General features: G+C 38.5%; 5 protein-coding genes across 26 annotated transcripts; 2 read left to right on the top strand and 3 right to left on the bottom strand.

The window, feature by feature from the left end:
* Positions 1–17,051: 17,051 nt before the first annotated feature.
* LOC125746439 (electrogenic sodium bicarbonate cotransporter 1-like) lies at positions 17,052–62,879 on the bottom strand. Of its 2 annotated transcripts, none has more exons than XM_049020403.1 (26): positions 62,438–62,879; positions 57,821–57,894; positions 53,735–53,908; positions 46,044–46,179; positions 44,942–45,102; positions 42,849–43,028; positions 35,955–36,031; positions 33,254–33,411; positions 32,489–32,576; positions 31,025–31,179; positions 30,299–30,415; positions 29,448–29,622; positions 28,099–28,232; positions 26,941–27,212; positions 26,237–26,292; positions 24,478–24,663; positions 23,815–23,928; positions 23,094–23,255; positions 22,614–22,792; positions 21,949–22,021; positions 21,368–21,436; positions 21,068–21,241; positions 20,764–20,922; positions 20,429–20,522; positions 19,906–19,985; positions 17,052–18,969 (listed from the first exon to the last, which is right to left on the bottom strand). In XM_049020403.1, the coding sequence occupies exons 1-25, from the start codon at positions 62,455–62,457 to the stop codon at positions 19,942–19,944; spliced, it is 3,231 nt and encodes a 1,076-aa protein (XP_048876360.1). In that variant the 5' UTR covers positions 62,458–62,879; the 3' UTR covers positions 17,052–18,969; positions 19,906–19,941. The 2 variants fall into 2 exon arrangements, with proteins under 2 accessions (XP_048876360.1, XP_048876361.1); XM_049020404.1 differs by lacking the exon at positions 62,438–62,879 and adding an exon at positions 59,229–59,377.
* A 14,295-nt stretch (positions 62,880–77,174) lies between these two features.
* Positions 77,175–91,226, bottom strand: LOC125746462 (MOB kinase activator 1B). 3 transcript variants are annotated; one of them, XM_049020450.1, is made up of 7 exons: positions 91,012–91,226; positions 87,589–87,691; positions 86,333–86,499; positions 81,501–81,594; positions 81,287–81,420; positions 80,724–80,887; positions 77,175–79,636 (listed from the first exon to the last, which is right to left on the bottom strand). In XM_049020450.1, the coding sequence occupies exons 2-7, from the start codon at positions 87,609–87,611 to the stop codon at positions 79,559–79,561; spliced, it is 660 nt and encodes a 219-aa protein (XP_048876407.1). In that variant the 5' UTR covers positions 87,612–87,691; positions 91,012–91,226; the 3' UTR covers positions 77,175–79,558. The 3 variants fall into 3 exon arrangements, with proteins under 3 accessions (XP_048876407.1, XP_048876408.1, XP_048876409.1); XM_049020451.1 differs by having other exon boundaries at positions 87,589–87,644; XM_049020452.1 differs by lacking the exon at positions 87,589–87,691 and having other exon boundaries at positions 91,012–91,224.
* Positions 91,227–92,956: 1,730 nt separating this feature from the next.
* On the bottom strand, positions 92,957–119,705 carry rufy3 (RUN and FYVE domain containing 3). Of its 12 annotated transcripts, none has more exons than XR_007398968.1 (17): positions 119,090–119,705; positions 113,058–113,117; positions 107,248–107,421; positions 106,888–107,005; positions 106,225–106,326; positions 105,973–106,096; positions 105,516–105,580; positions 105,320–105,385; positions 105,147–105,216; positions 104,971–105,063; positions 102,229–102,312; positions 100,819–100,986; positions 100,123–100,220; positions 98,194–98,313; positions 94,997–95,333; positions 93,759–93,826; positions 93,494–93,562 (listed from the first exon to the last, which is right to left on the bottom strand). XR_007398968.1 is itself a non-coding variant. In XM_049020409.1 (16 exons), exons 1-16 carry the CDS (start codon positions 119,265–119,267, stop codon positions 93,513–93,515), a joined length of 1,638 nt encoding a protein of 545 aa, XP_048876366.1. In that variant the 5' UTR covers positions 119,268–119,705; the 3' UTR covers positions 92,957–93,512. The 12 variants fall into 12 exon arrangements, 6 of the variants coding, with proteins under 6 accessions (XP_048876366.1, XP_048876369.1, XP_048876367.1 ...); XR_007398970.1 differs by having other exon boundaries at positions 94,997–95,141; XR_007398971.1 differs by having other exon boundaries at positions 92,957–93,562; positions 93,759–95,333; positions 98,194–98,333.
* Positions 119,053–129,534, top strand: LOC125746465 (C-X-C motif chemokine 11-6-like). 2 transcript variants are annotated; one of them, XR_007398975.1, is made up of 4 exons: positions 119,053–119,186; positions 128,714–128,840; positions 128,937–129,026; positions 129,219–129,534. XR_007398975.1 is itself a non-coding variant. In XM_049020460.1 (4 exons), the coding sequence occupies exons 1-4, from the start codon at positions 128,424–128,426 to the stop codon at positions 129,235–129,237; spliced, it is 291 nt and encodes a 96-aa protein (XP_048876417.1). In that variant the 5' UTR covers positions 128,389–128,423; the 3' UTR covers positions 129,238–129,534. The 2 variants fall into 2 exon arrangements, 1 of the variants encoding a protein (XP_048876417.1); XM_049020460.1 differs by lacking the exon at positions 119,053–119,186 and adding an exon at positions 128,389–128,478.
* A 727-nt stretch (positions 129,535–130,261) lies between these two features.
* LOC125746463 (C-X-C motif chemokine 11-6-like) lies at positions 130,262–143,705 on the top strand. Of its 7 annotated transcripts, none has more exons than XM_049020458.1 (4): positions 130,262–130,413; positions 130,580–130,706; positions 142,770–142,862; positions 143,293–143,705. In XM_049020458.1, exons 1-4 carry the CDS (start codon positions 130,359–130,361, stop codon positions 143,315–143,317), a joined length of 300 nt encoding a protein of 99 aa, XP_048876415.1. In that variant the 5' UTR covers positions 130,262–130,358; the 3' UTR covers positions 143,318–143,705. The 7 variants fall into 7 exon arrangements, with proteins under 7 accessions (XP_048876415.1, XP_048876416.1, XP_048876414.1 ...); XM_049020459.1 differs by lacking the exons at positions 142,770–142,862; positions 143,293–143,705 and adding exons at positions 130,803–130,895; positions 131,073–131,398; XM_049020457.1 differs by lacking the exons at positions 130,580–130,706; positions 142,770–142,862; positions 143,293–143,705 and adding exons at positions 136,863–136,989; positions 137,086–137,178; positions 137,416–137,803 and having other exon boundaries at positions 130,298–130,413.
* Positions 143,706–144,179: the final 474 nt, after the last annotated feature.

The raw sequence follows: 144,179 nt of genomic DNA, 5'->3' as shown, positions 1-144,179 counted from the left end.
TGCCATGCAAGGTGCCAACCTGCACACCGGGAGCAATTTGTGGTTCAGTGTCTTGCTCAAGGACACTTTGATGGGGTCAGGAGGAACCAGGGCTTGAACCTGCAACCCTCCGGTTGCGAAACGATAGCACTACCTCCTGCGGCACCATCTAACCCATGCTCATGAACTGACAAAATATGTACAAATGAATGACTCCAAAATGACAAACTGTCAACTATCAAATACAGGGGAGGCAACAAATACAGGAAAGACAACAGTGCAACCTACTCAGCCAGCCTGCCATCACACCAGCTTGTATACTGTAGGCAGCGTGAGCAGTGAATGTCAATCAAGGCTGTAATGTGTTAGTACTTCAATAGTTAGGACTGTGCTTAAGTGAACAGACAAGTATGAAGGAAAGTGAGGATGTGTCAATTAGTTGGCTACTGCAGCCAGTGTGCTGCCTGAAGCCTGAAAAAATTCAAAATATTCTGCCTACCCTGCTGCCTGTGATGCCCCTCCTACCTTCCTTCTTCCTTCCTTCTGGCCTGCTCGTCCTTCTCCTTGTGACATCTCTCCTTCTTTCCCTGCTGCTGTACTACCATTCATCCTGTTGTCAGAAGCAGCACCATCAACTGCCTGCTCTCCACATTTAGACTCATATCTTAAAATCTGGATTCTATGAATTAGGATTTTGTCATTTTGTTCATTTGGCTCCCCCTACTGGCCACTGGAGGTTGAGCTCCCCCTTCGAGTCTCCTCCAAACCAAGCTAAACTATGATTTCTTGTTATACAGGACCCCAAAACTATCATAAAAACACCTACAAATGTTTGTGAAAGCCATAACTTTTCTAAACCTAAATGAGCTTCAACTGGCTAATCTTAATATGGGGATATAGGGTTACTTAACAGCCCTTGGAAGGTATGAAAAATGTTATCAAACTGAGCTAAACTGTGGTTTCCCATTACATGATGGCCTAGATCTTTGATAAAACACCTTAGAATGTCAGGAACAAGCCATACATTTCTATCCATGTCCCTTGCTTCAATTAGTTCATTGCAATTTGGGTATTTAGGTAGGGCTGTGCTCAAAAAATCAATACTGCAAAATATTGTGACATACTCCTAGACAATACACGCATCGATACAGACATGCTGTAGCGATACGGCCAGTTTAAGAACTTTTATTTGGCAGGCTATCCAATGGTGCAACGGCAGCTGTGAAAGTGCAGTGTGCAATGCAGCTGCAGGGTGCCAGCCAGGTGTGTAGGTTTTATATTAACATTGGGGGGGAAGGGTACTGTATATCGGGGTCAGAGGTGTGGCGTCACGTCACCTTATGAAGTGATTCAGTGGTCATGCTGTGTACCGTTAGTTTTTTCCGTAAACTATATATAAAGTGAAATTTATCTTTCCATTTTACTGTTATTCATTTTTACTAATAAGGTGGTTTAAGTGTGCATAATCCCGCATTATGAACGCTGGATTTGTGGAAATGCCCCTGTCACTCTCCTGCTCACTGTATCTCTCACAAACAAATCCTAACTTTCCTGAAAGAAACACAACACACATAAAATAGCAACTTAGATATCTCCTTTCTGCCAGCACTATTTATGAACTAAATGATTCAGAGTTTCTGGTAACTCACTTTATGGCATTTTCTAAATAATATATATTTCCCATTACATGGTGGCCTAGATCTTTGATAAAAACACTTTAGCATGTCAGGAACAAGCCACACATTTCTATTCTTGACCCTTACGCTCCTGGCTGGCACCCTGCAGCTGCATTGCGCACTGCACTTTCACAACTGCCATTGCACCATCGGATAGCCTGCCAAATAGAAGTTCTTAATTTAAACTGGCAATATCGATACAGCGCATCAGTATTGATGCATGTATTGTCTAAAAGTATGTCACGATATTTTGCCGTATCGATTTTTTGAGCAGAGTCCTAGTTTACAAATAAATACTCATGGTTTATCAAGTCGTGCGCATGGTTAATCAAATCTGTACCCACAGTTTAGCAGTCTGTCCACACCTGTTTGCAAACAAAGTTGCACACTGCTTTGCACATGTACACCACTCACACAGTATTATGTTATTGTTTTCGTATTACATCTAATGGGCTAGATGAGGCTAACTAACATTTAATATAATGTCATTAACAGAAAAAAAAATTGCTTATGAAAGGGACGGTGTCAGTAATAGTGTCCATAGAAACATTTCACAATGAAATTGTGTATTTATACACTGTATTAGTGTATTTAACGTTCGCTTGTAATGGTGTGTTAATATCAAGCATTTATTTTTAATTTTGATCTTTAAATATGGCTACAAATAACTTTAAATTACATGCTTCATATGCATAAGATTTTATTGCTGTGTAATGTTCTTATGATATAGACCTAAATTCATTCGGTAAGACAAGTTCGTATGCGCTTTACATAATTTGCTGTAACCTGAACTATCCATTAATTGATATGAACTCTCATTTAACACTGCTTATCCCCCAGAAAGCAAGCTTCTTGTATGTAATATGTGATTGACGAAACTGCCCCCCCAACCCCCTCACCCCCGGGTCCAAGATCTCACTATTTTTCAAACTAATACGTCCCTTTCAGAAAGCTGTTCACAAGGCATTTCTTTCACTCATCCATCATCAACTACCCCTGTTTTGGACATTGATGATAGTGTTGTTTTTTGTTGATTGTTAGAGTTTTAACTTATTATTCCCATCAAGGAGCAGGGGGAGGGCTTTGTGTACATGATTTTGTTATATATTCTGCTTTTTTTTATGCATCTGCATTATTGTTTGAGGTACACTATATTTGCCAAAGTATCGGGACACCTGCCTTTACACACACATGAACTTTAATGATATTCTGTTCTTAATACACAGGCATTAATTTGGAGTTGGCCCACCCTTTGCAGCTACAGTATAACAGCTAGGGATGTAACGATACCAGAAACTCACGGTACGATATAATATTGCGATAAGTTCGGGATACGATAATTATCACAATATTAAAAAGAAAAAACTCTTTTAATAATTAATAATCAACATATTTATTTATATATTAGTTCTTCCTTTTAACATAAAATGCTTCTGCTTTTCTTTATTAGTGAAATATTCAGCTATGAGCTTAAGCCTTTGCCATAACTTAGCAGTAATTGTCCTTTGCAATGAATGACTGAATGTCCGCATGTAATTATGAAACAAAAACAAGCAGTCAGTAGTTCCTTTATAAAATATTAATTATTACTGCAGTAGCTGGATCTTTTAAACAAAACACAATCTGCAATTCCAAAGTAGTGTTTTCTGAGCTGTTTTCACCGCGTGAAATATAGGCCACGCCCATACATAGTAACTCGCTAAATAATGTGTGACAACAGTGCACGTGTAACACTTATGAACCTATTTTGGGTCCACTTAGTAGTGCTACTGGCCAGTTATTGGTTTGATGGGAGTGATGGGGGAAACACATGTTACAAACGTCAATGATGGATCTTGGGAAAATGGACTCAGACGCAGACTAAGTACACAGAACATATCAGACTGATGGAAAACAGCTGGGCACAATTGGGGAAGCACATGTCATGTGGTTGATGAAGGACTGGAAGCGCAGGTCATGACAGGAACCCCCCCCCCCCCCAAGGCACGCACTCTGGGCGTGCCCCAAGGGGAGTGGTGGACAGGAAGAGACTGGGGACATGGGACCTGGAAAACAAGAGCAAGAATATCACTGGGGCACAGGGAACAGGACAGACACACAAAACATGCACAATGGCAGGAACCAGGACAACACTTGACAAAGAACAGGAGACAGAGGGCACAGAAATCAGAGGAGCAAAATGACCAGGGAGTGAATGGAGGAACGACAGGGGGATGAGGAGCCGAGACAGGAGACACAGAGGGACGAGGAGGAAACACGGGAGGCCAAACAGAAAGGACGGGGGACATTGGCGAGCCCAAGGGAGCCACGCTGGGCGGCAGCCGGAGGGGTCGCAGGTGACAGGGAGGCAGGAGCAGGAGGGGACCATGAAGGGGCCGAGGAGATTGGCTGAGGGACAGACAAAGGGGATGAGGAGGGAGTCGGAGGGGGCACCAGGGGAGATGAGGAGGGAGTCGGAGAGGAGTCCGACGCTGGCAAGGAGAGAAATGGAGCCGCGGCAGGTGACAGCGCAGCCACAGCTTGCGAAGGAGCAGCTAATCGAGGAGTCTGAGCAGGGGGAGCCGCAAGCGACTGAGGAGTCGATGCCAGGGAACCTGCAGTCAACCGACGAAGCATCAGACACGGGACCGAGGACTGCCAATGAGGCGTCAGAGGGGAACCCACAAGCGACCACCGAGCAGGAGCCAATGGACCCACAAGCGCCCCCTGAGCACCAGCGAGGGCGCGCCAGGGGACAGGGTGGGCGGGACCCGACCCCTGTGCAGGTGTCCCCTCCCCTTTCGGGACATCAACATGTGGCGACCTGACTGGGACCCACTGCGCTTGGGCGAGGGTGTAGGGGTCAGTCTCCTAGAGGGGTCCTGTGGGGCCATTAGGGAGGTTCCTGAGGGGTCCCACTCGAGCTCCTCTTTCCTCCAAGGAGGAGCGAGCGGCGAATAAACTTTCTAGGACTTCCTAGGGAACTGGAACTGGTGCCGAAAGGACTGGAACAGGAGAAACAGTGGGCGGCGCCGGGGCTGGAGCGTTAGGCGTGGGCGGTTCTGGAGCTGAAGCGTTAGGTGCAGGTGGAGCAGCAGGCATAGGCAAAACCTCGGGCGGAGCAGCAGGCAGAGCCACAGCAGGACCCTCAGGCAGAGAAGCAGCCGGCGTTGGGACCTCGGACAGTGCAGGAGGTGGGGCCGCAGCAGGTGCCTCTGGAGGTGCAGCAGCCGCAGCAGGGAGCTCGGGTGGTACAGCAGCCACAGCAGGGAGCCCGGGCAGTGCAGGAAGCAGGGCAGAACCACTGACTCAGGACCAGCAGGGGGCGCCGGAGGAACCGCCAGAGTCTCGCTGGGGGGCACAGTAGCCGCCGGGACAAGTAGGTCGGGATCAGGCAAGACAGGCAGATCGGACAAAACAGGCACGTCCGGCGCTGGCGGAGCAGGCAGGATAGGCACATCAGATGCCGGCGGGACAGGCAGGACAGGCACGTCAGGCGGGTCAGCAGAACAGGTAAAACAGGTTATGGACATCACTAAGGGCTGCTGGGATCGGTGCCATGACTGCGGGCGCTGCCCGTATGGCGTCCCATACGGATCTTGCCCCTTTATGGGTAAGGCGTGCCTCCCGGTAGTGATAAGCCACCAGTAGCAGTTGCTCTGTGGTGACTAGGCAGGTTTTCAATACTTGCGGGAGTGATGCCCTGGACAGTGGAGTACCCCCTGGTCCATTACTGGACCCTCTAGGGCTGCCCTCGACTCCGCAATCGAAGGGGAAATAGAAGCGGTGAAAGGAGAGATGTAAGGAGAAACCGGAAGAAGAACCGGCGATCTTCATAGGGGGCGTCTCTCTCTCTGCTGCTTCTCTCCCCACCGGATGTCGGGAGGAAACCCTGCCGATCCAGAATCCGGCGGTGTTCACCCCTGACATCACTGCTGCCGCTTCCCAGCAACCATCAGCCACGTTGCTGCCGACCTCCGCAGCAGGCCCCTTTTTGGGGATGCACCTGGCCATAAAAGGGGCTAGATTATTTTGGGATGCCATCCCGAGGGTCCCAAGGATCCTTAAAGGGACAGTGCCTGCTGCGGAGACACACACCCGGCCGCAGGAGCTCCGGTCCCGGCCCCAAGAGTTCATGCTCCGCCTCTGCCCAAGGTTTCTGCACCACCACTGCCCGAGGTTCCTGTGCTGCCGCCACCCAAGGTTCCTGTTGCGATGCCCCCTGCTACAATGCCACCCCAGGTCCCTGCTGCACTGCCGGTAGATGCTCCGCCCCCCCACTGTACTTGACCTCCCTGTATATGAATGTTCCAGCTACACCTCTGCCCGTCTTCACACAGCCCACTTAGGCCCCGGCTCTGCCCATGCTGCCCACAGAGGCCCGAGTCCGTCCGCGCCACCCAGAGAGGCCCCGGCTCCACCCGCGTCTGACGTTCCGGCCCCAGCCACAATGACTTCAGTTTCCCTTGTTCCTGACCCAGTTCCTGTCCCCGAGGAGGTCCCAGACTACATCACCACCACTCCTTTCCCCTTGGAGGAGGAAGAGCTTGAATGGGACCCCTCGGGGGTTTCCCTGGTGGCCGTATTGGACCCCTCTGGAGGAATGACTCCGCCACTGCAATGACAAGACAGATCCCGGCCAGGTCCCCACCTATCAGTCTCCCGGAAGGGGAGAAGACATCTACGCTGGGGTTATGTCCCATCCACCCTGCCCCCTGGCTCATCCTCCGTCATCTTGGCTGTAGCTCAAGGAGTGCCGGCACCTCATCGCCCACCTTCCGCCTCACCTCCAATGTCTTGTTGATCGCCTGCGGGTTCCCCTGCCTCGATAGTCGCTTGCAGGTTCCCCCATTCCGACTCGTCAGTCAACTATGCCTTTGCCAGCTGTGGCTGCGCCGTCGCCTGTCGTGGTTTCGCATCCCTCCATGCCTGCCAACCCCCTCCGACTCCCTCCTCACCTTCTTCGCCTGTCCCTCTGTTTACCTCCTCGCCCCCTGCAAGGTCCCCTTCTGCTCTTACCTCGCTGTTGTCGTGGGTGCCTCCGGCTCTGGCCTTGAGGTCGCCTGCTGTCCTGGAGGCTTCAGTCTCTCGCTCACTGAGGTTCCCTCGGGCTCCCCGTTTTCCCCCCACCTTTCTCCTTCCTGCATCCTGTGTCTGCTCCTCATCCTTTTGTTTCTCCCCCGTTCACTCCCGGTCCCTCTGTTCCTCCAGTTGGTGTTCCCCCGGTCTCTCCCTTCTTGGTGTTCCTGTCTGCATTTCCCGTTCTTTGTCAAGTGTTGTCCTGGTTCCTACCATTATGCCTGTTCTGTGTGCCTATCCTGTTCCCGGTCTCTCATTGACGTTCTTGGTTTTGTTTTCCAGGTCCTGTGTTCCCGGTCCTTTCTCTTCTTTCCCCTGAGGCGTGCCCAGAGTTCAAGCCTTTTGGGGGGGGGGTTCTGTCTGCGTTAAAGTCTCTGTTTCCCCAGTGCGGTCATTAACGTTGTCTACCATGTGTACCTTGCATTGTTGTTTCTGCTTTAATAAACCATGTTTACTGGATTCCCATCTGCCCGATTCTGATTTCCCGCTTGCTCGCCCGACATGCGGTCATAACATTTAGTGTATTTTCTAAAAGTTTATTTTAAACAAATATGATGTCAAAGTACTTTAAATGTACTTTGGAGCACTTTTTAGAAAGTATATTTTATTTTAAATGTAGTTTAGTGAACCGTAACATTCCACTATAAAAACACACGTGTGTTTTTTACTAAACTTAAGTAGTTTTAATGTGTTTTTGGGCTATTTCATGATTTTTATACAAATTTTAATATGCTTAATTTAACATATGCTTTCAATAAATTTTAATATTACCAATAAATACAAAAACATACAAATCACACAAAAACACACAAATCACACAAAAACACACAAATCAGTTATTATATTTTTAGAAAGTATTGCTTTATTCAATAGTATAATTCATCAGCATAACAATTTTCTACTAATACAAAAGTTACTTAAATAGACTTACTGTCACGCCCAGCTCTTGCCATCCTCACGTGTGCCACGCCCCCTCATCATCCACGTGTGCCACGCCCCCTCATCATCCACGTGTGCTTCCCCGATTGTGCCCAGCTGTTGTGTGCCCGTCCTCGGTGGATCCTAACACTTATGGTAATCCATAACCCCACAGTACATTATAATTAAATGCCATAAAAGTATATTGTCATAACTGTATAATTACAGTTTTGTATTACACAACAGCATTGAAATACCAAATGTAAGGGACCAGCATGCAGACACAGGGGCACAGAATTGGTTACTAACCCAAACTTCACTGAAAATTCAAAAATCATCAAAATACAAAAGAATGTCCCACAAAGTAAAATCCTGGGCCCAATAAAATGAGTTCAACCAAACAGAATGAAACCAAAATTAAAGCATAATATTAACCTCACTTACACTGAACATAACTGACCTCATGATTCAGGCACACTGTCTGGAGAAGGGGCACCAAAAACTCTGCCACACCACATTTCCACTGAAGTGTTCTGACCTTTCACTTAAATTGTTGCTATTCTGGATTTCAGAAAAAAACTCCTGATTTAATCATTTGCATTCTTCAAGCATGTTTCTGCTATCTTTGAAAACCTTTTGCATCTAAGAAATCTCTTTACTATTTGTACAGGAACATGCGTAGCTCCATTGAAGTACCTTTTAAGAGTGCCATTAAATAAATCAAAATAAAATGTGGAAGTGGCCCACAGTGGAGCCCAATTATTTACACTGGCTACAATGTGTGTAAGTGTACATTAAATGAGGCATTCTGAATACTGTACAGGACCTCAAACTGTACAGTATAACAAACTTGTTCAGTGCCACTTCTGCTACATTTACAGTACATCACACATATTTAAACTGTTAGAAATGAGCATGGGAATGGCAAAAACTAACAGAAAAAGATGATTCTAATATTTCTTAAGCAAAAAACCATTCAGAATTGGCAATGAATAATAAAGGAGAAATGACCTCCACTCATTGAACAGCCAGCAATTATGAGATTTTTCAAAGACTTTCTGGATTTTTGATTGTCAGTCGGTCACGTGTATCTTTCAGTCAATTTGTGAATAATGCGCAACATTATGTTTAATTATTGTTTTGGATAACAGTACAAGGCAATGTGCTCTGAGTTTTTTGGTAAGTGAGTTTATTGCACATGGAAGTTACTTCGCCATGTCACATACTGTAGTGGAATGAGCGATGAGTTGTGCTTCTCGCCATTAAGAACATCTTGACGATTGGGCCATATTCAGTAGTATCTCTTTCAAGTGAAATTTTTGGTAGTTCACACTGTCAGTGTTTGTAAGGTGTTAGTTCGAGAAATTTATCTAATTTGTCATAATCAAACAACAGACTTATACATACAGTATGCAGATGACCTTATGTCATTTGAGTGTTGTCTGCTATTTGTGGAGTTACATTGGTCCACTTGTTTAATACAATTGCTGAAATTATATCACTTCTTTTAGACAGAACCTCTGTATATAGAGAACATGGATGCAGTGAAAACAAAGGGTACCAGGAAAGGCAAGGGTGGTAAAATGTTTATCCTGATAAAGGAAATTGTGATTATAACCATTTAATGCAGAAAATATTTAGAGGGGAATAATGTGAAGAATATCACATTTGGAACAGAATGTAAGATCAAGTTAGAAATTAAATTGTCAAGTTAACTTGCCAGGTTGATCTGTCTTTATGAAATACCATCGTGCCTTTATTTTCTAGTGTAATCTGAAACACAAAACTTGTATACTGTATTTCCAAGTCACAAAATACTCTGTAATTTGGCTTTTACAAGTAAATTCAAGTTTTTATTTTGTTCCCTTTCTTAGGGTCTAATTGCATATGAACATTACATACTGTACCTATGACTGCTCTGCAGACCAGCATCTCCCCAAAGGCCATCTTCTGGCCAGAGCCCGCCAGCACAACTGCTGTAATAATTAATTAATAAATAATAACCATCAGCAATAATTATTATTATTGATGCTGCTGTTGACAATAATACATTATTATTAATAATTAATTTATTTTAATTATTAATCACTAATAATAATGACTTGCCTTGTTGACTGTGTGCAGTTCTAATTAGAAAGGGGTTGTCAACCAAAACTGCTGCAGGCCCTGCGTGGGCTTACTCACTGGGGACCTGTGTGGGTTTTCTGAAAACCCACATAGGGGCCCCAAAGGGCAAACCTGCTGTAGGCCCCGTGTGGGCTAACCCACATGGGCCCAACGTGGGATTAGTGTGGGTTTGCCCTGCTCACACTGGCCCACAGTAAACCCACACCTGCCCATGTGGGGCTCAAATGGGCATGTTTGCTGGGAATCTTCTTAGAAAATAACTGAAAGTGAATGGATTCTGATGCCAAAGGAAAATGAGAAAATGACAGCCTTTCATTTTTTCATGTTGTGTATTATTGCCCTCATATCATGTTGTTATGTACTGTGTTGTTATTACATTCATGTTATTACAGGAAACATTTAGATATTTTATGAGATAAGCATTGAGTAGTTGTGACAAGGTCTCGTTTTACTAGTCAAACCTGCTGTGTTTCAGGACCATACATCTTAAATTTATTATTTTAACCAAATTTAATGCTATTTTATCCATTTTCCAAACCGCTTATCCTACTGGGTTGCGGGGGGTCTGGAGCCTATCCTGGAAGCAATGGGCATGAGGCAGGGAACAACCCAGGATGGGGGGCCAGCCCATCGCAGGGCACACTCACACACCATTCACTCACGCATGCACTCCTGTGGGAAACTTAGCAACTCCAATTAGCCTCAGCATGTTTTTGGACTGTGGGGGGAAACCGGAGTACCCGGAGGAAACCCCACGACGACATGGGGAGAACATGCAAACTCCGCACACATGTGACCCAGGCGGACACTCGAACCAGGGTCCCAGAGGTGTGAGGCAACAGTGCTAACCACTGCACCACCATGCCGCCCTTTACTCAGAATCCTGATATCATCATATAACATTCTGCTTTCCTATGCAGCTATATTAGGTGCTTTATAACAAACACCGACAATTAGTCCATTTGAATTTTTAGCATCTAGTTTTATCCATACAGCTTCTGTACTTTTATTTTTATCAGTGAGCTCCCTTGCCTGCAAGTTTTCTTTTACGTTCATATACTGCAACATCTATCCGGGCTCCTCGGAACAATGTGTAACCATTCGTATTATATTCTTCTCCATCATTGTCACTCATCCATGTTTCTGTTATTCCTATAATGTCATAAGTGTCTGACGAAATTAAGGCCTCTAAATCATGAATTTTGTTTCTAATACTCCTACATTTCAATACAGACCGCAAAGGGTAGACCTTTTACAGTGCCCAATTTTAATATTAATATTAATTGGGGCTTTCCGTCTCTCCCCGCCTATATTCTTAACTAGCCTCCCAGCCCTCGCAGTTCCTAGTTTAAACATTCCTCAACTACTCTACACATACGCCTTCCCAATTCCCCTCTGGTTCAGATGCAACCTGTCTGGCTTGAACAGGTCCCCAGTGCCCCGTAAACCTAAACCCCTCTTTCCTACACCACTCTTTTAGCCCCGCATTTAATCTCCTTATCTCAGCTAACTTAGCTCAGCTGGCTTGCACATGGCACAGGAAGTATTCCAGAGAATACCACCGTGGACGTTCTGCTTCTAAGCTTATCCACGACTTCTATAAATTTATCCTGCAGAACAGCCCTCCTGCCCTTTCCTGTGTCATTGGTGCCAACATGCACCATGACCACTGGATCCACCTCAGCTGGGGACAAAAGCCTGTCCACACGATTCAGAAGGTCCCCTACCTGGGCACCAGGCAAGCAAGACACCGTATGGAACCCTCTATCATGGGTGTACACATACCTATCTACACCTGTAATAACTGAATCCCCTACTACCACAACCTCCCTCTTCCTGGGGGTAGGCGGCTCCTTGGTGCCAATAGGCCCACCTGCCTCCCCAGTCTCTTCCGGCTCTAAAGTTGGAAGCACCTGAAAGCAGTTAGAAACCGTCACGTCAGGTGATGCCACCTCTGTAAACTGTGTACGCCCTTTTCTGCATCTATGACCTACGTTCACCCAGCTCTCTCGACCTCCCTGTTCTTCATTCTCCCCCCTCCCCGCTTGTGAAGACACACTGTCTCCCTAAAAGGCGTATAAACTCTCTCCTCTAATTCCTTGTTGTGTCGCATGAGAGCCAGTTGCTCCTCGAGGTCACGAACCTTGACCATGAGTGAGTCCACTAGCTTACATCATTCACAAATGAAGTCCAACTGGACGCAAACATCCAGAAGGGCAAACATCTTGCAAACGCTGAGCTGGCCCCATAATTACCTAACTTACTATGACCCTGTCCTTTACTCCCAGTCCAGTATATTACTATAGCCTATTTAACTTTTAGTTGATCTAATTAATGCATAGTTAAAACAATAAAGTGCCGAGTACAATAAAACACTAAATTAACACTTGCGTTAAAATGGAACTTTTCAAATTATCCGACAGCGTCAGAGATAAAAAACCTTTGAAATTAAACTTTTAAAATAACCAAAATAATAACCAAATTAACACTTACCTACCTGAGACTAACTTCCTGCTGAACCACATATAACTAAAATAAAGCAAAGTTACTCTAGGGAGGCCGAAAAACCACAAAAAACCCTCTCAAAGCAGACTACTGCTGGAGCGGGAGAAAAAGTGGACAATGTCCTCCTGACCCCAACTGGCGACCTAAATTTCTCAAAGTGTGTGAGTGTGTGAACTGGCATCATATCTGTATCAAAGTGTTCGTGAGCATAGTCGATTTAACCAGGGTGTATTTGCACCCTATACTGGTACAATGGTACAACACCCTATACTGGTACTGGTACAACATACAGTAATACAGGTAAATTAGTTTGGAAAATATTTGAAAATGTGGCTTTTGGTAGTCATAACAATTTACTGTAAATGATCTTATAATTGCTATCTACCAGCAAAGCATTAATGAAGGAGATTTCAGATACACAAAATCCAGGTTATTCTGTAAGGAATGAAATCTATAATGGAAGAAGAAAGATTGAAAAAGAACTACAAATCTAAGGGAAATCAGACTACTGTCTTCTAAAAAGTAAAAATCTGGATTTAATTAATATTTTAAAAACTGATTAGAATAAAAAATGAGAAATAAAATAGAAAATAAAAATGCTACAGTATGCTGATGAATTGTCTTTTTCAGTTTTTCTTAGAACTGCAGTGTTTGCTGAACACCACACTGGGGCATATATTCAGTAATGGCAGTAGACTAAATGGCAGTTTAGCTATGTATGTCAAACAAAGAAAATACCCTGAAGGAACACCAAGTCTAACATGACTCTTACAAACATAAACCATTAATAAAAAAAATATGACTTTTGGAGGACCATAGCTATTAATGTGGTTACAGGTGATTACAACCATCTGGTCAGTCTTTATATGAAATATTGAAATGGGAAATTTAGGATGGAGTAGAATGGAGTACCCAGGGAAAACCCACACAATATTAGTATTCGTGTGGTCATTAACAGAGATGGGAACTTGAGTCACTGACTTGTGACTTGACTCGTACTCAAGTCACAAATTTGATGACTTGTGACTCAACTTGGTAAAACTGATGGGAAGACTTGAACTTGACTTGGATTTGATGCAAATACTTGAGATTTGGACCAGACTTGAGGTTATAGTTCCCCTCTGGATACCAAAACATACATTTTATAATTTAAGTGTATATTAATTCTCTGCTGTCTGCATTTTCAATTGGCTGAATGCCAAGTCTCCTGAGATAGATTGTTAGACAGATGCATCATTCTCTGCAAATAAAAACTGTGTGAGGATAACCAGACGTGGTCACTCGTTTCAACCTATCTCTGCCTATAAAGAACATATCCTACAACCTACTGTGGTGGGTTTTTGCTGCAGCAAAAAAACTGACATGGTTAAATGATACAACTTGATTGGGACTTTGATGACTTGTGACTTGACAGCAAAAATGATGGAAAGACTGGACTTGAGGGCAAATGACCTGACACTTAACTCAGACTGCAATGTCTTGAATAGACTTGACTCGGACTTGCCAAGGCATGACTTGTTCCCATCCCTGGTTATTTAGCAATTCACAATGTTGATGGTCAGAAGTTAACTTTCTTCAATAATGCGCCTTGAATTGTGTTGGTAATTATCATGTAACGCCATTATTATGTGAAAACATACATATACTCCCACCTGGTTCCCAAAAGGAGTAACTGTCCCATAATTTACAATGTGTCATTGCAATGCTTTGTGGGACTGCAGCTATGCTTTCTTCAGGTAATCTTAGTACAGATATTACATTTAGATAACAAAATACAGGACAGCTGCCTATCACAATAATGACTCTGATGTTACAACAGAGCTCCATTTACACTATAGTGATGTTCAAGCCACTTACTTTTTGATACTATGTATATTTACTATTTAAATGTTGTAAATACCCGCGACCCAATAGGATAAGCGGTTTGGAAAATGGATGGATGGATGGATGTTGTGTTCTCTCTCTAGGTGTGTGGAGTTTAAGTCAAGAGAGGTGATGCTAAGATTATACAATTCCTTGGTAATACCCTACCTTGAATATTTTTCTGCATTGGAAAGGGTTAAACATAGGGCTACAAGAATAATTCCAGGTTTTAGAGGAATGTCTTATGAGGAGAGGTTAGCTGAGCTGAATCTGTTCAGCCTTATGCCAAGGAGACTAAGGGGGGACATGATCCAGGTATATAAGATTTTAACAGGTGTGGATGCTGTTCGACCAAATAGTTACTTCAATATTAATTCAAATACAGGAACTTATGGCCATAGTGGGAGAATACTTTAAGAGGGATTTGAGAAAGCACTTCTTTACACAGCGTGTAGTTAGAGTATGGAATAGTCTTCCTGTTAGTGTAGTGCAAGCTGAAACCCTGGGATCCTTTAAATCAGAGCTAGATAAGATTTCAAAAACTGAGCTAATAGTTGAGTTCATCCCAACCGAGCTTGATGGGGCCAAATGGCCTCCTCTCGTTTGTAAATTTCTTATGTTCTTATGTAATATTTTTAATTGTATTAAATTTCATGTTGGGAAGATGTTCCTGCTGCTTTGGTTTGTCTTATTTTGTCTTCAACCTTTTTAAAGTTACGTCAACAGCTTTATTTTATTACTCTGATGTTGCCCGGAAAGACCTACCTATGGTGCAAGACTTCACCACTAGATGGCATCAGATTCCATGCAGCTAAAAAAGACCTAATGAATGTTTATCAAACCTCGAGTTTATTGCAAATACGCATAATAATACAAATGTGGGGAAAAAAATAAGGAAGCCGATTCCTGTTTATGAGGATGCAATTATAAAATCCACAAATATGTTTTCAAGTATGTGCAAACTTTTTTTTTATTTTTTTTTTTTATCTGGGAACAATGTTTATAAATTGAGTAAAACATTGTCGAGGGTCTTTCCGAATCAGTAACTGACTCACAAAGGACTAATGGAACAACTCGCTCTAATCATTATTGGCATTTTTAAAAATTTTCTCCAATAAGATCTTTAGAACAGTATGGCTTGTTGCAGTAATAGTTTATTAGATAGTTGACTTGGTAGGCAGATACAGAAAAGTTGATAGTTAGCTGGATAGTTAGTCTGATATCCTTGACACACATAGAACTTCTATATTACAACAATGTTGGATTTTTAAATGACAAATGTAATTTAAGTTAAATCTAACTAAATGGTGTGTCAAGTTTAAACAATTACTCTGGTTTATAAAAATCAGGTTGTAGTAATGATCTTTACACTCCAGCGACCTTGGGACAAATTATCTCTGGGTTTTCACACAGAGCACCTGTAACCATTAATCAGATGTTGTGGAAAACGCTGTGGGAAAACTGCAAGATCAAAGCGAGGCCTAATTTTTGGCAATTAATTGTCTTTGTCTGGAGGTGACAGTATAATCCGAAGCGATTAATGGGTGGGTCACCTCTAAAATCTTGTGATACAATTGAACTTATGACCAGAAATCTAATTTTCCTTAGATGCATAATTTCCTGCAATGTAATAGCCAGAAATCTTTACAGTACCAGTACTATAGAACATATGTTCATGACTCATGGAGATTAGCGCCCAACTGAAGACATTCTGATAATAGTCAGTGAAATGCTTTTGAAATACTGGTACTTTTCAAAGTTGACATACATATATTACATTGGGAAATTATTAAATCATATAATGATGCATCCATGTCTAAACTATAGCCATTTCAGTTGGGATAGCAAAATGGAAAGTGTAAACAAAATTGCAGTTCTGTTCATGTTGCACTAGATTTGATTTGTGCATTTTTGGGAATGTCCACTGGGCATTACAGTGTATATATTTTAAAAAACAAAACTTAATTTGTCAAGGTTTTTTTAGCCTTAAATAAATATTTGACCTTAGTAATACAAAAGATTGGAATATATCTTCTTTAACAACATGGCCTTGTACAGATAACTACTGTATGCCGTAAGAGAGTTCACGCTGTTCAACGATAATCTTTAGACTGACTAAAGGCATTCTGATATGTGAGAATCCTTGGGAGGCAGTCAGGTCATGGTTAACTCATTTGCTAAGATTTATTTAGTGTGCAATGAAAAACAATGGACAGAGAAGTATCCTGTTAACCAGAGATAAAATTACCAAAATGTCAGATGATCATTTTTAAAGCTTAAAGCCAGCAAACACTTTTTTTGTATTTAATGTAATAACTAGAATATCTTGGCAAACAGCTGAACAATGCCATGAAAAGATATTCCCCATGTGGGACCGCACTTGGTTATATATTAGGCATCAGCTGTGCTGTCACATATGGCAATGGAACAAAAAAAGAAAAAAGGACCCCCCCCCCCTCCCCCCCCCCCTCCATAAACAGCTTGTAACATGGGACTTTCTCAAGATCAATGAAGAAGTGACACGGGAGGTTAATGATATTTAATTTCTTAAGAGTAATTTTACACTCAAGTGGCATGGAGCTCAGCAGGGTCCTTGGCACACCTCTAGGAGCTCTGGGCTTGAATTTGACCCTTCTCTGTGTGTATGGAGCATGTTCTCCCTGTGTTTGTGTGCGCAAAATTTCCCACACAAAGACACAGCGATCTGCTGAAGCTGAACCACCAGTACTATGTGCAAGCTTCCCATGGTTAACCATTGTCCCATCCAGAAAGGATCCAAGTAATAAGGAAAATACGAGGGAAAGCAGTTGTGGAAAACTGATGAATGGGTGTAAACGGATGTTAATAGTTTCACAGCAATTATTTCCCATTTCTTTTTATGGAGCTATGAACTAGAATAAATCCATCTTCAGAGAATGACACAAATAAAGGGAAGCTTTACGAGTTTATTTAATATACATTTTCTGAAAAATACAAATTCTATCCATATGATATAAATTTTTCTTTAAAAAAATCACTTTAATCTTTTATTCAAAACAGCAACAAATGACTTAAATGGCATAAGGTCTTTAACCATTATTGCATTTACTTTACTAATATAGTGTGCATACTGGTGAAAACCTACATTGGTTTGGAAAAATAAAAAATAAAAACAAAACATGAACAAAAACCCCATAACTCAAGCATTGTATATTAAGACAAACAAACGATTGATTTTGTTCAGAGATGAACAAATTCAGTAGTGGAAGACTTAATAAATCCTTGGAATTATTAATCAAAATTCAAACTCTTACCAAAATGGTACATCAAGTAAACTCTTGCCAGTGATATCTACAGTATAATGCGTCCATTAGATTTTTAAAGAAAATATTCTGCATAGCATGCTATCCTGCGTTCTAAAACCTTTTAGAATGCAACATTTTATAATAATGTACAGATGCTCCTCTACTTATGAATGAGATACATTCCGAACGACTGTTCATAACCTGAAATGTTCGTAACCTGAAAAGAATTAGGATGCTGGGAGTACGCACGCTACGCTGCTGTGAGCCGAGAGTAATGGGCAGAAGTCATGCTAGGCGGAATTGGCGCGCACAAAAAAAAATTGTTGGGGACAGGAAACGGGACCACGATGAACACAATTTTGACTTTCAGTCCTCTTTGTTCGTATGTCTGAAAGTTCCTACGTTGAAAGTTCGTAAGTAGAGGAGTGTCTGTATTATATTATTTTTTGTTACAGATACCAAACATATACAGACCATTGAATTTCTGGGTTTGGAAAACACCAACCTTTTAGAATACCACATTTCATAATAACGTGTTAATATATTAATATTGTTCTTTGTTAAACATACCAAACACATACAGACCATTGTATTTCTTGGTATAGAAAAGACCAAGCATTCATTCTTTCAGTGAGTTAGACAGTTTAGGGCAGCAATAACAGTTGTATAACTGCTGGTGTCATTAATCCAAAATGCAGTGATAAATTCATGAGAAACAAAAGTACTGTATACAGATCATGCCAGTCCATTTAAAATTACATTATATTAACTTAATTACCATTCAAAAACTTAACGTACCTACACAAACTGTAAAATCATAATCTTGTGTGAACACATTTAACATTATCACATTCTCTGTTACTTATGTGCATCTCCATAACAATTCTTTTCTTAGATTCATACAAAAGTTATAGGACATCACTGAAGGTGAAAGTCTGAAATATTAAAATCATGATGTAGTCATTACAAAGCAAAACAATTTAATAGAATGACAGAGGTAGAACTATAAAAAATATTTTCTCCTACTACTGGAAAAGTTGATTAGTTCTTTAAGAAAATTAAGAAGTTCAGATAAGGCCCACAAAAAAGGATATCCCATAATTCTATTGTTTTTATATGTTCATCAGAAGACACAGGGAGGTTTTGCATAGTAAGGATGATATGTGTACTGAACAGCAGTTTTCGAAACGTTCGGCAGAGGGGACAAAGTTTTTTTTCACATTTAAAAGGTTTCTTTGTACGTCAACTATGGCATCTGCTGTTAAATATAAACTAGGCATATCTTAATGTTTTCGTTTAGTTGACGATACATTCATTCTTTTCAAGGAAAAGAGGAGTAGAAAGGATCCTTCAAGTTTGACCAAAACAATTTTTAAACAACCCTTCCTCACCTCTTACCCTAATTAAGGAATTTATTTTCTTTTTTTCCCACTATGGAAATGTGTCATTAAAAGGAATTCACAAAATTAACTAGAAAGACCTTGGGCATGGTTCTCCAAAAAGGACCCCTTGCCTTAGTCTTCAAGGTTCTCCTCTGAGGCACCGTTTCCCCTCCCCCCCTAAAGACAAAAAAAAAAAAAAAAAAAAAGACATGACTTGGGATAATGAGTACTTTCACATAACTGTTGCTGAAACCTTTACCAATTGAGAAAATCTAATTCTTTCAGCATTTTGCAGGCAAAAAATCATCTAAATGTCAACTAACAGTCCATACCAATTGTAAAGTTCTGTTGAATTTAATACATACAAGATACAAAGCATGTTGGCTTAGGGGAAAAAGTGGTAGGTATTACCACAAACATGTCTATCATGACACAGTTCTTTAACAATCTTAAAATGTTAGGAATAATTTCTGACTCCCTCACCATCCTGCGTCAAAAAACATACAGAAAAAGGGAATTGTTACATTAAAATCCCATTACTGGACCATTTAGGTATGTAACACTTTGCTCCAGTCTAATGATGATGTAGTGACCTTTAAACATGCAACTAAAACAAAACCAAGAACGTTAAAGAACACCTGATTCACGCTTAAATGGTTCGTTAAGTTGGTCATGAAACCACACTAACTAACTTAAAAGCTAACACTAGCAGATTTGAAAAGACATTCCAGGTGGTTAAAATATTAACTTAAGAATTTTGTCTTAAATATTGCATTGGTACAATTAGTGCTTTCTGGTGACAAATCTTAAATGAGACATAACTTGGTGGAATATCATTTCTGGTATGAAAGCAACATTGCATTTCAAGTAGATTTCACTTGTATATCAGAGGCCAATTTGTGCAATTAGTGTATAATGTATAACAATCCATAAAGATGTAATGACAGAAAGCTGTCTGTGCAAATCATTACCAGATGCACTACAGGAGGGGCTCTATTTAAAAAAAATCATTTGTCTTTTGATTGCTCATTATTAGGCTTAGAAACATCCATTAACCAAACTATTTAAATAATACATGGGGGATCAGTTGAAGACAGCGAGCTGTAAGCTTACCTCACCACCAAACTGGCCCGGATATAGTTCAGCCACTCAGCATGCGGAGTGTGGGTCAAGGAAAGAGGAGGACTTCTCTCCTATGGAAGAACATGCATACCACTTCTGATTACCACAAGCAAGGATCCATGTTCAGACTCACCCTCCTAAACCCTGTGTTTACTATTTTTGAGATACATGTTCAACTGAAGTTCAGATTACAGGGTTTTAAAACACACCATATTCAAATTACAAAATGCCTTTAGCACAATATACAGCAAAAGTATCTGCTGTTTATAAGCTGTCATATAACAACTCTGAATATCATACAACACTTCCACTAGCAGAAAGAGGTCAATATCTACTTTACACGGTTAAACTTATGCTTCTTGTGTAATTTGGATTCAATTTGTTTGTGACTATGAAAGCAACGGTCAGGAAAATTAATGGAAAATTAAGGACCTCTGTCAGTTTCTGAAAAATACCAGTTCAGAATGGGCTCCTGTTCCATAATTTCAGACTGTTACTGAATGGCTCTACTTACTGACAGGACTTTTGTCACTCAAAAAGGGCTCCTGCTCCAGAATATCCATGGGTATTTTAATTCCGGGCAGTGTTTCTCGATAGGGGAAGTCAGACTGTGAAGGAGATGTGAAAAAGGGTTAAGAGGTGGCTGAAGTCGATACCAACAGCTTATAGAATATAATGCATATTTAAAAAGCCCTGAATCACTTCTGGATGCTACAAAAAATGACATCAGGTTAAAAAAAAAAAACTAATTCCTATGCACAAGGAACAAGAAAAGGACTTATTCATATTAGGATTTACAACATAAAACACATATTTTACTAGATACTAATCCTGCAATATCACACTTACATCCTCAGCATCACTGTCTATACTATCTTTCTTCTTCTTCTTCTTCTCATCTTCCTTCTTTTTCTTGTCTTTCTCGGGAATGACATCATCCAAGTAGCTGAGGTCATGCTGAGAGAAGATGTAGTCCATGGCCTTCCTCACTGCCACCAGTGCCAGGATCTGCAAAGGAACACTCAAGCCATTACTCAACAGACGACGTCCGGACTCATCACAACAAGAAATGGTCAACGTCACTAGATGCACATTAGCATCAGTCATTCTACGGTCATGGTAACATGGTATCAAAGCGCAGCTTTGGACCAACCATGACTGGGAAGACTATTGCAGCCACCGTAGACTTAAGGATCCACAGGAGTGCCAAACAGAGTACTTGGATGAAGGTGAAAAGATGGATCCTGCGAAGAGGTACATGTCGAAGGTAGATCAAGTCTGGCTGATGTTTGGCAGGCATGAACAGCAGTTTGAGGCGATCCATAAACTACAGAAGTCGGACAGAAACAGAATGTTAGTGAACCTGTTTTGACTGTACACCAACCTGTGACCTCTTTTAAGTCCTACTTTGCAACCCCTTCCTTCCTTCTTCCCTCCCAAGTGGCAAACTCACCTGCACACCACTGAGCGATGCCACACCCATGTAGAGGAATATTCCGTACAGTACTGGCATGGGAATGTACTGAAGGACAGAGAAAAAGGTTGGAAATACACACTCTCTAAAATAAGCAAAGAAGCTATTAATACAACTAGTGTGTGAGATAATGACAAACTAGTCATAAAAAGTACAAATAAAAAGCTAGATAATCAGCTTATACTGTACTGGTTATTTCTTATACTGTATTAACCACAAGGAGACACTTCTTAGCATGTACCTACCCCTTCATTAAAGAGAAGCTTTCTAAGGAAGTGGGTCAGACACCCACTGCTTGTGCATGTGTTGAGTAGTTTGTTTAAATTATTAAATTTAGCAGCGTGAGTCCAAGTCTTTTTTTGCAAGTTACCATGGTTAGTCTTGTGTATGGTGATGAGGACAGTTATAGTTAAATGTTAAAAAAAAGAACAAGGAATTCTAATAAATTTTTGATGATTAACTTTGTGATCGTTAAAACTATATGTGTGTGCATCCTTGCACTGTCCTTATTTAAGCTGTGGAGGAATCCCATATATAGAAAGGCAGAGTCAGCGATGTACCTTAAGTATTGGAGCCATGAGTACAGAGAGGCCAGTCAGAATAAAGACAAGGATACCAGTCACCCTTTGCTCCCTAAAAAAACCAAGATTTAGTTATAATAATATGCTTTATTTTATCCGCATCATTATAGTGTTTATTATTATTATTATCATAATTAAGGTCAAACTGGTGAAAGGGAGCAAATCTGACTTGCACGAATATAGCAGAAGGAAGATTGATAACATTGTACTGCAGATTTTATAAATCTGCCCAACATTTTACAATGTATACGGTACATTCCCATCAACACAATCTAACTCATGCTATTCATGTATTTTCAAGTTAAATATTAAAAAATACAAATTAAAATGAAATTAAATCGGAAATTTGCCTTTGTGGGACTAAATTTACAAGTTTATATATTTCTATATTTCAATCTAGAGCTTCCATATTTTTACTTTTAAGTCAAATTATACACAAAACAATCACATTATTCATTTTTCTTGTAAATTATGAAGGAAACTTGTCTGGTGGAGATTTATTCTGCTTGCTGTGGTTTCCGCTGGTGAACCTTTGGCATAGCTGATAATGTGCAGCTTTGCTTCCATGATGAGGAGGACACTTTGGCATAGCTGATAATGTGCAGCTTTGCTTCCATGATGAGGAGGACACATGTAGTACTCACCTGACACCCAGGAACTTGGGCTGCTCACCGGGTGCCGACGTCTCCGTCTCCATCTTCAGGCTGTCAATGTGCGCGATGGAGATGACAGTGGCAGCCACATACCACGGGAGGCCCATGAAGGAGCAGATGATCATTATAACTGCCACCCAGAAGAGATCCAGGTGGTAACCAGCACCTTTCTGTATTAACACAACGTATTGGGGGGCACGGATACACAAATTAAAACAATTACTACAATTTTGTAAGGACTTGTAAAACTTTATATATTGTTTTTTTTTTTTTTTTTTAAGAAAGAGTATTAAAACTATCAGAAACAGATTTTTCTTTACTAGGATCACATGACCAATGACTTTCAAAATTAATTGCAAAAGGCCCATGAACTACTGAATCAATAATTCATATTCATATAGTAATGCTGTCCAAAACCGTCAAAGCTCAAGCCATTTCAAAACGGCAAAAAGCACAATCCAGATACTCAACCTTGAGCTTGTGCTCCTTCCTGTTGACGATGACCGCTGTGACCTGCTGGTCCATGAAGATCAGGATCGTGACCAGGAGGGCAGGGAGAGCTGATGCTAGGTACACCCACCAGGGGTTGCCTCCAAATGGGGGTACAAACCAACTTCTGTATGGGCTTGTTGGCTGGTGAATAAAAAGTGAATAAGCTCAGCAATCCACTGAACCAATGACTGTGTGGTCAGCATGATTACATTTTAATGATCTGGGTGAAATGAGAAGACCAAAGGAAAAACAAAGATTTAAATATATATTCATAGCATTACTACACCAATTCCCTTAAGAAAACAAACATATATGCATACATGTGTGTGTTTATATGCGTGTGCAAATGTGTACTCAAACACACAGCATTGCCAAAATCTCAGCTAATCACTATGTTATTTGATGTCAGCTCTGAAGCAGGACCCCTCCTGAAAAGATTAAGATCCCATTAAGATTAAAGCATTATATGGAATCAGAATTAGTGGCAGAGTTTCAGGTTAATTCATTCTCAGTGAATTATGCCAATAACAAAGTCTTATTAGTAACAGGAATGTGAAACCTCCACAGATTTAAGTGAGCACTGTAAGTTACCAGTACATGGAAACATTTGTATCCTGCATTACTAAAGTCAACAGACCTTCAGCTGGACATACCTGCAGTGTAATGAACACAATACATGCAGTGAAGTGTAACAAGTTACCTTAAATTCACTCGGCACAAGCAGTTTAGGTGTATTCACACCAACCACAGCATCTACACCACAGAAAGTCAAAATGGCCAAGACTGTTGCAAAGTCGCTGATTAGTTTCCTAACCTAAAGGTAAAAAAGAAAAAGAACACATTCACTTTGAAAATCAATGCTATGAAGCAGTGGTTTCTGTAGGAAATGATCAAATTTCCCAAACAATGGATACAATTCATCAAGTAGCAAGAGTTCAAAAAAGCCCTCCATGCATCCAACTTTTTTTTTTTAAGAATACTGAGCCCTCAATATTTAACCCTTTCACATAAAATACAATGTGGAAATGTAAACTAACAGAAATAGTTCCAAAATACAAGAAGAATTAAAGATAAAAATACACTATTGACAAAAATGGAATCTATTTATAAACCTATAAATAAGCACAAAATCCCAAGATGTTTGTATAATTCAGTAGCTGGATTTCATTTACTGAGTAACATTACAAATAAAGCTTGGATGATGTACACAGTATAACCAGGAGAGAAATAAAACCAATTTAATGTTAAGACATCAGACATGGCTTTTGTTGACTTAATGCTTCAAACGCAATAGATGAGACAGATAAAATCCCAGGTAAGACAAATGTGACTGATTGAGGCCTGAGCTGGCATGAGGACTTACAGTTGTGGGGAAGAACGGACTGGTCTTGAACTTCTTCAGACACATAGTGAAGGAGTAGGTGCCAAGGAACAGGATGAAAGACATCAGAGTGATGTCAGGGACAAACTCACAACTCAGACCCACCAGCTTGCCACCGTACTTCAGGCACTCATCCCTGCTCAGAGATGCCCACGTAGCATTTGGAATCTGCAGCATGGATTCATATGAGCCATAAATACAGGGGGTCAGTAGAAATCTTTGTGATTTCTAAAAAAAAGATGTGAATCTTTTTTTTTTATTTAAGATCCTTAATCACACTTCAAGCAGAAATAGTAATGTGAGCTTTACCAGAATCAATACTCATATATTAACAGTATAGTAACTACACCCACTTTTTTATTCCAGTTTGTCTTAAAAAAGGTTCAAGAACTGATGTGAGAATAATACATCACACTTTACAAAGCGTCAATCTGCTATAGACCAAGTATTCATTTTATAAGACGAATTGGGTCACTCTGCATATAAAGCATTTTAGCATTCCCTATGCATATACACTGGTGTAAATTTATGTAATATGTATAGACACCATGTACAAATGAATTAAATACAATGAACAACCTATTGGTAACACAGTCTTCAAATGGCAAATCCCAATAATAAAAGGTTTAAGGAAAGGACAGAGAGTCTCCTGGGGTAATGATATCTTTCACGTCATTCTGATGGTGCCACTGTAACTTTAACTGGCCCACTGCACAGAAAGGATTCATTTCACTGAGTAGACCTTGTCTGTCTGCTGAGCTAATTCAATGTGGCGACAGTTAGCCTGCCAATTTTCATAACTGTGAAAGAAAGGCTGCCGATTAGAAAATGCAAAATCATTATTGACCCAGCATCCTAATTATAACATGGTGTTTAGTTTCCACCACTTAGGCAAGTCAAGCCAAGGTAAGGCAAGCCATTATCACCTCCATAAACAATAGACACAGCCCGGAAACACAATTTCTTATGAATAGAATAATAAAGATGCATGGAACTATTTTTGTTATACAACTGGATTGCGTTTAGATGAATTCAAACTGAGAAAGGACCTGTGTTTTGACCCAAGTACAATGCTACAGCAGTTCATATGATAGACTTTTTTTTTTTTTTTTACAGCATTTCTAAACGGCATATTCTTTTACTGTAACAAATGGGGTCACAGTCAGCCCACATTCAACCTTTGACAATAAATACAGGTAACAAAAAATGAATGCATACAAAGGGACATATTAGCTGTTCTCATACTGCAGGGTCAAAATCATGGCAAATTCTAATGGACATTATCAAAATGCAGTTTTTACCATGGATATTTGGGTATTTAGCCTACATAGTTTTCCTTTCTCCTTGCCATGGACTTAACTGTCCATGTACAGAGAGGTTGAACTCATAATACATCCATAAAGCATGTCTATAGATATTTATAAAAAGGCATAACATTATAGAAATGTTAATTATGCATTATGAATACATTATGAAGCTCTCATTTACCTTCACATTCATAATCAGAATCAGCTTACTTGTCAGTACAATGCAGTACAAAGCATCCTTAATTCTGATACCAACCGTAATAATGCATGATGTCTATATCTATATCTATAAGGCATTACAGACGACAGCTTTAACTGTTCCCAAAAACTGTTCCATTTAAAGTTTCATTATATAAAGCATACCTATAACTCCTGGAACAAAGTATGAAAAACCACAATATTGACTACTGCTGGCAACATGAGGAGTGACTTACCAGATTTGTGCTGTTGATATAGTCCAAAACATTTTCGGAGGTACTCGAGTCATTCCCTGTGGAAAGGAAAAACTCTTGTGTGTTTCTTCAAAAATCGAAAACTTACCAATCTTATGTGAATGAGATTTATATCCATTTATATAGATTACTAAAAAAAAAGACCAAATGTGATAGCAAGCAATCCAAGCATAAGGTTCCGGATCATTTAAAACTCAGACACAACAATATTTTATGATTTCTACTTCTTTGTGGCCATCGACTTTTTCTGAAATGTAAAGTTTGTAGTTAGCGGCATCTTGCACTATTTGATCAAAGTCATTTTCCCTGAATGACATTATATTCTACTGTTCCTTGATCTGCACAATAAATAAAGATGCTGAGCAGGGTCAGGGTTACCAGTAACCCACGGGTCAAGGTTACTGAAAGGTTCGGGCAGCATTTGTATTCTAATGTTTGTATTTGTGGGTAGCAGAAAGGGGCAGATTGGAAGGATACAGCAGTTCGCTGCTGGACAAACCTGGACAAGGATGAGAGACGGAAAAAAACAACGTCCCTGTTCAATAGGTACTGAGCATTAAAGGCAGTCTGAGCAGATAGGAGTAGATACCTCTGAGTGTTTTCTCCATTACCTACTGTGATGGTATAGTTTTAGTACAATCAAAGCTAGGAAGCAGGACATACACATTATACAACCTGGTCCTTACCCCGACTGGGAGGTATACAGTGGCAGTCATACTGAGTCACATAGTCCATCTTAAAATCTTTGTTAATGGGGTTGTGATCAGCCAGTTTAATCATCTTCTTAAAGGCATCGTAGATAAAGATGAAGCTGATGAGCGAGGAAAATCCCTCTTCTGTGAATCGAGTGAAGTACTGCACCAGGAAGCTGGCATCCGTTGCTACCAGAATCAAGCAGAAGAATGCTGACCACAGGCCGATCCATAGCCTGAACTCTAAATAATCAAAATCGTTGTCCCTACGGGGAGAAAAAATATGATGTGTGTGTGAATGTCACACTGATATATGCTATTCCGTTCTGTGGCAAGGCTGGAAGTAAAAATAAAGCATTGTAGCCATTTAAAATGTGTGACATCATTCAATCAAGGAGACAACAAACTTGAAATTTACCAAACATGAGTAAATATTAGGACTGTAAGTAAACTGGAAGCTATGGTGCAATTGTTCTATATTCAAGATTTAAAATAAAGGTTAATTATTCATAGTGGAACATAGTGAGTTCAAGGAGAGGTAACATTAGACCTTCATAGTATCCAATGAGAAAGCGAACTCACTGCAAACTGAGCGATCCAGACACGCATTTAAAAGAATAGTGTAAGTACAGCAGAGGAGAGTCAGCTTCTCGATGAGCACCTATGGATCTATTTAAATAATACTAGAAATTTATGGATTTTTAAAAAGTGACAGAATGAAACTGAACAGGTTTGAAAAATGTATGCGAAATGATTTGGGTTGCATGTAAGAATACTGAATTTTTACTTCAGCACCTTCCAACAGGAACAGAAATAAGCTGAAAAGCTGGCTAGCAAACTGCCTTCTACTTTGACCTGATAAGCTCTTTGGGGACTGTCCCCTCCAGAAACAGTTCATGTCTGCATTGTAGCTGTAGGTAAACATAAGAGCAATTGCTAAATCTACTACAAGATGTTACAGAAAATGTTAAAGAACAAAATTTACTTTCTAGAAAGGTTTAAGATAATAGACCCAATCATCTCATTGCTGACTTTGGTCTCCTGAGATGTTGTATCTTCAGCAGATACTTTTGGATATAGTCCAATTATCAAAACAAAAAACAAAACACAATCCTTTACCCATATACAAAAATGCAGCATGACAAAACTCACTTGCTAAAATTGAAAAGGAGTCTCTCAAACACCAGTACAGGACCAGTGCTGCTTAGAATGGTGAGGGGCTGGCCAGCCAGCAGACAGAAGATCGCCCCACTAAGCGCTGTGCCCAGAAAGCTCTCCAGCACTCCCTGGATATGAGAAGAGAGCACAACAACAAGGGCATGAAGTCAAGGCATCTCCAAGCAACAAAACAAAGATGCACAATACTGTACAGTGACATCAGAGGCTTGATTGCAATTTAAGGGCCCATGAAGATGGTTTGCAGAACCAAACGGGGCATGCGTAAAACATCCATCCATCCATTTTCCAAACCGCTTATCCTATTGGGTCGCGGGGGGTCCGGAGCCTATCCCGGAATCAATGGGCACGAGGCAGGGAACAACCCAGGATGGGGGGCCAGCCCATCGCAGGGCACACTCACACACCATTCACTCACACATGCACACCTACGGGCAATTCAGCAACTCCAATTAGCCTCAGCATGTTTTTGGACTGTGGGGGGAAACCGGAGTACCCGGAGGAAACCCCACGATGACATGGGGAGAACATGCAAACTCCACACACATGTGACCCAGGCGGAGACTCGAACCCGGGTCCCAGAGGTGTGAGGCGACAGTGCTAACCACTGCACCACCATGCCGCCATGCGTAAAACAGTTGGCCAAAATATTACTGAAATCCAAGAAATACTTAATTTAATCTAAATATTTTCTCTAAAAGGTTTACCACTCAAACAAAAGGTGGCCAAGATCAAACATTCAAACAGATTAGGTCAAATGCAAAACCACAAAAGACCACTCCCACAAAAACCCTTTAAAGATATGCCAGTGGAACGAAAGAAAGCAGAGATGAAACTTTTTAGGTAAAGAAACAAACTTATGCAGTTTTGCATTTTAAAGCAGAACTATACTTGTTTGCATTAAGTAAAATCCTATTAAATCAGTACATAATATATTAATTTGGTAAGAAACAAAACTTGCAGACCTATTAATATTTAAATCACAAAGGAATCATAAACATCATACGTAACGTAAAGCATACCATTAATATCAACTTTTAAATTTCAGTATAACACAGCACCAAGAAATATTTCATAAGACAGTCAATGGTCTGTTGGCATGAGAAGCTAATTACTCTGACTTACTGGTGCTGCATGGACAAGATCAGGTGTACTCAACGATACCAATTCCTGAAAACATTAGTTAAACCTAAAGGGTTTGTGTATGTCTTTGTACTTTTGTGCGAATAGCTAAAATGTTGCATCTTAAAGTACTTCTGACTTGCATCAGACCATCTCAAATCTCAGGATTGATCTTTGAGCAAAGCAGCAGGTTTCAAGCTCACCTGCATGTTCTCTGTGGCATCCCCTAGCAGTCCCCCGAAGGTGATGGCATTGGTCACCGTTCCCAAGTAAATGAAGAGAATTGCAGACAGAGACTGGATGTGCAACGCATCGTAAAAGTCACTGGCGAAGAAGGGCACTTTCCTCTTGATGTCAAGTATAAGGCCACCACAAAACCTGATGATGCAGTACATGTACTTTTAAGCTGAGTGCACCAACAAACCTGTGTACTAAACACACTATCATGTAACATTTTATGTTTAACTTCTTTAGGAGCATCTAGGGATAAGGGCCTTGCTCAAGGGTCCTATGGTGAAATAACTCTGGGGGAAAAAAATAATAATGGATTATTGATACTCTTAGGGAAATCATCTTTACGCCTTCCTCAACTTGCTCTTTTTCATAGAGTAAGTTGTCCGCGAAGGGCTGGCACCCGTAGCGGCGCCCAGGGAGCTGGAGGTTAAAGGCCTTGATCAAGGACCCACAGAGCCTGCAAACTTCCAATTACAGGCACACAGGCGTAGCCCACTGAGCCACACGCTGCCCATGCTGAGCATGGGATCTGAACCAGTGACCTTCTGATTACGTTACGGCATTCTGACCTGCTTAGCCACACACTGGCCCATCTTTTTAAGGGACATCATGTTTTAATACTGTATTAATACTGCAGCTGCTAAGCACACTGGCCAAGTCCCAGTAAAGGCTTCTGAGCTGTTTGGGTTTTAATTCACCTTCTAGGACTTGCTACAGGATGTAATGGTTTACAGATTAACTGCCCATTAAACCTACATTTTAGTTCGGATATTTAATAACAACATGTGCCATGGCAGCTAAGTGTGAATCATCACCTTACCTTCCTGTAAACTTAAGCTCGTCACATTCGTGGTGGCCCCCACTGCCTCCATGCCCCCCATCATGGGGAGTGTCACCATTCATCTGCAAGTTATCGCCACCTGCGTACATGTTCTTCCTACCCAAAGAAAACAGTTGTTTTTCTTTTATAAAACTAGAAGTTGCCATTAATGTTGCATAAATATTTAAAACGTTTCAAGTTCTGTGATTAACGCATGGCACAATCCTCAAACATACAGTTCCTAAAATGTCTTGAGCTATTTGCAGTGATTAAGTCCAACCAAAGGATGGAAAATCAAACAAACAGCAGAAAAAATACAAAACTAGGAGTAACCTGAATTCAGGTTGATAAGCTCAGCATGAGCCATAAACAAAGTCATACCTTTATGTGGCATTTTGACAAGTCAAAACAAGCAGATGGAGTATTTTAGTAATAAATGTATCATTTCAGATGAAGGTCTAATTTGCCACTGTAACTATCTAGATGTCTACAGTATATCATATGCTGCGGTAAATGCTGAACTGCAGAAGATTTTCCATAATGTCTCAAATGTATATGAACTTTTCTGTAATGAGATAAAGATCATAGCCTATGGTAATCTTAAGTTTAAACATAAAACTCAACAGATGACAAATACTAAGACATGCTCTACCCTTTATTGGTAACTTGTACTAAAATCAACACTGTTCTAGTGACAGGAAAAGCTAACACCTCAACACCTCCTACCGTTTGTCTGAAGATGGAAGAGACTTTGGTGGCTCTATTCGGATTTCAGGGTCCCATTCACCAGGAGGCAGAACAATGACCTCATCCAGAAACTCTTCAATGCCAGCCAGGAGGTCCTGTCTATCCTTGGCCTTGTACGCAATATCATGGAAGATCTGTGTACAATAACAGCTACAAGTTAAACAGACATATCACTTGCACAATTACTCCTTCCCGAATGTAGGAACAGTACTATTAAACAAGCTCGCATGACGACATCACATTGCGTATACTGTACATAATGCTTTACGATAACAAAACAATCAAACAGAATTAGTTAAAAGCTGACAAGAAAAAACACAACTGTCAATGAAAATATACAATCAATATTGTATGATTTTCGTTGGAAATTACTAATTTTCTACAAAACAGACGATCCTGTTTCATGAGCCTTTGCTTTTTTACTGCTACATTTGTGCTGGACATACTATGCTATACTAGTGAAAAGGGAATTAATGATCATGTTTGGTTTAAATCTTTAAAATGACAGCGGCGATAACGTGGTTCTGTTTCCATGGCGTAAATAAATGCCTGGAAAGACACAGAGACAGGCGTAATCGAGCTAAAGCTGGGAAAATAGAGACGCTTGCCGAGTCACTGTTTGTAAACAGAATAACATGAGGAAAGGAGATAACTGGTGGTGGAGGTGGGGTTAAGCTTCTGAAGAGGATGCGACTGAAATGACTCACTCTTTGCTTACACTTTAAATGAACATTAAACAAAATTAACATTACCCTTTCAATGTCAGTTGATTTGTGTATTTCATTAGCAGAGAGGAAGCAGAAATGTTTAACCTTGTGTGCAGTGCCCAGTTATCAAATGGTGACCACAAATGGATCCCACACACACACCTGTTTCTCTGCAGTGCACCGTACGTTTCACCCCAAAGAAATAAGAGTCACTGGAGTCGTCCAGCATTATTCTGCGTACTTATGCAACGTAATGCTCGGCAGGTAGCGCGTTGAGGCGTCACGGCTGAGCTTGTGCATCTGGTTTTGTCGTTTTTAAAAACATGTTAAAAATGTTAATATTGAACTTTAGACAGACTGTGCAGGTTGATTAATTTGAATACAGCCTGAGGCCCACATTCCTCAGTTCCCAAGTACACAGAACATTTTAAGCACATAATGTAAGGTAACGCTTTACATTAATTGCACCTTCATAATGCATTCATAGAACATTCATAAGCAGCATGCAAGTATACCATAACATCTTAACATGCCTTAACAGCTGTTACATCTTGGTCATTATGGTATTATGAATGCACTGCTTTAAGACAAGTTAAGATATACTTACATGCTGATGAATGCATGAAGGTGCAGTCAATGCAAAGTGTTACCTATATATGGCTACCTATATATAGAGAGAGACTAGTCTGTATCATACAATAAATGCATAGGTTGACAAAGTAACTAAGATCCTTACTTCATCAGACATAAGTGTGGCTATCGCTCTTCCTATTTCATGGTAGGACTTGGCTTTGCCTTTGGGTCCCAGCAGGATAAAGAGGAACCTGATAAATACAAGCAGTTTACTTGTGCAGGAAAAAAAAAACTAGTATACTAATCTGAATAGATTCAGATTTTAATATATCAAATCAACTATATAAAAGAACCCCCAACACATTTAATTGTTGTGCAGTGTGCTGTGATGTGTCAACAATGATTACTGATCACCAAATTTTAAATTCGAAATTGTAGCTTTATGCCCTTCAGAAAAAAATTCCTTGGCAATTTTAAATGAAGCATATTAAAAAAATATTGGTTTTTGAGATGAGTGTGTATGAGATATATTATATATTCTGGCCGGTTAAATGTAAAGTGCTTTGTGACAATGACTGTTGTTAAAAGCGCTATATAAATAAAATTGAATTGAATTACAATTTAGGGACCAAATGTGACCACAATGTGATATATATATATATATATATATATATATATATATATATATATATATATATATATATATATGTTATTTTGATGTTATAGGAACAATTTTTTCAGTCCCCAGGGAAACTCAATTTCATAAAAATCTGCAAATGTTGTTTGGATACTTATGGTTAAGGTTAGGGATGGATAGGGGTTAAAGTCGTCATGTTGGGATTAGGGTCTTGGCCATATAAATGAATGGAGAGTCCCCACAAATATATGTGTACAAGTCTGTGTGTGTGTGTGTGTGTGAGAGCCATACCTCGTTGGTACTGGAACTTCAGTCAGAGCTCCCAACATAACAGCATTTTGCAGGCGAACAAAAGCAACAAAAGGGCTGTCCAAGAAATCAACTTCCCCCACCAGGACATTGGAGGCCTCTGCATCACGAGGCAACTTCTTCATGAATTTGTTCTTCAGCTTAAAGACACAAAAGAAAAGCAATGAAGAGAACAAGGGCAAATAGATTTACAAACTACAAATCTGAGCTGACATACAACATTAAGTTACTTGGTTCAAAAACAAGAATTTATAGTTCATTTAGTTGAACTAAAATAAAAAAGATACATTGTTTCTTTCCCCTGGTTTTTTTTAACGAAACACACTATCAATGTTCTCATAATGTGTATGAAGAGACTGATGGTGTTTAGAGAAAGGGGTTTGTAGCACCCATTATTGGTTCTTATTCTTTGTCCCTCAAGAGTTATAAACTTGCCCTTCAATGAAAATAAAACCAGTGGCAACCTTATTACAGAACCTTTAGTCGAAACACTTTTACCTATTCATCTGCCAAGACAGATTAGAGTCGTTTCCTAGAAACAACATTGATATTGAAAATAACACCCTGATTATAAGTTCAACCAAGCATATAAATCATGTCAGCAGTACCTTTTTCTAATCTCTGAAAAGGCAGAGAGAATTCCAGTAGTATTCGGTGTAAGGGTTTTTTTTTTTTCTAAAAATGTCATCATGAGATTTTTAAAACCAAAACAAAAAAGCACTGTCAATCAAAGGAATAATACATTCTAAGTGTAACAACAAAGAATAAACAAACAAACAATAAGTGACAGAAAAATAAAGTACCCATGCATACTAGGCATCTAGGTGAACCAGCATCTTGGCCACCGGATGAGTAACGTTATAAATTTATAGTCAACCATTCTTATCCTCAAAACAAAGTTCAGATAGGTTTGGCAATCTTAGGTATCATAAATATGAGATTATATGGATTTAATACCTCATAGACTTTCCATTAACAGATGACTGCTTGCAACCTCACTGACAACTTTTTCATGAAATCCCATAGCCAGTAAAAACATGAGCTTTCAAATGAGACCGATTAATGGGGCAAAGAAAGATATGAGGGGACGACAGGAAACGTATCCAAAAAACGACTGCACATTTATCGCAGGATTATGATTCATATCATCGGGAGGATTAAAAATTAAGTGTTAACGCTTTCATCCAAAGAGACTTATTTGAAAGACTCATGCGATAGACACAAATAATGTTATAATTTTCTATTCTTATCTATATGATAAAGGATTGTTTCCCATCCGGGACAAAATTATTTTACTACTCGACTGAAAGTTATCATCAAAAACAGCAAAGAATCTCTGTCAAATAACACACTTCACACTGTGTGAACCTTTCAATAAAATAGTAGACAGTGGGTTAAATTATAGCTAGAAAAATGTTGATTACATGGTTTAGGCTAGTGGTTAAGGATGTTTACCCTTTTAAACAAACTGTGGTCTTCAATGTGTGAATCTGCTATTAAATATTGTTTTGATTCGTGGGTTACACAACACATTTAATTTTGGCTTCCCTTATACATGGTCCAGTGTATCTAAGATCTTATAGCTAGAATGTGGTCAGCACAGTAATTATAAGAAAAAAGGTGCACAGGGACCTACTTACAATCCATGTTAAACAGACATTTCACTGCTTTAGAGTAATTTTCTGATTCAATTAACACTACATTATGCATTACTGATTTAACACACCTCAGCATGAACCAACGTCCCAGAGGGCAAGAATGCAGCATAGTTTGCAAACTTCCCTGTTCAAATCTTCATCAGCTAATTATCAGGTTTAGAAGGTGTGTCAGAGCAGTGAAATCTGCAAACTGGCCTCCCGGAATCAGAATTTGACAACCATGACAAACAGATGGCCAATGAATTTATAAATGTATCAGTATTCTGTTCTACTGTTTTATACACAACTCCCCCCCCCCTCCAAAAAAAGGGTTCAGTTTAACAATACACTTTAAGCCTCAGTTTTTCATTTTTGGAAGAGATGAAGCCCCCCCCCCCCCACCAAATTACTAGTTTAAACAGCAGAGTAGAGGGCAAAGTGTTTAAAGTACATTGGCTGAGGAATAAAGAGATAAAGGGTGAATTGTATCATTCTCTTTCAACAACCCTGTGACGTAGAGGGTCAAGGTAAGACACACACCCACACAGTTCCAGTAAGTCGGTCACTGAAGTATCTAGCGGCCAGTACAGATGTCATAAAGTTAACAGTTCAACCTGTACTGAGCTTTATCTTGAGTGACAGTTCCACCCCTACCCTCCCACAACATACTAGCATAAGTCTGACACTGTAAAGTGGGCTAGAGAACTTGGAGTGCCCCTCGTATATGTAACACTCCTGTTGTTTTTCATCTTGTTTTATGCCAATCACTCAGTTTCGTCTCCCTTCAAAGGCCTGCTCACTTACATAATCCCAAAATACCAGTTACAAAGGAGACTGTACATTGTCCTTAAAAATACTACTACTTTAAAAAAATAATACACATACTTACAGCTTTGATATTTATGTTAGAAGTACAACAATGAATGAAATCAAGCAAAACCAACAAAAATCAGTTCCAGCTCATATTAGTATTTCTTCAGTCATCAGTACCCTGATATCGACAAGGAAACAGTATAGGGACACTGGAATAGTAGAATGTAACTAACCTGATCTTTTTCAGGTTTGTCAGAGAAGTCATTCAGGCTGTTGGATGTCAAGTTTCGATGTGAAGTCATTGGGCTACCTGTAAAAACATTCATCAAAAATTCCTAAGCTCAATTCAAATATTAAACAATTTCTCATGAAAGAAGGGAGTCTAGTTATTATTATAAATTAGTGGAAAGGTAGAATATACGGGCCTAAGACAAAGAAAAAACCCACATATCAGGTATATGGATGGGGAACAAGCACTGTCATGTGATACATCTGGTCTCCCAGCCTGTCTATAATATCTACCGAATTCTATACATAAACAGTGATTGGTGAAATTAATCATTAAACCTGAAAAGACCAGTAACACCAGCTTAAAACTCTAGCCAGTAGTTCACTTTCCAAACTTGGCAGTGATTGGCAGGTCACAGTAATTCCACCCACCATGGGTTTCAACACCTCATTTCTCCCCACACCAGAAAAGGTCTGCAATTTCCGAGGGTAACAGAGATAGAAGAAACCTACCATTATTGTACTAAGCTCTTTATAAGAACCCTGAATAAGCAATAAAAAAAATCAGGTGAGAGTTGTGGACAGAATAAATCTATAGCTGCTTCCTACTCCCACTGCTATAATCATTTTTTATAAACTCTCAAAAGCCCTCCTCCTTGTTAAGATATGACTGATGCATTGGCCAGAAATCTCCAGTCTGCTGTGGTTGGCTGCAGACCAGATCGCTCATGTTTGAGTCCTTCCTCTCACAGTTCCCTCCACTAAATTTATTGGACCTGTCTGCTGAAATATGGCATACAATGCCAGTATTTATAAGGAGTAATTCAGTGAATCGAAGAGTCCTTATTGGTTCATAATCTTTGAATCATGCAGAAGATTTTTCAAAAAGGAATTTCTTGAATAAATGTCTTTGCTTTACATGCATATGGTAGGTCGATGGGAATCCTGCTGACCTCATACTTTGGACGTAGCATGTGTGTTTGTATGTTTATGTGTTTGTAGTTTGTGTGTTTTTATGTATAATCTCATCGTTTTGGAATCTCACACACACAAGGCGTTACAGTTCATATGGTCTGCAATTACTTAGATTCATCCCCATCATGAAAATCACTGTAAATATGCCACAGAAGTTTATGCAGAATGGGATGGTCATTCTCAGGCCACGACAAATACTACGATTAAATCCAAGGTAATCTTGAATTTAAAATCACCATAAACAGCGTCAAAGACTTCAACCTCTATATTTCTTGTCTCCATGGTTTTTCTATGCTTCACAGCTGATATTGTCCCCAAAATTCCTGTATCACGACATCTCATTCCAAGCTGCTCCTTGGTCATGCTTGCTTTAATTGTGTTGCTGACAACTGCACTGTCACTTGTACAAAGTAATTTCTTTTCTTTTTCCGTTGTCATGTCAGAGATCCAAGAACCTCAACAAACTGCAAAGTGATCCAAGGTGTTTCATTATGTTTACTTAGAAACTCCTTGTCAATTATTACTATCCAACAGCTAACCCAAAAAGGTACTCATCTTAATCATAAGGTGTCAAATTGTCGACTGAGCTATTCCTGGGTAGTCATTTGACTTACTTTATCAGTCAAGTATACTTGGGGGGGGGAAATATGTTGCATCCACAAGCAAAATATCTTTTTTGCTGGATTAAATATGTTCTATATTTATTTTAAGAGGCTAGTTCAATTTATCACGAGTATACAGTACTTGCTTACAGAGACAGGTCAATGTTAAGCAAGACTGAATTCTTAATGAGTTTGAAAACACTTTAATGAAGAACTAAAACATTATATGTAATGATGCAATGCACTTCCTTTAATGTCTGAAAAAGCCTGGACTTTTTTCCCCCAAACACGCTAATGTCTAATTAAGGAACACATTATACAAACATCCAGTTTAATCATCACTTAACTGAAGTGTAATTTTGACTGGAAACAAAATTACATTCAGTAGTAACAAGGTGATATAATGCAGGAGCAGTTAAAATGAGCAGCGGGAAGCACTGGGGAATCCTGCAGCACCATGTACAGTCGCTGGCCAGGAATGCCAACAAACAACCCTGACCAGGAACAGTGCTGGAAAATGGGTGGATGGATAGATGGACAAATTTCAATATAGTTACAGTCCACGCAAGCCTGTACTGCAAAGTACTGTGCAGAAAAGCAATATTCCGGTGACCATATTCCTACTTCTGCCTTTGTTTTCCAGAATTCCTTAAAATTTCCTGACTTACAATTTCACCGTTATAAGTCTTTGAACAATTAATACATTTAGATATGAAGACTAATACTTAATTATTTTTTGTGTTTATATTTCCCAAATAAAATGACCAAATTTTATTACAATGAACACACCTATATCATGTACCATGTATCATGTAAACCTGCCTGAGGACACATCTTTACAGAATAATTGCTTAAAAAAAAAAAAATCATAATTTCCTTAACCACTTAAAAGCAACAGAACACTGGGGGAAGGATAATAAAGATACATTAACAAGGAGGATTATACCACTGCTTCCTACAACTCAGTGCTGTATGGAAATTCAGCAAGCATTAAATAAATACTACTGTAGGTATCATCACTTTTATTCAAATTAAAGGTATGTCAATGAAACCGAACTGGTATTGCAGTTTATACACCACGGCATTCAACATGTTCAGTGCCTCTGTTTTAAAGTTTAGCATACTACACAAAAGCACAACAAAATGATGCTATTTCTAGCCATGAGGCTAAAATACTGTGCTTTGATTTCAGGACACTTAAGGAGCTGTTCCATGCTCATACTCTTGTGGACCTGCGACTCGGATGTGTCCCTGGATGTTAGGCATGACACAGGGTATTCAACTGGGTTAAGTGCTTTAGTTGAAGGAGAAGGTTGCAGACCAGGTCAAAAAAAAGCTGAAAAGGAAAGAAAGAAAGTTGACAAAGCACCAATGCTACAGAAGAGAGACTAGCACAAAGCAGAGAGAGAGAGAGCCATTATAATTAATGCTAAAATGGTTTAGGATGCATAAAGAAGAGGAATATTCTTACTTTTTAAGCTTTCTTTAGATGGTCAAAAGGTGAGCTTTGACAGTTTGGAAATTGCTATTCAAGTTAGTGTAGTCACCCATAATAAAATCCCTTTCTGCCATCTTAAACACGTGATATTTCAATACATGGTCACCGAATATGGCATATTGCTTATTATCATATCCCTCAGGAAAGAAAGATGACTGTCACATGGTATCCCCTAATTACACAGGACAGCAGTATCAAGTCCAGTCTTAGGGGACGTGCTTCACATATAACATAAAAAAAAAAAAATTGTGCCTACAGGTGATCCTGGGCATTATGTACTTCAGCCATGTCCTTTTCAACAAACAATGAATAAAACTGGCAACTTTCAATAAGCAGTGGTATCACGTCACATTTTATCACTGATGAGAATAAAAGAAACCACCTAGCAACACTGGCATTTGCCCATGTGGACTGCGAATCAACTTTGTCAGGAAGAACAGTATTGTTCCACAAAGTTTATGCACATATTAGTCTAACCCAAACCCAACTGGAAGAACTGGGGACATTCTATCAAAGGAATGGTATACAATTTCCTTTATAATAAAAAAAAAAAATCTAAATTCTTTTGAACAAATGCGTGGGAAAGTGTCAAACTGAACTCCGGCAAGCAATAAATCCTCCAACTAATTGGTGGTGCTAGTAGTAACACAATTTCATCTTTGGCCTTTTATAATAGTAGGTGTCCATGATATCTACACAATAAATGTAGCTTAACATTATAATTTAGGTAGCTATGTTGACTTTTAACGTAATGACAGCAACTAGGGCTATATTCATGGCTAGAGTATATGGATTTAACATTCTAATCTGCACACATTGCAAATTATATCTCTGGGAACAGAATGGTTTGTGAAGTGGGCAGTAGTGTAATTGAAAATAACATGTAGGAGCGCTGCATGTTAATTAGGGCTTGAACTTTTTCAGAACTATGAATAGGTGGGAAATGTTTCCAGGTACTCAGATTCTGAATGCAGTTATAGTACGAGCTGGGGTCAGCTGGCAAGACAGTGAAAACAGATGAAGATGACATTACCAAGGGCAACAGCTGGGAAAATGTATAATAGCAGAAACAATTTCCAATATAGCTATTGCTGTGGGAAAAAATAGTGACCCCAAAGCATCCGGACGTAAAGACACTAGTGTATTTGTTGCAAAAGGGGTCACTTATGAAGAGCAGTGTGGGGTTACAGGCTCCTGTTATACTGTTGACCTTACATCACATACTTACGAATAACATGGCTGGGATTATTCTTATATACTTATAATATTACCACTGTGAAAGTTCTACTATATTTTTGGTAGGACTGCAACTACTTTGATTTAAAATAGATGCCAATAATGGGCCATCCAAAACCACCAAATATGATACAGTACCAGTGTAAAACAAGGCCGCAAGTGGCTGCGCTACAGCGTGACATGGTATGACCTTTTATTACAGAGTAGATCCTGAAATGAACACTGGAAATAACCTCGCTTCCAGAAAAGTTGGGACACTATGTAAAATGCAAATAAAGACAGAATCCAATATTTACAAATCATATAAGCCTCTATTTAATTGAAAAATCGAACAAAGTATCAGATGTTGAAACTGAGAAACGTTATTGTTTTATGACAAATATATATTCAATTTGATTTGATGCCAGTAACATGTTTCAAAAAAGTTTGGACAGGGGCATGTACACCACTATCCTGCACCACCTCTTCTTAAATCACCATGGGCCCAAAGAAGTGGGTGGAGTGTCACCCTGCATTTGTAGATGCGGTGACAAACTTTCACGGGCCCTGGTTTTCAGAAGTGTTCCTCAGCCCACACAGTGATTTCCACTAGTATCATGTCTGTTTTTAATGCACTGCTGCCTGAGGACCTTAAGTTCACGGCTATCCAATATTGCATTTCAGTCTTGTTCCTTGCATTCATAGTGTCACGCCCAGCTCGTCCGATCCTCATGTGTGCCACGCCCCCAGATTACCCACGTGTGCTTCCCCAATCATACCCAGCTGTGTCCACTTATTTTCGGCCAGTCTCGTCTATTTGAGTCCATGTCTTGCCTTAGTTCTTTGTCCGTCATTGATGTTAGTCTACATCAGATGTTTCCCGGTCCCCGTTACCAGCTATTAAATCCCTGTTTACCCCGACTTCGCCTCCTTGCCTGCTTCCTGCCCGCGCGCTCACCCGCTTTACTAGCGATTCTAACACATAGAATCCAGAGAAATATTTCTCTTAATATTGTGTATTGTAGATGAAATATTTTGCAATATTAGGTTGAGGAACATTATTCTTTGTTGCACTATTAGCCCATGCAGTCTTTCAAAGAGTGGTGATCCTCTCCCCATCTTCACTACGCAGAGACTCTGCCTCTCTAGGAGGCTCTTTTTATACCCAATCACCTTTATAGATAATTATCTATTTATTGCTAGTCAGTCACTAGATTCGTTAGACTCTGTTATGCTGCTGTATTACTTGTTTATATGCACATTGCACTGTGTGTATAAATCCTTGAGTCCAACACCTCTCTTTTGCATGGGTCTATATTTTGAACTTCAAGCATTGTGTAGACTCCCTCTGATCAATGATGTTGTATGTCACTGTTGGTCCTGGGGGAAGGCTATTTCATGCCTCATCTATATATATGGTTGGTATGACAATATTTCATAAAATCAGTTAGTCATATGATCAACTAATAAATTGGACCAAGACAGGGTTTAAAGTAAAATGTAAATGCTTCATTAAAAAAATGAGGTATTTTAAAATTACAGTTGTAATTATTTACACAGCGTAGAGCATCTTTATACTGACAAAGGCATAAATAAAAATCCACTGTCCAACATATTTAACTTGCTAACAGTTGTCCTTAATACTACGATATACAAAGTCTTGAAGAAATTTTGAAAAGCAACCATTTCAGCATTTTGAAATCTTGACTATAAAATTTGCCAAGATTTCAAGTGCCATATTATCACTATACCACCCAAACCTAGTAACAACTTTAAAACCGATCATGAGCATTTACCCATTACACATCTGCCCTCTGCTCATCTGAATATCACTGCTGTGCGAATGCGCCGACTGTGACAGTGTGTGTCCAGACAAATGCAGTATATACACAAGAGTCCACGCAGAACCATGCTGGGATCATAACGGCACATTGTAAAGTGAAGTATAAACTAGGCTTTACACACCAATTTTAACTTGGTGGTGACGTTATAATATGCAATTTACAAAAATACTACTAATCGATAACAAAATTCATTGTAAACTATTTTTAATTAACCATTATTACTGATATTATCCTTTAGTCGTTGCAGCTATACACGACAAAGCCCACTTGACTCAAGCCTGGAATTTGAACCAGCAACATTCCGATCACAGGAACAGTGTCCTGACCCACTGAACCACACAGCACCCTATGACCTTCAGTGTACATATTACCTAAGACAGTGGTCTGGAGTTGACAGTATAATTTGCCCATTGCTATAGAATTATCTTGCAATCTACCATGTCATCATAAGACAAATCCACTGAAAAATAAAATTTAGGGAGGTGAAAAACAAGTAGTAATATTGACTTAAAAAGCAAGCTGATTCAATGCTGTCTCTCTCTATGCTTGTATACAAAGAACAGATTAAAGGCAATTTTTTAAAATGGATGCATAGTGTATATTCTGCTTTATGTTTTGTAATATTCAAAGATAATCATGCCTTCTGGTCTAATATATAAACTTGACAAAGCCATCTTGTACAGCTCCTGCTCTTCGAATATTACTTTGTTAGGAATAAACAAGAATAAACAAGACAGAATGTCACATAACTGGCCCTGATATTACCATTGTCCGGGTTGGTAAACAGTCTACTTGCACTGGAGACTGTCTTTCCAATGTCAGCCAGGGATCGCAAGTTGGACTTCTTGGTCTGGTGGCGATGTCTGCGCAGCAAGGTGTACATCACCTGGTCCTTGAGTTCGGCCTTTAAGAGACCACTTGCTATTTGGTTTTCGGTAATCATCTCTGCAGGAGAAATGCAAAAGCAGGCATCAAGAATATTTCCTATTATAAACCAACTAAAACTTCAAGTCTAAGAGGATAACTGGCTCCAAGATCACAAGCTAATGTTTTTCTTCTAAATACACTACTGTTCAAAAGTTTGGGGTCACTTAAGAAATGGCTTGATTTCATGAAAACATATGAAATGAGTTTGAATAGGAAATTGATAAATAAGAAATAGTCACAGATAAACTTAATTTAAAAAATTTCTCTAAGATGATTGTGTTCTTCAGACTTCACTTTCTTCAAAACAGTCCTCTGTTTGCAGCAACTGCATCTTTGTACACCAGGGATGTCAAACCCCAGTCCTGGAAGGCTGGAGCCCTGTGTAGCTTAGCTCTTTCCTTGTTCCACCACAAATGATTTCGCTTATGAGCTCTGTGGTAATTGGCACAAGGAGTTGAATTAGGTGTGTTAAATGAAGGTAATCCAAAAACTGCAGGGCTCTGGCCCTCCAGGACTGGAGTTTGATACCCCTGTTGTAGACCTTGGGTATTCTAGATGTCAGTTTGTTGAGGTAATCGGATGAAAGTTCACCCTCTGCTTCCTGAAGCATCTCCCACAAGTTGGATTGGCTTGAGGGGCACTTCTCATGTACCATTCGGTCAAGCTGCTCCCATGACAGCTCAATAGAGTTGAGATCCGGTGACTGTGCTGGCCACTCCATTATACACAGAATACCAGCCGACTCCTTTTTCCTTAAATAGTTCTTGCATAGTGTGGAGTTGTGTTTGGGTCATTGTCCTGTTCTAGGACGAAATTGGCTCCAATTAAGTGAACATCTGATCCGAATGATCCAAACAGCTCAAACTTAGATTCGTCTATTCAAAGCCCTCTTTTCCAACCTTCCTCTGTCAAGTGTCCTTTGCCCATGTCTTTTCATTGGCCATTCTGAGATGCGGCTTTTTCTTTGCAATTCTGACACTGACATTGTGACCGGTGTTTTGCGGGTACTATTTAATGAAGCCACCAGTTGACGACTTGAGGCATCTCATTCTCGAACTACACACCCTAATAAATTTATCTTCTCGCGCAATTGTGCACTGGACCTCCCTCTATTGAGGTGCTCTGTACACAGCATTGGATGAGATCTTCAGTTTCCTGGCAATTTCTCGCACGGAATAGCCTTCATTTCTCAGAACAAGAATAGACTGACAAATTTCAGAAGTTCTTTGTTTCTGACCATTTTGAGCTTATAATTGAACCCACAAGTGCAGGTGGGGGTTCGGGTCAGTTATAAGTGTTTTGTGACAATAACTGTTGTTAAAAACTCTATAAATAAAATTGAATTGAATTGATGCTCCAGATACTCGACTAGTTTTTCCTGCTTCTTTAAATCAGCACAACAATTTTCATCTGTGCTAACATAATTGCAAAAGGGTTTTCTAATGAGCAATTTACCTAAAATTACAAACTTGCATTAGCAAACAACATTCCACTGGAATACAGGACTGTTGCTGATAATGGGCTTCTGTAAACCTATGTAGATATTCCATTAAAAAACTGTTTCCCATTATGATAGTCATTTAGAGCACTAACAATGTCTGCACAGTATTTCTGATCAATGTGATGTTAATGGACAAAAACCTTGCTTTTTTCAGAAGCAAGTAATATTCTAAGTGACCCAAAACTTGTAGTGCAAGAACAAAAAAGCACTCTAAAAGTACATATACTGAATCTATCAAGAACAGGAGACATACATTTTCAAAAACCAAAAATCCACTGGCATACATACCCATGCAGTAAAAATAGTTTAAATATGTATCCCTCAGAACATCAAATCATCCTATTCATGCATGGCCAGATGCCTTCATAATGTCAATCAGGGCCCAGCCTTCTCACAACCCTGTCCGATAGGGATGACAATGACAACTCACCCACAACCTGTGGAAGTGTGGATGCTTCCAAATCCAATATAATGGTGCCTTTCTCAATGCAGGTTTTCAGCTCAAACAGGCTGTGCAAGGACAGTGTGGCAACATGAGGCTTACTCCACCGTTCTCCTCCCTTCTCCACCTTCTCTTCAAACTTGATCCATCTGTGGAAAGAGGAACACCCTTTTGATTTAGCCCTGAATTCATGTTTTCAAATTATTGCTTAAAAAATTGTGGAATATGTCACGCGATTCAACTTCAATTTTCACCGCATAACAGAAAACATACAGAAACCTGTACACCCCATTGTAAAATTCACTCATTGTCATCCTTATAAAATTCCAACTATTGTTCTCAACAATGCTCCATTCATATCTTAACAATATCATCTTAGCATTCCATTAAATATGAAGATTGATTTATAACAATGAATTTACTGATGACATTTTTCTTCAGGTCTTATGATACTGAAGTACCTTCACAAATGTCAAAAATATTACCAAACAGAGATCACTCTGACTCTAATTCTCTATGATGATTCGACGCTTAGCGAACAGACCTTTCAAAGTGGTTGAATTACAAAATGAATATTGTAGAGAAGACCAACAATTTCAACCAAAATTCAGCTATGCTACAATATAAAGGTACAGAAGAATTAAACACTTCCTATATTTTGACTCTATATTTACCTGAATACATTACGGCAGCAAACATTCAGTTGAACATGGAGCATACCAACAATTTTTCATGGTTCTATGGTTTATAGGTTTGTTTAAAAAAAAAAATCTGAAAATTAAATAAATTACTTGAAATAAAACTGTACAATATGGTATGTCGTACTGAGCAACTTCAAGATTCAAGTCAGTTTATCAGACATCAAGCCATGGTTAGAAAGAAAACATATTAGTTTTCTGCGTCTAACATTTACTCGATTAAACTGATTAAAGCTTGCCACAAGATTAACAAAACTCCATTTCACATAATCAAACAACTGTTTATTAATTTTAGTAAATGTGAACCAGAATTGTTGGTACCACACTCTGCCTAAGACTTGTCACACATGGATTTGAACATTTCAACCTTGAGCCCTCACATACAGACCTACCTCGCCGTCTCTGTCCACTCCATCTCTTGACCCTCCCCGGCCAGGAGTTCATCAAGTTCCGTAAAGAGCTGAGGTGGTGGAGGACCATCATCCTCCTCACCAAGCATGAAGCGGATCCGCTCGGCAGCAGGTGAGACTAGAGACAGCAAAGAAATATAGTTCATAAAGCAAATACAACATGTTTCTTTGGGTTTCCTGGTAATTCGGTTTGCTCCCACATTGCAAGAACACCATGCAGCTTTGGAAACCCTTTCAGGTGTATGCTCTGCCTTCTGTCATATTCTTCCTGGGACAGGCTCCAGACTCACAAGAGGACCACGTACTGGATAAATGGTTATGGAAGACATGAAGCACAAACCATGGGAAACCACCAATCTACAACAAGCTCGCTGTAGTCATCCTTAAAATACAGGAAACCCAATTATTATTGGTGGTTTACGAGGAAACTAACAATACTAATGACAAGACCTCACAGTGGCAAGACAATTAGCCAAAAACTCTGAAGTTTTAAAACAATATCTACTATTCACAAATCAATACTCCATTTCCCGGGTGCAAATTCAGGCACCCAGGCATTTAAAATAAATAAAATAAATAGTCCTTTAAATGGAATTAGTTCAGCATCATTAAAAAGCAAACAATTCTACATATACTTTAATCAAGCACAGAAGGATGGAGGTTTTTGGATTATTAAACATCTCAGCTGCAGGAGAGAAAACTTTTAACCAGTCAAACAGGTACTTAGACACACAACAGCAGTAAATTTAAAAAACACAATTGACTCCACTTCAAGGGTGTTGGCTGAAAAACCTCAGGAAAAGAAAGGCTTTCATAACCGTGAGCAACATCCTCTGCAAAATAATACGAGATAAAAAATGCTAAGTCATAACCAAACGAGAACTGAGGTGCGAGCTTTTAGAAATCTCAGTAAACGGTTAGTGCATTAATTATCCCTCTCAATTCTGCAGCAATGACTTTATACCATACAGCCCAAACTCAAATTACTGCAAATGAATACTTACCTTAATGTAAGCGTAACAAATGTGATATCATATAAAACTATAACCTTTGTCAACCAACTTCCTTGTTAAAAGGCAATAAGCCAATGGGGAAGTACATTGTATATTTTAAGAACAAAATAAAATTGTACAAATAGAATTTCTTTGCTTGTGTAATGTCAATAACTTCCTTCCCTCCTTCATCCTCCACTTGACTGATATAACCTGCAGTTGCAAAGTCACACATGAATTACAAACATCAAAAATTAGAGGAACTCAGAAATTAGATTACAGTCATTTGAGATCATTCATTCATTCATTCATTCATTCATTCATTCAATCCATTAATCAAAAATATTTCTTATCCAGTACAGGATTGCTGGGTTAGCCTTAATTCTATAGCAAAGAAACATAGTGCACTGAAAAGTACAATTATGAAATTGTCTGTGAAGCTTCAGCTTAAAAAAAATGTAATATAACTGCACTTCACTGAAAAACCAATCTGCTCTACATCAACAGAGTAGCATAACACGGGTTATTTGAGTTAAACTCCCAGTGCTACATTCATCCTCCCATTTGAGCTGGGCCCCACAAAACACATGGCTTCCACCCCACACACACTAGGGGGGGGCATTTTTAAGGAGCATGGGCCAAAAGGAACATGTGTCACCTAGACAAGACGTGTCCATATGCAGTCAAGATTTGGAAGCCGTACACCATTTTTATTCAGGTAATTGTCACTCTACACAAATGAGGACCAAGTCAGTTTTAGTCATTCTCCTCAGCTGGGTAGTGTTACTGTTTACTCATATTAGCTCAAATGGCTGATATTTAAAATGCACTTTTTGACAAAGTCTGTGCTAAGTGTTTGAAATATACCATATAAAATTTTCAAAACACAATCCAAGGGAATTCATAAGTATATTTTTCTTGCCATAAAGTTTCCAAATCATCACCTAAAAAACTATTGGTCTGAGATTACAAACTAAACTGTTAATCACTTCACCCAGGAAAAGGCTACTTTTCTTCTGGTGTGTGAAATCCGTTTTGGAGTAAAGCATCAAAATGGATAAAGTAAACCTATAGAAACAGTTGATTATTAAAACAAAGCTAAACATAAACCGTCCCTATGCACTTTGTGCTTTGAAAAGGGTCAAACGTAAAAGCATTCTCAGGCCATCTTAATGAGTGACCCCTTTGAGTCATCCGCTGACATCAGCATCCTTTTCAAATACTAAAATGTCAAACCTTTTAGGTTTTTGTAAAATAGGGGTCATTTCAGTAATTTATTAAAGGAAGTAATAATTGATAAAAGTTAAAACATTTCTGTAGAAAAAAATAGCAGAAAATTACTCCTAGACATTAATGACATTAAGACCAAAAAAAAAAAAAAAAAAAAAGATCTTTGTAGGCGGACACAAGGCTTGCGTAAAATGAAATTATGGGCGTATTAGACATTGTAAATGTCTCATAAAGTAAACGCTGTAAACGTTGCAGGTCATAAATCACAATACGTAAGTTTGGGCAATATCTATTTTGTAATGCAGTCATACCCTCCGGAGTGTTTTCAAAAGCAAATTTTTTAATTAATGCTGGAGTATATCTAATTAAACTTAATACTGCCCAAGCCAATATGAGTGATTACAAATTTTCAGAACAAGCAACCTGGAGGATGTGCAAAAAAGCCAATAATGCTGATGGCATGATAAAATGCTGTTTTTCCCCTTTGTAATAGATTACCTTGGCCAACACTAGTAAAAGTTAATAGCATCAAATTAATGTCATTTATAAATATATTCACCAAGACCAGCCTAATTACACATAGTAGTTCATCTGAGTCCTTCAGAGCACACACCTATACTTAAGGTTCATTACCCATCACTAAATCAGCCAATTATTTCAGATGTCGTGACAACCCACAGAATGATATTTCAAACACTGTTTCTACCATGGGGTAATCAATACCACCACTAGGAGAGTTCACATGTCCACTGTTTAAGGTATGGTTTTCACCGAAGACTCACAAATGGAAATAGACTAGAGATAGGGCTCTCTACCACTAAAAGGTGACCATAGAAGTTACTACTAGCAAACAAGAACAGCAAACAGGCGGGATTATCTTTAATGTTAATGGCCTGTTAATACTGACATTACATTAATTTACGGGCTAAAAGCAGGCGACAAAGCTCATCGAAACCTGAGGGGATGACAGACCCAAGTTTGAAAACCCCTGCTGTGGTGAACTGTGTAGAGGATGAATGAATGAATGAATGAATGAATATCAGAAGGACAGAGGCTACCAAAACATCCTGAATCTAGATGGTAAATGACAAGTATCAGGCCCACAGCCATCCATACATTTAGGGGAGGGGGCCCTCTCGATGGGTTTTGCTGACCAGGGGCCTTAAAGCACCAATATGACCAAATGTCATCCATTCAAAAATGTTAATTATAAAATTAGCAAAGAGGTAAAATTTGTGTAAAAGTTGTTACACTGAACAGGGCACAGGACTGATTTGGACAACGTTTAGCCAACTGCCATTTACATTAATAACACCTTCCTGTCACCTGCATGTTGCCACAAAAACCATAACTTGAAAAAGAAAAACCTTGATATTTTCTAGGGTACAAAAACTAAAAGGCTTCAATGAAGGAACACTGTTCCAAAATGAAACCTGAAGGACATAAACAATTCAGCTTGACTGCCAGAGTGTCCATAATAAAAAGAAGCAAATCTCTTGATGGCAAAGGTTACCAAATTGAATCACTTGTATCCTGTAGTGGACTCTGGTATCCCTCTCCATGCACTCAGTTTCTATAGATTATCCCACTCAAAACCTTACATCTCAACAGCACCACACCCAAAGCTTCTCTCTTAAGTAACACCCTAACGATCTCACAGCACTAATCGCACATTAACTTCCAAAATTAAATAATTTTTTAGGTAGAAGGCATATTTAAAGAGGCTGTTACACCAATGTTTCCTTGAAACAGGTGCATGGATGGCAGTTTCTGACTGTGTGTGGGATTAACCTTGCTTCAGTGTACATCATCTTCCTAATCGTCTTTGCTGAATAACATAAATAGTAGCAGAGCTGCGGGGTAAGTCTTAGCTCAGAAATATAAGAAGAGCCCAAACAGGAGGCACTGCGCTCTCAGCAAAAACAAATTATGAAGTAGCTGACACTCCCCCCTCAAGGCGCTTTTTTGTCCTTAGAACTCCACTGATGAGTTAAACTCCTGTAGAGGCTTTTGATGAACAAACCTATTGAAAGACTCTCATTCATTTCAGCTTCAATGACAGTAGGATATGACTTGACCAGTTTGTTAAAGCTCAGGTTTCTCACCCATAGTACATTAACGTTGCCAAGATAAATAGTACCTTAATAATGATGCAAGTTCCTAAAGCACTATGAGCTGGAAAGCTCATACCATGGATATGACTGTGCGACTCTTCCCATGCTCAAGGGTTGAATTTGCCAAATAATGTATAACAGTTACGGTTAAGTCCAAAATTGTTTTCACCCACCTCCACCTCAAATGGAATGTCTTTCACCTAACATTATAGATTAAACCCACAAACACTGGTTATAATTCAAAGCTGGAACTATTGTACCATTATTGTGATACAAGATGTATACATCACCGGGCTAAACCTTTATGCCTGTGAGGGGAAGGTTACTGGTCTAAGCCTTGCTTTTGCAGAATAGTCACATGTCCATGGGAGCTTGAGCAAGGCCCTTAACTCACAGGTCCCTGGATGTCACAAGGTGGCTGATCCTTCACTATGACCCCAAGCTTGCTCTCACCAGCATGTGCCCGTCTCTCTCATGAAGAGAAAGATGAGGTAGAGAGAGAAGGGAACCGCACTGGGATTAATCAAGCATCACTATTGAAAAAGGAATGTAAAAAAGGGCAAACGCAAATTAAGGAAAAACGATGTCTTTTTTGTACCATTGACCAAACTTCAAAAGAAGCCATTGTAGCACCAAAAGTGGATAGTTCAAGTGCAGAAAGCAAAAATCCAAACATCGTTTTTGCTTAATCTGAGTTGATCTTATCTTTCTGGGCAGATTTAATTTTTTATTTTTTTTTTTTGCATTTTCTTTTCTCTTTTTTAATATAGTGATACTTGATTAATCCCAGTTTCACCAACCAGTTGCATACTCTGTGACTACAACTCTGTATACTCAATTGGTTGACAAACAAAATCTTGGTCTGAATTTGTACTTTCTATACCTATCCTTAACTATCCACCTCTGTGCAGCATCCCTATATAAATTCTATCTTCAGTTTGCAGGTGGCTTGGCTCATTCTTCTTTACAATGGGTTTATTTTGGGTCTGTCCCACAAGTGACAGTCTTAACTGGGCTAAAATGCCTACTTCAGCTTTACTATGCCACAATGCAAAATTTCCATTTCAACCGTAGCAATGTAGATTTACTTGTGATTTTAGATTCTTTACTCCTTTGGCATCACTCTCGATAATAATCAATCAGTGGTCGGTGCAGTAATACTTTTTACCATATTAAAAATAAATGAAAACTAATATATAACCTTTCACAAACCCATTTATCATATTAAAATTATGTACATTTTACAATAACCCATCCATCCATCCATTTACCAAACCGCTTATCCTACTGGGACGCGGAGGGTCTGGAGCCTATTCCGGAAGCAATGGGCACGAGGCAGGGAACAACCCAGGATGGGGGGCCAGCCCATCGCAGGGCACACTCACACACCATTCACTCACACATGCACACCTATGGGCAATTTAGCAACTCCAATTAGCCTCAGCATGTTTTTGGACTGTGGGGGGGGAAACCGGAGTATCTGGAGGAAACCCCACGACGACATGGGGAGAACATGCAAACTCCACACACATGTAACCCAGGTGGAGACTCGAACCCGGGTCCCAGAGGTGTGAGGCAACAGTGCTAACCACTGCACCACCATGCCACCCCTCTTACAATAACCATACAGGAAATTATTAATTTAATCCTACAGGAAATTTTTGGAAGGTCAACTAGAAAATAACTCCAGACAGGTGCCACCCTTGAATCATGCCACAACCCTGTGTCTCAAAAGGCAAACTGCATCACTGCCAAAGACTCACACATAAATTTAGCAAGATAATGTCAAAATAATATGCTTATGGGGCAGTTTTCTAAACCTGGGAACATGAACTAAATGTGAGGAATTAGATAATCCTTGAAACTTTGCAGATATAAGGATGCTGAAATCCTCATGCATGTGGTACAAGCCTACATTCAGAAATGCCCAACCCTTCTCCACAGTAAGAGCCTTCTGGCACAATCCAATTTAACAATTGTGCAAGGAACAATTAGAAAAAACAAAAAGGGAGGGGTGAGGACAAGCTAGCACCCTGCCAAAACAAAACCAAGGCCAAAGTCAGGATTACTCATACTACTGAAACTACCAGGCCCGAAAGGCTAATCCTCTGCAATGCTTGCTAAGGGTTTGCCCAAGAGGCGGTGTAATTTTCAGTTGATTAGTTGATTTACAAAGAAAAAAGTGAGTAATACAGCAAAACATTAAAAATCCCTTTAACAACTATCAGACTACTATATTTTTCTACTGTTATTTAAAATTAAGATGTTGGTGTATGAAATAATGTCTTCTGCACATCATTGCAGGTTATTCCACAAATAAATTAAAATAAGTTATTAGAACACTATAAATACACAGCACAAATTTAACCAGCCTAGATGAACGCTTATATTTCCAGATGCCATGAAGTGTGACATGCATGAGAGATTTTTAATCTTAAATTATTATTACTCTGGATTTTCAGAGACCACCGCAACGCATCACACATCACACACTTAAGGAATATATACCAAGTTTACAAAAGAAACATCCGACTTCTGGCTGTAAAAGTTTACACCACATATATTAGACTAAACATCAGACATGTCTACAAACACTTAAGGCCCATTTACGCTAGGGTGTTCAACAATCCGAAGGTAAATAAGGGTATATTTGCCATGATAACACTGAAAGCAAACAGTATCGATATTTTGGCCTGCTGCCACATGTGCGTTCAGCATGCTTCAAAGTTCTGTATGGTATGTGACAGAACACCACGTTATGGAGCCTTAAGCGCTCAGTCTCTTCAAGGCATAGTTCTTAATTAGTTAAAGTAATTAACAGGATAGTTAGTCACCTCATCAGGGATTTCAAGTTGGAAGTAGGAACTAATTAAAATGTTGTCAAAATTGGGAATAGCCAGGCCTTCAAGGACCACGGCTGTTCACCGCGCTGGCTTCAGGTGAGGACCTTCACAACACCTCCAAGATACTGCTTACACACAGAGACCTTTTCGTATACCAGGTTTCCAAGCAGTGTATTATTGTTGATATGAAGATTAATGTATAAAATGTCATAGGAGTAACATTTTATTAAGCATTACGATTTTTTATCAAGTATAATAATATTCAACAGAATGTGGACACTACTGCAACCATACCAATACTAAATAAACTGTAGGTAGGAACAGCTCTTAACTATCAAAAAGAATCTACATCTGCATAATTACAGACCATGTTTCTGGGATTTCTGCACAATATACACTCATGATGCAATGTAAAGAAAATACTATTCTGAATTTCGCCAAAAAATAGTTATAGTAGCACATACTAGAGTAGTCCAATCCCTTTCAAGACTTACTGAGTGGTTTGAGGATGCTGGTGTTGGTGTCATCTGGTGTTTCGCAATCAGACTTATCGTTCACGTTTTCTATGGCTCTCTCTTTCCTCTCCCTGTGGGTGGTCCTCCGGCGATGTCGTCTCCGCCTCCTGTAGCTCTTCGGCACGTGCACACCGATGTAGACTGTATGATGACCTGCAGGTATACCGCATAGGTTATACTCATTCCATAGATAAGTGGCATTGATTCATATCCAATTTCTTCCTTAGAAAAACAAAACCATTCAACATAACTAAACACTGATGCAGATAAATCAAAGCAATTTGAGGTCTGTCTACAATCTTTTTATATATTAGGAAACCTAGTAAGGTTGACTATTTTACCCTTCTAAGAAACACGAGTAATTATACCTTCAGGTGTTACCCAAGTCTACCAAGGTTAGGAATCTGTTGCCTGCCACAACATGCAATTTAACTGAAGAACATGTCAAGGCCCATTTCAATCAGACTAGACAGTTGCATCTGTCTTTCAAAAGGTCAGTAAAGCACATAATACTTACTGATGATTCAAGAAAACCCTAACACTTCTCCACCTATTTGGTTTAAATACCTTGGCAGGGGCATGTTTACAACACAAACCTGCAAACAAACATCTGTCAAACTGAAACATTTAGCTAAAACGCACTTAGCTTGCATCTATAAACATCTCTGGTTCAGGGATTCCTGCAAACAGTGAAACAAGAAAGCATCCTGTGAGGCCTACAGGGATTCCCAGCTTCTAAGAAAGATAATGGTACTTAATGATTTGTTTAATAAATTTATCAGCTTCTTTCCATGAAAATGGCAAAAAAAATTTGCCTTCCACTCTAACGGTGAGCAAGTACCATCTTTTTTTGTTGAGGGGCATGTAACAGGTGGCTTAAAAAGGAAAACTAATACAGAATAACAATGATTAAATTATACTGATTTCACTGTAACAGTGTACCTATTGAAACACAAAAACATAGGAAATGTATAGCTAATATACAACTTGTGATACTGAAGTGTGTATCATCATTGGAATATTGACAATGTTATTGTGAATCACATATTTTCCTCATATTGTGTAGGCCTGGGAGGCATTCCGTAATATTGACTCCTACTGTAAGAAGTCGAAAAATCAGCTTTGTCATTGTCCATGTGCACACAAATGAGACGGTAGGCTCCCTTAATGTGAATATAGTAAAATTACATCATCTTGTTCTTTAAATAGTACACACATACATTAGGAGGCCACAGCACAATTTTTTGGTTCATTTGTTTCTCAATTTATGGCTGTGCGTCTGTGAATATTTGTTTGCAAACTACAGCCTGGTTCTTCTGTTTCTCATTAATGAAGGGCTTCTTTCTTGCTTTATGGGACTTCAGTGCTGCTTCTAGGAGCCTGATACAAACTGTTCTAGCAGTGCACCTCACACCTGCACACAACATTTCCCATTTCTTTTTGACAGTCACTTGATGTCATCCTATGATTCATGAGAAACTGTCAAGTAAGTTAACGGTCATCTCTGGCATTAGAAATTTGCTTCTGCCCTTTACCTGGCTTGTTTATGGTCATTTCCAGTGTTTCCTGCTTCACCTTATGCTTGTGTATTGCCATCTTAGAAATTTTGAACCTGCAAGCAGCCTGCGGCTCAGCGTAGCCTTCGGTCAGCAGAACCACGATTAAACCAGGATTTAAAAATGCAGATGTTTAAAAAATATAGAATGGTCTCCATGTGTTCCATGACTGTACATATACATATATACATACAAACAAATGCATACATATAAAAAAATAACTTTCAGAACCAAATATCCTCCTATTATTCTACCTATGCCGTATATACATACAACACTGATGTCCAAAATGTAACCGTTAGCCAATGTTGATCTTATCCACAATTGTTTGCTACAAGCAATTGGATGTTTGTGAAAATGCACAGGTAGCTAAAGGCAAGCTTGGCAGTATCAAGTAACTGGATAGATAAGTAACTTCATTATGATTGACTAACTATATAAATCGCAATACTTTGCTCTTGCTAGAACTACAAAAGCATATGTTTTGCAACTCATCACAAGTAATATCCCCAAAACTGAATCAGATTTCCATTTCATTTTACTTTCACCATCATACAAATAATCCCCACACCCCCGGCCTCTGTAGCTTGCATTTGTGAATATTTCAGAACAGCCCAATCAAACCACATTAAGTGAGGAGGTGGAGCAAAAGGCAGCAAAGCCAGCATGTGTCATTCCTCGGAAACCAGTTTGAAAAGCACTGATTTAGACAAAGCACATTTTTGTGCATATCTAAATAGCTTGCTCAGCATTCAAGGTTAAACTTGGACAGCATCATGTTACATTTAGCCTTCAGTTTAAAAAAAAATAAAACTGAACAGGCAATATCAAATCTGTCTTCATGCAATCTATGCAAATTGACAGACAACCAATAAATACCAAAAACCCAAAAGCAGAGCTAAGAGAAAGGATTTTGTCTTAGGAATCAGTAGCAAGCCCACTTGGCAAGTTTAAATTTTAAAACCCCAAACTACCAAAAGAACTGAAAAACACGGCCACTGAAAGTTACAGCCAATTAAATTATTTTTTCTTGAGACAGAAACTCATATAATATATAAAATATAAAGTAACTTAGTGCTATCCCGAACAATTATTCTTTAAACGATTAATGTAGCAATTATTTTTCTGATTCTTTGACTAATCTAACAACTAATTTTTCGATTGATCTGATGATGAAAATAATTGCTTATCAATATATTTAAGTTAATCATTTAATACAACAATTCACCCCCTTTCCATTTTGCAGGGTGGTAGGAGATGTCTCATTAATATTTATTAGAGAAGTGCTACATGATTGGCCAGTGCATGCTGTAGTGCAGTACTGCTGGCACCGGCGAAATTAGACAAAACTATAATCGGAATTTATTTTAGAATTGATATAGTTTTAACAGTGCCAGCTTATTAGCGGAATAACTTTGTATTGCAAATGAAAATCATGCCGCAGGTCCAATAAATAAAATATTGTAGCTCTCAAGTGGTGAAGAGATCATCAGGCGGACAGCAAAGTTCAGTTATTAGCAGACTGTTTTATTGCACGATTTTATTGCACGTGCGGATAAAGTATCCCGAGTGGATAAAGTATTTTCCCTTATAATATGTTTATCTTATCAAGTAGTGCATTTCAGTTACAAAACATTTACGTAGTTTTACACAATGCGTTGACACTAAAATTCCATGTCGATTATGTTGAAATATTATTAAGCATGTGTGTGTGATGATCATTTATTTTCACTTGATGTTTTCAGGAACCTCGAAGGACAACTCCAGAATAAAGAAATAAGGTTAACTGACATTACAGTGGTTAGTAACATGAAAATATGACTTAATTCCCCTGACAAACTCCTTACAAAAAGTTAAAAATAAAAAAATTTTTTAAAATTATGATAATAATTATAGGCTCAGTACACAGACAGGTGTCTGGTCAGGTGCCTTTCCTGTGTTTGATAATCTACTGTATTTGATACATGGTGGAATGCCCTTTATACAGAATAACTTTAAAATACCTACAATTGGTGTGATTTTTGCAGGCCCGCCCCACATAATTCTTCAGCCAGGGACAAAATTACTTCAAATCCCTATGATGGGCAACACTTCCCACCTGGACCCTCTCCTGTCCCCTACCCCACCCCGGGGTCCAGGTGGGAGGGGTTGTCTCCCTGAGCCAGCCCTAGATTTATGTTCTGTTTATTTATGAAAGGCCTCTTTGCTTTCGTGTGGCACTATTATTGTGCTTATTACATTATTCAAATGTCTATCAAGCTGTGCAGTTACACCATGGTCAACATTACAGTATGAATCGTGAGAAACTTGACACTAAAAATGTGTTCGAGTTTGACCTCAAATTCATACATGAGTGCTATGTTTGTCGAGCGTTTACACTAGTGTTGCCATAAAACTAGCAGTTTATTGCTGCAGACACGGAGATGACAATGTGTACTGATTTACACGGACAAGACCAGAACAGATCAGTAATCATAATACATAAAATATGAGGTTAGAGCAGTTTTACCTTCCACCTCCTCATCATCACAGACGTGCTTAAGAAATGCCGCTCCTCTGTCTACCACTGCCTCATCCTCCACCCTGAAGAAAGAAAAAACAGAATGAACTTTATTTTTCTCCACATCTCCAACCACATTACAAAACCCCAAGTGAGTGCTAAACTGTGCAGCTGACCTGCAGGCAGGACATTAAGCACATCAGTACCTGGCCTCACAGTAGGCCCGAAACACACTGGACACGTGGCGGAAAGTATTGATTTTCATTTCGGCGCCCATGTCAACAGATTAGAGCAGCCATACTGCGGCTCACACCTTGCGGCAGCGGCGCCTCATCTAGAGAGTTGGAGTGGTGCCTATTTATCAGGCTTGCGGTAAGTAGTTCTCAGCAAAAATAGACAGGGGAGACACTTGTTGAGCAGTCTTGGTTCCTGTAATCGTATGTTCTGGCCACAGTAGTGGGGGAGGAAGGGCACTGGAATGTGAGAATAGAATGAGGCAGTATGGGATATAAGGAGCAGTGAGTTGGATTAGACTAATTTCTTAAACCTCAAATCAGATATTCAGGGATATACTAGCAGGTAGCCCTGCAGAAACCCCCTAACATCAAAGCAGTCCTGTTGTTGCACACACAAACAAATGCTAGATGCCTCCGCCATCTGGCCTTTAATACAAGTATATCCCACCCGCCTCACCTCAACAACAAGTTACCCATCACGTGACCATCTAATAATGATCTGCCCTTTGAGGATTAGTCCAGCTTTACTCAGGAGAGTAACATGCAAGCACATAATGAGCCTTTGTTGGGAACATGTCAGCTCTTCCTCCATTTAGAACTAAGAAGCCAGCTCCTCACATAGCCAAACCAGTCAATCACTCTGTGAAATGTACCTCTAACAGCTCTGTGCTTTGGGAAGGACCTGCAGAGGTTTCTATCTGTATCGCATGTCACAGTAAATGACAGTTAACCACAAAAGTTAATAATGTAGAATACTACAAAATCACTATCCGCACATTGCATTTAGCAGCTACAAATATAACAGATATTAAAAAGTTACAGACAACACTTGGTTTTTGTCTACTTTGGTGGTCCATCGTCCAGAATAGCGCTTGTGTATTCTTTCTTCAGGCGCTCGAGGAAAGTTCAATGGCAAACTTAAGTGATAATTGGAACTATTCCCATAATTACGTGGTGATATTAAAAAGGAAAACATTACAATGAATTGAAGCGTTTTAGAAATCATAATGGTAATTTCATTAAAATAAAAAAATAAAAACGATGCATCGATTTTAAATATTTATGTTGACGCATTTTCACCGTCGACATCGACGAGTGACTAATCGCGGAAGACCTATAAATCCAAGAAAAACCTTTGTGGTCAGACAAATTAACCAAAAGCAAAAAAGCAGGTTCCTTACATCAGGAAGGTCCTGGTCCCATTCCGTTTTCACGTTCTATCACTCCTTTGTTGGCGAAGCTGGCGGATGGCCCAGCGATGAATCAATATGGGGTTTTATGGTCTCTTTCAGAACAATCTCCATTTAGCAGAGGAATGCACCAGTTCCAGGGCTTCTAGCAGAATGATAGATCTAAACCATTTTGCAGCACAGCAAGGGCAGTTAAGAGAGGGGGATTCCCTATGTACACTTCTGGGTCTTTAGATATTCTTTCACTGAGTTTTAAATTTCATCACACAAGTGGCCATTTTCGCCACCTTGAACAGCTGCCAGCTGAGATGTTTGTTGACAGCTAGCATGCTCTGTGGCAAAACATGCATAATTAAGATGCAATAAGTCATATGGGAAACTCGCTACACGAGTATATCTATGATGGAAGAGGGTATTGGGCAGGACCAATGTGACAAGGCTGCTCATCACACTACAAACCAGAAACCACACGCTGTGTGCACCCCACCACTCAGAAGACCACCGTTCTCCTCATCTCGGCCACCGCTCATTACATGCACAGACCAAAAAGACGGGATACAGAAGCTAAAAGTAAACAAAGACAGGAAGGATACAGCTTGTTCTTTAGATAACACCCGCTACTCATATGCTTTTCCCATGAGACCCCTCTATTACCACAAATCCTGTCTGATGAGGAGATAAATGATACCCCCAAGACAAGCTCTCCTGTAAAATATTATTTTAATATGAAACAGCAGATGTCATGAGTACAGTGAGTGAGTCTTTGCATCAAAGGCTTTTTTCCTCCCACAAACAAAACAGGAAAGTTTCAAACCCATTTAAAAGCTCAAATGTATCAGATTTATGTACATGCAGACATCACGGTCTTCCACCATTTCTTTCATACGAGAGATTATATCCTAGTATCCCTCCCATTATTTGCTCCCTTTTTTGTAATAAGACTGTCACTACAGAGTAGCTGAAATCAGGTGATCCCTTTCGTAGCCCCCTAGACGCTTTCCAACAAAGCTTCCTTTGTAGGGGCCAGAACAGAGGAGCATTGCAGTAGTTTCTGACAGCAGCTGGAAACCATACATTGTGTGCAAGTGGTGGTGACTGCTGGATGAAGACACCCCCCCCCCCCCAAAAAAAAACAAAACAAAAAAAAAAAACTGCGATCTGTCAACGATCTGATTCATGGGGACAAAAGAGCTTGTGCCATATTCTCCACTGCTCAGACATGTTTCAGTATCAGGCTAAACTGAAAATATCAATGTATTGAAGGAAAAAAAAAAAATAAAATTGCATAATCTAAACTTTTTGCTAGCACCTAAAAAGCATTTGGACCTGCACCAGCCGAGTGACTGAGGTAACTTGTCACTCCATGACAGAGGTGACTGAGGGTTCAACGCCCTTGGAAATTAATCACAGGCTAAAGGCTGAGTCAGGGAGCGCCCATAGTCATAACTGAACATGTATGAGAGGTTTATAATGATTACTAGGAATGTAATAATGGGTAATTACAGTATGATGCAAATAACCAAGTAACACCACTTCTGCAACCGTGAGTGTGGTCATCATTTTCTTATGGCTGCCACAGCAAGTTATAGCATTTTTGGGGCTGAGACTAACAAGCTTAAACTTCTCAGTGTTTGGTAGATACCGTCAGAACTTCAATGGGAGAATACAAATTTATGCAGAGTTTCCAACACAACATCTACAATAAAATATTTACCCTCATGCACACCTACGGTACCTGACAACCAATCTGCCAAGCTAAAAGCAAGTAGCCAGGGGCAGAGATGGCCACCATGTTGATATTAATGCCGTATTTTATACCCGACACTTAAATTAGACTAAAAGCATCATGAAACACCTTCCCATGTAACTTCGAAGTGAAAGATAAGCAGTAGGTGTATGCCAGGAACAAAGTGTACCCAATCTTCCCAGTGTAACCTACCTTCCACATACTACTATAGGCATTAAGTACACCAAGTCAGCACAGGCATCTTCCACAAAAATATCCTGCAAATACGACAATGGGTTAACTTCTGAGTCACTATGGAACTTCCAGTTAGAGTATCTTTACAGGTATCGTTCTCAAATGTCAAGGAAGTCAGTGGAATTGCTCAGAGTCAACATATTCCCCTTTTGTTATTTTCCGGCACCTGAGTCTGGAGAATGACATGACACGGGTATGCAACACGGACAAAACTTCAGAACAAAACCCCCTCGGAGGTGCCTGACTTACTACGCAAAGGTTCATGGCAAATAAACAACCATTTGCATGATGAAGAATCAAAACGTTAAGGTCCTAAAACTACATATTTTACCATCTTTGATTTTACATATTTTTTTTTTCAATTAATCATTTAAAAAGTCTGACAGTCAAATCTGCCGCTTAACTGCAAATCAGTACGCATACCGGTAGATTGCCTAAACCTGAAAGCAAAACCTGAAAGACTGAAAAGATCACATTTTAGAGACCGCAACTTACACACCTTAAAATGAAACAGGTTGTTCATTCGCGACATGAGATATAGATCGATTTATCTCGAAATATAGAGGATTCTTTTAATTAAACTATGCATAGAACACAGCTGAACATTTATTAGCCTGGTAAAAAAAATAATGCTTGATGACCGCTACTTCATATGAAAACAGATTACCGTGTCTCTACAAGCTTTTACAATGAAGCGGTGTCGGAGGACTTCTTACTAACCGGTATCCCTCACGTGTGCGGCGCACTACAGCTAATGTTTCATCCATCTAATGTTGCATACCGTTACAACTTTCTAACAGTAGGGTACACTTAGTCTGTGATGTCTGCATTAAGAAATATCATGTTTAAGGAGCCGCCTCTACATTTTGCAAGTCTGTAGTTACGCGACTATTTTTTATGTTCCATTTTCAATTTTAATAAGCATTATTGTCGCTTTTGTGTTTAAGTAGGCTACGAGCGTCTGAGTCTGAAAACACACTTCTGTCGTCAACTTTTCATGCGCAACAGATATTAGGCAGCACTGAAATATGAATCAAGTGAACCATTTTTCAGAAACATCCGCTGTCTGAAAAGGTATTACATTAGGTCGTATTTTGACCGGGGCGACAGCTTTACTGAAGCACAGGCGCCCGACCAACTTGTTTCACAAACCACACAGCGTGTTTTTAAAACACTGTATAATTCAGCATAAACGCTTATGAAATTTTCAAAAACTTACTTGCTCTTGTCGACGCTCATGTTGTCTTGCTAAGCTCTGTATTTCCCCCTTGATCTCGCTAATATCTGTGCCGCCGTACGCTAAGCTTTCGACCTGGTACCGTCCCCTTTTAGGCTGAGGGTAACTTCTACGTTGGAGTAATACGTTGTCTTGCAGTAATTTCGCTTTACATATATTAAATACACAATGACTACGTTATGTTAAGAACCGGCGATCGCAAATGAATGACTGAATATTTAAACAACGCTAAAACGCTACTATAAAACAAATTCCAAACACCGTCAAAACGATATAGAGCTTGCAATTTGGGAAAACTTAAAAAAATCAAAGATACTTCGAAATAAATGCCTAAACCGAACCAACATGCAGTCTACAATACTTCTCAGAATGAAACGCGTCTTTTTCCATATTTAAAGCGCCATCCCTCTTCCAACGTCACACTAAAAGTGGGAGGTAGCTGCTCCGAAGAGGTCAAAGAGTTAGGAGTACATTGGATACTCTGTTCTCAAACTTCCGTATGGAAAGTCATCCTGTTGGAATCGGGGCAAGAACAGCTCAGGTGCTCTTTAGTTTTATAACCAGACTGTACGTCAATCAAAAATAGTAAAGCGGGAAACATGTCACCACGCGGCTTTAAAGTTATGACTTATAAGGAGTAAATTCCATAAATATTCATCTTCATAAAGCGGCGGAACTTTATGTAAGGAAACAGTGAATGTGATATTTAAAGGTGATGTTTAAATAACTAACGATGTGTTTAAGTAGACAATGATTAATAAAAGATGACAACATGTTACATAGTGTCCCATGTATTTTAGAAACTGGAAAAAGTTTTTAATCGTTTTGAAATAAAATATTTGAATTACATATTCACATACACACATAGATAGGTAGATGGATAAAGCGGGCACAGTGTACTGTCAGAAAAAGAGTGCCAGTTTGTACCTTTGCTTGCCACTGGGGCTGTACTCTCAAGGTTCTGCCAATTGTATCTTATAGCCATAGGTAACTGTACCGTTTAAGATACAGAAATGGACTATGAGGAACATGTTGTATCATTGGGGGTTCCTTAATGTTGTTTATATCTTAGGAATGATCCTCAGAATCCATTTAAAGGACAGTGTGGGGCAAAGGCTTCAGTTTGGGAAGCCCTTTTGTTGTCTGTCTTCTGCAATTGGTTGACTTGGAAATCCTGTCTATTTACTGATAACATCAAAAGTTACATTTGTTGCTCAGTGGGGCCCAATCCACTGCAGTTATGGCAAAGTCTGCAGCTGTTCTTTTGTAATTCTGTATGTTTGCACCTGTGTAGTATTAAAATTTATTGTCCAAATAGGGTGACAACAGCCATATGTTTGCTATAGTTGCAGTATTCAGTGTTCAACAATACTCTCAAAGAACTAAGCACAGCAGCAGAAAAAGATTTGCGATATCTATTATAAAAAACAGACCATACTATACACAGCATTTATTAACACCATTGTACAAACACCTATATCTAAAAAGATGTACAATCATTTTATCTAGAATTGTAACCACGTTGTTATAGTGGAACTATAGTAGGATTTATCTTTAGGAAAGATACCACTTTGTACGGCACTCTGATCTTAACAGTGACGCAATTTACTACAGACTGTCTTAGATTTTCCTGCTCCACCTACACCTTTTCCCCTTACCATGATCCAATGCAAAGCAGTGTGAATAAGCACATTAGATCTGCAATCAACTTGGAAGAGGGTTAGCCTGGGCTACCTGTGAACAGTATGTTAATCAGTGACTCCTTTGTGTTACAGCACACTTCGTGGAAAAATACAATGCACACTGGTCCTTTGCCGGAATGGCAAGTCACAAAACACCTGACCGACCATCAACAACGTGTTTCAGCTCAACATGGAACCCAAGCCTGATGCAAATCTAGATGGAAGTGGATACTATACCAGAGTATAGTAAACTGTAAATGGTTTTTCATGGAGTGACAATCTGCCCAGAGAAAGTTATATGTAAGATAAGTCATTAAACAAATTTAATAGCCTAAATGTAACTGTTTAATGGAATGTCCCAGGTCTGCTATAACAAATACTTCTTGAAGTTATAGGAAATAGTATAGCAATTCAAAATCTAATTTAGTCTATAGCATCATATATATATATATATATATATATAATTTTTTTTTGACCAAGGTGTTTCTTGTCCATATATTGCGTTTATGTTTTCAGGGAGCCTATTTATCTTCCCATTCTATGTTTGTTATGTAAAATTTTACATTGATAGTAATCATACTGTAGCGAACATCATTGTCCTTTTAGCACCCATGAATATTTATGTAGATTTTGCCCAAGCCATACTCATAAATAGAAATTAATGATAAAACAATGAAGGACACTGTTAAATCAACCAGTACTTATGACATCTGAATTCCAGTATTGCCTGCTGGAATTTAGTTGAAATTAGCGCATTGGAAGGTGCAGACCACTCTTTCCACAGTGCACAGGTTTCACATATCAGGACGTTTGTAACTTTGACAGGAGACTCTAAACACACTGCGTACCTGATACACAGTCATTTAAGATAGCTTTATTCATTTAAACAAACATTTTACATACAATCAATTTATTGTACTTCAGTCAATGCTGAGTTATCCATTCAGTCTAAATTGATTTGCTAAAAGTAAGCCTATGAGTTAATTATGTTCTAATGAAAAGTGTACTTTATTATTCTCTGATTCACCCTAATGCTTAAGAACAAATGTGTTCCCTGGTGATTGAGGACAGAAGAAATGTCAAGATTATGCTCCACTAACCATACACAGGGCTGGATTTTTCCAAATATGTACCCTGTGCATATTACAGCAGTTGTAAAGTTGGAAAAGGATTATTCTGAAGTCAGAGAAGAGAGAGAGGGAGAGAGAGATATAGATAGATAGACAGATGGATAGAGAGAGAGAGAGCAGAGATTTTTTTCCTTTTTCCCCCCAAATAGTTTTTGATTCACCAGGTGTTCTTTTTGGCAATAGAATGTCATTGTTTCTTTTCTTTTCTTTTATTTTCTTTCCCTTTCCAGGAATCATTGGGATATTTACCCAGTTATCTAGAAAAACAAAAATATCGTACAAGACCTCTTGGGTCTGTTTTCAGACCATTTGATACTTTTCATATGCTGTCCATGTTATGCTTTTTCTAATAATATTATGGTTTCTATGGTAAGCTCTTTAATAAATAGACTAATACTTAGGAAAATAATTGTTGTGCTCAGTTTGAATATTTGGAGCAAAGCATTTGTAAAACTTTTTAAATTTGAGCATTTTGCCAATAATTCTTAATGTTACTAAAGCTGAGATTAAAGCATGAGGATTTGTCACCAGTTTTTTCCATGATGTAACGGAAACTAACTGATAATGCAAACAAGAAGATATCTAAGCGTGCAGAAAACAGAGATCTTTATAAATCAACAATGACAAAGAAATAATACGATAGACATAATGCTATTACAAAGCATTTAGTAATATTTGACAGATAGTTTCCATTATTCTTATTGTGTTTAAAGCCAAATATACCAAACCTGAATTGCCTAGTGCATTAAATTAATAATTAATAATAAATTATTAATGATAAATCTTTATATATCATGTATATGTGAGTGTGTCCCTATGTGTGTGTGTGTTATTTGTCATCAGTGTGTTTAAACAAAATGTCATAGTCATTATTGAGAATATTCTATCCATCCACACATGCAATTATCCAGGGTCACAGGAGTGGCTTGTATCTTATCCCAGGCAGCATAGGGCACCAGGAACTGGGACACTTTGTACAGGATGCCCATCCATCACAGGGAACACACACACACACACACACACATCTGTACACAATGGCACACTATCTGTAATTTAGAGACTCTGGTTAACCTTGCAGCATGTCTTAGGAGTGCAGACACTGCCACCTTGTGGATAATAGCCATGGCTGTTGAACAGAACTGAGGTGGACTGTTGTGTATCACTCCATTATGTACCTTTAATGTTGATTTATGTATAAAAATATATGCTTTGAGCTTCAGGAGGATGTTTCCAAGACAAACATAAATCCCAACTGTAATATCCTAAGAATAAAATACGCAAAACACATTGTGAGTGGTGTCTTGGTCGGAGGCTTGGTCTTACCTGGGAGAGACGTACACATCATTTGGGGCAGGCTCGGGTGATGTGGTCCCTCTTGGGCCGGCAGAACGGCTCTCTCTGGGCTGGGAATTTGGAGGGCAGGCAGAGTCACCATGTCTGGGCCAGGAGCCTGGAGTATAGCCGGTGCAGCGGAGGCGAGAATGGCTTTTGAAGGCACAGCAGAGGTGAGGACAGGCAGAGTGGACCCCTGTGGGCCGGACTCCGAAGGCTCGGAACAAGTGGCTGCCTCTTCTGGGCTGGGCTCTGGAGGCTCAGGTGTGGCGGCAGCCCCTTCTGGGCAGAGCTCTGGAGGCGTAGTGGTGCCTCCTGGGAAAGCTCTGACTGCACTAGGTTAGGCGAGGTGAGCTCTGGTGTGGGTTCAGCCCACTTATTCCCTTTCCTTAGTGGTGGCATGTTCACCTCTTCCCAGAGTACCTTGAGGACCTCCCATATCACCGTCACCTCCTCGACCTTTGACTCTGATGAGAGGGCATCTGCAACTCCTGGAGACGGGCCACTATCTCCAGGGAGAGATGCACCGCAGCTGCCGCTACAAAGCCAGGTATGTGACACAGCAGGCTGCAGGATGCAGGATGGGCCTGGGGTATCATCTGCATCTCTCCCCGGGGTGGTCGAAGGGTCATTGATGTTGGAAGGTGGGCGGCCCATCCTATGGCTTCCTTTACTTTGGGAATGCAGTCCCCTGGTGCTATGGTGCCGCGAGGGAGGCATCAGATAGGGGGAGACCTGGGTAGGTAGCAGAGTGTGATCATTCTGTCATGTCGGCGGGTGAGCACAGCAAGACAGGACCCAGCTCTTCGCCTTGCAGTTTTAAAAGTATTGTTGGGTGTTGGGGGTGGTAGTGGGGACATTCCATATTCTCGTTTCATAAAATGGAACATTGTCATATTTTTAATATATTAAACTTAACTGCAGTTTCTACAAGAACTTTAATACTTTTTTCTTTCTTGCACTGAAAAAGATGATGAGAGTTTTGTTCATTTTTTATGTGGGTCCTTAATATGAAGTCCTGTTTTGAATACATGATTCGGAAAATATATCCCCATGGGGGAACTTCATTTGGGGTACGGGCAAGACAGAAGACCGCCGACACGAATGAGATAATGACCGGATTGGGGAACACAGGAAGGGGAGGTATTTATATATGCACATCTAATGAGGGGGTAATGAGGGACAAGCATGAACTGTTAATACTCCAGGACATGGAGGGCCGGAGGGTGCAGGAGGACCTGCAGAACCATCTGTTGGCCCTCCCAGGAACAAGACAGGGCAGGCTGGAGCAGATCGTGACATCAAGAACATTCTTAGAAATCAAATCAAATCAAATCACTTTTATTGTCACATCAGCAGAACAGGTGAACTATTGAGTGAAAGTCTTGGGGAGTTCCTATCAGCAGTACAGTACATTAAATAAATGTTTATGTTGTACATAAAACAGCTGTACAACAGTGTACTGTACATAAAGGCTGCAAACAAAACAATTGTACAACAATATGCATCTCTACATATGCACAAATGAAACAGTATAATACACAATACAATACGATACATACAGTACAAATACAGTGTATCATGGGGCAGACAGACAGACTATAGGTGTAACACAGTTCAGTTTAGCGAACCAGAGGCATTCACTTGTGCAGTGGGGCGAATAGGTGGTGACCTGAAGATGGCTGATATCAGTTAGAGTTCAGCATCCTGGTGACCTGGTGGTAGAAACTGTTCCAGAGTCTGCTGGTCTGTTTCTTGATCCTGCAGCACCATTCGCCTGATGACAGCAGGGTGCGGAGAGCATGACTGGGGAGGCTGTGATCCCTGATGATTTTAGCACCTTTCCTCCAGCACTGCACTGCCCGGTGTAGGTGGCCTGCAAGCGTGGTAGCTCCCCTCCGATGACCTCTTTGACACACCACCCTCTGTAGTGCTTTACGGTTCAGGGTAATGTAGCTCCCATAAAATTCTTTCTCCATCCTTATCAACATCTTGCATATTTTTAGCTGTCTATTATCAATCAATAATATGAATTAATGTAAATTATCGTGAAGAATTGATGTAAAGAATAAATGACGCCACCTTGTGATCTATGTGTAAAAACAATGCTCATTTATGCTTTATGATGTTTACATTCAGAAAGTAATTTTACTCAAGAACAAGTATTCTAACAAAGATCTAACAAATAGATCATGGTAAGATATTTTAATATGAATATTTATATCGCTCTGTATTACAGACCCAGTCTGTTTGCTTAGTAGTTATATATAATCTTGGATCCTCTTCTACTAACCATCGTACCATGACCTATTTGTTAAAACTCACAGTTCTTTTGGTGCTTTTCTTAATGCAACAGCCATAAAACATGAATGAATATATTATTTCTACATAGATTTATACATAGGTGCCAGTATTCATTTTCAATGAAATTATTTAAGTCTATCCAGTTGCTATACTCCAACATACATTAATGAGACCACACAGAAAGTGTCTTAGGAGTAATTCTAACATTTCATTGTAATTTTCATTCTTACCAAACTCATTACTGATGAATGAAAATAGATAAAATACGCTAGATTTCTATTACAATAGAAAGAAACATTATTAAGGAAGCATGTTCACTCTATTTACATGACCTAGGGGCACTGAGACTTGTCCAGGTTTAGGAGCCTGTTCTGCTGGTCTTATGACCAGAACTGAAAGGTCAAAGAGGAACTATTTTCCACAGGTCATAAGACTCCTAAACCAGGACAAGTCTCAGTGCCCCTAGGTCTTCCACCGGACTCTACAGTGACTTTTCAGTCACTGTAACACATCAGTGCACACTGTGTAATCATTTCACTACATGTTGTATCTGTAGAACTGTGTACATGATGAATAAACCTCTTGAATCTTGAATGACATGACAGTTATACTGCAAAGAGTTATACTGCAATATGGATACTGTTTTATGGTTTAAATTTTTATATTAATGTCATAAACATTCTGAGGCTTCTACAGCCCCATATTCAGTTCTATGATGTTTATTCTGAGGGCACCTCAAATGCCCTAAGGACAAAAATAATTTAACTTAATAATCAGATTGGCCAGTACAAAAATGTCAGAAGGCACTGTTGAATTAATCTTGTTTTAAGTTTTGTGTAAATTTTTTATTATTATTAAATTAATTTCATAGGCATATATAAAAAATTTAATTTCCCAAAACATCACCACCTACATTCTCTGGTATAGCAAATATTGCCCCAGACTTATATTTAATAAAAAATTAAATTGGTAGTTGCCAAGATATTTTGGCATTTAAATTGAGCCTTGTTTCAAAGACAGACAGCATGAGGCTTTGGGTACCATGGTTTCCATAAGACTTTAATTGACACTGTATTGTACTCACATTACCTCAAGAACAAGGTCAAGATTTATTTTTTCGGAAGACTTTTGAGGGATTCTTATTTTAAGAAGTGAAATAATCTGATAATGCATGGCACCAGTTTTCAGTCCAAATAATCTATAAAAGGAACATACATGTATGCATTTGCTGTGCAAAAATAGAAGCAATGACTCCTTCTGGACGTTACAAAATGCATTCCTTCAGCAGCATGCAGCCAACTCAGAGGGGCTACCCTGCACAGCTGCCGTAAGCAAACTTAGCAACTGCTTGTTGAGAAATGAGCAGAACTTTCAGCTCTTTGTATCCCCACAGTGGGAACTTTCTAGCTAAGCACTTCAGAATTGAACACTTCTCAGCTTTGAAACACCATCGTAAGGCTTTGTAACATGGTGATCGTGTCCTCAGTTTGCCTAGGGTCAGGTATCTTTGCTGGATTGTTCCTCTCCTTGTTTTCACAGCATGACCTGATGTGGAGGTAAAAACAGAATCAACACCTGGATCAAACACTCCAATTTTTATATTGCACATGAACAGTCAAGGAGCCTAACATCACAGTGGAAAACTGAGGAAAGGGAAGCTTACTTTAAAGCCCAGCTGTTCGTGGATATTCCATCTGTTGGTCTGCTGTGGTTAATAGTGTTGGACCAGGCCACACCTGTCATCATTCTACCCAACAGATGGTATACACATTCCATACACAGTAATACCAACACCCACCCCACCCACCTCTGCCCACCAGATCCAAAGCACCAATGATAACAACTCTGGCTCATTCCTATTACTATATATCGCATTGTTATGTGGCTGTTAAGATTTTTTCTTTTTAAGCATCTCCAAAATAGAATAATGGTACAGCTTCACATATTTATAGAGTCAGATATTTTCACTGGGGCGGCATGGTGGTGCAGTGGTTAGCACTATTGCCTCACACCTCTGGGACCCGGGTTTGAGTCTCCGCCTGAGTTACATGTGTGTGGAGTTTGCATGTTCTCCCCATGTCGTCGTGGGGTTTCCTCCGGGTACTCTGGTTTCCCCTCACAGTCCAAAAACATGCTGAGGCTAATTGGAGTTGCTAAATTGCCAGTAGGTGTGCATGTGTGAGTGAATGGTGTGTGAGTGTGCCCTGCGATGGGCTGGCCCCCCATCCTGGATTGTTCCCTGCCTCGTGCCCATTGCTTCCGGGATAGGCTCCGGACCCCCCGTGACCCAGTAGGATAAGCGGTTTGGAAAATGGATGTACATTCTAATTGAAAAGGAATTATTCAAATAAAATGCTTAGTAGTCCAGCTGTGCACTCCCATGATTTGGACTGGCAAGTTTATTGGTCTAGTTGCTTTATAACTACGGCCCATGTTACCTACACAGCATGCATGCAAATACATTTTGAATGTGACATGAAAACTCTCTCAATTACAGTACTGTCAATTTGTGCATCACAAACACTGATATTTCCTGCTTGAAGCTTTAAAATTCTATTTTAATAGATCTCTGAAACATACACTTCTGCAATAAACACACATGCATTTGTTGGTTTACAACTGAAGTACACACAACAATTTTTCTTTTGAGAACTGTGTAAAGGGGTTGATTGTAGTTTGGTTAACCTAGTTAATTCAGATTATGATCATTAGATATTTCTGATCTCATTGTCCCTTAGTGATGATCCTTAAACTCCAGTGCTGCTCCAGCTCATATCCCTCCTCCTTACATACGTGAAAATTTGCTGAAGTCACATGGTAGTGATCCTTAACCTGGTCATTTGCCAGCCATGCATCACAACGCCTTGTTTCAAAAGGGCATGCAATGTATCTGCAGTGTAGGGAGAAAAGCACCCTTCAAAGCCAATTAAGGAGGAAAGCTGAGCCCTCACAAACATCAGTGTGAGGCTGCAGCCTCTGGCGGACGCTACGCCACTTTCTGGAAACTTGACCCTGGGCTAAACTGGGTGTCTTCTTAAGCGATAAAGTGGATTGCAGGCTGTGGTACACTGTGCTCAGCTCTTGACTTCCAGCAGACAAGAAAAATCTACTACTAATCCTTCTGTATTTCAAGACCAGTGCCATAGGTGTGGGGGAAAGTGTCAGAAAGGATATAGTTTTAATACTGAACTGAAGCAACATATTTAACAGGTCAGCATTATAACAGGTGTAAAGTGGCAATGGTAGCCAGTTTGCATTAGCCCTCTTTCAAGACTAGGATCAAACTAATGCTGGAACTCTGTCTGGGTGTTTTTCCAGTAAACCTTTCAACAAAGTTTAGAGTAATGACATCAACAGTACATTGTGTAACTTGACAACTTCCTCTCAATGAATTCTTCATTTATTTTGATTTTTAATATCTCATAAATAAATATAGTTTTTTCACAGTGTTGGAATGTCAGTGACTTACAGACATGACTCATAATACTAAAAGCCGAGGACTCTTTATTGAAACATAGGACGATGTTTTAACACCCTACTGTTGCTAAAATTAACAAATGCGAAAATAGGTGTTAATGCATTAGTTGATATTTAGGCTATTAATTAAATGCTGTGAAATCAATTTTATATCAGTCTTCAGTGTAATACGATAAAGCGAATGAATGTTTTTGCTCCTGTCTCTCATACACACACACTGTATGTTGATAATGATTTACTGATAACGTTTGTTGTTGGTTTTAATGGAAGAGACTTAGTGGTAAATACTGCAAAAGAATGATGCCAGTTATCATGCCTGACAGCAGGAGGCCCTAGGCTGACATATCTACCCCCCCCCCCAATCAAGTACTAGAGAGGAAAGAGAAATGAGAGGGAATTACAAACAATGTAACATCATTGCTGTTTTGCTGGTACCTTAGGTTGTAGGCTAGAATATTCTATGGACTATGCATTAGGACAGCTACCAACAACTATTTTTCTATTGATTAATCTATTAACTATTTTATTGATTGGTCGATTAATCCAAATGATTAATTTTCCTCCAGAAAATCAATGATAACAAAAAACTGCTAGATTTTTTATGTTATTGCCACTATACAAACATTATTTTAACCCAAAATTCCATTAGCAGAATAGTAGTATGCCAAAAATTTTAATGAGATACATATTGTGATGCCAAAAAGTTAGCAATCTGTATAAATTCAGCGTATTCCCATGTTTAATAAATTCGGTTAGCAGATTACGCCACATAGGACATAACTGACAAGCACTGAAGTTGTGATTAGCAGCAGTCACAACATCTTTTAAAAGAGGAAAAACTGTGGTTAAGCAAGGTGGTGTGGCTGTACTTTTTGCAGATTAAAGTTGGACACATTTTTTTTTTTGTAAATGTGGTTTTCATTTTCATTTCAGTTCACAAATTATTTTATATTATTAAGTGTCCATTTTAGTTTCATTTGTACTTTATGATAAGGACACTGGTCCCAACCAGCCCAATGCGCATGAACACACACTGAAATGTCACCTATGATGGTGCCAAAGATGGCAACTTTGTTGTGCGTATTTTTGTGTTTACTTTTACTTTACTTTTATTTTTCTGTCAATACTGTCTTATCTCTTATCGTGTATGACGGCCAAACTCTACTGGACATAAGATCTAGAATTACTCACCAATTTCCGGAGTTTAAGTTTTGCAATGTGAATCCACCGTTTGGAACCTCACCGTTCATCTAGCCTGAGGTGCCTTTAATCTGGGCTCCAGGAACTCGTAAATGACGATGAAAAGGCAAGAAGTCCGCTGTCCTGGTTCGGCTAAGACAGGGCGCTAACAGACCACCGCTTCCCAACGTAATTCCAGCAAACGTACAGTCCTTGGAGAACAAGCTGTGTCAACTTCAGGCAAGGATTTCATTTCAATGAGAAACCCGGGAATGCTGTGTGATTTGCCTTACAGAAACCTGGCTGTCGTACAAGACACCGGACTCCACCATTTGACTACCAGGGTTCTCCATGCACTGAGTGGACCAGGAGAATCATCTCACCTTCAATGTTGCTAAGATTAAGGAGCTGATAATCAACTTCAGGAAGCAGAAAGGAGATCACACCCTCAATGACACTGCTGTGGATATGGTGAGCAGCTTTCGATTCCTCGGAGTGCTCCTGGCAGAGGACTTCACATGGACAGTTCACACAGACAAAGCAGTGAAGAAGGCAGCATCTCTTCTTTCACAGGAGACTGAAGAGGTTTGGAATGAGCCTCCGCATCCTTAGAACTTTTCATAGCTGTGTCATCTAGAGCATCCTTACTGGATGCATCACTGCCTGGTGCAGCAACAGCTCCACCTACAACTGAAAAGCTCTGCAGAGAGTGGTACGGTGTTCTGTGTATTATAAGAAATGAGCTTCCCTCTCCCCAGGACATCTAAATCAAGAGGTGCCTGAGGAAAGTGGGGAAGATCAAAGACCCCAGGCACCCCAGCCACAAATTGTTCAGGCAGGATAATCAGGATAAACGTGGATAATCAGGGCGGCGTGGCACACAGGAGGAGCGTACGAGCCGGGCGTGACAGTCATCGACTGTGTCGACTAAACGCGACAGCCCTACTGTGCATTAACATCCACCTGTCTGACAGTGTACAACTGGCAGAGGTGGAAAGTTCAGGTCCTGAAAGTACAAATCCAGACCAAGATCAAGCAACCAGTTCCTGTCAGTGAATGTGAATTTTTATGCTTAACTGCTTTGTTCAAGCAAAATCTTGATCTGGATTTATACTTTCCACCTCTGATAACTGGGCAGTATTTCTTACATTTGACACGTTTCTACATCTGAGTTACATTATTGTTAATTCTGTTCTCTTTTCTTTGTGTCCATTTTTGCTATCTGAGTCTAAGTTGCTGTAATGCCCTCTGCAGACCAACAAAGTCCTCATCTTATCCAATTGCTTTGTGTGCTGACCAGTTTGTTTCTGTTATCTCATATGTAGACAGGTTTCTGTGCAATGTCCTCACAGAGATATGCGTGCAGTGAGGGGGTAGAAAGCAGCACTAAGCAAGCCATAAAGAGGGGATGATAAGGAGTTGCTGTGCAGTAAACTGCACATACCACAGAAAACATGGTAGGAAAATATTTAATATTCCGGGGGGATCACATTATATCCATCATTATATGCATCTAAATATTTGTATGCGTGCAAATTTTCTTTTGTGTAAACACTGGGCTTCTCTATGAGATAGTTGTAAATATTGGGACATATTATTTCTGGTCACTTGGACATATCTAGAATCTATTCTAGATCAGGAATAGCACAGGGATTTGGTGATTTCTCACCATTACTGAGAACTAATTTTTGAGGTAATTGGTACAGTTACTTAGGCTTCCAGTGTAATCTGTGCCAGCCATTCCCTGACTGTCATTGACCTAATGAACCGTCATGTCTTGTACAGTGTGTTTACAATAGCTGTCAGAGGTGGCAGATGTGGCAGGTCGTAAAGAAGTCTTGTAAACATTTTTACTTTGACCGAGATAGCTTTAGTGACACTAACATCACCACCATACTACTGAAATTGTCAAATAAGGAGAGTATAGGCAGGCTCAATAGCCAACAAAACCAGGTAAATTGAATGAAATTCAATCCTATCATGGTACCACGCTTGAATTCACTGAGCTCCTGAGAGGGACCCATTCTTTCACAAATGTTTGTAGAAGCAGTTTGCATACATAGGTGTTTGATTACTGTATATACCGCAATGGCTATGGAAGTGATTGGAACACCTGAATTCAATGATTTGGAGGGGTGTCCCAATACTTTTGGCAATATAGCGTATTAGCCGGTAAGCTAACATTCAGTTTTTATACTCCACATACCCCCATATGCAAGTAACTTAAATAACTGTACAGTGTTATTTCAACATCAGCAAGAAGTTTTCTACCTGTAGAAATTCAGATGCTAACCAAGTCAGCAGATCAAAGACTCATCTTGGTCATATCTACCACTGACTAAATAAACGTTCTACCTAGCAGGATTTCTCTATAGGAAACATTAAAACACCACTGTTATCCCTTCAGGATAAACATTGTTTGAGACCACTGATGTATATAATATATACACTATATATATATAAACCAAGTGGGCCGAGGCAGGAACCAACCCTGGATGGAATGCCAGCCCATTGCAGGTGCTGTAACTTCATATATGTCAATTTAGGCTGTCCAGTTCACATAAATTGTATGTTTTTGGACTGTGGGAGAAAACCAGAGATGAATATCAGAGTAAAGTTTACTGCTACTGTTTTTATCAGACTCGTTAATATTATGGGGGGTTTGTGAAAGATTTAACAAAAATGACTGAGTAGAAGAAGAGAAAAAATTGGTCACAAACAGACATTGGTCATCTTCCACTGTATGGAAATATTTTGCATTGCACAGAAACGATATTGAGCAAAATCTGGTGGCAACAGACTCCATTTTGACAGACTCCATTTTGTTTTTTAAATATTGGATGTGGATGTCTTCTTTGAATACATTATTGCATTGTAGTCATGCTCATGTAACACCTAAGTTTTGCATTTTCATTCATTTTTAATGTGAAACCGTTCCACACAATTGAGACTTTCGCACTCATTATTTGGACACTTATCCGCCGTGCTCAGTCTTCCTTCTATGATATTGCCAAGAAATCAGGAAAAATGTTAAATTGATGCTTTTTTAAATGATTAAAAATCATTTGAGTAATGGTGACAGCTCTAATTATTATTACATAATACTGCATATAAGTGTGGCTCAGTTAAAGAGCAAACATTTTGGGAAATCATAAATATTTCTCTAAGTATTGTGTGATATGGCATTATTTTGATTATATGTTCAAACATATAAGGGTGTGTGGCTCAGTGGGCTAAACCTGTGTGCCTGTAATCAGAAAGTCACCAGTTCAAACCCAGCCTCAATATGTCTGTGGGTCTTTGGACAGAGCCCTTAACCCCCAGGTCCCTGGGTGCTGTGACAGGTGGCCAACCTTCGCAGTCAGCTTACTCTACAAAAAAAGCAAGTCTGGGGAGGCTTAAAGATTATTGATCCCCATGGGGAAATAAAGTATCAATCATCATCTATTCATTATTTAACATATCTGATAATTAATGTTTTGTATAATTGCATGACACACGATATATGTCTATATATGTACACACATACAGTATAAACACTGGTTTCAAAATAATGTTGGGTAATTATTTGTTTGTTAAATAAAATCATTCCAAAGACTCCAGCACTACAAAACATTTGACTGAACAAACCTTTATTTATCCATATAAATGGCATTCAACATTGTTCCACAAAAATCCTGTAACTTACTATCCTCAATCTCAGTGCATACCACATCATATATGCGTTATTTACAACATTCTCAACAAAAGCTGGTTGAATATTACAACCACACGGAGAAGGAGAATTTATAACTGTCAAAATCTGCCAAATTACAAGAACAATTGGCGCTGTTGTTTTACAATATCACAAAGCATTGCATTACCATCAGTGACCTAAGGGCTGTGCTGTCACTATCGTTAGAATCAATGGAAAATACTCTGGAAAAACTAATACATCCCTTAAAATTAACATTGCAATTATCTGGACTCAGAAGATAATGCCTCTATAAACAAATCTGTCTGCAACTATGTAGCAAATATGTATATCATGGGGAAAAAGGAAAAAAAAAGTGCATTCCACAGGATTTGTGAAAAATTCATACAAATCGGTATTTTTTTTTTTCATTTTCTTTTCCAACCAATTCAGCTTCACAGTTTGCAGAGCAGGCCTGTCTAAAATTGACATATGCATGCAATACTGTTCTAAATTACACTTAATGAAACATATGATCAGTGCTGATTAAAACTGGATTGGGGAAAAAAGGAAAAATAAGACAAATGTAATCAAAGCATAACAATCCACCGAGTATAAGGACATTGCATAGCAACAGTCTTTTTTTGTCAACTTTTAAATATACATTACAGATTTGCTATTCTTTCAGCACTCCATCCTCCCTAATGCAGCTCCACTCCCTCCAAAATGTTGGCTACAGGGACAGCGGATCTCTTTTTTAGAACAGTTCTCTGCATTGTGAGAAACTAATCTGCGAATATGCGTTTGGGACACACAGCTGGCATTCTCTGGCACTTAGATACAAGTGACCTGAGGGGGGCGCTAGAGAGTGTCCTGCTGTATGTCGGGCAAAGATCTGGGACGATGTGTCATGGGTTAACCATGATCTAGACATCTGATGAGTGAAGCGTGTCTAAATGCTAGACCATAAATTTTAAAGTTTATCATTCTACTACTGCATAGTATGACATGGGTGGGCCTTTTTTTCCCCCACACTGCTCCGACAGTCATCATTGTGTAAATGACGACTTTCAAAGACAATGATTAAACAAAGCTTATTTAGGTTTTATGGTCCAATTGTGCTGTATATGACTTATTAACTAAACTACCACAAACTGCTAGGCTGGTAGGTTGTACATGCATTCTCCTTGAGCTTTGCGTGGGTGCAGAAAAAAGGTTTCACAGAACCAGTTGATACTTTCATCCAAATGGGAATAGAAACAGCTACCTTAAGTAATTCCTTAAAAACAGGAAGTGTGAAAATATAATATATACATATAACCTTCTTTTTCTTTTTTTAAGAAACAACTTCCTAGCACACTTATAAATCACCTTAAAAATAATGGTGCGTCTAAAGCCACACCAAAATACTTTCTCTTTCAAAATGGATCCATTCATTCCATATTAAGGAAATGAACAGCTATGGAGTTTCTAGCAGCTACAATCAGTTAGTTATGGGTTTCAAAGCTAATAGCTATGCTTACATGTGCTGTCATGTAAACTATTTTCCTTAAATAAAGTATGTAACTATTTAAAAAGATCTACATTCTGAATGATATTAAAAATGTGCTGAGCGCCAGATTAAGCGAGTAACAATAGCAACTTAAGCAAAAATAACAGCTGCAGAAAATTGTTTTAAAATGTAAAAAAAAAAAAAAACTGTAAAGAGATTTTCACCATGCAGTTTTATGTCGCTGATAGTATGCTGATCTGGAACAGCTGTTATGATAAAGTATTGTCACTTTATTTGCACAAAAATAAGACAAATTGAACAAAGGGGAAAAAAAAGTTTAGCATGTGGCACGGTAGAAGCAGAAAAATAAACATGAACACCCCCCTTAAACCAGAATTGCAGTATTACCTCTCCAAAAACAGGTCAGTCATCCAGTAGAATATAAAAATAAATAATAATTTTAAAATGGCTTTAAATTTAAAGTTTTCCAAATAATTTGCAGATTATCATCTGTGGGACCGTTACAGTGATAAGGTGAACCATTAGGCACTTGATTTCCCCCCTCCCCCACTGGGACTTAGGATACGGAGAATATGGCCAAAATTCAAAGCAGCCAGCCACCAGACGTAACAGCAACAAGCCAAAACAACCTTTCTGAAATGAGACACGCTGATGATTCTCTGAGCATCAACGTCTGCCTCATTCCTACCACCCTAAAGGAAATACTCCTAATGTCGGCTCACACTACAGCACAAAGAAACAAGAAGCCTGTACAAAATGAAAGCGGAGGAAATCGGGGGAGATCTATAAGGCAAAGGAGAAGGTTGTCTGCTTTTATCTGTCCTTGGAGGTCAGTTTTTCAATCAGCTCCTGTAATGGGACCAGCTCCTTTCTGTCGATCAGGTTAAACTCCTGTCAAAACAAACAGAGCGTTAGATGCTACTGTTTAGCACACTCACCAAAACCCTATTCCGCTAACCGAGGCTTGTTTTCCGAGACTTCAGATGTAACCCACTCTAAGTACTCTACAATCATCCCCCTTTGTGCACCTGGTAGGGCTGGGAGCTTGAACTTCTTTACCTGAATAAAATTCAAATTTTTAAAATATTTATATTCAGCAGCAGAAATCCATGTTCGAATTTTTTTAAGTGTTACGTAGGCAAACATTTCCTCACTTTTGTTCTGCCTAATGGTCCTTGTCGCTTTACATAGAATATGGGATCTACTACTTGGGACAGAATGCCATAAATTGATTGAGCTAGCCAAAATGGCTGGAACCAGCCAGCAAAGAATTAATGTGTGAATCAGAAGAAGAATCCTGAGATACTGAAAAATGCAGTCAGGAAACTGTTTGGATGTTGGTGGCAGTTTATCATGGGATCCCCTGTGAACGAGTAAATAGCGCTGCTATCAAAACACCATATATGTGGCAAGATGTATGGACAGTATGAAGATTAAATAATGCCAAAGCATCGTTAGATGTAACCTAAATCAAAAGCAGCATTTGATGCCATGATATAATTTCTTATAATAAGAATTTTTTATGCATGTAACCCTATGTTAGCCAATATCAGACGTTTGATAGTTTAGCTTAGTGCCACAATACAGATGACTTTTGTTGTTGTTGCTGTTTCTGTCCTGTGGCGAGCTAAATAAATTAATGTGCTATTATATATTATTGTGTCGTCATCATTTTCCTCGCTTAAGACAATTGTAAGCTAAACATTGCAAGTTTCACCATCACGGTCAGTTGCACACAACAAGCTTAGGCTACTGCGCAATGATGGGCTGGATCCATCATATAATTGCAATAAATATTTACATTTCTTCAAATGATGAATGTGATATTGTACAAATCTGAATGCTCCCTTAGAACTAACACAAGAGGCTTTACCAGTATGTCTCAGTTCATAGTAAAGCTCAGAGTTTACTTTGAGCTGGAAAATAATCCCATGAAAAAAATCTTAAGAAAAAGACGGACTATGAGGAAAGGACACACCTGGACAAAGAAGATAAAATGCTTGAATGATGTGTTGAGATGAGCCTCCTCCTGAAGCTGAATGACGGCGTCGAAATGCTGGTGGTATATATGGGCGTAAACCCGAAAGAGGCGCTTCAGGATTGTTTTTGCCACAGACATGAAGTTCTTGGGAAATGGAACACCTACAAGTTGGAGCACATCAAAGACATCCTTTAAATTCGTTTCTATGATAAAGCTTTTTATGTTCTTCAGGCTATATAATATAACAATACTGCTACTGGTACAACTGCTACTACTGCCAATAATAATAATAATAATAATAATAATGTTATTGAAGGGTGCCTTTCAAAACACTCAAGGTCATCTAACAGAATATAAATAAAACAGTAAACCTGATAAAACAGCAATATACGATAGAAGTAGAGGCAGGCAGATTGTGCATGCAAAACATAATAAATTGTTTAACAATACAAAAAAAAAACAGGATTACTCCATTTAACAACTCTTTCCATTTACCAAGTGAAGGGATGAACAGCATATATATTTCAAATAAAAGAAAACAAAAGGAAAAGAAGTCATACCAATTTTGGATGGGAAGAGTGTTTCATCGTCCAGCTGGTCCTGTACCCAGGTCATCAGGTAGTCAATGTACTTTGGTGCTGAACATTTGATTGGTTTTTTTATATTAGTTCCATCAGCCCAGTGGTACTCATATCTACAAAGCAGCAAAATATCAAAATGTATGACTAGATTTTGACTTGGCCTGCACAAACACACACAAAAGTATACACTTACTTGGGCCCTGCAGACATAACAGCACAACTCTCCTCCGTACAAAAGTCAGTTATGGTCCCGTACAACATGTTGATCTGGTTGAAGAAATCTACAGCTTGAAATAACAATAAAAAAAATAATTCATGTGAGACTTTGAATTTAAATGAGCTGTCCTAATGTTCAAAGTGAATTCAGTGAATTATAATCTTTTGAATAAGAAAAAAAGAAAAGCCAATCAGACTGATAATTACCAAATTACCACTGCAGAGAGAAAATTCAAGTACAGCCATTCAAATAATGCTTACACTGCAAAGACATTTGTTGGGCAATGTGACTTTGATTTATGTATGTGACCAAAGGAGGAAAATTGCTTTGCACAACACAATTATTGTAAATCTACCAAGCTGACAAGCATCTCTGCACTCCAAGTTCACAAAAAGCATCAAATTATTCTTCTCGTTTCAGAAAATAAAGCCTTGTTGCAGTCAAGCTAATGCTAGTTATCTATGTTTGACATACACAGTCAAATTTGTGCCAAAAGAAATAACCGGAAATGATTTCTTAGGAGAAATGCATCATGCTGGCATTTATGGTTAACTGTTACTGAACCACGAAAAAATAGAAACTACATACAAATTTCACAAGAGTATACAAGCTTTCTCCTATAAACGTACTATACAGACAATTTAGTGCTGGCTTGTCTCTACTGAAAGGTCTACTGAACTCCTCTTAGGTACTGATGACATATTTTTAACTAACATTCATTTAGAAAACAGTGTCAGCATAATAAATGGTAATATACTTTTTCGGCTTTGGATAAATGACTTAAACAACTAAATGCCAAAACTTACCTACATTAAAGTGGAAGCAATAGTCTGCATGATACCCAATTTATGCACAATAACTTTTTTCATTTGGTTAAAATTGAATGAGGCAACAAGGGTTCCAGCTTACGCTTACCGGACTTATTACGCTTACCGGACTTATTACGCTTACCGGAAATCAGTCATACAATCTGAATTCATTTAATCACATTTGCAATTTCAGTTCATATCTTCAAAATATAGACGAACAGTTATGGCAGGTGAAAAAGGGAATCTTGTTAACGTCAACTGGGTACAGCGAGAGCATTAAAATGGGAGAAGTTCCACAGACTGAATATTTATTAGCGAGGACACAAAGCCTTCCTCTAGCAAGTGATACGTCAAAGGTGACCTTGAGACCAAAGCGCCTTCGAAAATCCGACCCCCAATCTGCCATTCCTCAATAGAAGTGGCTGGGGATGGTCTGGCACTCATCTAAGAGCAGGGCAATACAAATGAAATCGCCATGCCTACGGTCCAAGTTCCCCCGCCCCCTCCAACAGACTGATCACTGTATGCCAGACAAGCAGAACAAACATGCTAAAATGCCTAAGCACTGACACGCCTCTGCATGTATTTCATTTGGTAATCTGACATGAACGGGTAGCAGTTGGCTGCAGCTCATGTGTGCGGAAGCGGTCTCTAGGGAAATCAAACGGGCAGACATGTTCTCAGCCTCATTTGAGAAAATGGCAAACAAAGCTTTTGACACTGTGCTGTAGCGGGTGAATGGGAGGAGAAACAGAATGCACTCTTTCTTTTTCCTGTTTTGCATGCAAATTTCACTTAGTGGCGAAAGGGGAAAAGGAACAAAAAAAGAAAACCCATAAAATAAAAATTAAAGAATAATGTAATGGTGCAGTTCCTCTTCTCAGCCAAATTAATCTGAAGGTATCTGATATTCAAACCAGTCAGGGACAAACAAAAACATTATACTAGTGATGAACCAATTTTGGCTAATTATGATAGCTAAACTGTTGCCAGGTTCTATGTGGTGAATGAGCCCTAAACTATGGAAAACTTTATCTTGCAATGCAGTCATGATTTTAGTAGTTATGTCTTTATCTCTGGTGCTGCCAACTTTCAAAAACTGACTGAAGTCTAAAACTCTCCTGGTAATAATGGCCAAGATTGACACATTGGCATCATTTTGTTTTCTTAATGAACGTCGGCCAATACTGATGTGTTAACCTACATATATCGTACAACTCCACATTATATCTTTAAGGGTGTTCAAAATAACACTAGATACCTTAATTTTTGCCCTCTGTAAAATTAAAGTCATAGGCTAAAGGACTTTCCCAAAGGCCCCAAAATTTTAATAGTATTAGAAAACATGCATGAATTATAGTCTGCCATTCTCCACTCTGTGTAAAGTCATCCTGTACTTAGCAGAACTATATTTAAAAGATCAAAAGGTGTCCTAGTGCACCAGAGTCTGTCTGATTTGATGTAAGATTGCAACTTTGCACTGCTGCACATTGCTTTAACCTAAACACAATGATCCAAGCTGAATGTTAGAGGTCACTCAAATCTAAACGGGGGCATATTAATTATGGCTGAACTGTATGTGCTGTTTTCATATTACAAAACTGATATACTTATTGTTAACTAAAAACATTGTAGTCCTGCATTTTAATTTTAAGCGAAATATTTGAGTGAAGATGATGATCTAACATTGGTGATTATACAGCATGCGGTCATTCACAGCCATCCCAAAATTGGTTAAATACAAAGTAATCAAAGGAAACGTTAGTATTTCAAGAAGCAGATTTAGTTAATGATGACTGCTACATATTTTAACATACTGTCCTGCCAGTATGGCATCTGCTACTGGTGTTGAAGATTTACCATATTTAACATGGTAAACCGGGAGAGCAGATGGAGATGGGGTGGGGGTAGGATTCCATAAATACTGATGGGAGGCCAGAGAGGTGTATGGGATTTTAAGATCTGAAAATGGAATCTGCCATGGCAGATTGCGTGGTTAGGCAGAGACTTCCATCCGACATTTCTTTTGATTACAAACATGGCCAGATTGTCTAGTCACACATAAATGATAGCGCATTCTTTTATCACTATCAGAATCAGGTTTATTGGCCAAGTGTGTGTGTGGCACACACAAGGAATTTGTTTCCGCCAGTTGGTATCTCTCCGGTACATTACAATACATCAAACCAGTACAAATTAAATACAGTATATAAAGGACATCTTATTTAGAGACAGAACAATGTACATAAAATGCAAACAACATGCAAAGTGTATGGGATGTCTTAGATTCAGTTCAGTGGTGTGTTGTGAGTGGAGCAGGATGTAGCAGTCAGGGAAATAGGTCTGGATTGGTATTACAGGTCAGATGTTTGTATGGGTGATGGCTTGAGGGAAGAAACTGTTCCTGAGGCGACTGGTCCTAGTCTGCAGGATGGCATGTAAAAGGATTATTTTGGACAGCACACAAACAGAAGTGAGTTAATATTGAATTTATATTTAATACTGTCGTTACCACCAGAAGCAGCTAGATGTTCTTATCCGGCATGGATCTAAAATTTAGAGTTCTATTGCTGGCATCCAAAAAAGGTACTGATTTTAGTTTTGTAGACTCTGAGTAATCTGTTTTTTACACATCCCTAGCTTCAACATACCTATCAATTATCGTTAAAATTCAGCTGCAATTGGATTTCCTGATACTTTTTTCCATTAACTAAGGGAAAGTAGTTACTGGGATGTGAGTTTGCCCAAGATCAAGCTTACATTTCATCTACACCACTGGCTATGACTGCAGAGTTAAATAACGAGTTTAGGAAAATAAAGATTACATTTCAGTGTACTCTCAACACGTTCCTATTAAAATAGACTTATCAACAGGAGGCTATAATCACTACAAAATTAGAACATGCATAACATAATGAATATTTAAAAGCAGGTGCATGTTGTCATTTGGATGTGGATTATTTTGATGTGTTTTAAATTTAAGCTATATATATTTGGTCATTTATATAAAAAAGTGGCTAACTGTATGGTCACCTAAGATGGGACAAGTCAACGTCACCTTATGAGCCAATGAAATGCATGACATTTAGAAGTTTGGAAACAGTAATCAAGAAATTACATTTGCCTTGAAATGGAGAAAACATTTGCTTAAAACCACAATGAACATTATGCAATATGCACAGTGATTGTTCTCAACAGGGTGAACAGCTCAACCGCAAAACAAACAAGGATGTTTTGTTATAGTAAAACAAGTTTTATGTTGGTTTGACAGGTTTGACTTGAATCAAGTATTGCAATCCATAACTGTGCTCATTATCCCAAAAAAAACACAAACAAAAAAATATTACAATGTGCTTACCTGAAATGCAATAATGCGAGTTCTAAGCGCAACCCAGACTCTTTGCCATTTCCTCCTTACATTATTAACAACATAAGAAATTTACATACAAGAGGAGGCCATCTGGCCCATCAAGCTCGTTTGGGGAGAACTTAACTAATAGCTCAGAGTTCTTAAAGTCTTATCTAGCTCTGATTTAAAGGAACCCAGGGTTTTAACTTGCGCTACACTAGCAGTCCTGAAGACTATTCCATACTTTAACTACACGCTGTGTAAAAGTGCTTCCTCAGATTCATTTGTAAATGTTCTCCCGCTAATTTCCACTTATGGCCACGAATTCTAGTATTTAAACTAATATTAAAATAGCCATTTGTGCTATCAAGGCATGGAACCCCACACATTAATTGCTTCATTATTTTTTTTTTTTATATTTAAGATTTGGTTACCATTAGTTACTTGTGTTCCACACCTAGATAAGCGCCTTAACAATGCCTTTCCACCCTTACCAGAAGCGGCAGATAAAAATGTTCTTGTGAGAATAGAGATCAAGCTACATGAACACTACAAATGTAGCCATTCCAGCATCCAAACAGGTGGCGTGTTAAAGGCATGTGGTTAAGAACTGGCTATGGGGAAGAGAGAAAGCGTCTGCCAGTACTTACTGTTGACCGCCACCCATTCGTTGAGGTCCTCCCCTTCTGGAAGCATGACCGCCATGCGCAAATTCCCACTGCCCAGTGTTGCCTCTGCGTGCTTCAGCAGCTCATACTGATGGGAGCCTTCTGGGATGTTTTTCTTCGGCTTGAAAGTCTTAGACGACCGATTTCCACTGTGGCCAATAGGATGGGAATGACACAATATCGTCAATTTACCCACAAATTTAATATATAGATATTGAATATAGGCAAAAAGGCTTTAATTATACAGCATATAAGCTAACAGTCCAAGCAATTTTGTGATTTTACTGCAGATACACACACACAAACAATTGCGCACTATTTTTAAAGGTCAAACCTGTAACCTTGACAAACTCAAAAATCTACATTCTATAGATTGCTGTGCTGCTTTGATCTGAAGGCATTTCTCAGGGCAGGAAGATTCTTTTGCTCTTCTCTGTGTGCTGGGACAGAGACCGTTCTTTAAATCAATACGACAATCTTGTAAATACAGGAAACAGGATGCCCATGATGGATTATCACAAATCCAAAAATAATTGGTAGAACCATGTGACTAAACAGAAAACTTATCCATCAACAACCAAGCCACCTTCGATTGTAACTGTGATGTACGGACTTCACCTGCTAAGCAAGTGCACAACAGTGGAGTTAAACCTTTTCTACAACACTGTAAATGGCACCTAATGAAAAACCTAAAGCAGAAGAGCACACGCTAGGTGTGCACAATTCAACCCCATCTGGAGATGAGCTTCACCGCCTTTGGAATGTGTAAGTGGTGGGATATGGGTTAGCCTGTGAAGCATAAACACCAAAAACAATAAGATCAATAACTTAAGCTTTTCTAGGTTCTCTTCACCTTATGCAAAGCCTTGACTTAGCCCTGAATTCCTTCCTTAAGTCAATTGTACTATTATAGAGTCCTGACAAGGCATCCTCTCACTGAGCAGTAAACAACTTCGCCACTGTTCACTGGGTTAAAAACAGGTATGGTTTTCAAAGTGGAAAGTACTTAACTAAGTTAAACTAACAAAACCGCTAAAAGAAGCATAAATACTCTATGCACACATTGCAGTTTAAGTCCAAAAAAGATGTCAAAATTAAGAACTACACATGGACTGATTTTATCACAGGCAAAGCATGCTCAAAATAATTATATAGGAAAGCAGACGACCCAGAATGGGCAAGCGGCTTATCCAGCATTACTTTGGTGATTCTGCCTCTGAATGAGGGCATCGACTTACACGGAGGGCATGACACCACCCATGCTCAGAAGGTAACTGGGCACTCACTGACTCCGCTGCGGGGGAGCACGGCAGAAAGTCACGTTCTGCTTTAAAGGTGAGACTGAACACAGCATGTTCAGTTGATTAAATCAGTTGTGAAATGATAGTCTGCAGATGCCTGTTTCACATTAGTCATGAAGCACAGCCATTAATACATCATTTAAATTACTAAAGAGAGGGTCTCCATGTGAGCAAGTATTTCACACAGGAGACAAAGATATGGAGAGAATACAATTAACATATAACTATAAGGACAACCTTTATTGCCATGTTTTACATTGAGGCATTATCTAAGGGTGCTTATTTTGTGGTACAGCCATTTGAGGAGAAACAATAGGCCCGCTTGAGGTATAATAGCAGCGTTGCACAAACAGCAACTCTGGTTAATATTTAAAAACTACGACATGAAACAAGACTTAAAAGATATTTCTGCTGAGCTGACAGTTATGGAAACCAAGTTACTACTCTATGTTGCTAATACACTAGAAGATGCAGCGCAAACGTGGTATCCTTTACACCACTGCTGGTATATAAACAGGCAAAGATTATAAAGCCATGCTCATATTCACCACACTTAAGAAGCATTACAACTTTAAAGTAAGAACACATTTCAAATGTTACTTTGCATTTGTCCAGAGGGTGAGCACTGTGTAAACAAACATCCCTGCTTCATATGCTTTTCCTTTAAGATTCCCTTTAATCAATTAGTACTTAGATGAATGACATTCAATATATTAGAAATAAAGCTCCCTTTTCTGCTACTGTTTTCTGTGAATTTATATTTTCTAAAAACTGTACATTGTAACAAAGCCTATAACTTAATTTAGGGAAAAATACACAAAGAGTTGCACAGTTCAAGATCAAAAGTGCAGTGGGCTTAGCCGAGCACTTTATTACAGGGCGATTATTAATACTAACTATGAAGAGTTAAATGTTCATTCTTATAAGTTTATTTAGAAGGTATGTTTATGTCACTGTTCATTAGGCTGCTTGCGGTTACCAGGAACATCTATTCATCCATCTACCCATCCGTTCACTGCTTATCCTGGTCAGGATTGAGGGGGGAAACATTTACAGAGGGGAAAGAAAATGCAAAGTATTTTAATTATGTTGAATTCAAAAGGAGTTCATATATGTTCTAAATAGTAAAATATTCTTATTTATTCACTTATATGTATTTAGCACCTTCTCTTCTAAATACCTCAAAAGGACAACCACTAAGTAACAATCTTTCATTTTAATGCAGCGTATCTAATTCAATTACAGTAAAAGTACATGCTTTTAAAAATTGTTTTATATATGTTGAAATAAAACATGTGGAAAATTACAAAACAGTTAAGCAGTTAAAGTAAAAATATCAAAAGGTATAATGTATTAACAAGAAAGAATTGGCTGTTACTAGTGTATGTAATCAGTGTAGGTGGAGATGGAACAAACAAACAAACAAACAATTGCTCCACCCATGAAATTTCTCCATTGATTGCAGTCTGGTGCTAACACGAGTCGGTACTGCTCCACAGAAATCTGGATGTTACCCATGCAAAATACCTCCTTATGGCAGAAACCACTGCTTCAGTGACGTCTCTACACAATGAATTACTCTATACAAAAGCTGGCATTTGGACACTGGGAGTGAAATGTATGAATCTTAATTCATTATTACTCATTAGCAAAATGTGCTGTGTCATCCTCCAAATCGGGGAGAGGGGGCAGGTAGGGGATGCCGAATCATAGGCTGCAGATAACTCGGGATGGAACATTAATGTTATTTAAAGGCATGAGTGGAATCAATCCTTGCCTAAGACATTTCCCAGACTCTGCATCTGCTCCAAGGCCCTTTGTGTGAATCGGATCAAATATTTTTCAGCATGAAAGGATGGCACATGAACCCTAGGTATGCCAATCACTGCTAATGAGTTCACTCTCAGTTGCCTACTTTTATTTCACCACACCAGACGAATCTTCACTCCAAATACCTGAATTCTTGAAAACTTAACATTGTCGTAAACAGACTTTCACTGATTTTCCTATGCACACCAATTACTGAGCACTTCAAAATAGCATCAAAATTGTTATATGATCGTATTGGTGGGCCAGTATGAGAGAACAAACCTACCTGAAAACACAGCCAGAAATTCTTAAGAGAATTCTCATAAAGCAAATAAAAACATATTAATATTACATCCAATTCAAGATGAACTATACCCTATCCAGAGGTCTTCCCCAGTCTTGTACCTCATGCTGCATGGAATAGTCTCCAATCCTCAGAACAAGCAGTTGATGGATGAATGGATGGATTATTACTTTGACTTCTAAAAAAATTTTTTAAATGTGAGTCAAATTACTGGGAATGCTGGAAATATTGAACCTGATTCATATGTAAACTGAGTCATATTTTGGCAAACAAGCAGTATGCGACTCAAGCTACTGTTGTCTTCTTATAATGTTATATTTCCTTTTCAATTTGCTGATATCGGAGACTTTACCAGTAGCTATTCTCACTGAATCGCCTGCCAAACGCGCACCGACAATTATACCCCTCTCAAACTCACCAATAATAGCCTCCGCTAACAGCATTCCTGGCCCAACTTACTTAACTGCAAGCACTGTGCGCCTGGACGGGAACGAAACGATATGATTGCAGTATATAGTTACATATCGCTTTAGATCGGTCCCGTTAGTCCGGCGACCAGATTCATGCTGTGCGGTCCTTGTGCCTCGTACCCATTTTCCGTCCATGTACCACAAGCACGCCGACTGTGACAAAGCGCATCATGATGCGATCCGCACAGCGCAAATATCCTATCAGCTCACCTACCCAATAATCTACCTCTATATATCTACTGACACACTTGTTTCGAAATTAATATGGCATACCAGGACAAACGGGTATGACAAATATTTAACGAGTGGTTATTTATAATACGGTGTTTAATTATATTAGTCATATCAAACAAGTATGCGGACATGCCCTTACTATCATACAAAAGATCCAAATTAATCAGTCTTTTCTTTTTGATGTCATCTGGACAGCAAAATCGGGGCCCCTTTTAGCTACGTCGGAAACAGCAAACACGGCATCAGCTGCGATTCAGCGGTTTTGCTAAATAATCAATGAGCCGGTAAATTGTGTTACCAGTGATAATACACCGTGCAGTGTGTGATTCATGGCTAACATCTGTCTAAGGACTTCGGCCTCTTGGTCCAGCCGAAACCCCTGCGGTCTGGTTTGAGGTGTGTATTCAGTGATTCCGCAACAGCGATAGTTTGCTAACTATCCGCATCACATACACGAAGCTAGTTAACCAGCTCCCCGCGTCGCTATAAAGACAATAGCACCAAGTTGCCAGACACAAAGCCAAAGACTGAAGCTGTACTCACAACAAAAAGCTCATTTCCCAACGTGAAAGTCGCTCTTGGGAAAATAAAACCAAAACTGGGGAAACTGCGGTCTCAAATGTACGTCCACTGCGGCGGATGTGGGCTGACTGATTAAACCCAGTTAGCAAGTTGGTATCACTGTGCCAGTCCGACTGCTTGGATGGCAGGGAAAACTTCTTCCTCTTCTCCAAAGTCTCAATGCACAGTACCGGGGCATCGCGATATCACGAGACGAGCTTACGGTTGGGAAAGCGGAAATAATAATGTTTTCGGAGTCACATCCGGTTTGGGTCTGAACCGCATCGAGGTAATTTCAAACAGGACAGATGATGATGGTGATTGTTGTTGCTGGTGGTTTTGATAGCAGTAGTAGTTCAGCTGTACCTGCAATTACAAGAGGGAGTTCATGTATGTACATGGATGATTTGTGTTTTCTTTTTGACAAGACTCGGTTTTTAATTTTGAAAAGCCTGTTACATATTTAGAAAATAACGCACGTTATGTAACTGGATATTAAAGATACAAAATTATTTTATCAGATTTTTTTGTAGGAATATTCCAAGTTTTTCCACGTATCAAGTCACAGACTGGAGTCAACCTTACCTAAACTGCCTACATTTTAATGTAGTTTAAGAGAAATCTCTGCTTGGACAAATAGGGTTATCATGAAATATTTTTATTGCTTTTCACTCACTCACTCACTCACACACACACACACACACACACACACACACACACACACACACACACACACACACACACACACACACACACACACACACATATATATATATATATATATGGATATTCAACACGTGTCTGAAATGTATTAAGTAGTAATAAAGAGTCTTATATTAAGTGATTGGAGAGCACAAAAATAATAGAGATTCCTTTGGGCAAACAAAATATTAATTTTAAGGATTTAGATTAAGGTCACTTAAGGTCACCACAGTTACTGGGAGTTGATAGTGACCGGATTTACTATTTTTAGTATTAAAAATGTATTCGATTTGGCTTGTTTTTGAGGTTATCAACCATGCTTGATCAATAGAAGAGAAGGAAAATGTGATTTGTCATGCCAGCCTCTAAATTGTGATTTTATATAAACATATTATAATGGGATTTGTGATCTCACACACTGAAACTGATTCTGTTCATGTTAGTTTAGCAGAATATGAGCAAAATATGGACAATTTTCTGACTACTGTTAATGTAATGAGTTATAAGACATAAAAGCAGTATGGAGAATGCTAATTAAGAAAGGGAGAACAATGAATTATTTAAACAGAAAATAAGGATAATTGCATTCAGCCAGGTTTAAGGGCCACTCTTTATTCTTCTATTTCTGTTAAAGCAGTTTTATTAATGAGTTCTTACACTGGTAACCCACGAGAGCACATTTATGGCATTCTGCTTGCAAAAAATTAAGATTGACAGATAGTTAAGGAAATCGAAGTTTATATAAATATTATTCAAAAAGAAGAAACTTACTTAACTTCTTACTTTTATTTCCTATTATTCTTAGTCAACACAGAATTCCAAACATTTTTCATCATCTACAGCATAACACTAGCAAGACTTGAGTTAATCATATAAAACCCATAATATGCTTCAGAAATACTTCACACTATTCTAATAATTTTATACTGGCCAAAATATGATACTCATCAAAAAACTTGTTTTTCACAACAACATTTAAAGAAGTTTCTAATACCGCTCATGTAACACTGAATTTGTGTTTACTCCTAATGACAATATTTAAGGATCATTTAATATTCTCATTTACAATTTGTACAAAAAAAAAACACTGAATGATTAATTCAGTCAATGCACCCAAAGTCAACGAGGATGAGTTTTGAATGAATTCTGTCAAGTTTTAAGCACATTAAAGATCTCATTTATACCTCCAGTCATTAATAAAATTGTATTGAGGAATGACACAGTATTGTTGAAATCTTTTTATTTTTATTTGCATCTCAAATGTTTATTATATTCAATTTCTTACACATGTTCAGTTCTTGTATTAGTGAGAAAGTCAAATATAAAACTACATAACATTTTAACCACAAACTGGTTAAAAAAATACATTGTGGTAGAATTGGCAAAATTTATTCTGAGAAAAATGTGTAAAATATTCAATAACTCATTTAAAGCTATATGTGTCCAAAGACACTATCATGAATATATTCAAGCCAGATTTGAATGCAACAGATAATGTTTATGATACCCATACATTACAAAGTTAATTAATACAACTGTATTCAAGTAATACAACAACAGCCAGAAAAGTTATTCATTTCAATTGTCAGCCATTGTGGTCCATAATGATATTTGTCCAGATTAAGGCCTTTTTCTTCAATATATCATATGTTTTGATTTACCCATTATTTTCACTTAATATGTTGAGCTGTGGATCATTTCTTGGAAAAAAAGACACATTCACCGTGAGTAGTCAAAATTAAAAGGCACATATCGTAGATTTCTGTAAGGTTGACTGAAGATTAGGGAATGTCAACTGCCATGAAACTTTGGTAGCAATCTTTTCCTGTTTCTGAAAAAGGAATATACAAATATATATACGTATTTTAGATTCAGTATCTTAGTTCTGCTACCTAGTATGTTGAAAGCATTAAAAAAAACATTAAAATCTTCCCCCTGCTATACCCAGGAAACACAATAAACACAAGTCATGCCAGATGTAAATTTATCAAGAAAATTTATTGTTAACATTTAGTTTAGTGTAGTACCTTCTGCATTGTCATGGAGTCCCCTTCCCCACACGATTTCAAGCAGACTACTGCAGGCTATTAAAGTACTTGACATAAAAAGAACACACAGTTAGAGAAGGTAATTTATATCATAATCTAAACCCACTTCTTATGATTAATCACATACATTACACAGTAGAAACCGCTTATAGTGATCATGGTTATATACATAAAATTTTTTGGAACAGAATCAATCCTGTAGAAATACTGTTTAAATCATTTGCTTGTAGTAATCAGCTGTGCTGTGTCCTGTTACAGTGTTCATTTTGGGGTTCTTTATTCATAACAATATACGGAGAAAAGTAAAATAATATATATATATTTTTTTACTTTACTTTGATAGCCATAGTTTGCCTTGCGGTAACCTGACTGGCTAGGCTACCTTAGGTTTTCTGTGTAAGCTAATGCTGCTTACACAGAAAACATGACAGGAAAAAAAGTAATTTTCTCTCAATGACAAATATAAACTCAAAGCTTATGATAAACTGTCAAAAACAAGCCAATAAGATGCAGCAGCAAAACTATTATAAGCTGTATTTTATGTACAGTGTTATACTGTCATAGTATATTTTAATTATACACAGTTCAGTAATTTAATTTGTACAATATTTGTTTGATTTTTAATGTATTTTCAGAGTCAAGAAAATTCAGTGTATAGCGACGCTCTCCATTTTATTACTTTATATGCATGTATTTAATATACAAATGTCATTTACAGTAGATGGTAATCTGCCTGAGACAAAGAAAAATTGGATATAACGATCATCCACTTATAGTGATCAATTTCACCCAGACAGATGCGATCAGTATAAGAGGTTTCCACTGTAGTTATAATTGTTGTATTCCCATAAATCAGTGATTATTTTTCAGTCCTAGTTCAAAGACCCATAAGCTGGCCCACATTTTTTTTATTATAGTCTTCCACTTCCATATCTGAGGCAGCTAATACGTGCATTCTAAAATAGTGTAACCATCCTAAAAAAATGTACCTTCAGCCCATTTATAAGTTTCTCCTAAATCATATTTAACCCTGTATAGTTCATATCATATGCATATGGTTACAATGTCTTAAGGTCTTTACAACTTCAACAGAGTTACCTGCTCATCTATGTTTTGCGGCAGCAACCTTAAAATAGAGAAAACTTATAAGGTAGTTTAAATAGGTTAGGTAAAAGGAGTTAATGCACAGTTATGCTTATAGAATAAATTGTATTTACCTTTGAAGTGTTACGATTAACACTCAAAAAATTCTGTTTAGCCTGATGCTTTCATAGTATGGCATATTTAAGTTACACTTTTGGTTATGTGAACCAAAAATGTTATAGTTGAGAAACAGTTTATTTCTCTTCTGTTGAAGCGGCCCTGAAAAGGTCAGAAGAAAAAAAAAAAAAAACTTTGATCCAGAGTTGTGATGACAGTGTTAACCCCGAAGCCTTGGGGCTTCATATGGACAGCTGAAACCAACCATCCTGAACTCACACACAGAAATCAACGCTCTGCTTTTTCTCCACCAATGTTTGCAAAAGAAAATTCTCATTTGATCGCCTTGAGCTCCTGTGAGAAACAGAAGTGCATCATTTCACAATTTGGCTTTCCACTCAGTAAATCAACATGCATCAGCAGTCTACAGAGTCCTCCTGGCTTATTTAGGATGCAGGTCAGATATTCCAGTTGAGCTTTTTATTAATTACGCTTTATTGAATTGTTAGTTATCAGTTAAATGATTTAAAAAAATTAAAGTTTCAAAAAAACTAATTTTAAGTGCTTTTTAAATTTCTTTTGCTGATGAATTAATTGCTTAATTTCATTTATGACTTTTCTGTTTTGTTTGTCTTGTTCCTAATATTACATGTACCATTTAGTTTGTTAAAATGTGAAATACTTCATGGTTAGGTGAGAAAATACTTTTTAAAAAGTACACACAAAAAATATGCCAATTTAGTTGTAGGACTGTCACTTGAACTGTAATTATCCCATTCAAATTTTAAAGTGTCAAGGACATGTTGTTGTAATCCCTCACAATATTTTTGCGATCACACTGCACTTTCCCACTAGCTATTTTCTGCGTGATGGCATGGATAAAACTGAATAATACAGACGTCCTGTAAAAGTTCATCTTAGCGCGGTGTTAAGGTTTAAACTCAAATCCGCTTACTAGAATACTTCAGTATGGATCCGCATATCCCCACATACATCATCAAATGAGAATACCAGGGAGGTATACCCGACAGTGGTTTAGACTTTAAACCTTACATATGACATGCCTTTAAATTAAATTTTACATCCAGTTTTCCGGCTGTAATATCATTCAACAAAAGTAAGAAACACCTCTTTATTTTCCAGGTTTCTTTACGAGTGAATTTTAATTAACATTTCAACGTTTGTTCGTGCACTTTACATTCAATAGGCCCTGTCTTGTCTCAGTCACATGTAGTGAATGGACACAGTACAATTACTAATAAAGATGTATATTTGGCATTTAATCAGTCTCAAAACTTGGGCACATAAAAACCAAACACGCGTTTGCAGAACACTTGCTCGCTTGGTGTCAAATTACTGAAACCCCCGGACCACCATGGAACAGGCAGAATACACATTACCAACACATTAACTACATGTTAACGTATATTCTACTCATATTCTGTTCGTTACAATTAACGTGTTTTGACCTGTTTGGTGTTCCATAGTGGTCCGAGATTTCCGGACTAACACCGAGCGAGCGAATAAAAAAAAATTACCCATATAATACATGCAGAATACACGTTTACCACGTGTTACTGACATGCATTCGACACATTAAAATGCATGTGCTTCTGAGCCATTTGACCACTTGTCCTGTTTGAACGGGTGAGTGTCATTGACTGCTGAGGACTAGGGTTAAACCAAAGATGTTGCCTACCACTATTTCACATGCTAGGCTTTTTCTTGTTTCTTTGTCTTTTTCTTTCCTTTTCGTGGAGCTCATGAGAAAAAAAAGGATTCATTTTTAATGACTGCATTATTATTAGGGCTGCCACAAACGACAATTTTTCTAGATTAATCTATGGACTATTTTAATTTGGCGATTAATCTAAATGATTAATGTTCCTTAAATTAACTTAAACGGTGAACATATTAATGTGTATTGTACACGTATTCTGTGCGTTAAAACTTGCATGTTTTTGATCTGTTTCTGGTTCCATATCCAACGTGAGCGAGTACGCATAGAGAGGATGGGCTTCACGCGCGTGCTTCGGGTCCTGAAACTAATTTAATACCACGCGAGCATTGTGCAAACATGAGTGCGTAGAGAGGATGGGTACAGCATACTTAACTGGACAGGTTCATAGGTTTACTTATTTATGTTTAGGTTCATACTTAGTCCATTAATTCTATGTTTTGTACTTGAAACTGACACTGTACAGTAATTATTAGCAACGCAAAAGTATTTCTAGGGAACGCAAAACTTGCGCAAAAAATGGACCTGACCCTGAGGTGCTATACAAATGTGACATTGTACACGCTGTCAATAAAATGCTGAAAAGAATGATTCTATGTTGCATATTTTTTCGTGGAGGGGCAGCCGGCAGGTATTGAAATATTTTCGAATGGACTGCATGACATTTGAAATTCGTTTGAATTTAATTTTTGAAAAAAAGTGACATTTGAACAGACATTTATGATACCTTCGTATGCTCTTCTTTTAGAGGTCAGTAATCTTTCTGTACTGGAAAAGACCCCTTCACACCTGACAGGTGTACAGGTAATATCGCTCTTTGTCCTTCCTGAGTTCCATGTCCAAACAGTACCTGCATCATGTACTTTTCAAATTTTTGTTACATTGTCTGAAATTCTGCATTTAATCTAATAAAAAGTCATCAAAATTATAGTGATAGATTATGCAAGAGGAGCAGCATGGTGGTGCGGTGGTTAGCACTGTTGCCTCACACCTCTGGGACCCGGGTTCGAGTCTCCGCCTGGGTCACATGTGTGTGGAGTTTGCATGTTCTCCCCATGTCGTTGTGGGGTTTCCTCCGGGTACTCCGGTTTCCCCCCCAAAAACATGCTGAGGCTAATTGGAGTAGGTGTGCATGTGTGAGTGAATGGTGTGTGAGTGTGCCCTGCGATGGGCTGGCCTCCCATCCTGGGTTGTTCCCTGCCTCGTGCCCATTGCTTCCGGGATAGGCTCCGGACCCCCCGCGACCCAGTAGGATAAGCGGTTTGGAAAATGGATGGATGGATGGATTATGCAAGATCTGGTATAGAGATTGCTATGGAGGATACAGAGAAATTTAAAAACTATAAGAACTCAATCAGTCATTCACATCAGACTCTAACTGAAATTGCAACATCCTGATGACCAGTGCACAGACAGCCCATTTCCATGGAGCTCTGACCTTAAAACAAACAAAAAAACAAGTGATACACACAGTACCTCTCCCTTCTTAGTTTCTCCACCTCCAGCTGCAAACTCTCGATTTTGTCCCCAAATTCCTGCTTAAAGAGCTGATTGGTTTCATGGGCAAGATTCCTCCCCAGCTTGGCCTGTTGGAATCTGGATTTGAGCCAGAAGAACTCATGACAGAACAAAAAAAAAGCAGGCTGAAATGTTTATAAAAATAATAGAATGATAAAATAACCAAAATGGAAAGCTGAAAATAAGTATAAAAAGAGTGGCAGTGATGAAATTTCACAAAGTGAACCAGGCCTTTTTCCCCCCGTTTTATTGTGGTATTTTATTACAGTTCACATCTATGTTAAATCAACAAACATTTCCACTTTTCCCTTGCACTGTAAATACAGTAGAATTGTAATTAAGACTTTCATATAAACAATAAAACATTCATTTAGATTGTTCAAGATTATGTTTTAAAGAGTTCTTGAGTTTTTTTGTGTCACGTCTACCTAGCAGTTCTGACTAGTGATACTGGTTAGCAATGTAAATTAGGCACATCAGCAAACCGTAAACTGAGTAATTCATTTTGCTTCTCATTTTCAGTTCCGGTTAAACCTCCCCGTACAACATTTTATTTCCGCCAAAGGGAACATCAGCTTACCCAGGTGAAGGCAACTAAAATTAAAAATAAACACAATATTCTAACAGCAATTCTGTTGTAAAAACAGTAACATATTTGTTGAACCAAAGGTAATTCACCCAAAATGGATATCATATAAACATTTATTTTTGGTTTTTCTTCTCTGGTATATGCTGAAAATCAAGCTGAAGCTTTCATTGCCAAATTAAAGCTTCTGGAAGATCTCGCTATATCCAGAAAATGGTTGATCACATCATGTATACTGTTCCACAATTTAACATCACCATTTAAGGGGATACAACAGACAGGATTATATTTTATGTAGTTTGTTAATGTGGTATAAATACACATCAACAATTTGTTGCTTGATATACAACATTTAAGCAATGGCTGTCTTATTACTTCGCCCTATTCTGATATGCTCTTTTAAAGCAGATTATCAGACATTTCCACACAAAAGTGTATCCTTAGAAAAGGCAAAATAAGGTAACATATGGAAGTGGGAGATGCATCCATTTCTACACTAGCCAAGTATCTGTAAGGAAGTGTGAGTGGTAATAAATGAAGGAACGGAAAAGCTTTCAGTGAAAGCAGATTTTAAAAATTCTCTCATGGCATACTGACCCTTTGCTGAGGACACTGCACTTCTAACATTTAGGCAAAAAAGAAAAAGGCTGCTTTAGTAACCAATAAACAAAGCAAATCCAGAGTCGTCGTTGGAGAAGTGTTCTACAGTTGATCAAAGAACTTTGAAATAAATATCCTAACGCAGACATTTATATATTGCACTATAATAATAATAATAATAATAATAATAATAATAATAATAAAAAGTTAGTATCAGATTTAGGAAACTATTAGTTGAAGGTTTGCTTTGGGGGCCTAATGCGGTTTCTGAAGGAGTTTCTCTGCTGCGGTATTAAGACTTCTGGCCTGTTTCACCATATCCTTTTCACTAATTATAAAGAATCATGAAATGGAAATAATGAAGACATAATGATAAAATAAATCAATAAAAGACAAAAAAGAGCAGAAAAGAACATAATTTATGTTACAGGTAACCAATCAGCCCACTTTTGAGGTGAGCAGAACTTAATTCAACTAATATATTATTTAAAACTTGGACATCAATATGGAGCAATGAACATAACCATTATTACAAGGTTTCTAATAAATGAGTAATATATCATAGGAATCACAACACAACAAGACTAGTTCAAAATGCAAGTGTTATAAAAAAAATGGTTAAATTTTGCTGCATTTTACAAGTGGCAATCAAAAACGGCATTTGAGGTAGATGAATGCAAGTGGTACATTTAGGCTCCTACCTCAGCTCCAGTTGTTTTATTGTCCCAGCCATCTGGTTTGCGGTCTCATCTAAACGGTTGATGATTTCATTCTTCTGCTTCATGGCTCCATCAGAGGTCTGCATTTACATCAAATCACACAGTATATTTCAAAACAGTAATATAATAAACTTTCTCACAATCAGGGATGGACAAGGCAGTTGGCATAACGGGTATTTTCCTGGTGGGCCAATGGCTTTGTAGGCCAAACACCAGTTCAGCCCTACCTACAATAAACAAACAATAAGGAAGGTAAACCATTAACAAGATCTTCACATACATTTATTACAACACATATGCACAGAAGCTTACCTACACGAGAAGGAATTATTTCCTTATTTCCTTAATTAATTATTAGCAAATCATTTAATTGGCTGGAAAGTCAGTCACACAATGCCCTGAACATGCCACCCCCTCGACCCTGACCAGGATAAGTGTGTATAAAAAGGTTAAAAAGTTAATGTAGCATTAGTTGCCAGTCTATATTGGTATTAGTCTTGATAATCATCTTGTAATATAATTGGTAAATTATATTTCGGCATTTTTGGGTGTCAAAAAAAAGACTAAGATGTTTCCTTGCATTCATTGTGCTGTTTTTCACAGGCCTTCATGGACATTTTCCTACCCCTTTTTCCTCTAGGTGTGATTCCAGTTGGACGAATTTCAGGGGGACGCTACCTGCAACTTATGGGAGAGCTCCTGGTTGAAAATTCTCAAGTCATCCAGTTGCTGCCTAAGTGCCAGTAAAGCATTCTGTTTCTCACAAACATCCTTCTCCAACATCTTCATGGAAATCTCCATTTCCTGCTTCATGCCGATCTGAACGTCAAGCTCCTTTTCCACATCCTGGTTCATACATAATGAGAAGACTGATCTCTGGTTATGCTAATGTAAAAGAACTCTAAATGTATTATTTCATACAGATTATGTGCAGCTGAAGTGTTCAATCCAAATAAAAATCTGATATACCAATGAAAATTAAAATTTTTTAAACTAGGGATGCACCGATCCCACTTGTTCTGACCCGATACCGATGCCTGGGCTTCGGGCATCAACCGATACTGAGTATAGATCCTATACCAGTGTTTAATAAGCTGCATGTTTTTGCCTCACTGTGTGGAAGAGACTCATTCTTTTACGTGTAAGGCAACATCAGTCTTAATTTAAACCTCAAAGCTTTCCTAACTTTATATAACAAAATGTAATACATGCATGTGTTACATTTATCATTATATATTGTATATATGATGGGGTTTTTATAAATAATGACATTTCAGTAAATTTAAATATGAATTTGCCTTACTTGGAACCTGAGTTTTCAAATCATTTATATCAGAAATCACAGTTTTCAGCTTGAAAGGACCGAGTTTGAGAACCACTGCCATAACCTGACATGCAGTATATTGGTGCATGATTGAACCTGAAGCGTTAGCTATACATTAAATAACTAACTTAGTTATTTACTTATAACTTATTTATAACTAAGTTAGTTATAAAAGAAGCTTATAAAAATAATGTTTGTCTTTCTCTGCTAGCATTAGCAAACCGTGTAGTCTGCGCTATGGTGCATCTTTAAATGTTCGATCAAAATGATTTGTTAGATCAAATAACGCGTTGTCCCTTTCTCCTCTTGACAATTTAGCAGAACAGAGCTTACATACGCGTCTGCTTCACTTCTGTCATCATCCCTTATCTTAAAATATGTCCAAACTGCTGACATTCTCCGCGTATACTCGCCAATTTGCCAATGCCGGTATTCTCTCCATTTATCCTTCCCAAATGTTGCCAGTTCACACATCTCTTGCTAGATGGCAAAATCTGATTGAGCGGCAAATAAATAAATAAATACATAAATAAGATAAAATGCTGCAGCTTTGAGTTTTAACGTTGCAATTAATTGGTATCGGTTCTTGGTATCACACAATTTCTACGAGTACGAATATGAGCATATGAGCGCAGTATCAGCCTGATATCCAGTTACGATATTGGTATCGGTGCATCCCTATTTTCAATTTTGTGTGGCAATATTGATGGTTTAATAAATTGTACTGCCGATTAGACTTTAATGGCCACTAGAACAAAACGCACCAAACGCAATCGAGTTTCCTCTTTGATTTGTTTCCGTGCTTCTCCAAGTACTTGTCCATTGGCACTTCCATCTGATTTTGACACCTGAATACACAAACATTAAAACGTGGTTGAAAAGTCAGCAGGAATAGAAAATAAGTTTTTATATAAAGTAAAATCCCGTTATAATGGACTCGCTTATAACAGAATATCATCAATAACAGACGAGGTCCGCTGGTGTCGGCCATGCGCCTTTAAGAACATGCAGGAAAAGCACTGGATATGACGGAATTTCGCTTATAACTGACAAACAATTTGGTCCCCTGGGTCGCTTTTAGCTGTAGTTTTGATCGGCTATGACGGACATGCAGGCTCCGCCTACAATTAAGGCGCGTGGCGTGCCGGTGATATCCAGCGCAGATGCGTAGTCGGGATTATTAATAGTTGCGCACCTGGTCAGGTAAAGTTGGATTACCACAAGTGTGTCTGCTGGGGTGTGGCATGAGTAAATGGTGCCCTGTAGTTGTGTTCTGGGCATACAGCAACTCTGGATAAAACGGACTGATGTGCCAGGTGCCTTGAGGTCCGTAATAACTGGATTTTACTGTATATCGTCACTGTCCAATGAAAAACATGCATCTCTAAGCATTTTTTTTTTCAGAAATTACAAAATAAACCTAAATAAGCGTAGCCACCCTTAGCACCACGAATATAAACCTCTTTACACAGCCATCAGTGAATGTCTTAATGTTCAATTCACTTATGTGTTTTAGTCAATAATGTCAGTGTCAACAAAATACAAACTAATGGCACTTCAGTTAGCTAGTGATCTAGCTATTAACTTAGAATTAGTGGTATAAAGTAATTCATACGAATGACCATCATGAATACAAATGTTAATTAGTACAAACAGAAACAGTAGTTAAAGAGGACCTAAAAATTGTTCAGTCAGATGTCAAATGCCTTCAGTATGTTTTATATTTAAGTTCAGTATAAAACCCACTGACAATTCAGAAATTTAATACTGTTAAAAAAAAAAATACTACAATAAAATGGGGGAAAAGGCCTGATTCACTTTTTTGTTTAGATAATTCAGAACTTTCAAGGGGCAGTTCTCCCCAAAATTGAAAAACAGATGTTTTAGAGACGCTTTAGTGATATCCTTATAGGTTGTTCTGCTGGGAGTTGTCTAGTTTTGAAGATATCAGCCGTAGAAATGTCAGTTTTCTCTGGAATATAATGGGACTGAATGGCATTCTGCTTAATATTGTCTCTTGGAATAAAAAAATATATGCAGCAGAAGATGAATGTTTTTTTTTGTGACCACTTCTTGTTTGCTTTTTTCCACCTCAGTTATTTTTGTTGAATTTCTCACAAACGTGCCACAAGATCTATGAGAGAGTCCAACAAGGATGAGAATAGTGATCTTAGAGGATGCATGCAGAGCTCATGCAAAAGCAGTGGAGGTAAACTTTAGGCCAGGGGTCTCCAACTCCAGTCCTGGAGGGCTACTGTCCACTAGGTTTTCTATCCTACCAGGCATCTGATAAGCCACACCTGTTCCTGATATTTACCTGAGAACAGGTGGGGCTCATCAGAAGCCAGGAGACCCCTGCTTTAGACAGATTTAATTTTTTGAAAACATATACTAGATAATGTTGAAAAGGAACCCATCATTAAAATTGAAAAGCTTACTAAGTTTCATTACATATAAGTAAAAATGTTCTAGTGCAACTTATTAGTTGTAACCCAGCAGACTATTGCAGTCCTTGTGATGTGACAGTTTAAGGTGCATGTAATGCCATGTCACTATTAACATTGCACATCTTGCAAGCCTGTAAGGGCAGCACAGTGGTGCAGTTGGTAGTGCTGCCACTGCACACAGATGCTGTGCCACTGCACACAGACGCTGTGTTTCTTCAATTTGTACGTTCACCCTGTGTGTGCATGGCTTTTCAGCAGATCCTCTGGTTTCCTTCCACTGATCAAAAATACGTAACTTAATTGAACTGGAGTGCCCAAACAGACCTTACGTGTGACTGAGTATGCACCAACTGCGATGTAGTTCGCGAACACAATCCGTTCCAGGAAAGTGATCGGGAAACAATTTGTATGCGAACCAAGGCAATTTTTCCCATAAGAAAGCACAAGCCTACCAAATAATTTTTGTTCATTTTATGGTTTTTAGAGTAAAAACTTTAAAGACAAACACAATATAGTGTGGCGACAGACACGCTGAGGGATCGCGGCAGCGGAGAGAGACATGGAGACTTGCTTGCCGGTGAAATCACGCTCTTTATTAACAGTCCTTAACCCTTGTATTGTTGTTGCTGTTAATGTTAATGGTTGCATTTCTCTATTGTTGTGCTTGTGTTTGCCAGTGTCTTGTCTGTACCTGGTCCAATCCTCGCATGTATTTAGCGTATGTAAATCTTCCACCATGTGTGCATCTTGCAGTTCGGTATCTGACAACATTGTGTTTCCCATCTGTATATTTGGGTTCGATGCTCGTTGGTTGCCTGTTGTGGTCCTTTTACTTAGTTACACATGGGGCATGCTGGGACATGCTGGGGCATGTTGACCAAATTTTGTACGCGAACCAATGTATTTTTTTCACGAAATCTTTGGCTGCGATCCCACATTTTAATTTGTGTGTGCAGATTACATTATATACCAAACATATACTAATAAAATATTACATGTAGGTGCATAATCTTAGGATCTATATTAGTAGTGTTGGAATAAGTACATGCTTACACACACCTTGCAGGTGGACTCCAGAAGTTGAGAACTCTCTTCCTTTACCCGTTCTACATCTTCCTGTAGAGTTATGATCCTGTTATTTGCAACTGCAAGCTAAAAAAATAAAAATATTTAATCGGCCGTTAAGTCATACAGTACAAGTGTATAGATACCTTGTGAAGTACATGTTTACCTACTTCTTCTGTTAACTTTGTGTTTGATTTTTCTAGTGCATCAACCTTAGCCTGGAGATTGTTCACGGAAGCGCTGTTGGTTGAAAGTTAAAATAAATTAAAAAAAAAAAAACACACTGATTTCAACTAAGAGTGTAACAGATGATGAAGGTCATATCCGAGTCAAGTAAGAGTACCTCAAATGTCTGTTCAATTCTTCAACGTAATTTTTCTGGTCAAGTATTGCAGTAATCTGTCCATCTCTAAAAGTCAAAAAAGAAAATTATGAAAAACATCTTAATTTGCACAGATGTACAGATTAAATGCAGATGTGGAATCGTTCGGCTAATTTCTAGTGCCATTTCATTAAAAACTGAATTTACATTCACTTACCCCTCTGTGCTCTTGCTTGTAGGTCCTCCATCCTTTAGGTACATAGAGAAATCAATAACACCAACCTAGAAGAAAATAAGTGTTCAGCATGAAGAGGCATTGGTTCTGTATTTCAATCATAGCTTGAAATGTCTACTATTACAAGGTGAGAAAGACAAATTCCATTATGAGCAATAACATAGCTTGTTTTAACAGAGGGCCATTAAATTGTTGATGCATTTCCATTTAAGGAGAGCTCTTGCGTTAATTTGAAGATACAATTGCCTGCAGTAATCTAAATGAAAGGGTCTGCAAGCCAAATTAAAATTCCCATTGTTTTAAAAAACATGTTTTCAATGAAACATACAGAATCAATAAATGATGCCCCAATGATTACAAGGTAATGTTCTAAATATGGGTTACTTTGAGATTTTATGTCACACTATTAAAACCATATACCCCCATAGTGATGATGTACCTGAGAATCCAGATCTTCTCCCTTCATGCAGAGATTTGCATCAATAACATTCAGACCCACTAACAGCCCAGCAATGACTGCTCCTTCTTCCTCCATCATCAGTGCATTTGCTTCATAAAATTCACTGTGAGAAATCAAAAATTACTCATACAGAACAGGCAGCAGCATCGATACAAAAGCTCCTTATGGGGAAAAACAAAATAACTGTTGTTTGTTTGAGTAATAAAATTGTTTTAGCAATCAAATGCATACCTAAGCAGATCCTTTCTGTTGATCAGAGTCTTCATGTAATCTGACAGTTTTTTCTGCATCAAGGCAAGACGAAGCCAAGCTCTCCCTCGCCCAATTGGTGTCCTGTATCAGGAAATAAACAGTCTGCTGAAAATGGCTTTAATGGTAAAGTGATTTTATTTCATTATAACTAGAAAAGAATCAAGGCTAACTTAAGAGGCCATTTGAAAATCTGCTCATAGCTGCTCATCCCTGCCATTTTGGTCTGTGGTTTGGTTTACCTTCATTCAAATTACTGTCGCTGAAATTGGTAGCACCACATTACGTTATTCGTTATTTACGTTATTTAAAATTAAATTATAGTGTCTGAAATGTCTTACTGCCATCATACAATATAGTGAAGTACAACAGAATACCAGAGCTCAGTAGTGTATACAGTTTGCAAAAATTTTACAAGTTGAAGTACATTTTTGTGTCCTGTGCAAAAATCCATAAAAAAATGGAAATGCAATACATTCTTACATAACAAGGGGCATAATTAGTTTAATAAAGGTTTGTTAATCAATTGTTATGAAATGAAGAGCAAAATAAGACTACCAAAATGTTCACCTATTTGGAGGTATACCTGAGTCATAGTTTTATGCGTTTTACTTTATTAAGCGGACTACAACAAAATGTGCTTACTTGAGCCCAGGGAGGTCTTTCACACTGGCTGTGATTTCACCTGCTTCAGGTGTTAACTTCTCCACTAACTCCAGTGGACCCCAAAAGGACTTGTTCTGTCCAAGAAATGTCTTCTTGGCTATAATAACAGAAATAACAATAATAATAACAAAATAAACTGTATAAAATTCAGTGTTTTATAGCAGTGATGCAAGTATATGATTAATAAATTATAAGGTTATCATCAGACGGGCATGCCTAGATTAATTTAATTAGCCCAAAAATACTATTGAACACCTAAACATCAACCTTCATCAGTGTTTTCATTTGCAAAGAAATTAATCCAATTAAGAGTTTTAATGAGCAGAAGAGCTATCCTACTTTTCAGGCCATGCTTAAGACAGTGCTCCATCACTACGAAAAACTGCTGCAAGGGAGCGTAGTCCGAGTCCAGGGTCCGGCCAAGGTTGAGAGCCGACTCAATAAGCCCCTTTATGCTCAGCTTGGCCATATTCATCAGGTTGAGCCTCTCAATTGCAATGGGATCCTTGGGATCTAAAGAGAGTAGAAGGAGGGTTACTGCACATCTTTACTGCTCAACATTACATTTAGGTTACATAAAATGGCACTCAAACCAAATTTAGTGTATAGTATCAATGATTTAAGAGAAAGTTTGTCACAAAGGACTTGACAGCGATGTGTGAACGAACGACATACATGTAAGATATGATCTTTATATCAGCAACTATAAATTGGTATTTAAAGTTCGGTGAAAGTAGGGAGAATTTTTTGAACAATGAATGTTAATGCTCAACATAAAGAATACAAATTTGCAACCATCATCAACAAAGAAAGATTTAAAAACTCATGAAACAAAATTAACTGTAGTACTATCTATTATAGACACTCCTCACTTAATGACTAAGGTCCGTTCCTACGACTAGGTCATTAAGCAAATTGGCTGATCAGCGAGGAGCCACCCCTTACCGATATTTCAAGCATGCTGTATTGGTAGTGGGTTTGTATCAACCATCTTTAAATATTGTTTTAATTTGACCTTTGCACCATTTACAACATTTTCATTTTATTGTCCATATACACTGCTGAAAAAAACTTTGAAAATGAATCAGATCTCAATGGGGAAAAAAATTGCGCTGGATATGTATACTGAAATGGATTGGGTAATGTGTTAGGAGTGAAAGGATGCCACATCGTTTGATGGAAATGAAAATTACAAACCTACAGAGGGCTGATTTCAAAGACACCCCGAAAATAAAAATGAAAAAATTATGCGGCAGGCTAGTCCATTTTGCCAAAATTTCATTACAGTAACTCAGAATCATACACAGTAGTTTGTATGGCCCCCACGTGCTTGTATGCATGCCTGACAATGTCGGGGCATGGTCCTAATGAGATGATGGAGGGTATCCTGGGGGATCTCCTCCCAGATCTGAACCAGGGTATCACTGAGCTCCTGAACAGTCTGAGGTGCAACCTGGCGGTGTCGGCTGGACCGAAACATAATGTCCCAGAGGTGTTCTACTGGATTTAGGTCAAGCGAACATGATGGCCAGTCAATGGTATCAATTCCTTCATCCTCCAGGAACTGCCTACATAATCTCGCCACATGAGGCCGGGCATTGTCGTGCACCGGAAGGAAACCAGGACTCACTGCACCAGTGTAGGGTCTGACTATGGGTCAAAGGATTTCATCCCGATACCTAATGGCAATCGAGGTGCCCTTGTCTAGCCTGTAGAGGTCTGTGCGTCCCTCCATGGATATGCCTCCCCAGACCGTCACTGACCCACCACCAAAACAGACATGCTGAACAATGATACAGGCAGCATAATGTTCTAGACAGCTTCTCCAGACCCTTTCACGTGTCACATGTGCTCATGGTGAACCTGGTCTCATCTGTGAAAAGCACAGGGCACCAGTGGCGGACCTGCCAATTCTGGTATTCTATGGCAAATGCTGATCGAGCTCCATGGTGCCAGGCAGTGAGAGCAGGGCCCAATAGAAGACATCAGACCTTCAGACCACACTCATGAAATCTGTTTCGGATTGTTTGGTCAGAGACATTCACACCAGTGGCCTGCTGGAGGTCATTTTGTAGGGCTCGGGCAGTGCTCATCCTGTTCCTCCTTGTACAAAGGAGCAGATACCAGTCCTGCTGATGGGTTAAGGACCTTCTATAGCCCTGTCCAGCTCTCCTTGAGTAACTGCCTGTTTCCTGGAATCTCCTCCATGCCCTTGAGACTGTGCTGGGAGACACAGCAAACCTTCTGGCAATGGCACGTATTGATGCCCCATCCTGGAGGAGTTGGACTACCTGTGCAACCTCTGTAGGGTTTAAAATAAAATTATAAATAAAGTACAAATTTATAGACGAAATATGTAGTCTTGGAGATTGCAAACATTAGTGTAGTGAATACTGAGCAACTGCAGGAACGAGACTAAGAAAGGGTGATGCAAGCTGAGATGTTTGACGCTGAGACACCATGCTGCCATTTCCAAGACTAAAGTTCTAATACAGCGTACAATACCAGCAGGTCGGAGAGCTGGTCATAAGTCCAGGCAGTCAGTAAACAGGTAGATCATTAAATGAGGAATCTGTATTTTCAGATAAATATATAAAAAAAACATTGTGTACCAAGACAATAGTTTTTCACCACTGACACAAGAGTTCCCTACAATCCCCCTTCAGCTGCAAAAGCAAAACGGCTGAAAGCAGTGATTAAATGTGTCAAAGCAATACAATATAGCAGAAAACCCACATGTCCTCTGATCAAGCAATATAAAGTTGGGGGAAATTAACCTATGTCCTGCCATAGAAGAATTAATGCAATAACGAAAAAAAAGCATTTTCCAATAAAAACTAGAATGCTGTAAGTTATATATTAGACTACAGAGAGAGAAAGAACTGACAAGGGATTAAAAGTTGCAGGCTACAGTACATATTACTGAAAATTAGCCCTGTCACATTATTACACAATCACCTGATCATGATTATTTGAACTGACTGCATAGTTTTTGCATAATCGTTAGAATAGTCTCCATTCATCTGTATAAAAATAGCTGGATGAGACAGAACCATCATATTTCTATTATTATTACAACATCGTTTTCTACCGTGTAAATGTTTGGCTGGTGCTTGTTTAATGACATCTCATTGAGCTTCTAAACCAATCCATACATTTTAACTGTTATGTGGCCAATTTATATTGCTTTCGCAGTATAAAGGCTAGTGCACACTGTACATGCAGTGATTTGTCATTTGTCAAAAATAAATATGCATTTGCACATACAAAGAATGCATACTTGCGTATCAGTTATATGAATCCATGAATATAAAAATGGCTGAAGGAAACACAAAATATGCCAAATTTCATATTTCAGTTTAAAGTGAAACAAAGCTATATATATACTAAAATGCCACTGGATAGCAGCAATTTCAACTGATGGAAACTAACATTTCAGATACGGGATATTTAGGTAATATGTTGACCGAAAAAAAACTGGAACTAGATGACTGGAGTGAAGTCTTAAAATGACAAGCAAAGAAAATTGATATTTTTTTGTCAACTGAATCATTAACAGCAGGGGTCTGTATGATGTTTCACAAAGCCGGATTTCTTGCTTAGCCAGATAACTTGTCAGACGCAAGGTACCTCATAGTTTAAATAAATTTTATCTTAAAAGGCAGATGCATTTTTTATTGTTCCAAATATTCGATATTTAGGTCATTAAGGTATATGTAATATTCAACTATGATTAGGCTAACAGTATTAAAATAAACTGGAAAAAACAAACTGTTAATCACAATTATTTGTACAGTATGACAATTAACCAACTAACCCTATTGATAAACGTATGCAAATTAAGTGTACACACACACAATTTTAATTAAAACATTTACACAGCTTTATCCAGTTTAATTAAAAACTGGATTTGAATCATATATAAACTGCCTACAAAAAAATCATTTTATGCAGCTGTGTTTTAAACCTTGGTGTTAGAATAACAAAATGTGGGAAGTTTTCCTGCTCCCCATGTTTGTGTGTTTCCCTTAGGTGTCCCAATTTCAATCCCACAACCCAAAATGGTCAGTTAGGTGAGTTTGTGAATTGTCCATAGTGTGTGTAACTTTACACCATACTTTGTACTGCTCTATGTTTTGTAAGAGAAACTCTAAGATGCTCCCTCCACCAACTAAGTGGATCATCAGAAAGAGTTAATGGCTGTGCCTCTATTTTTTAATCTCATCCAGTGCCTGATCATGTAGTGGCATAAGTGAGTCCTGTGTCTTTGGAAGAGAAAATGTCTCTCCAAATAAATCCCCTAGGGCACAAGATTTCTTAACTTATTGAATACTTTAATAATTAATAAAAGGCTGTGTGAAATGGTGGAATTTAATGGTCTCATGTTGATTAAGTTTCATAAAGATTATCTTATTTGATTGTGCAAACTGCAACGAGCTTGGTTAGTTAACAGCATAAAACAAACAGCAAGGCTTATAACGCAGCGGTACACAGCGTTTGTGTCAGTCTCGATTCTCATCCCACTGTGTTTGCTGTTAGGGCGTAAGAAAGAATAAGAAGCTCATCAAAAAATGGGGCAGATCGATCTGGCATTTATTTAGAAAACGCCATAAAGTTAGTTACTGAGTTACCAGAAACTCTGAATCATTTAGTTCATAAATAGATATCTCCTTTCTGCCAGCACTAAGTTGCTATTTTATGTGTTATGCGTTTCTTTCCGGAAAGTTCCGGAGTTTGTGAGAGATACAGGAGAGTGATAGGGGTATTTAATAATTCCCGCAAATCCAGCATTCATAATGCGGGATTATGCACACTTAAACCACCTTATTAGTAAAAATGAATAAATAAAATGGAAAGATAAATTTCACTTTAAATACAGTTTACGGGAAAAACGAACTGTACACAGCATGACCACTGAATCGCCTTATAAGGTGACATGACGCCACACCGCTGACCTCAATATACCCTTCTCCCCCAATGTTAATATAAAACCTACACACCTGGCTGGCACCCTGCAGCTGAATTGTGCACTGCACTTTTACAGCTACCGTTGCACCATTGGATAGCCTGCCAAATAAAAGTTCTTAAACTGACCATATCGATACAGCATGTCTGTATTGATGCATGTATTGTCTAAGAGTATGTCACAATATTTTGCCGTATCAATTTTTTGAACACAGCCCTACTGTAAACTAGTTCACACACAGTTAGTAGCTATATAGCATTAAATTAACGACAACACATATGCCCATTTTCTTCTCCCTCCCTCCAGCCCCTCCATCATCTGGCCCTGAGACTACAGATTATCAAGTGGACCTAGAGACCCTGTGTGACAGCTCAGGGTCATTCTCAGGTGTTATTTATAATAAACAGTGCTTAATTTGTAAATCAGAAGGTGCTGGAACACGAAAGGCGGAGGGGTAATGAGGTGGGCACAGCCCCCAAACAAGTACTAAAAACAGTGCTAAAAACGTGCTATGTATTTCTAAGAATAATTAAAAACTAATAAGGATATGAAATTGGTCTGTAAATTAAAAGGTATACCTATATATATATTTTTTTTACCAGACAGGTGCCAAATCCAGGCAAATAGGCGGCAGAAGGCAGACAGTCATAAATAGAGAGAACATGTTCCAGCAGGATCTGGCACAAATTAAGCACTGATAAGTATAACAGTTTAAGCGTTCTTTATTTATTTGAACTTTATTTTATTTATGTTTTGAACTTTCTATAGACATTACAGACATATTTCCTTTAAAGCGATCTGGGAATATGTTTCTGGTTTTCCCAAAACTTAGATTTTGGTGTGAAATAACACTGTAAAGCACTTTGTGACAATCTTGTTTATTAAATTGCTCTACAGGAAATAAAAATTGATTGACAATACATAAATCAAATCAATGCAGGTGGGGTATGTTTTGAATCAGCGCTCAATGAGAGCTACAGCGTGCACCATGACTGTTGATTTTGGGTAATTTTTTTTTTTTTTTTAAAGTAAATGTTAAAATGTCAAAGAGTCATGCACTACACGTAGAGTTATATGGCAGCGTAATGAAGTGAGGTGGTCATCCCAGCTCGGAGACTGGAGACGGCATCTGGATAACTTTCTTGGGGTGGTAGGAGCTTGACAGTGATGCCGTAATACGCACCTTTAAACTCATCAAGCATTTGCATTTCCGCCACCAAACTTGTGAAATCCTCCCATGAGTCTTTGCGTAGAAAAACGAAAAGGAGGGGAGAGCACAAAAGATCATGCATATTATGGCTTGAAGATAAATGCAACAAAAAAATCACCAATGCTACATGTAGAGTGAGGGTGTTTGCCAAAAGGTTCAGACTCCTTAGTAGGTCTACATTATTATTAACAAATTTTGTTAAAAAAAAAATCCACCCATAATTACCATCTTAAAGCCATTTCAAGAAAAGCATGAAGCTCGTGTAATGTGAGGGTTATCAGTCATCCCCTTCTATTAAATCTGTAGGCTGTGAGCTTCAATGAGCAACACGACACACCATTTGCATAATTCCACCCACAGCAAGGTAGTAATCCAGTTAAAAGGAGACATCACTCTACAGAGATGGGAGAGAAGAACAGAATGTTCTCATCCACCTGAACAAATGAATAATTATATACCATATAGCAAAACGAGATAAAATAAATTTAGACATAGTTACCAAAACCACCAACAATGTAGTATCGATAATGTCACATGTCACAAGAAATTGTCTGGGTTAATTACTGTGCTTCTCTGGCAAGGCACCTTTTAGCCCATAGTAAGTTCCACTCTAGTCCAGTTGGTGGTAGTATTGCATTACCACACTAAAGGTCACTAAAAAAAGACAGAAAACCAAAATGATCTCCAGAAAAGTATTAGAAGATTAGCAACAAAGCTGACTTAGAAATTTTAACAATCATGGGAAACTGAATAGCACAAGATTGTTTGGTGAATTTATTTGAATGTATACCAAGTAAATTGATTCTGGTATATACTGTAAATTTAAGTGTGTTTGGAGGGGGGTTCTCCTGGGATGCCAGGGGGCACTGTTGAGCATTCTGGAGATGTAGAAGGCCTATCAATGAGACGGAAAAAAGAAGCATCCCAGGGATACACTGAACCAACCAACACCCTATTAGGAGAACAGTGCTCAAGTCAATGACTGCCCAGTTTGTCACTGTCTGTAAAGTATACATAAGTCAATTCTGGCTGCAAGGGTAAAGCTTTTTTTTAAATCTAATATCATGTTCAACTAGTACAGCTAATCTGAGCATCACCGAGAGCCTAAAATTCTGTGGTGTTTATTTGTTGAGCACTGTTGCTATAGAGTGTTGGGTTTGATAGCCTAGTCTAGACTGGTATTGTACTACCGATGCTAACTTGGTATCATATATTTCATTAGCATTCCTGGGTTCATAAATGAAAGTTTTGGCAATACAAATCCTATTAAAGACACTTTGGGGAAGATGCAAATGGCAGTAATGTCCTGCAGGTTAACATCTACTTCTATAGCCAACTACTATGTCTCAACAAGCATTGATCACTGCGAAAACTGGAGCATTGTCAGGAATGACTGACTGACAGCAGGCCTTAGGGTGTGCTAGGGTTGTGTGGGTCAATTACCCTACCCACAGGTTCTCATTATAAGGACATCTCCTTAAAAACTACAAGCACTAAGACAGGAAGACAGCTCAAAGGTCCCATGAGAGGTGGAATGAGAAATGAACTAAACAGGATCAATTATATGGAAATAACCACGTGGCATGACCGAAAGAGCAAAGAATCCTCAGGGAATAAATGTGTGGGAGGACAAAGGTTACGACTCATAGGACCCTGCAAATCCTTTAAGACAAGGCCAAGTCAAGTGGGAATGACCAAAAGTAACCATGCACTGCAATAGCAAGTCAAACTAGGTGGATTTAGACCTGGCCTGAGCACCAAAGCCCTACTGTATCCAGCATTTCAGACAGGTAGTAGGAAATGCAAAAAGAACTACAACAGGAAGATAACCCTCAAGAGGTCTGTTATGGGGCGTTCCATTTGCCTTGGAATCCGATTTTCGGATTCCGAGATTACGTCACATTCGCTAAAAACTCAGAAAAACCGAGTCGGATGCGTTCCATTTGCCACAAAAGTAGCAATACCATGGACCCATATGAAAAAGCAAGATTTTTTGCTTAGCCGGAAAACTTGTTGGGTTTAAGGTGCCTCAGTTTAAATGGCCATCATCTTCGTTCACTTACAAACACTGAGATTATTTATGAACTGTGTAGGGAAAGAATTGGGAAAACAATACCCCAGAAAAGCATCCCCAGAAAAAGTGGGAGAAGACAAAAGGAGATTCTGCAGCACACTGGTACTCAGGAAAGCATGGATGAAGGCAGAAGAGCATGAGAAGCAAGGCATGAAACCACTTCCAGATCTAATTATTAATCAGATAATCTGCCTTGTGGTGGGTACTGGGGGCCCAAGAGCAAAGAAACAGGTAGAATGAAATTGGAAGTTCTTATAAAAACAACTTTAAATATATCAAGGCTCTACTGGAGGAGATTGAGTGGAATGCTGACTGCTTTGGTATTTCCTTCAAATTAAATTTACAAATCAGGATACAAGCAAAAATAATCATTTACACTGCAATTACAAATTTCTAAAATATTCCTTTAAAAAAAATAAAGCAGGCAGCCATTTTATGTAAATTGAAAATAACATTAAACAACTGAAGACTAAAATGTGTAAAACATGTATTGTTAACATAATTTGGGCCTAGGGCTGGGTGATATCATATCAATATTATATCGCGCAGTCGCAATAATCACCAGGGCTTCAGATGAGAGGCAAAACATTTGGCCAAATGCCAGCGGTTCGGTATTATACGGACATTTATTTATGCTCACAATTTGTTAAGAAGATTAATAGTATGACTACAATATTAATGAGGCATTTTACGAAGCCCAAAAGTTAGTAAATTCGGCATATCCTTATGTTTAATTAATGTGTCAGACTCCAAAAAGTACCACCACACCAGACGTCTTTTTACCTTGTTTAGCCACAAGATCTCCTCTTTTGAAACATGTCTTGGCTGCTTAGCTGTTCCTTTCTTCACTTACACTTCAGTGCAAATCACACTATAGTATACCAAACATAGTATACCAAAACAGCATGATGGGGTGTGCTCCGCTAATCAAATTTAATAAAGATTACTGAGTTTTAGATGTCACAAAACACATGTCATTCATATTTTAACTGTACTATTAATCTACTTACCAAATATTGGGCATAAATAAATATTCATATAGTATCGAAAAGCTGGCGACCGGCCAAATGCTTCCTGTTTGATCTGAAGTCCTAGTGATTATTGCACATGTGTTATATAATATCAATATGATATTGCCTAGTCCTATTTCTGTCTATCAATTAGCACTCCTACATCTTGAAAATCTCTAAGAGAAATCTAAAATGAATACAAATGTCTGTACAAAGCATTCTATAAATCTGTTATTGCATGATAGCAGTTTGATTTTCTTGCAAATGGATGCAAATTAGATACCATTTGAAGTCATTCTGACCTCTACTATCATCAGAAATGTAGATCTGAAAAGATTTTACGTCAATAAAGTTGTGTATAGGCAAAACAGATAATACATATTGTGGTCCTGTTTATAACTTTTCTTTAAATCTGCATGCTTTTCAGTTTGAAATTAATATAAGGACAATATTGTGATAATACTGCAAAGGAAGATCAATAATATAAAGTTAAAGTTAAGAAAAACATCCAATGTTTGTCTGGAAGGCAGGTTGGGGATTCAGTTTCTGTGTTCCAGTTACATGAGGGATACCCACTGCACTGTCAGAGTGCAACAGTTGAGTTTAAATAATTTTAAATTCACATTCACTATTTACATTACCCCAGTACAGGATACACAGTAGGAAGATGGATGGATCATGAGGAATTGTTTTTCAGATAATGTTCAGTGTGATTAGATTTTATCTAAAACTGTCTAAGATACACATATATTTCTGAAAAACACAACACACACAAAAAAGTCCTTTTATCCACATCACGTCATACAGTATAGCCATCAAACAGATCCTACAAAAATAAATGATATCTAGTATACTTCATCTACACAACAATAAAAATACTGATCGAAATCCATTTTTTTCCAATATTTTTTTTGATACTACACCATATAGTCAGAATATCAAATAGATACAAGGTGAAACAACTTGTAATGCATCGTATAGTGGATTCTTATTTTCAGGCAAGTGGCAGGATATCACAAAAGTAAAAAAGTACAAATCTGGACCTTAGTATATTTAATTTTACTTATTGAAGGAGAGAGGAGCAGTATGTTCAGATGAACCATTTCCACCAAATACTTAATTATTATACAAATGCATTTATCAGACTTTTGGGTTCGTTAATGCTCTGGTACTGAGATTAAAACAATATATTAAATATAAACAATTAACATACAACATATTTAAAAGTTGTATTTACAGGAAAATAAGGCAATAAAAAGTCATAAAAAACCACTCTGAATTTATCAAATTGATTTGTATTTATCATTATTGAAATGTACTTCATAGTGTTAAGTATGGATATCCTGAAGTACAACAGACATTTAGAGACACTAAATAAGTAGTACTATTTTAGTAATCAGTACTGCAAATGCAACACTAATAATTTCTGCCTTAAGCAGGCTGAAGAAAAATCCTCTTTTAAGTGAATATGCACTGGAAAATGCAAAGTTAGTTGAAATTTCTCTTGTCCATTAAGAGGGCTGGGCACATTTAAATAAATCAGATAAATGCTCTTCATAAATATTTCTACAGTAAATGGCTGTTAACAAAACAACTTTAGATGTAAAATGAGTGCTTTACATGACAATGGGAGACATTTCTGACTGTGCAGAATAACAAGGGAGCTGGGTGTATTTCAGCCTCACGACAAGATTTTCTGATTTTTTTTTTTAGAAATGGAATTCCATCTATTTCTACTTTCTTCAGTATGACGTAAAAGAAAAAAAGTATGGCTTACAAAGATCACGTTACAGGCAGACACCTCCTGCCACTTGCTCCTAAGTACGGGTATCATTCACATCATTTTAACTAATAATGTTGATGTGACAACTTCATAAACCTTAAGAATAAAGTTGTTGTCATTTTTATAGTTCTGATTGAATTAGCATCAAAACATAAACATTATGTTATGCAATTTTAATATATGCAAACTAAAAAAAAACTGAACATAGCAATAAGTTAAACGCAGATTTGTAGTACTAAATCGTGCAATGCTGTGGGCTATTCATTTACATATTTGCATTTTGTACTTCTCTTGGGGCTCCCCAGTAATGTAGAATTATGCTTATAATTCCAGGTGATACATCCAAATCATAACGAATTATATCTTGTTTTAATTAACAGGAAGGGGCCATCGCCAAACTGTTCCCACATAGTTTCCTGCAATAATGTAGATAATCTCAATAACTATACATACATTTTATACAAAAATTTTGACTATTTAAAAATAAAATCAAACACATAAAACGGAGCCTGCATGTTACAGTTTGGATGTGTAATATAAAAAAAATGAACACAGTTAACCATAACACCAAGCAAAATCAATTCAACAGAAATTCTCAATTGAATTTTCTGAATTTAAATTATATTGATTTCTTCCCCCTCGAAAGCTCAAACAAACGGCTTTGGGAACCAAATTATGTTGTGCCAACAATCAGGAAAGTTCAGTATTGTGTCGTTCTTTAGAATTTCTTTAGAAAAATGTACGAAAAATATCCAAACAGAGTGACATTTACACATTAAGAGCTGAATGTATGCTAAAATGAACAGGTCTGAAATTTAAACCTCCCCGAAAGAACATTACGAAACATTATTGTCTAACCAAACAACCATTTTGTTCAGTGTGACTTGCAAACTCTGTGCCCGCATCTGTAAAACATGCTAATATGCTGTGGCGCATCAGAATTACGACTTTTCCTCATCTTCTGCAAATAACCACGTCTGTCTGATGCTCGAATGGGAATTATGACTTCGCGTTTTCAAACACTGACGCGCATTAAATGACACTAGATGCTGCCATCCTCTCACTGATGAAACGTCCAGCCAAGCGGCCTCACCCGTTTCTCCCCGAAGCAGCACCCAGGTACTGCGCACAGACTTACCCTCATGGGCCGGCTCCGGGTCTGGGGTGAGGGAGATGTCGTTGAGCTCACGCAGACAAAGCCATTCCCCGTCCACGGAGACTCGAAAGTTGCAAAGGTAAATTGTCTCCCTTGCCGCCTGTGTGATTTTGTCAGTGGTGGGGGTGGGGGCATCACTCTGAGGTGTCAGATCAGACATGATGACTCAGCTTTGGTACCACAGCACAAAAACAGCTCTCCTCCAGGACAGGAACAGGTAAGGAAAAAAACAAAGAATTTTCCCACTACAGCTCTGCCGGTCTCCGCTAGGAAACAGCGGAAAGAAAACAACAGGAAGACTGAGAGCAGCCCACCCCCAATAACGCAGAAGCACAAAAAGGATGTTGTTCGTTTCTGTTCCCTTGCCTCCTCCGGCTTTTCTCCCCCACAGACAAGTGAGGGCTAAAGTCACCGTCTCTACAGTAAAGTCTCCGCTATTTTCCACATCAGCTGCTGCCGAAGTGTTCAGTCAGAGGATCTCAGAAGCAGCGTGAACGGGTGATGCTGGTGAAATCACGGTCTTCCACTCCCCTACTCAATCTGCTTCGTAATAATTGGATTGGCTGCGCGTACTGCACTGGGTGTAAACCAAGATGGCCGTCTAATGAGCTGTGCTGAGGCTCAGGCATCACGTGACCAGACAGCAGATGGGTGGGGTGGGGTGGGGTGGACGGGTTGGGGAGGGGGTTAAAAAAAAACCTGCTCCCGAGATGCAGCTCTATGATTCGTGATGCAAATACGGATCATATGTATCGATCATTTTAAATACACTTTTTGGTAGAGTGTATCAATGGAAACACAAGTTGTTCTGAGGTTATTGCTGAATATATAATGAAAGCATGGCATATGAATTTAGTATTAACATTTCAGTGAGAAGTCTAAATGGATGTGTATAAGCAGTAAATAAAAAGAAATCACATAATACAGTTAAGCCTACCATAAAAACCAAATGTTAAGCTGTACTGAAATAATTATTAATTGAACATAAAGCATATGTCTACTGAGACTGTCTTTGGACTATGAATAATCTTGCTAATGCCTGCAAAAATCCCAGTCAGCTGAAATGGAACCCAGCCTTCACTGTAAGAAAGGCCAGGTTAATTAATTACACACGTAAGAATCTTTCTGTTCAATTAATTTACCGGTGGCATTTTCAAAATTTTATTAATTAGTTTCACTGTTAGTAAGTGATGGCAGTGTATTTTTAGATATTATAGAAATATACTCAACAGACATTGTGATATTGCCTTTATGTTTTAAATTTTTATATGATTTTACATATAATACAGAGATTTATGGAAACAATTAATAGATTAGTAAACATGTTTTGTGGTTATCCATCACACTGAGTAGTTTAAAAAGGTGAACAGCAACCCTGAATAAAACCAAATGTGTTAATATGGAAATTTATACAGTATAATGTCCTGATTTGTTTATAACTGGAGCCACTTTCCGGGGAATGAATACAGCATGACGGACACCTTCAGCACCTTAAGCACATGGATGCTTTTGTCATAGTCATCACTGGCCACACCTGCTTCCAGACTGTAATTTCTGGTCTGTAATCATTCACACTTGTGTTAAATCTAATCTGTTTAAGCTCTCTTAGTAAGTAATTACTTCTTCATTTACAGTGAATTCCTATGTCTGAAAAACAGCATTTTTAATACGCTTATTGTAGGAGTGCTGTACTCAAAACACTTCCTGCGTGGCAGTTCAGACTGGGATTGGGATATGGGTTGCGTCCGTAAAAATTAATGGAGTCACCACAGTGACAGGAATATATGAATTAGGTGTGTGTGGCCATGTATATATTACATTGTGTAGACCAAATGGGGAAAACTCAAATTTATAAAAATGTGTGAATGCATTAAAAAAAAAAAAAAACAGGTTGTCATAGTTGAAATTATGGTTATGCCCATAGAAATGAATGGATAGTTCCCATAAGGAAATGAATACAGTGACTGTGTGTGTATGTGTGGGTATACCCTATGATGGACTGATGACATCATATCTGGGTTTTGTCCCTGTCTTATGCCCTGCGCTGCCTGGGAATGTCTCCAGGCCCCTTGTGGGCGCTGCCTAAACATGAGTGGTCTTCAGCTGTATTTATTTTTGTTTTGTGCCACAGGGGGGCGAAATTGCTACAAAAATGTCTCATTTTATACTACAAATTTAATCCTGCAATCTCTATGAAGAAAATTAGGAAGGTTTTGCTTGTGTGAGTTCTCCAGATATTCTGCTTTCTCCTCCAGTCTCAACACATGTAGTTGAGTGAACTGGTTTCTCTAAACTGCATATTATTTTAGTTTGTGCTCTTTGTTGAACTGCTATGCCATTTAGGATGTCCTCTGGATGGTCTCCTCAAACAGAATCCTGGGTGCCTCTGCTCATACCGAATGAGAAGGTATGAGAGTGGATGGATATGCTTATGTTACAGCATACAGTTAATATAAACTATTAATATAAAATATACAGTAGAAATGAATGTTGCATTTATACAGTGCTTTTTCAATACACCCAAAGTGCTTCAGAGATGCAATAGGGAGCCACTTCTATCATTACCACTGTGTAGAACCCACCTGGATGATGAGACAGCAGCCGTTCTGCACCGGTATGCTCACCACACAGTAGTCAGGGAAGTCAGGGAAGCACTCGAAACTAGGGAACATAACAGAGGGCTGACTACACTAGGAAAGAGTAAGAGGAAAAAAAATCGAAATCAAACAGCACACAAGCAGGGCAAACCAAGACAGGGAAGCAAAGAACCAATAACAAAGGGCATTTTTCCACCGCACCTGGTACTAAAGTTTTGGTATTTTGAGAATGTACCAAAAGTATGGTACTTCAAAGTGCTGGTTTTCCACTGGCATAAAAACTGGTACCGGCACCACATGACATCACACCGTGGGTATTTTGTACTGAATTCAAAAAACGGCTGTTGTATATTATAGGACTGGATGATGTGCAATATTAATACCAACATTGCATGTCATGCATATCCACTTCTTACATTGCCATTCAGTTATATTAAAATAAGACTTTGTCTTACTTTCAATTTATGTATGGACATTATAGCATGGGGGGGGGGGGTTACAGTTTTGCTGAAATCTTTTTACTCTGCTACTCTGTCATAGAAAAAAAAAACTTAAGCTCTGCAATTTTAATTATTATTCCTTTTATAGATTCTTATACGTGTAAAAATCAGTTCAAGGTTTACAGTACCTCCGCTGCTTCCGCATGAGTACAGCATGCGTCATCCGAGACAATCGTAGTCATTTTCATCCTGGCCGTTTAAATCATTTGAAGACGGGTTTGTGAGAAACTTATGAACTTATTTTATAAATACCCCAATAATTGTTGCAACAACATCACATTGCATGGACCGCACACTATAAGTCTGTTGTATTGGTATATTCAACCGAATACTTTTTAATTTCTTGTTATGCCATCCAGATCTTTTTGTTAAATATGTTCTTATGGCCAAATCACACTTTATTTTTACTTTGTTTATCATTATTTTCTAAGTTTGCAACTGTTGTCAAGGTGGTGTTTGTATTGTTTCAGCAGCAGGCTATATGCATAATCAATCAACAAAGAAGCTGTTTCAAGTCCCACCTCAAAGTATGGAAGTACCAAAGATGTACCCTAGCTGGTTTGGCACTTTCGGTACTGGAACTTTTGGCACTGGTACTCCACCGGAAGTCAATGCAAAAGCGAAAGTACCGAAAGTAGCATACTTGGTGCGGTGTAAAAGCGCCCAAAAACAAAAATCAATAAGCAAAAAAGGTGAGACTTTCACTGTAGGGTTACAGCCTCTGTGGCTGTCAACCCCCTGAGCCATGCAGCAATCTGAGAAGAGGGGCAATATGCAAGGGTTAGACAGAGAGTAAAAAGGCGGGATGGCCAGCGACTCCTGCTGGCCAAACAGGGTAGAGACTCAAAGGGTAGGGTCGGACGTATGCTGACTCTGACACACTCCTCGCAAGAAGCCAACAGCTACTCTAAACTACTTTGTTTTCATTCAGAGGATGCAGGTACAACTTTTACTACATTCATACAGGGTCCAAATAGTTCCAGAACCCCAGTATTCCATATTTGTACAGAACATCCCACAGTATGCCTTAGGGCACATCCACAAAGCACATGTAGGCTATGCTAACAAAGTGCCATGAACTCTTACAAAACCATGCTGGAAAAAGAGTATGCACACTGTTCTGTGGCTAGGCCAGAATCTATGTCATTTCTTTTAATCTCTTGGTACCCTGACACGGTCTTTAAAAGTTTATGACAAGGCACTTTGATATCCTTTTTCACACTGCTTCTTCATCTCATCATTCTGATTTTCATCTACTGAGTACAGTATCTCTGTCAGTTCTTTGAAATGTTTCTTATTCCCCTTTTCTAATATGTTTATGTTTATGGTCAACCATTGCAGACTGATTTATCTCCCGACTCATACACCCAACCTTACATCACACTTTCTTTAGTCAGAAATAGTAATAAAGAAAACAGACAGCAGTATACAGCTGATAGCTAGCAGATAGGTCTAGTGTTTAAAGGGAATGATTCCAGTTTGGATATGCTTTTGTCTGCGTAGAAAATGGTGATTTTTTTATATCATGTTATTTGCTAACAGAGTCAGCTATTAGGAGGTGGAAAATAGGCTATTCTAATCAAGAAGTTAGTTAAAATTTTTAGGAGGTCTGCCAAAAACCGAAAGCATTCTGGAATGCTATGGCCTCTGTTATATATTGATTTGCTTAGGAACAATGAAGTTGATTTGTATAGCTATTCTTTGCTGTAATTACAGTGCTAATAGATTTATACAGATGTTTTTGTTTGTTAATTTTAAATTTGAGTATTAATGAGTGGTTTATCAAATACGGGAAAAAGAGATAAGGAGAGAGTGGAGTTCCTTGCATAAAAAGCTAGTTTGAAACAAAACTATTGGTGAATATGCTGTCTGGGAATTAAAGACCGATTTATTTAATTCATTTAGATTATTATTAAACATTTTCTTAGCATCAACTGATGCAACTTGTTTTTCATTTATACAATCAATTATTTAGTATAGGCCTACATCTTAAAATAAATGTCTGTTTTTCATACAATCTGTTTGAAAAGCAGGATTCATGGTGCAGTTAATGATTCTATTCATATTCCCTGAATGGTTGTGTCTGTAATGTGAGGAATGTGATGTGATAACTTGCACAGTGTTCCAATTGTGGGGCAAGTAGCCCAGTGTTTTTCAACCTGGTCCTTGAAGACCCCCAGATAGTTCATGTTTTTGATTTCTCCCAGCTCCCGGTAGTGAACTGTTTGTGGGTTCCTAAGGACTAGGTTGAGTAGTACTGGTATAGCCATCTTTCAACAAATTAGCCAGTGCAAGGTTTCAGAGGTACTGGAGTTTAGTGAGGCAACACAGGGCCTTGACATTTTGTTAAACTTTGCTCAATAAACGCCGGTCTAGTGTATTACAGTCTTTGTTGTCTGTTTTTGTACAATCATCAGTAGAATTGTTTTTCATAATTACAGTCATTTGGAGCTAAGAAGCCCAGATGAAGAGCGATGTTTAAGGTGGAGATATTTATGATGTTCATTTTTTCTTCAAATGAACTGCTCTATGATTTTGAGGAATGGCTGAAAGGCAAATCAAGGTTCTAATGATGAAGACTTAATTCCTAAACATTCCAGTGTTTATAAGGGCTATAAGACCACTTATAAAATCAGAGCACTTTCAATAGTTGCAAGCAGTCTCAAGAATACCATGCCTCAATCAAAACAACTGCCTGAAGACTAGAGAAAGAAAGATATTGAAATAAATTATTCGGGAAAGGGGTACAAAACACTCTCTAAATACCTTGAATCAAATCACCTTGATTCTTCGATTACCCAGGTTGTCCTTTGTATTTATTGGAAATAAGACACCATTAAGTGTTATAGATTAGCAAAAAATGGAGGGAATTAATACTTTGTAACAACATTGTATGTGTGTTCATTGGGTATTCTTAATTCCCTTCAAAAAGGCTACAATCATTATTATCAATGTTCCAGACCGGGGAGGGGAATATTCCATTAGGAATACTGACAATATGAGCATGATATTTCCACATTATAATATATTTGGCAACTGACATTTCCTGTATTGAACAGCGCAATTGTTCTCCAAAATTCTGCTGGATGAAAAGAATGTGCATAGCTTGAAATGAATTGACACTTTGTTCAAAACCTCTCGATTGATATTCTTGGTAATTCCCATCTTAAACTTTCATAGAAGATAAAGTCTTTGTAAATAAACTATGGTACACTACCAGTTAAAGGTTTTGCACACCACAGGCTTTTGCCACTTTTCCATTTATTTCATGAACTGCAGATTTTTTTGTCATTGTTAAGCACTGGAAAGTTGAGTGAACAACTATAAATGAAAATATAAGTCAAATAAAACAAGTGTCCTTAATAACATGGAAAGAGCATGTAAGTGCATGTCTGACATCCTATTAACTGGTTGTGTGTTGATGGCATAATTCTATATTGTCATTTAACTTTAAATGCACTAGTTAACTGATTCATCCCATCAAACAGAGCAGTATTTAATCTTCCTTGTAGAAAGAATGCATCAAATGTTCTCTGCTGTTATAACTGCTAGTGGAAGTTACTGTGGTGAATCAAAGACATTTTCTTGCTAATAAAGGCAGTCAAGTGGTGAACATACTGTAAATATTATGTCTGTTTTTACTAAATATTAAGTGAGTAATACACAAATGTAGAAAATCTCAGTGTGTGCAGTGGTAGTGTACATTTTGGTTCTTCTGCTGTCCATATGTCACTCTGAGTACATTATCATACAATAGTGCACTTTTTAGTGTGCAGAAGATGTTAGTATACCTTCAGCAACTAGCATAACTGAGCATTTTGATTCATTGATTTCGTGAAAACACATAAACACTCAACAGAAAGCATGACAAGTCTTGGGGCCTGGTAACACCTGGCCACATTTCAGAAAATAATATTTTTCTATTAGGAAATTATTTTGGTTAAGCATACTACAGTTTTACTTTTCCAGGCAGTTGTAAGTTAAGATCTGGTACTGGTATATGGCTGAAGTCTAAGGGTGATATGGAAAGCTTGCTGTCAGTAAGAGGTAATTTTTGTGTTTTCGGTTGTACCTCAATATAATTTCTTAAGCTATTATGCGCTTAGTCAACTAACATAACCAGTATACCTGTTGATTGGTGGGGCTGCCTCTGTCTTGCTGTGTAATGAGTAATCTGAGTGCTGTGTATGCAATATTTTGCTGCTTTTCGCTCTTGACTGTTTACTGATTATTGTGCGAATGTATCGAGGGTGGTGTTTGCCATTGTCCTTTTGGGTAACTCAATTGAACCTGCATGGAATTAGAGTAATCTTGAAAATCTTGGAAAGGTTGTGTGCATTTCTGTGCTGGTGCATATTGTACAGCCCTAAGTTAGCAACTACTAGAGTGGGTTGGGTTTTTTATTTATTTTATTTACATTGTATGTTGGAGTAAAGAACCATTCCGGTAAATCACTGCTTTTTCATGACATTTATTCATATTGCTCCTCTGTGAGCCTGGTGGAGGGAGTTTCCTTAATAGCTTCCATACCCAAAGTCTGACGTAATCACATTAGTCTGAATATACCAGTGGTCACACCATGTACTAACCTGCTATAGATTTTCTCTTGATAAAATGCAGCGCCGCAATCGTACCCCTTATGTATGGGACAGGCTAAAGTACCAAAACATCCGGCAAGATATGCTACAGTTTACTCACCCTCAGCATTTTCCACATATACTTCAGCTGGTACTGAATAATCAATGCTTTTAGTATCTACGTGTTCTCTTGAGTGCTCTGGAGAATCCATCTTGGCCACTACATAATATTTAATGAACAGAATATAAGAAAAATAGCCATTTATTAATATTACATGGTTATTACTGTTCACAAAGCAAGGAAAGAAAATGTTCTTCCATCTGGTGAGCTGTGTCATGTACTTGTGATATAGTGAAACCTTGAAATAATTGCCATCTGTGAATATTCTGCAGGGACATCCTATCTGGATAAAAATTACTTATTGTTTCATGTCCGTTTCATTTCAGTTTCATTTTTGATTCTTCCTCTGAAAAAACTAGCCTGGCAAAAGAAAAAACTGCATTGTCTGTAGATTTACTTACAGGAAATCATTTCAACATCCTTAAATGATATGGGTTTTTGTGGGTCAAATAAAGTCACAGCATGAATTCCGGCAGACATACTGCTTAGTGGAGGCCGAAGAGCTGGTTTCTGTGAGAACGAAAAGGTAGCTGACTTACAGGTGTGATTACCTGCTAATGCATAACAGGAGATACTGCTACACAACAAATAACCCTGTTTCATCTATCTATCTATCTATCTATCTATCTATCTATCTATCTATCTATCTATCTATCTATCTATCTATCTATCTATCTATCTATCTATCTATCTATCATAGTGCTGCTGCTGCTGTTGTTGTTGGTGTGTGTGTATGTGTGTGTGTGTATATGTATGTGTATATGTATATATATATATATATATATATATGTACACACACACACACACTCATACATGCAACTTTGGAAAATATTAAGAGACGGCAGCCAAATATTCACTCATTTCTCAATTTAGAGAAAATCAGATTTTTTCAAAATATAGAGTGGTCTCTTCATTTTTTCCAGAGCTGTATCTGAATATATTGTGCTAAACAGATACACACACCTTGTATTGTCCATCTCTGGAGCCTATCCTGTAGGTTACCGGTGGCATGCAGGGAACAACCCAGGATGGGGCACCAACCCAACACAGGGGACACTCACACATGCTTCTCACCTATGAGTGGTTTGGCAACTCCAATTAACCTCAGCATGTGTGTGTGTGTGTGGGGGGGGGGGGGGGGGGGAACCAGAGTACCCAGCAGAAACCCTATGATGATCTAGGAAGAATATGCAAACTCCACATACGTGGAGCCATAACAGAGACGCGAACCCTGGTCCCAGAGGTGTAACACCCCCTGAGGTAAATTCATTGTTGAATTAAAATAACTTTGCTCTTCTCTCAGCATTTTCCTCCCTATGAAAGATAATGTTTCTCAGAAAAAGAAAAGCTTAAAACCAAATAATAGAGAGCGAAATGGTCACTTTTAGGGCTCAAAGAGGCAAGTCTCACTTGTCCCACCCTCTCACCCCATCCAACAGTATAAATATAACTGCCAGCAAACAAATATCCATAGCAATCTCACTCAAGCTGATCAGCTCTGTTCCCATCACTGTAAAAGCAATGAAGTTATTTGTTTTCATTCTGCTTGTATGTCTCCTGGTTGAATACAATGAAGGTATTATTTACTACAAATATATGTTTGGGTTTTATTCATAAGTGTTCTACAGGATGCAAAGGATCATTTATAACTAAGGATTATTTATAACTAACCTACAGTGCATACTGAGGGATATGCTGTTGACTGTGCCTTTATTTATCTGCTTAAAATATTTGCGGAAGGCAAATCTAATGACATCTAATGAGGCTTTTATGGTAAGTAATTTTGTGATTTTTTTTGCACTTTTTCCTAGGCATGATGATTGTACCCAAAACCTCGTGTCTGTGCAGCAATGCTGGAGTGAGCTTCATTAAACCGGGGAACATTGCAAAGATTGTGGTCTATAGACCCAGTTCATTTTGCCAGAAAATGGAGATCATGTAAGATGTTTCAAAATTTGTGTTTAAAATAAGAGTTTTATGCTTGCATTTATAATTTATTATTGAGTCTACTATTATCTACGTTTCCTTTTTTAGTGTTACGATGAAACATAGTGGGTTTAAAAAGTGTTTGAATGCAGAGACGAGGTTTGCGAAAACTTTCCTGAAACATTCAAAGATGAACAGGTAAGCTGCCCGCATACATTAGTGATATTGCCCTCATATATAATTTTTTTTCAAAACTCGTAATATCTATTTAGATATCATGTACTGTGAATGGTTCTTATTTGACAAAATGACAGAAAAAAATATCTACAAACTTGAAATTCTTGTAATTATAAAATAACGTGTGTGTGTGTGTGTGTGTGTGTGTTTCAGGAGAATGAAGAAAATGTAGGCTTAGAAAGCCAGGAGCCAAGTGCAAGTACCATGAATAACAGAAATCAGTCATTAAAGAACGTTTCAAATGTAACATCATAATAGCAAATGAATAGATAACAACATTTATGGTAGTAATAATAATAATTAGACATAGAATCTATGTAACTGAGGAAATTTCTACAGTTTTAGATTTCTATGATTTATGTTTTTTTTAATTGTATTAAAAACTGTGCTAGCATGTAAAATGATTAATAAAATACATTGGAAATATGATATTAATACTCGTAATAGTACAATGTGATTGATTTATTGCAAAGGCTTTATTTTTTTTTGTATCTTAATAGAATCTTTCTGGTAAAATAAAAGATAAATAAAAAAATAAAATAAATATGTCTGACTGAAGTTTATCCATATCTTGTAAATCATTTTTGCAACCTTATTCCCTATCAGTTTTGTTACTTTTAGGGATTTTCCCATTGTGGTATAAATTTTATATACAATTGTATAAAAATATCTTCATGATATATTAGAGGAATATAGTGTCTTCAATATGGTATTGCATTTACACTTACTTTGTTTCTAGCAAAGTATAACCCAAATACAGAGAAAGAATATAATCAGTCATAAATATTCTCAGAGAAATGTTAACAATGAACATTGATCTAGTAATGCAGCTGTCACTGGAAGAAGGTCTTGAGGTGATTTGCCAATAAAAGGTTGAGAGGGATTCTTATGGTCAGGGGCGCTGCTAAGGATTTTGGGCCCCATGAAAAGAATCTTGACAGGGCCCCCAACACAGTTTATTGGGGGCTTCTCTGGGCCCCCTCTCAGTCATGGGCCCCGAGAATCATCATCGTTTACCCCCCCTTTACAGCGCCCCTGCTTATGGTGATGTAAGATATACACACTAAGAGAATAATAACTTTCTCTTATTGCTACAGACAGTGTTTCCAAGAAAGGGGAACCTATGCAATGATCAAATCTGCAGTGTGATCTAAGGGGAAAGTCCTTGGCTGCGGAAGCGCATGGCTGTTCACACATGCTCCTCCCACCAGGCACAAAATAAATATCTCAGAACCAAACATTCATTCAGAACATTGTCACTCAGCCTACATTGCTGACCTTGAGAGAGAAATCATGAAGTCGCCTGCTGTCATCCTGATTGCCTGTGTGCTTCTCTCACAAGTTGAAGGTAAAGGATTTATAATATTATAAGAACACTGAGTGCATGTAATATTTAGTTTACATATATGTGTATGATTTATTATGTTGTGTTAATGATCAGAACTATAAAAGGCATATTCTTGTTCATTTAAAAGGATTTATTAGATATTTTCCCACCATTTTGCTTTCACTAGGCATGATAATTGTTTCCACGGACCGGTGTCTGTGCATCGATGATGGAGTGAAGTTCATTAAGCCAGCAAACATTGAGAAGATTGAAGTGTATTCACCGAGTTCTTTATGCCAGAAAATGGAGATCATGTAAGGATTATAAAGCTTCCCTTAATGCATCAAGTGCATGTTTAAAAATCACATGGATTTAAATCCTCATTTCAATTGATGCGTTTCTCTCTTTAGTGTCACAATGAAGAATGGAGAGGAAAAGAAGTGTTTGAATCCAGAGTCCAAATTTGCAAAAAATTTCATCAAAAACTCCCGAAGGAGAAAAAGGTACAACATGGTGCTCAAATACAGTAGTAATTCTTTCTTGCTCTTTGCAGATTTTGCTTTTCTTCGGTGGTGGTTATTTCAAAAAACCTAAATATTTGTGTTGTTTTAATAATCACATACTTTGTATAAGGACAGAAGTGTACTGCAAGAACTTCAAATATATTCATTTTGTTTCAGGAACTTGAGGAGAACTGGAGCATAAAGACCAAGCATCTCCTGTACTGAACCATTGGATTTGTTCAAATGCAAATGCAAAACAAAAATAAATGGGCATTAATGGACGTTAAACACTTGTAAAGCAAAGAAAAAATGCATTTTACATCTTACTGGAAGAGAAAGCTAAAAATGTTAACCTTTTTACACTAGCTTGGAAAATTAAAAACCATTCCGTTATTTTTCTATTTCTGTTTTTTACTTGTATTTCTTTCAAATGATGTGTTGATAAAAATATTGTTCAGTTTCACATTGTAATAGTCCATTTGAATAAAGTGTATTTACCTTAATGCTCTTTTCCCTTTTTTACATCCCGAATTTGCCATCAAGTCAGATAGATGACATTAAGACTATGAATACAATAAGCTGCTGGCTTCAGTGTAGCACAGTGGAGAATATTGCAATTAACCTGGATCTGGACATCGAACACGGCACACTCACGGCGAGTCAAACCCACCCTATGCTGTACAAACAAACTGCACAGCCTTCCTCAGACTCTCAGCAGAAAATAAATAACAAAAAAAAACAACAAAACAAAGCAAGAAAAAGACAGATCACAAAAGACAAAAGGTAGAGCACAAAAGACAAAAGGTAGAGCACACAAGACAGAAGGTAGAGCACACGAAACAGAAGGTAGAGCACACAAGACAGAAGGTAGAGCACACGAGACAGAAGGTAGAGCACACAAGACAGAAGAGCAGCCACAGAGCAGGCAGGGAGGCCGCGACACAGGACAAGCGGCGGCAACAAAGGCAAAGCAGCAGTGATGTCAACAAACAGTAGCTGAGTCAGTAACCTTTATGGTGTCCCAGTCTACCAACTACACACCACCTTGCGCCTGCAGTTCCTATAATACAAGACAAAAATAAAAGTCACTCGCACCACAGCAGGCTAGACACCACACCAGAGTGATGGACTAGGCTCAAGAGAATATAAACACTATGATCGGCTAATACCAATAACCTCCAAAGCCAAGCGCCCTGCACTAACATGCAGCCAAACATACTGACGCACACAGGAGAAAATTGGACAACATGCTATTCGCAGACCATAGAACACTTGCTTCCAGCTGGGGATCCACATGACACAGGTTTACAGAAATTAAATGCAATCAGCACATCCTACCGTCAAACACAAAGAGCAGCAAAAGACCGTGGACGTGCCACTCCATACCCCAACCCGTGAGAAGCATACGGCTGCAGTCACCCTTCTTAGGCCCCGCAGCCCTCAGGCCTCGTCGCTCTTAGGCCCCCGCTCTCAGGCTCCATTCCATGATAAAATGATCACCATGTAATGACATTGCTTCAGTATTTTAATTCTGATGTAAATGTATTTCATGTATCCAGAATGAATAACGCAACAGATAATGCGGTAGATGTTTTCAAAATCATTATAACATTGGAAATGTTATAACTAATATAAAGACTACTTGATTTTAAGTGATGAATAAATATCTAGGCACAACTTTCACAAGTTATCGTAGACAACTTCTGAAATCAACAAAAATGCTCTTTGCATTTTTGTTGTTTACATTTTTATGCAGACAGTAAAACTTAAAAAATGTTTTGACTTATTATCCATCCATCCATTTTCCAAACCGCTTATCCTATTGGGTCGCGGGGGGTCCGGAGCCTATCCCGGAATCAATGGGCACGAGGCAGGGTCGACTTATTATAATATATACAATATATAATATATTGACAATCATGAAACATAGATTGCGCAGAAATATATGCGTAGGACATTTTTTTACAAACATGTAAAACAGATAAACTTCACTTCAGAAATTGTGAAATGGGTAATGAATGTGTTTCTTTGTGGTCTGCGCATGTGTCAACCCAACCGGAAGGGACCTGAGAGTGGCGGGGTTAGACAATGGTGAACGCAGCCGTATATTATTGGCAACCCGCCGCTACTGACCAATATAGGGAGCCACATCCATGTCACTTTGTTACTGCGTAAATGAAAGGGGCAGTGACCTAAATACTCATCCTGCATCAGTAGCAGCAGCTCCAGGGTCATAATGTTGCCCAACGTCCCCTTCTTCCACTTGGTCTATGGAGCAAGGGGAGTCATTCTACCCAAACTGACTGGTTGTGTAAGTACCCCATTACTTTCTATTGCATCACCCTCATCCACTGGGGCTGCTGTCCGATAAAAGACCAGCGGTCGATATCCCATATCAGTCTTTGAGGGAACTCCACCTTGGCACCCAGAGTCTCTTACTGTCATCTCCGAGTGGGCCTGGGGATAAGTCAGGGGACACACCCGCAAGTTATTCCAATGGACTGTCAGAACGGGTCCACTCTTACCCTCCGGGCGGATTAAATATGCAGACTGCATCATGAATCCAATCGAGGGGTAGCCGGGCGTGCTGCCCAAAAACAATATAATGAGGTGTCAGGCTTGTTGCGCGATGCTGTGTTATTTTACGCCTGTAGGAGTCGTGGAAGCTTAGTAGGCCATCAGACAAAATATGCTCTGGGCATTCAAACACCAAAAATAATCATTCCCATACAGCCCGAGCTGCTGTAACCACTGTCTGGACTGATGGGGCCCCTGCCGTCACAGTGCCCCAACCTACTACTTTGGTCTGGGGGGGATACGTACTGTACAGGCAGTTGTTTAGTCAACATCACCTTACCTTGAAAAGTGGAAGCAAAAGCTACTTCTTCCACTCTACGGCAGATAGCAAAAGCTTTCCTCCACTCACTTTTTGCAGCACGGGATAGGGTATCCTGAAATGCACTCTCACCAGGATGAATTCCCTGCATGAGTTCCCTCCAACATTCAGCGATGACATTCATGCCCAAAATAGCACGATCCCTACCCAGGCAACTGTCCTCCACGATAATGGCCCCCTTTTTTTCCACACTAACTCCCCCTACTCTGAAGGTCAACAGGGCTTATCCAACATAAGGGATCTGAAGGTCATTTGCCACCTTCAGTGCCAACCATAGGTTCCCCTGCTCAGTATGCAGGTCAGCTTCTCCAAAATGCTTCAGAAAAAGTGTTTCGCTAAGTAAAATGACTTGAGAGCCTGTATTTAAAACACACCTAATATTCTTACCATTAATCTCAACCATTACTCCTGGGCACTCACCAATCAAAGCATGCTTCTCTGGGGGCCCCCCAGACGTAACTGTTGCTTGCCCTTCTACAGCAGGGGCCTGCGAAAACCCTGATATGTCTCCCGTCGAGGGCAATACCTCTGTATATGACCCACTTCCCCACAATCTAAATAGATAGGCCTACCCTGCGCATCCCAGCGATAAGGTCTAGAAGCAGCCCGGGGAAAATGCATGGTCATCAGACCCCTAGCAGGCACAGCAGCCACCTGGGGCAGAGGGGTGGCTACAGGTCCTGCTCCTGCAGTATCTCCTGGCTCACACTCCACAGCTGAGCAGTCAATTCTTGGCGCAACTCCACTTTAAGGCTCTCCTTTAAATCTTCTAGCCTATTAGGCGGCACCTCTTCCCGATCACTACATCGTTCATCAGAGTGAGATATCACCATCTCCCGATCTTTGGCATGTCAAACTGAATATAAAAATATAAAAACAATGCAGTCAAAATGCTTGAAAAGACACTTTTCTTCATATAGAAGACTATGGAGCATCGTACAGCATCGCAAAGACTATCTTATTAGTGAAGTAAAGTGGTTCCCCAAAGACCATGCAGAGTGCATACTGATGAAAGGGGGGGGGGGGTTGTTACATCCAACAATTTAAGGTGGTCTATCTTATCATCAACATGAACACACCACAGTCCATAGACTCAGTCTGTTGAGGAACATCCTGCAAAATAGAATGTGGTACAATATGACCCTGAAGACAGCTGTTACAATCACAATATAAATGTAACAACAGAAAATGCTGAAATCCACTTTACTTGGGCTGATTTGGTTTGCCCGTAGTAATTTGGTCTTGTACTGAACTGTAGTTACATTGTTGGTTTGAACATTGTTACTGGGCCTAACGAGCAATGGAAATGTTTGCAACAGTTAACACATCTTGATAACTGAAGCACAGTATCTCTTCTCCAAATCAGCCTGTGCATCTGTTGATCAAAATCAAATACAATACACTGTAAAAACGATTTATGTATTTATGGTCTTTTGAATGAGGGACATTATTTGAATTGCTAACTTACACTTACTAAATATATGTATGTGAGTGATGTGACAACACTATTCAATTGATTAGAGTAATCTAAACATGATAATGCGTTAAACTACTAACTGAAAGCAGTAACAACCTAAGAACAAATTTTATTTTGTTTTAAAGCAGACAAACAATAGTGAACAAAAAAAACATTCCTACGCTTCTAAACATAGTGAACAAAAATCATTCCATTTCTAAACACAGCAACCAAAAAAAGTGCCCATCGTTCTTGAAGAGCTAATAATTGAATTGATTTGGAGCAGATTTTCTATGTGCTTCGTTGGATCTAGAGTGACATCATTTTTGGTCCCACAGTGGACTTCCTGCCTATCAATAGATGTACCTCACAGTGTATGTTTGTAGCCAGGCCTTTCTCTTCGGGTCCTCTTTTCCAAATCTCTCCCAAGACAAACAGAGGCAAAATACACAATCACCTTGGGGTATCATTTGATTGGGGGGCGCAAAAAAAACCAAATGAAAAAATCCTGAAGAAATACCTCTGGATGCATTCTGTGACATTATACTTCAGATAGCTTTAATATTTCACTGCTTTTCTTGACAAGAAAGAGATGTGAGTTAGCTAAGTATGTGGCATGCACTTGCCGTGTGCTACATACATGTTTTTAATATATATTAACTGAAGGAATTTGTTTTCTGCTGCTATAGCTGGGGGGGGGGGTGCCAGAACACCCAGCCCAGGGCTGGTCCTGGGAAAGACAATGACTATGAATCATTAAGAAATTCACCACATACCACATATTTGCAGACTTTGTTTTGCCTAATGTTGCAAAACCTAAACTTCAGGGGTGTTGGCCAGGTATTGTAATATATTTCTTTGTTATGGCAGCAATTGTTGCATATCCAGCCAATGGTGGTTCAGGTCTTATGATCTTATGATCTTGAGCCGACTGTATAGATCCACCTTTGTTCCAAGGTGAGGACAGTTTCAGTGCACTAAATTTTGCAAGGTAATTTTAAAAAATGCTATCTATTTTTAATCCGAAACACTTAAGAGACCAATTACTCTGCTGGTGATTTTCTAACCCAGTGACTTTATTTTCTATCTTAACTATGATATTTACAGGTTCCTACAGATATAAGGTTCCTAAAGATATAAGATAAGCATATGACACAATTACTTCCCAAAATTAAGGATATGTACACACAGAAAAACACACACACTTTCTCTTTCTGCTACAATAAGTGTTTCCAAGAAAAGAGAACCTATACAATGATCGAATCTGCAATTTCATCTAAGGGGAAAGTCCCTGGCTGCTCCTCCCACCAGGCACAAAATAAATATCTCAGAACCAAACATTCATTCAGAACACTGTCACTCAGCCTACATTGCTGACCTTGAGAGAGAAATCATGAAGTCGCCTGCTGTCATCCTGATTGCCTGTGTGCTTCTCTCACACGTTGAAGGTAAAGGATTTATAATATTGTAAGAACACTGAGTGCATGTAATATGTAGTTTACATATATGTGTTATGATGAAGTATGTTGTAATTACGGGCAGAACTATACAAGACAAATGCTTGTTTCTTTAAAAGGATTGATTCGAAAATTTTCCGCCATTTTGCTTTCACTAGGCATGACAATTGTTTCCACGGACCGGTGTCTGTGCATCGATGATGGAGTGAAGTTCATTAAGCCAGCAAACATTGAGAAGATTGAAGTGTATTCACCGAGTTCTTTATGCCAGAAAATGGAGATCATGTAAGGATTATAAAGCTTCCCTTAATGCATCAAGTGCATGTTTAAAAATCACATGGATTTAAATCCTCATTTCAATTCATGCGTTCCTCTCTTTAGTGTCACAATGAAGAATGGAGAGGAAAAGAAGTGTTTGAATCCAGAGTCCAAGTTTGCTAAAAATTTCATCAAAAACTCCCAAAGGAGAAAAAGGTACAACATGGTGCTCAAATACAGTAGTAATTGTTCCCTACTCTCTACAGATCTTCCTTTTCTTTTTAAAGTTGTTATTTTGTAGGCGTTACTTTGTAAATGTCTGTCTTGCAACATAACAGTGATGGTTATTTCGAAGAACTTAAGTTTTTGTATTCTTTGAATAATCACACACTTTGTATAAGGACTGAGATGTCTTGCAACACAAGACCTTCAAATGTATCCATTATGTTTTAGGAGCTTGAAGACAATTGGGGCATAAAGATCCGCGAGACCAACACAAGAAGCATCTCCTGTAACAGTTATTGCCAAAGCACCTTTGAACTTTGTTCTAAGACATTCCTTAAAATTAAAAATATATAGGCTTTAATGAACATTAAACACCTGTTAACAAAGAAAAAATACATCTAACATTTACTGATACTGAAAACTAAGAATGGTAACCTTTTACCTTTACTTGGAAAATTTAAAACCATTCCGTTATTTTTCCATTCCTATTTTTTACTTGTCTTTGTATTATTTTCTGTATAATGTAAAATTTTATGTATGTTTCAAATTATGTATTTGCTGTGAATTTGTTCAAAAAACATTTTATTGTTGAGTTTCACATAAATTATAAAAAAGTATAAAAGTATAATATATAAAAAATATATAATTGTGCTCATGTAAAAATAAAGTGCATATTTACCTTAATCCACTTTTCATTCTTTTTTTAACATTGCAAATTTGTCATACAATAAATTGAGATGGTTGCCATTGAAAGTTTCAATATAATAGGCTTCTGGCTTCAATATTACACATCATTTTATATTATATTTACAGATATTTATATACGGGGCGGCATGGTGGTGCAGTGGTTAGCACTGTTGCCTCACACCTCTGGGACCCGGGTTCGAATCTCCGCCTGGGTCACATGTGTGTGGAGTTTGCATGTTCTCCCCATGTCGTCGTGGGGTTTCCTCCGGGTACTCCGGTTTCCCCCCACAGTCCAAAAACATGTTGAGGCTAATTGGACTTGCTAAATTGCCCGTAGGAATGCATGTGAGAGTGAATGGTGTGTGAGTGTGCCCTGCGATGGGCTGGCTCCCCATCCTGGGTTGTTCCCAGCCTCGTGCCCATTGCTTCCGGGATAGGCTCCGGACCCCCCGCGACCCAATAGGATAAGCGGTTTGGAAAATGGATGGATGGATGGATATTTATATACCTTTTTCAATTTTTTAGTTCTCAAATTTGCAAGAAGGTTGATTGACTTTGAGTGTTAAAATAAAAAATATAGCAACTTTCTGTCTTCAGTGTAACTCTGCTGAGAAGATGCAATTAAGTTGTACTTCTTACAATTCTGTAAGCAGTGTTTCATTTTGAGCTGAATATAAGCTGTGCAACCAAAACTACCATATACAACATATAGACTACCTATACTGTATTTATGTTAATCATCTTTGTACTAACTTAAGGTTAGTGTATATGTGCTCTGTGATGGGGTGGCCCTGCATAGGGCAAGCGGACATGGAAAATGGATGAATAAATGGCATTCATTTGAACATAGATTAGATCTTAAACTTGATGTACAGTTGAGGACAAAATTATAAGCCCCCCTGTGAAATTTGAAGTTTCTTCAGGATTTTCCAAAGTGCAATTTTAACAGAGCAAGGAATTTTCATCATAGTATTTCTGAACATATTAGTTTTCTTTAGAGGGAATAAATTATTTATATTTTCACACAATAGCAGACTTGATTCAGAAAAAACAAAAATATTCAGGGACAATATTATTAGCCCCCTTTAAGAAATCACAAATTACTGAGCCATTGTACAAGCCACTTATGTATAATGATGTGCTTTAACTTCACAGGTGATTTAACTTAACAATTAAGTTAAATCTGAAGGTATTAAACTGAGTGTAAAATCCTCAGTAAGGGTCATTCAGCTGTCATTTGAGAAAGCACCATGCCAAAAACAAAAGAAATCAGCTTGAACTTGAGAAAAAGAATTGTTGATGCACACAAAGCAGGAGAAGGATATACAAAGTTACAGTATCACATTCTTTCCAAGTGTCAAGAACTGGAGTGAGAAGTACAGTATAATCCAGAATTTCCAAGAGAGCCACACAGTACAGAACAAGCCTGGCAGAGGTAGGAAGCGAAAGATCCTGGAAAGGAGAAGAGATGTGTTTAAAGACCCCAGAACAACTGCCAAGACAATAAAGAATCACTTGGCCAGGTTGGGAATTGTGGTCTCAAAGAAGACAATCGCTAGAGTTCTGGCCAGGAATGGACTTCGAGGCTGCAGATCAAGAAGGACTCCACTTCTGCAGAAGAGACACCTTCAAGCCAGACTAAAGTATTCTCGGGACAACCGGGAGAAAGATGATGCATACTGGAGGCATGTCCTATGGTCAGATGAAACTAAACCCAAACATACGTCTCTTCTGGGGAAGAACTATTTCCAGAAGAGCGAAGTGAACATAATGGAGTGGCCTGCACAAAGTTCTGACTAAAATCCTATAGAAAATCTGTGGGGTGAACTAAAGAAGAAGGTCCACGCCAGAAGGCCATCAAATCTGGAGGAGCTTGAGAGATTTACCAATGAAGAATGGGCTGGGATTCTTCAGATGACCTGTCACAGACTTGTTGAAAACTACAACAAATGACTGCAGGCTGTTATCCAACAAAAAGCTACACAATTGACTATTAATATCCAGAGGGCTAATAATTTTGACCATGGTAGTTGTTGGTTTCTGTGGAATATTTTCATTTCTGTATGAAAAGTAAAATAATGTAAGTATCCAAAGTAAAACTGAGATGTCTACAAAAAGCCTTCTTGAATATTATTTGATTGTTTTAACATCACTTGGGAAATACTTTTAAAACAATGAGATCTTCATAGGGGGACTAATAATTTTGTTCTCAACTGTAGCTTTGGGGCTTATGAGGAATATTACAGAAATTCCCAAGAACAAGCATCAAAATCCAGTATTTACCAGACTATAAAGTTGCCTCTTTTCTCTGCTAGTGAAACTTTATTAAGTTGGCTGTAAGGCAGGAATGTTCAAACTGAGTACTGTAGAGGGTCCACCGAAAAGATTCTAAATGTATATTTTGTAAATGTGAATGTTTTTTCTATATGTCACAGTTTTGATAGTTGTTATGCCTTGACCGAGGAAACTGCAAGAATTTCAATAACTTGTGCAAATGGGAAAGAAAGTCTACATTTTCAAATAAATAAAATTATCAAGGCATCTGTATTAGTTGTTAGTTCCTTGAGGGGACACACATTATGGTGATGAGGGGTAGGTCTGGTATATTTTTATTTGGGGGTCTCTGGATTAGAAAAGGCTGGAAAGCACCGATTTAAGGAACCGGAGATTTACTTATCAGATCGAAACCAACACAGTATACTTTCACTTTTCACAGAAATATTCATTCAAACAGGAAAGATCAAGGTTTCAAAAGTAGTTCAAAAGATGTCAAAAGCAGGGTGAATTCAGATGGTGAGACCTTCCATTCACCTGCAGATTATTTAATATGGAAAAGCAGGTTTCTGTTTGCCTGTTGACCCCACAGTGTACAGGTCTGTTCTTTGATACCTGATTCCTCACCAAATAGACTGAAAATAGATTTGACGGTAATCCTGTTTTCCTGAATCTTTCTCTAACCATTTCCCTTTGCGGAAGTCAAAATGGCTACCCTTTTGATTTCCACCCTCCTTCCAGTTTACAAATCTTCAGGTTCAAAGTGTGATTGGGGCATAAGGAGGCACACACTGTAATATCATAGCCTCCTTGAAATTAAATGCAATATAAAAAAACAACCATAGTTTCATTACATTTGATTTAATCTGAAATACCTTTAACTCCATTTCTCCTCTATTTGCATCCGTCAAGAAAAAGAAATGCAGAAGTAAGAAGATCTAATGAACTACCAGATTTTTACAATCCTGGAAATCTCCCACTTATTTTTTCAACAAAGCAACTTTAAGGAACACACTGATAATATCTTGTTCTCTTTGGAAAAGGAGAAATACATCCAGTTTCAGATTGTTAATCTTATTCTTTTTTGTTCTTTTAAAATTACTATCCATATTATAATTGGATTTGTATTAATTAATTGTATTAAAAATCTGTGCTGACTGTTATGCTTCCCTATTAATAAGACTCCAGAGGTGTTGGCCAGGGTATTTTGGCTCCTGTAATATATTTCTTTTTTATGGCAGCAGTTGATGCATATCCAGTCAATCCAGTATATCCAGTCATATGATCGTCTGGGCCAATTGTATAGATCCACAATATTGTACATTTATACCAAGGTGAGGACACTTTCAATGGTGAGCTCACCCTCCACTTGTTTAGACAAACCTCAAAGTGAACGCACTGGCAGGATTCTGTGACACATTGTCCAGCTCCTTTTGACTGCTCTGCATTTTGGACTTTTTTTTTTTACCTGCAAGGTAATTTTTAAAAATGTTATATAATTTTGTTGTATAATTTTCATCTGAAACACTTAAGAGGCTGCAGTTATTCTGCTGCTGATTTTCTAACCCAATCTTAACTATCCTAATTGTGACATTTAAAAGTTCCTACAGAAAATAAAAGATAAAAGCAAAACATATGACACAATTACATTTCAGAATTAAGGATACGGTGGTGCAGCATTGCACAGGTGGGAAAATAGGTGACGATCCACTAGAAACTCCAAGACAAAAGGGGGTTTATTAAAAAAAAAAAAACAGAACACACTGGGGTAAAATAATAAACAAATGGGGGGGTCAGAACTAAACATGGGAAAATAACTTACAGAACCATGCATGCACTAGCTAACGGAACTGGGCAACCACAGGAACAGACAAGAGACCAGAGCTGGAGAACAGGATGGCGGGCAACAGCTGCTAGCCAAACAGAGAGGGCACACGAAGGGCAGGTTTGGATGGTACGGACCCTGACAATGGATATGCACATGCGGACAAACACCCAAACTTTCTCTTTCTGATGCAACAAGTGTTTCCAAGAAAGGAGAACTTTTACAAAGATCAAATCTGCAATTTCATCTCAGGGGAAAGTCCCTGGCTGCTCCTCCCACCAGGCACAAAATAAATATCTCAGACCCAAACATTCATTCAGAACATTGTCACTCAGCCTACATTGCTGACCTTGAGAGAGAAATCATGAAGTCGCCTGCTGTCATCCTGATTGCCTGTGTGCTTCTCTCACACGTTGAAGGTAAAGGATTTATAATATTATAAGAACACTGAGTGCATGTAATATTTAGTTTACATATATGTGTATGATTTATTATGTTGTGTTAATGATCAGCATATTCTTGTTCATTTAAAAGGATTTATTAGACATTTTCCCAACATTTTGCTTTCACTAGGCATGACAATTGTTTCCACGGACCGGTGTCTGTGCATCGATGATGGAGTGAAGTTCATTAAGCCAGCAAACATTGAGAAGATTGAAGTGTATTCACCGAGTTCTTTATGCCAGAAAATGGAGATCATGTAAGGATTATAAAGCTTCCCTTAATGCATCAAGTGCATGTTTAAAAATCACATGGATTTAAATCCTCATTTCAATTCATGCGTTTCTCTCTTTAGTGTCACAATGAAGAATGGAGAGGAAAAGAAGTGTTTGAATCCAGAGTCCAAGTTTGCTAAAAATTTCATCAAAAACTCCCAAAGGAGAAAAAGGTACAGTATGGTGCTCAAATACAGTAGTAATTGTTCCCTACTCTCTACAGATCTTCCTTTTCTTTTGTTTTTAAAGTTGTTATTTTGTAGGCGTTACTATGTAAATGTCTGTCTTGCAACATACAGTAACAGTGGTGGTTATTTCGAAGAACTTAGGTTTTTGTATTGTTTAAATCATGGGCATGGTTAGGTCTGATCACTTGGGGCTATAGCTATGAGTATTTTAAGCTGGGCCCCAAGTATTTTAGCCTCAATGGCAATTATCCTGCTTCAAAAAAAAAAAAAGTCAAGCCCCGGGTAAACTTGATTTAGCCTCTGATCTCCACTGGTTTAAATAATCATATACTTAGCATAAGGATTTAAATGTCTTGTACCACAAGAGCGTCCAATATATTTGAGTGCTAAAGATATCCATTACTGTATGTTTCAGGAGCTTGAAGAGAATTGGAGCATAAATACCTATGAGATCAACATAAGAAACATCTCCTCTAACAGTTATCGGCAAACCACTGAATTTGTTGCATTTATTAAAAACAAAAATAAATGGCCAATAATGAAAATGAAACACTTTTTTAACAAAGAAAAAATACATTTTACATCTTATTAGTACCAAAACATAAGAATGGTTAACTTTTTCCAAGTACTTGAAAAATTTTAAATTGTTCCGTTAGTTTTCCATTCCTATTTTTTTACCTGCCTTTTGATTATTTTTGATTCTGTATATTGTAATATTTTGTTTCAAATGATGTATTTACTGTGAATGTATTGATAAAACATTTTGTTGTTTAATTTCACATATAATAGTTTGTTCACATTCAAAAATAAAGAGTATATTTACCTTAATGGTCTTTTACGTTTTTTCCATTTCATATTTGCCATAAAGCAAGATGGTTGACATTGAAAGTATGAATATAATAGGTACCTGGCTTCAGTATAACATGGCAGAGAATATAAGCAATTAGCTTAGACTAGTGTGACCACTTACATTAGTCTAAACAGGAGGACACCTGTGAAAAGCTGTTGCTATCTATCGTTATATTGCAATATCTATCTCAAGAGTATAATTACTGCAAGCATGCCTGTTCTCGGCTTCTGCAGTATATGTGTCCGTGTGTTTTATGTTTTTTGTCTGATTTGGGATTGGAGAATAATTGACAGTGAGGCGGGTAGGGGGGAACGAAAAAGGAGGACAAGGGGGCTAAATGGACGACATCCAAGAACAGTCCAGGTAATGGGCTGGAAATCTGGATTGTCCAGACGAAATCCGGACGAGTGGTCACCCTATAGACAGTTGACATAGGCATATGTGCATAAAGT

This window comes from Brienomyrus brachyistius, chromosome 7 (genome assembly GCF_023856365.1).
Source record: "Brienomyrus brachyistius isolate T26 chromosome 7, BBRACH_0.4, whole genome shotgun sequence".
NCBI lineage: Eukaryota > Metazoa > Chordata > Actinopteri > Osteoglossiformes > Mormyridae > Brienomyrus > Brienomyrus brachyistius.
The sequence above is the reverse complement of the archived record's forward strand: the minus strand, read 5'-3'. Positions and strand labels throughout refer to the sequence as shown.

What these genes read in the sequence shown, in the direction of transcription:
- LOC125746439 (XM_049020403.1), bottom strand. Translation starts at nt 62,457, where the DNA reads ATGAGCGTCGACAAGAGCAA. An exon ending in TGATGATGAGGAGGTGGAAG is followed by an intron (nt 53,909 to 57,820) that starts GTAAAACTGCTC and finishes GTATACCTGCAG; the next exon opens with GTCATCATACAGTCTACATC. An exon ending in TTGTGCCGAGTGAATTTAAG is followed by an intron (nt 23,256 to 23,814) that starts GTAACTTGTTAC and finishes TTTATTCACCAG; the next exon opens with CCAACAAGCCCATACAGAAG.
- LOC125746465 (XM_049020460.1), top strand. Translation starts at nt 128,424, where the DNA reads ATGAAGTTATTTGTTTTCATTCTGCTTGTATGTCTCCTGGTTGAATAC. An exon ending in CCTGGTTGAATACAATGAAG is followed by an intron (nt 128,479 to 128,713) that starts GTATTATTTACT and finishes ACTTTTTCCTAG; the next exon opens with GCATGATGATTGTACCCAAA. An exon ending in TGCCAGAAAATGGAGATCAT is followed by an intron (nt 128,841 to 128,936) that starts GTAAGATGTTTC and finishes TTCCTTTTTTAG; the next exon opens with TGTTACGATGAAACATAGTG.
- rufy3 (XM_049020409.1), bottom strand. Translation starts at nt 119,267, where the DNA reads ATGTCTGATCTGACACCTCAGAGTGATGCCCCCACCCCCACCACTGAC. An exon ending in GAATTGAACAGACATTTGAG is followed by an intron (nt 105,217 to 105,319) that starts GTACTCTTACTT and finishes TTCAACCAACAG; the next exon opens with CGCTTCCGTGAACAATCTCC. An exon ending in ACACAAAGTTAACAGAAGAA is followed by an intron (nt 105,064 to 105,146) that starts GTAGGTAAACAT and finishes TTATTTTTTTAG; the next exon opens with CTTGCAGTTGCAAATAACAG.
- LOC125746462 (XM_049020450.1), bottom strand. Translation starts at nt 87,611, where the DNA reads ATGGGTGGTGTCATGCCCTCCGT. An exon ending in CGAATGGGTGGCGGTCAACA is followed by an intron (nt 81,595 to 86,332) that starts GTAAGTACTGGC and finishes TGTTATTTCAAG; the next exon opens with CTGTAGATTTCTTCAACCAG. An exon ending in ACTCTTCCCATCCAAAATTG is followed by an intron (nt 80,888 to 81,286) that starts GTATGACTTCTT and finishes TCCAACTTGTAG; the next exon opens with GTGTTCCATTTCCCAAGAAC.
- LOC125746463 (XM_049020458.1), top strand. Translation starts at nt 130,359, where the DNA reads ATGAAGTCGCCTGCTGTCATCCTGATTGCCTGTGTGCTTCTCTCACAA. An exon ending in TGCCAGAAAATGGAGATCAT is followed by an intron (nt 130,707 to 142,769) that starts GTAAGGATTATA and finishes TTCTCTCTTTAG; the next exon opens with TGTCACAATGAAGAATGGAG. An exon ending in AACTCCCAAAGGAGAAAAAG is followed by an intron (nt 142,863 to 143,292) that starts GTACAGTATGGT and finishes TGTATGTTTCAG; the next exon opens with GAGCTTGAAGAGAATTGGAG.